Here is a 124,294-nt window from a genome sequence, read left to right as displayed (position 1 = left end):
CTAAATACAGTATTCCCAACCCGCCCCAAAGATGCTGCTTGCAGGACTTTTCAGAACGTCCTGCAAGCGCACCACCAGAGTGTGAAATGTCATAACTTGAATGAATGGGAGGAGGTTTTCGGGTGCTTAGCAGAGGCTATTTCTAGCGCTAAAGCACCCCAGTGTGAAAGGGGTCTTAAGTTGTGGGGGATGGAGTCATGCATGAAAGGAAACCACACATTGTAGAGAAGCTATGTTGGTGGTGTGTGCTGGTTGGTATGTTTGCTGGCCCCTTCCTTTCCTAAATGGACACAATAAGGGATTGGTACTGATCGCTCCTGTGTTCATTCATACTTGCCTTCAGTTTGTAAATGAACAGGAACAAAACAAGAAGGGAACTCCTTCATGTCCCTGCCACTTTGGAGGCACATGTTTGTTTTTTAAGCCTACACTGCACAGGATACACACAGTGTAATGATTGTGTACTGTGCACAGGATACACACAGTGTAATGATGATGTCCTGTACACAGGCTAAACACACTGTGTAATGATGATGCTGAAGTTGGCTCCTTATTCCGCCAGCTTCTTATTCAGGTTGTATCTTTATTCACAAAGGTGATTATTTACTAAACAATCATCTGTAAACTTTATAATAAAATCGTGAACTTGAACAATAATTCTGTCTCCCTAACTGCCATGTATTTGAAGGGGTAATTCTGCATATATACATTTTTTTTCTATATGAAAACCATTGTCATTTAAAAAGTCACAGCGCTGAATAGAAAGTACCTGGTATTGAAGTGGTTAACTAATGGAAGGATGCCCAATTATATGAAAACAAGTCACATCACAGGGAAAGGCGAATAGACCAGTCTTGGATACTTGCATACATAGAGTAGATGGGGCTGTGTTGAATGTGGGACCAGGGCCATGACGCGGGGTGTATATATTGCCATCGGAGCTTCCACAGTTGGGGAGGTCAGTCCCTGTCATGGGCGGTGTCTACTGTCCAGGCCGGAGCCCCTCCCTGCATGTGTCGAGCCAGCGTGACGTCGGTAGGAGCCAGCGTGCGGCTGGTTGGAGTGTATTCAACATACTGCTTGTACATAGCTATTACTACCACTGTGTGGAACCTTCCACACTGTACAGGGACCCTCTGTTTCTCTCTACATGCCAGCAAGGTAACGCCATCATTAGCCAATATGCCACTAGGTTTCCTTAGTGCGACCTTAATATAGACTTTATTCATTATAGATCGTATGGCAGTTCCCATCACTCCCTATTGCTGCGGCGCATTAGTAAGATTGGCAATTTTTTTTTCCTTGGGAAGCTACGTGCACTGCCCGCAGTTGCATGCAGCTCCAGATTACCCCAGCTTCTGGGATGGACACCCTCTTGTTGGCCCTGGTCCCCCATCCGACACACCCTCATCATCTACTCTCTGTATGTAAGTATCCAGGACTGGCCTATTCGCCTTTCCCTGTTATGCTTAGTGTTACATTAGACTAATTACATTTCAATCTTTTTAGACAATTGGGAGCATCCGCCCCCGATGAATGTGCAAACATGAAACGCGTTGGGAAATCTAGGATGCTAGCATATACCCTGATCAGTAACCAACCCAGTCTACTGTCCATAAGCAATTGTTTTTTTTTGTTTGATATATATATATAAAAAAATCTATACATGTTACTTCATTGCATTGTGCCGCTCCGAGAACTATGTATGTATGTATGTATGTATGTATGTATGTATGTGTATATATATATATATATATATATATATATATATATATATATATATATATATATAATTTATTTCATGGGAATTGCTCATTCATTTTTGTTACTGTCATGTACGTCTAAGTTGATATAATTTTGTGTCCTTTATGTACCATGTTACATATGTATTTAAAAAAAATTGATACAACATAACTCATACCCTTTAACAACGTGTATCACCACTGCGCTGAATGCAAGCTCACCCTATACAGTAAGCTGCTACTTATACAAAGAATATATTAAAATGAATGCAATAATCCTTCTCTTAAATAAAAAAAAAAAGCATGTAGCGCTAAATGTGCAAGTAACTCACACCATGTGTCTAATTTATATCTCTCATAAAAATATATATATATATAAAAAAAATTCATAAATTCACGTATACATATGGAGAGTGGTAGATGTGCAAATAAGATACAATAAACATGCACTATACCCAACCTTAATCAGGTACGACAAAAAGTATATAATGCAAAAAATTAACAAGTGAAAAAAATGAATAAAAACGATATAGTGGGAAAAAAAGTCCAATAAAAATAGTCCACGTGAAAATGATAATTGGTGTCCAAATCAAGCGATTAATCCTTCACCACACCTTCAGTGACTGTGAATCGCCCAATGTGAATGCACTCACCAGCTATTAAGCCAAACACTCTCGTGCCTGGCTAATAGAGCTTTCAATCCTCTAAACAGAGTTATAATTGCAGGATCACCAGACTTGCATAGCCCATACACATTGGCCCCTCCTTGATGATATACATGTGTATATAACCTTGCAAAAATAAAGGAAGCCTCCAATAGTGGAATACAGTTTAAACACACTCTTTAATAAGATAAAACCAATTCCAGTGCACTCACATGAACTTCATAAAAACAAGCCAAATCACAAATAACTCCATATCACGCTTGAACTTTAAACTTATATGCTGAGGCATTGATGGTCACAGCGGACCTCGGATTGTACAAGCGATCAAGTTTCTTCTCACCCCTCCTTATTCACCGCACTTGCTCTATTTCAGCAAATCTGTGGCGATTGGAGCGTGCTGTAAACCTCCCTTCACTTCCTCCGTCCAGCGGTCACCATACACTGCCCAGCTCTTTAGATTGATACAATATGTTCGCTAGATAGCCACGCCCTGACATGTTTTGTCATCAGTATGACTTACTCATGGGATTCATGGGTTTGTCTGTCCAAATTGCCCAAGACATAGAGAAGGTAGCATATATCAATTAGTTTATAGCTAGCAGGCGTTCAAAAAAAAAATTGTGATTTAAATTGTGCTGACGATTTTGAAGTGATGGTGAAACAAGACATAGGGCCAGAACCCAGGAGGAGGAGAGGAAATGAGATGTTGTACACTGTGCATAGCATACCCCTGAACCCTGCACTCTGTACATAGAGCACCCCCTTACCCTGGACACCCTCAGTATGTAGCGTGCTCCTGAACCTGGCACTCTATATATCAGACCCCTAGATTGGATTGATAGTCCTACAGATACAACCTTTAAGGGCAACCATACTGCTAATGCGGCCCCTGATGAATTTGAGTTCGACTCCCCTGATCTATGAGCATAGATCAAGTTAAATAGGATTTTTATAAAAAAAATGATTTTCTTTTGAAGTACATCATGGGACACAGAGCCATAGTAATTTACTATGTAGTTATAGGCCACCATCAGGTGCTGGACACTGGCACACCCTAAAAAGGAAGTTGCCTCCCTATATAATCCCTGCCATACTGGGCGTATCTCAATTTTGTAGCAAAGCAATACACATGTATACCAGAAAGAGGGGCGGGCCCTCTGTGTCCTGTGATGTACTTCAAAAGAAAAGGATTTAACAGGTAAGCTGTTATAAAAATCCTATTTTCTTTAATCGTACATCATGGGACACAGAGCCATAGTAATTTACTATGTAGGATATCCCATAGCAATGCCAACTGAGGGGAGGGAGAACCAACAAAATTAGGGCAACATGAGACTAGAAGAGTTACATTGCTGCCTGCAGCACACTACGCCCAAAGGTGATATCCTCGTGCCTTATTACATCCACCTGATAGAATCTGGTGAATGTACGGATTGAAGACCAAGTTGCTTAAGCTTAGTGATGCACTGCCCACTAGGGGTGCTGAAATTAATCTTTGCATTGCGATTCAGGTGTCCCAAATGCCGCATCGATGCATACGACCGGAAACTCGATTACCGTGTGACGTCATCCCGAATTGCCCTACACCTCCCGGGAGAGCGCTCTGAGCGTATTGTTAAAATTACTTTGTTTTAATAAATTCCGTGTTACAATAAATGAGCCCCGCTGTATGTGCTTTTTTTAAAAAAATCTGGAATTTCATACCGAATTTCACATGGTCAATTATAGCTCAGGGGGTTTAGTACACGCCCCACACTTTATAAGGCCGCCTGCGCGGTGGCCTTGTGTAGTGTGTTGCGGCCTTCATAGAGAGAAAGATAGGCAGGGACAGTGTCTACCTTTCTTGCGATTGAACCTAGCGCAGTTACAGTCGGTGTATTGTGCCCCCTGCAGAGTGTACACCTGAAGCTACCCCAATTGCTGGTGGTGTTCTGTTCCTATACCACAGGCATCTGCAGCAGTTACAGTCGGTGTATTGTGCCCCTTGCACAGTGTACACCTGAAGCTACCCCCAATTGCTGGTGGTGTTCTGTTCCTATACCACAGGCAGCTCCAGCAGTTACAGTCAGTGTATTATGCCACCTGCACAGTGTACACCTGAAGCTACCCCAATTGCTGGTGGTGTTCTAGTCCTATACCATAGGCCAGGGCTCGACAAAACCCGGGCGCCAGGTCGCATTTGCGACTAGAATTAGTAAACTGGTGCCTGGGGCAGCACAGCAGGGGGTATCCTGTCTCCGTGGACCCCCCCGGCGTGATTGCGACGGGCCGCGCCGCCGGCGGCTGGTAATTGAGCCCCCGGCTTTGAGGCCATCTGTGAGCCTATGGTTCCTTCTGGAATCTGGCGCCCTCTTGTGGTGGCCGTTAGAATTACAACCAGCAATGCTATGCTGGTTGTAATGCTGGAGCTTGCCCTGCCCTTCTTCCCTTTACTTAGAATCCCTAAACTATATATATATATATATATATATATATATATATATATATATATATATATATATATATTTTTTATTCTAACACCCTAGAGAGTAAAATGGTGGTCGTTGCAATACTGTCTGTCACACCGTATTTGCACAGCGGACTTACAAGCGCACTTTTTTGGGGGAAAGATTATTTATTTAATAAAAAAAAAAATAAGACAACAGTAAAGTTAGCCCAATTTTTTTTTATATTGTGAAAGATAATGTTACACAGAGTAAATTGATACCCAACATGTCATGCTTCAAAATTGCACCCGCTCAAGGAATGGCGACAAACTTTTACCCTTTAAAATCTCCATAGGCGACATTTAAAAAATTCTACAGGTTGCATGTTTTGAGTTACAGAGGAGGTCTGGGGCTAGAATTATTGCTCTTACTCTACTGATCGCAGCGATACCTCACATGTGTGGTTTGAACACCGCTTTCATATATGCGTTCGCTTCTGCACGCAAGCTTGGCAGGACAGGGCGCGTTTAAATTTTTTTTTTTTTCTTATTTTAACTTTTATTTTTTTCACTGTTCTTTTAAAAAAAAAATGTGTGTCACTTTTATTCCTATTACAAGGAATGTAAAAATCCCTTGTAATAGAAAAAATCATGACAGGTCCTCTTATATATGAGATCTGGGCTCAGAGACCTCACATCTCATATTTACACTAAAATGCAATTTAAAAAAAATTCGTCATTTGAAAAAAATAAAACAAATAAAATGTCCCTCTAAGAGCTATGGGCAATGACATGGACACAGGTGGGGGGCTGGGGGGCTATCTTCCCCTCACTCGTCTCCATGTCAGGCCAGGGACAGGTCCAGATCGCCGTCACGGACCCGGCTCCTAACTTTTTTAGCTGGCTCCTAGATTCCAGGCAAATTTGTCAACCCCTGCCATAGGCAGCTGCAGCAGTTACAGTCGGTGTATTGTGCCACCTGCACAGTGTACACCTGAAGCTACCCCAATTGTTGGTGTTCTGGTGCTATACCACAGGCAGCTCCAGCAGTTACAGTCAGTGTATTGTGCCACCTACACAGTATACACCTGAAGCTACCCCCAATTGCTGGTGTTCTAGTCCTATACCACAGGCAGCTCCAGCAGTTACAGTCAGTGTATTGTGCCCCCTGCACAGTATACACCTGAAGCTACCCCCAATTGCTTGTGTTGTTCTGGTCCTATACCACAGGCAGCTGCAGCAGTTAGTCAGTGTATTGTGCCACCTGCACAGTGTACACCTGAAGCTACCCCATTTGCTGGTGGTGTTATAGTCCTATACCACAATCAGCTGCAGCAGTTACAGTCGGTGTATTGTGCCACCTTCACAGTGTACACCCGAAGCTACCCCAATTGCTCGTGTTCTTCAGATCCTATACCACAGGCAGGCATCTGCAGTAATTACAGCCGGTGTACTGTGTCATCTGCTCAGTGTGCACCTAAAGCTACCCCAATTGCTGGTGTTCGCATCTCCCTGCAGGCCATTACTATGTCTGGAAGGCTAACAAGGAGAGGCAGACAGTCACGAGCCAATAAAAGAGGGCAAGCAGGCTCTGTGTCGAGAGGCAACAGTGCTGGTCATGGACGCGGTCCATCGTCATCAGCACGTGGCCATAGGACACACTTGTCCTTATTTTCGGCAGCTGGACGCGTTGAGCCGCAATATGCCCAAGACTTGGTAGAGTGGATGACCAAGCCCTCCTAATCATCCTCATCCTCTCTCACCCAGGCTCAGGGTACTGGCAAAACAGCTCCCAACCCGTCCTCTTTCCTCATCTCAATGGCATCAGTCACTCTTTCCCTTGACCCACCATGTCCTCCTGAGGAGTCCCCCGAACTGTTTGAGCACAGTGTTGGGTACATGCTCCATGAGGATGCCCAGCGTTTTGAAGGCTCTGATGATGATACCCAGCTAGAGGAAGGCAGTAGCGTGACCCCAGAGAGAGGGGATGCCCAAGAAGGACAGTAATCTGGCAGTCATGTTCCACCAGCTGCAGCATACTGCCAAGTTTGCTCCAGTGATGAAGAGGGAGGGGATGATGAGGTCACTGACTCCACGTGGGTGCCTGATAGGAGAGAGGAGGAGGAGGCATATCTCCAATGAGGCAGGATGCACTCCAAGGGCCAGCTTAACGGCAGCACATCGACTGAATCACACCGCAGAGCTCCGCTTGTGAAGGGAGCTGCCTCTGCACGTTATTCCAAAAGTTCTTTGGTGTGGGCCTTTTTTGAGAAGAGTGCATCAGATCGCACCGCTGCTATTTGCAACATATGTCTCAAGCAGGGCCGTTTGAAGGAATTTGGGGGCCCCAAGCAAAATGGACATGGAGGTCCCCCCAACCCCCCCGCACACTGGGATGGACAGGGGGACCGTGGGATGGACAGGGGGACAGTGGGATAGACTTTGGGGGGGGGGGGGCTGCTTCAGGTGTAGTGAGATGCAAACAAGTAGTGGGAGAGAAGAGACAGTGAACAGCTGGCTGGGTGTGAGGAGTCATCAACATGTGTGCAGTGATGTAGGAAACATCTTCAGCTCTGAAGGGTTCATGCTGGGACATGTAGTACTTCACCTTAGGGGGGGGGTCATGTGATCATCCCCCAAAAGTGAAGGATTTCAAGTCCCATCATGAACCCTCCCTGCCCTGCTAGCTAAGGATGTGTCTGTGTGTCCTCTCCTGCTCCTGCCCACCCTTATGATGATGTTGGTGAGCAATGCATTTACTTTCCTTTCTACTGTTTCTATCTGTCTCTCTTTCTCAAGTGTTTCTTCTCTGCAGCAGCATGCCACTGCCTGGCTGGACTCGAGGACCAGAACATACAGGGAGGGAGGAGGTGGGTGGAGCTAGCTAGATCTCCTCTGCTGTGATAGGCACAACTCTGCCTCTCTCCTGCTCTGCTCGTCGTGACGTCACTGGTTGCTACACGCCAAGCGAGCAGCATGTAGTAACCATTTTGGGCACAGTGCCAGCGGCAGCTAGGGACTGAGTCTGAGAAGACTGACAGCCAGATGCATTAGATCGACCCAGGGCGGGTGCACCATGCGGGGCAAACCGGGACAGTGACAGGCAGCAGGCAGGCACCCCAGGCAGCAGGCTGGGGCCCTAGGCCAGCTTGGGGCCCCAAGCAATTGCTTGTTTTGCCTGTCCTGTTGCGACGGGCCTGGTCTCAAGCATATCTTGCGTGGCCAAAACATCAGCCGCTTGGGCACCACATGCTTGACCAGACATATGTTGACCTGCCATGCAGTTCATTGGCAAGCGTACCTTAAAGACCCACACCAAAGAACAAAGCGGACCTCTCCTTGCTCCTCATCAGCTGGGATCTCCAAACCCACTATACCTTCAGTCCTCTCTGAAACCTGCACTGAGAGGAATGAAGGTGTAGAAAAGGTGTGTCACAGCCAAGTACTTGTGGGCACTCTGCTAGCAGTAGACCGATGTCTGATTGTACCAGTCAAATTTCCCAGCCGGGTGCGCATATCTCACTGCGCTGTCCTCCATAGCCGGGCAATCTTTTGGAACCTGTGATGTGTCCAAGAAGATTGCAGGGTGGAAGGGACGCCTAGGTGGCCCAAGTGGAAGTGGGAGCTCGTCTGTAATTGTGATGCATTGTGGGATCGAATTGTTGAACAGATAATCGTAATCGAATCGCGAGACCAGTAAAGATGCACACCCCTACTGCCCAAGGAGCAATAACAGCCCTAGGAGTGCATTTTGATTTGAGAGGGTGAAATACACCTCTTGAAACCATAAGTTTGAACGATTACTTGTTGAATCCATTTTAAAAATAGTAGATTTTGATGCTGCCTGTCATTTTTTAGGACCTTCAGGCAACACAAACAAAACATCTGTTTTTTTTTAATCTGAGCAGTCGCGTTTAAGTAGACCTTGACTGCTCTCACCACCTTATCTCCTTGGGCACATAAGGAAACTCAAACCCGTATTCAGATGCTACCTGTTTGTTGAGCAGTCTCTGAGACCTCGCAAGTTTAGGCAATTCCCGTCTCTGGAGGTATGCAAGAATTAGGGGTCTTGCGCACCAGGGTATCAGAACTTGTTTGAGGCGTGGGAAAGTTTACGAGTTTGGGCAAAGTTAAGTCTATAGTAGTCGGGGTTTCCGCGCCAATGCGTCACACTTCCCGAATTCAGGGCCAGCCATCCGGAGACGCTGCAGGTTGCGACGACATCATCCACGTTAGCCCAAAGCATCTCCTGTGACATAGTCTCAAAAAGATCATCATCTCCAGTGTCAGAGAGAGTCCAACTCTGAATCTCTGAGGTCAGGTTGCAGTGAACTCCTGGAGTGTCCTCGACTGCGGCTGCAGAAGGACCAGGATCGCCCCACCTTCTCCAAGACAGGCATGGTTGTGGTAGTCACTGTGGACGATTCGGTGTCCATGACCTCTGGAGTAGTTCCTCCAACAATGGCAGCAGTTGGTCACATCTCTGTCCGGAGTACTGACAGTGCCAGGCATCATGGCTGTGGTAGGCCTTACTAAGGGAGCATAAGCAGCAGATTCCTCAGTGACCACGCCCGTGGCCCAGTCCACGCACTATGCCCTTGGCAGCACAACAGGTTGCTCCACTCGGAACAAATACTCTCCACATCCCGTACAGCGGGAAAATGGCCGGGGGCTGGTGGCCAGTCCTGCACACATTCCGCACAGCATCCCGAGGGCCTCGATGTCTGCCGAGGTTTACAACAGGAAACGCCCTTGAGGTGCCAGGCGAATCCCTGTGTCAGTTATCACAGTCCCTGGAAATCTCCCACTCGCAGAGATACCCATAGCTGGCATTCTGGGTCTCATGGCAGGCAATGCTCCCGGAACTCTAAACATTTTCTTTAGCTTTGCTTCCGATACTACGCACAAGCTTCCTCCTCTCTCTACCGTGACACTCTCACGCGGTGCCTTGTGCAGGGCAAGAGAAAGGCAAGACTCCTCCCACTGGCTCCTCCAGTCACGCAACTCGCAGGCTTTTCTTGACTCATCCCAGAGCTTGTGCACCAACAGTGGATGTCAATCATTCTGTTCACAAAATGGCGTAGTCCAAATATTCAACCCTCTACCCTGTAGTAGCCACGTACACAGTTCTTTCGTTGCGAGGGATAACGGTAAATCCCGGACTCGAGCCTCCACATGTAGCACTGACTCCCGAATGAGCTGCTGATTTAATTGGGCTTACCATTACCTTCTTCACCTCGTGTATGTCTAGGGATTTCTCTAGGTAGATGGCCCAAGAACTGTAGAGACTGACGCCAGATCCGCTTAAGGGATTTTTATTTGCAAAAGAATAAACAAAAACATAGTCTCTCAAAATAGGGTTAGAGGGTTTTAGGTATGAAAGTCCAGGTACTCTTGAACTAAATCGAACAGGAAAAAGAGTCTCTCACATTAGGAAATCCAGAGAATAGCCATTCACAACTGGATCCTCACCCTTATCGGATAGTCCTTCTCTCACCAGGCCTAGCAGCCGATAGAGTGCTTAAATCAAACAAAGTCTCTGCCACAGACCTGCTGTAGAACACTTGAATGAAGTCTCTGCCACAGACTTGTTGTACAACACTTGAATGGAACTGAAAGATGTAGACAACTCGAAAATACTGTGATACCACACGAGACCAGATTCGCTTGGGGTCTTTCAACTTAGCCTCCAGGCTCCTGCTGAAAATCCAACCTTTGCGTGGCCTTCTCCCAAAGAGTCCTCCCCTGGATGCCTTCACAGTTCCTGGGCCTCTCCACAAACCAAGACGGCACCTGACCACCTTAGAATCCTTCCTTCAGTTACTTTGCCTTGGGCTAGCTAGCCCCGAGACTTTGAGTCGGGTGGTTCCGCCCCCCAGGCCATGAGAGCCCCGTGGGATGGTCAGGAGGACCAGGACCAAACAGCCAGAACGCACTACTGGACCGGAACCCCAAAGCACGTGATTTCAGCACCTTAAGTACCCTCTCCCAGAATGCACAGCAAGAGTGACACTCCCACTGGGCTGGTTCCGAAAGAGAACTGGTACCCAATGCATCCAACTGGATTACATTTTAGCACCTGCCAGGGATGACAGTGCCACCTATGGTCAAGCAGAACACAAAGCAATCCAGCCAGACTGATACTGAGGTCAAAATTTAGAGTAACCACTTGCCGCCCGCCCTATAGCAAATAGACGGCGGCAAAGTGGTTGCATAATCCTGACCGGACGTCATATGACGTGATCAGGATTATGAGCCGCTGCGCGCCCCTGGGGGCGCGCATCGTGGCGATCGTTGTTGCGGGGTGTCAGTCTGACACCCGGCAACTACGATCTCGGTAAAGAGTCTCCGACGGAGACTCTTTACCACGTGATCAGCCGTGTCCAATCACGGCTGATCACAGTGTAAATAGGAAAAGCCGGTGATCGGCTTTTCCTCACTCGCGTCTGTCAGACGCGAGTAGAGGAGAGCCGATCGGCTGCTCCTCTGACAGGGGGGTTCTGTGCTGATCGATTATCAGCACAGCCCCCCCGAGGATGCCCACACTGGACCACCATGGACGCCACCAGACCACCGGGGATGCCAAGGACAAGGTATGCCACCCTAGACCACCAGGGATTCCAGTCAGTGCCACAATGGATGCCAATCAGTGCCCATAATGGATGCCAATCAGTACCCACAATGGGCATCACTGATTGGCATGCATTATTGATTGGCACTGATTGGCATCCATTAGTACAATATATTATAATACAATGCCGCCTATCAGTTCCCATCTGTGCCGCCTATCAGTGCCTACCCATGCCCACCTGTGCCGCCTACCCATGCCCACCTGTGCCGCCTAACCCATGCCCACCTGTGCCGCCTAACCCATGCCCACCTGTGCCGCCTAACCCATGCCCATCCATGCCAATCCGTGCCAATTTGTGCCACCTATCAGTGCCCATCCGTGTCGCCCATCAGTGCCGCCTATCAGTGCCACATATCGGTGTCCATCAATGCCACCTCATCAGTGCCACTTCATTGGTGCCACCTCATCGGTGCCCATCAGTGCCGCCTTATCATTGCCCATCAGTGTAACCCCATCAGTGCCCATCAGTGAAGGAGAAAACGTACTTATTTGCAAAGTTTTGAAACTGAAACAAAAAAAAAACATTTTTTTTTCAAAATTTTCGGTATTTTTTTATTTGTTTAGCAAAAAATAAAAACCATAGAGGTGATCAAATACCACCAAAAGAAAGCTCTATTTGTGGGAAAAAAATGATAAAAATGTCATTTGGGTACAGTGTAGCATGACCGTGCAATTGTCATTCAAAGTGCGACAGCGCTGAAAGCTCAAAATTGGTCTGGGCAGGAAGGTGTTTAAGTGCCCGGTATTGAAGTGGGTAATTAATCCCAAAACCAAACTGCGGTTTCAGGAATTTTAAATAAAAAGAAAAAACACATAGCGCATACTCTTTAAGAGCCTGCGCTACATGTACACAGGATACACACCGTGTAATGATGGCGTTCTGTACACAGGATACACACAGTGTAATGATGGCATTCTGTACATAGGATACACACAGTGTAATGATGGCGTTCTGCAGACAGTATACACACACTGTGAAATGATGTTGTATTGTACACAGGATACACACAGTGTAATGATGGCGTTCTGTACACAGGATACACACAGTGTAATGATGGCGTTCTGTACACAGGATACACACAGTGTAATGATGGCATTCTGTACATAGGATACACACAGTGTAATGATGGCGTTCTGCAGACAGTATACACACACTGTGAAATGATGTTGTATTGTACACAGGATACACACAGTGTAATGATGGCATTCTGTGCACAGGATACACACTGTGTAATGATGGTGTTCTGTACACAGGAGACACACTGTGTAATGATGGAGTTCTGTACACAGGAGACACACTGTGTAATGATGGTGTATTGTACACATGATACACACAGTGTAATGATGGCGTTATGTACACAGGAGACACACCGTGTAATGATGGTGTATTGTACACAGGATACACACTGTGTGATGATGGTGTATTGTACACAGGATACACACAGTGTAATGATGGCGTTCTGTACACAGGAGACACACTGTAATGATAGTGTACCATACAGTGTATTAGGGAGGAGTGTCTGTGTGGAAAAGGAAGTGACACACTCTATGGGGGGAGGAGGAGGAGTGGTCGGAGTTGTGTTGGTGGCGGGAGAGTGACACATGTCCTCCCAGCTGTGTACAGAACGGTTCTTGTAGCCGGGGAGCGGAGTACAGGGGACTTTGGTACGGTAAGTAGTTCGGGCCGAGGGTGAGCACCGTGTGTAGGAGGGAGAGTGTACTCCGTGTGTTGAGCACTGCAGTGAGGTATGCTGTGAAGGAGTGCGGACAGAGCCGACCGTATAAGTGACACGGTAGAGGGGAGGGGCGGCCATTGTGATTATCCGGTGACTGGGTGGTAAATATGCGGCTCCCTTATCACCCGGCATTGTGGAATGTTAGGGTTCCTTCGGAGGTCCCTAGAAGTCCCCTGAGAAATGTGCCGAGGCTACATATCGGGCGAGTTACCAAATTCACCAGTGAGGTTTTCAGCTATCAGTGAGTTTAATACTGGGGAGCCCCAGCTCGGGGGCGCCCTAGTCGGCGGAGCACCCAACTCGGGGGGCGCCCTAGTCGGCGGAGCACCCAGCTCGGGGGGCGCCCTAGTCGGCGGAGCACCCAGCTCGGGGGGCGCCCTAGTCGGCGGAGCACCCAGCTCGGGGGGCGCCCTAGTCGGCGGAGCACCCAGCTCGGGGGGCGCCCTAGTCGGCGGGGCACCCAGCTCGGGGGGCGCCCTAGTCGGCGGAGCACCCAGCGCGGGGGGCTCCCTAGTCGGCGGAGCACCCAGCTCGGGGGGCGCCCTAGTCGGCGGAGCACCCAGCTCGGGGGGCGCCCTAGTCGGCGGAGCACCCAGCTCGGGGGGCGCCCTAGTCGGCGGAGCACCCAGCTCGGGGGGCGCCCTAGTCGGCGGAGCACCCAGCGCGGGGGGCTCCCTAGTCGGCGGAGCACCCAGCTCGGGGGGCGCCCTAGTCGGCGGAGCACCCAGCTCGGGGGGCGCCCTAGTCGGCGGAGCACCCAGCTCGGGGGGCGCCCTAGTCGGCGGAGCACCCAGCTCGGGGGGCGCCCTAGTCGGCGGAGCACCCAGCTCGGGGGGCGCCCTAGTCGGCGGAGCACCCAGCGCGGGGGGGGGGGGCGCCCTAGTCGGCGGAGCACCCAGCGCGGGGGGGGGGGCGCCCTAGTCGGCGGAGCACCCAGCGCGGGGGGGGGGGGCGCCCTAGTCGGCGGAGCACCCAGCGCGGGGGGGGGGCGCCCTAGTCGGCGGAGCACCCAGCGCGGGGGGGGGGCGCCCTAGTCGGCGGAGCACCCAGCGCGGGGGGGGTGCCCTAGTCGGCGGAGCACCCAGCGCGGGGGGGGCGCCCTAGTCGGCGGAGCACCCAGCGCGGGGGGGGCGCCCTAGTCGGCGGAGCACCCAGCTCGGGGGGGGGGGCCTTGTCGGTGGAGCACCCAGCTCGGGGGGGGGGGCCTTGTCGGCGGAGCACCCAGCTCGGGGGGGGGGGGGCCTTGTCGGCGGAGCACCCAGCTCGGGGGGGGGCCTTGTCGGCGGAGCACCCAGCTCGGGGGGGGCCTTGTCGGCGGAGCACCCAGCTCGGGGGGGGGGCCTTGTCGGCGGAGCACCCAGCTCGGGGGGGGGGGCCTTGTCGGCGGAGCACCCAGCTCGGGGGGGGGGGGCCTTGTCGGCGGAGCACCCAGCTCGGGGGGGGGGGGCCTTGTCGGCGGAGCACCCAGCTCGGGGGGGGGGGGCCTTGTCGGCGGAGCACCCAGCTCGGGGGGGGGGGGCCTTGTCGGCGGAGCACCCAGCTCGGGGGGGGGGGCCTTGTCGGCGGAGCACCCAGCTCGGGGGGGGGGGGGGGGCCTTGTCGGCGGAGCACCCAGCTCGGGGGGGGGGGGGGGGGCCTTGTCGGCGGAGCACCCAGCTCGGGGGGGGGGGGGCCTTGTCGGCGGAGCACCCAGCTCGGGGGGGGGGGGCCTTGTCGGCGGAGCACCCAGCTCGGGGGGGGGGGGGGCCTTGTCGGCGGAGCACCCAGCTCGGGGGGGGGGGGCCTTGTCGGCGGAGCACCCAGCTCGGGGGGGGGGGGGGCCTTGTCGGCGGAGCACCCAGCTCGGGGGGGGGGGGGGCCTTGTCGGCGGAGCACCCAGCTCGGGGGGGGGGGGGCCTTGTCGGCGGAGCACCCAGCTCGGGGGGGCCTTGTCGGCGGAGCACCCAGCTCGGGGGGGGGGGGGGCCTTGTCGGCGGAGCACCCAGCTCGGGGGGGGGGGGGGGCCTTGTCGGCGGAGCACCCAGCTCGGGGGGGGGGGGGCCTTGTCGGCGGAGCACCCAGCTCGGGGGGGGGGGCCTTGTCGGCGGAGCACCCAGCTCGGGGGGGGGGGGGCCTTGTCGGCGGAGCACCCAGCTCGGGGAGGGCGCCCCTTGTCGGCGGAGCACCCAGCTCGGGGGGGGGAGGGCGCCCCTTGTCGGCGGAGCACCCAGCTCGGGGGGCGCCCCTAGTCGGCGGAGCCCTGACCATGTTGGGGGGGAACTTTTCTATTGATCACCAATGGTGAGACCTCATTCACACAGATGTACCTACCCATATGAAGTTCAGTCTTTGCCCACATAATGCACAGATGTTCCATGCATCCACATGCAGGAAGTCCCATGTATGTCTCTTGGGATGCAAGGCAGCATGGACACAGCCACTGGACCCAATATAAGAGTCGCGTAGGTTCATGCCCCTCAACGCAGACCGCGTGCCTGCACGCAGATGCATGGATCACCTGTTCATTTCATGTAGGCTAAGACAGCCCTTTGCACAGGTGTATAGATAGGTACTCCTATGTGAATGAGGCCCGATATTTGGCCTGAATATTTGGTTATTGATTTATTTTTATTTTTTTATTGAAATGTTATTGTTGGAATAACCCTGGGTGTTAACCACTTGACAACTGGGGACTTAAACACCCCTCGTGACCAGACCAATTTTCAGCTTCCAGTGCTCTCACACTTTGACAATTACTCAGTCATGTAACACTGCACCCAAATGAATTTTTTGTCCTTTTTTTCCCCACAAATAGAGCTTTCTTCTGGTGGTATTTGATCGCCTCTGGGGTTTTTATTTTTTGCGCTATAAATGAAAAAAAAATGAAATTTTTGAAAAAAAACAAAATTTTCTTTGTTTCTGTGATACAATTTTGCAAAGTTTATTTTTTTCATGTATTTTGGCCACAATTTATACTACTACATATCTTTGGTAAAAATAACCCAAATTAGTGGATATTATTTGGTCTGTGTGAAAGTTAGAGAGTCTACAAGCAAATTGATCACATCTGATGTACTGGCGGCCTATCTCATTTCTTGCGACCCTAACAAGCCAAATCCCCCCCAAATGACCCCTTTTTTGAAGAGTAGACATTCCAAGGTATTTAGTAAGAGGCATGGTGAGCTTTTTGGTGTTGTCATTTTTTTTTTTTCCACAATTCTTTGCAAAATTAAGATTTTATTTTTTATTTTTCACAAAATTGTCATTATAATAGGTTATTTCTCTCACATGGCGTGTATACCGCAGATGATGCCCCAAAATAAATTCTGCTACTCCTCCTGAGTATTATGATACCACATGTGTGGGACTTTTCCACAGCCTGGCCACTTAGAGAGGCTCAACATGCAGGGAGAGCCATCACGTGTTCTAGTAGCATAAATTACATCTAACTTGTTGACTACCTATTACACTTTTGAAGGCCCTGGAGCACCAGGACAGTGACACTGATGTGGCACTGATGACAGATGGCACTAATACGTGGCACTGACACGTTACACTGATGACAGATGGCATTGATACGTGGCATTGATGACACGTGACACTGATGACATATGGCACTGATACGTGTAGGGCCGAAAACAATTAATCGATTATTAAATGAATCGATTATGAAAATAATAATCGATTAATCGGCCACTAACATAATTGGGTTAAAAAAAAACTAAAATTAACCCTTTATAGTACAAAAAGAGCAAATCGCTACTGTAAATATTACTTTCACTGTCCCATATTAAAGAATGAACCCCTTACAGTAGCGATTATTTGTTATTTTTGTACTAATTTTAGTTTTTTTAACCCCATTATGTTACTAAACATCTCAGGCCTGGGTCACACCTCTGTGTTTTTTGCAGAAACGCACTACAGTTCATATACATGGTTTCCTATGGGACACGTCCACATCCATGATTTTTTTTAGCTGCTGCGTATTTGGAAAAGACAAGGACTTTTTTTTTTAACACAAAACTGTGCTATTTTGGATTTTTGGTTCAATATACTTTAATGGAGAAGCTGCAGAAAAGCATGTAATGTGTTTTTGCTGCAATTTGTGTTTTTTTTTTAATCTGCCCAACAACAAATTAGCCAAAAAAAATGAAAAAAAAAAATGTAAAAATACAAATCGCAGCAAAATTACCATTTTTTTTTTTTCAGGTTATTAACCAAAACAATAATCGGCCAACTAATCGATGAAAATAATAGTTAGTTGTAGCCCTAGATACGTGGCATTGATGGCACGTGATACTGATAACAGATGGCACGTGATACTGATAACAGATGGCACGTGACACTGACAGGTGGCACTGATGACAGATTGCACTAATATGTGGCAGTGATATGGCACCATGTGGCACTGATGACATGTGGCACTTATACGTGGCACTGGGGACAGATGGCATTGGGGCAAATGGCACTGACAGGTGGCATTGGGGCAAATGGCACTGACAGGTGGCACTGGGGCAAATGGATCTGGGGACAGATGGCACTGACAGGTGGCACACTGGGGACAGATGGCACTGACAGGTGGCACACTGGGGACAGATGGCACTGACAGGTGGCACACTGGGGACAGGTGGCACACTCGGGTCAGATTACTTGCAGCCGCTAATCTCTCCCTCCTCACACGCTGTCTGTGTGAGGAGGGAGAGCCGGCGATGAGAGATGATCTCATATGTTTACATATGAGATCATCTCTCATTGGGCACGCTGATCGCGCTGTAAACGGCCACTGGGATTGGCCATTTACAGCGATCTGGGACTGGCTGTGTCCAGGGGACACGGCCAGCACAGAACTTCCCGAGCACGCATTGCGGAAGTAAACAGGACGACGTCCAGGGGCGGCCTCCCGCCTAGTGGTTAAACGAAATAGTTAAGGCTTCTTTCTTCATTCCTATAAACACAACTTACTGTTGACACTAATGTCTCGTGTGCGATCTATTGATTCAGGTTATGGAACATTCTATGAAACCTAAAACCTATTTAAAGTGGTTGTAAAGGTCCAGGTTTTTTGTTTTAAAATAAAATTATGAAATGTCATACTTACCTCTGCTGTGCAGTTGGTTATGCAGAGTGGTACCGATCCTCCTCTTCTGGGGTCCCTCCGCGCCACTCCTGGCTACTCCTCTTCTCGAGTGTCCCGTCAGAGAATCGCTCTCCCATGGACACCCGAGCAGGCAAGCTCCCGTGTCCTGCTGCTTCATCTGTTAACACAGACAGCAGGACTCGGCTCCGGGGCCCATGTCATTGGATTTGATTGACAGCAGTGGGAGCCAATGCCTGCGCTGCTATCAATCCTGAGACTGGATGGAGCTGGTGTGCTCGTTCCCGATGTGGAAATTGCAGGGCTCAGGTAAGTATAAGGGGGGCCTTTGGGGTGCTGCTGCAGTAAAGAAGGTTTTTCACCTTAATGCATAGAATGCATTAAGATGAAAAACGCTGAGGGTTTACAACTCCTTTTAAAGGGTTCTTCAATGTTAAAGGATAAGTTTACCTTTTGGGAACATGTTACTATAGTTTGAGGGTTGAACATGTAACATGCGCCCGCTCTTGCAGCTGCTCCCTGACCCACCGCCTCTAGTGACAGCGAGCTGGGGATCTTCTCCCCAAACTTCTCTGAATGAGAAAACTACAAGTACCAACATCCTTTCAAGATAGATGTAGGTTTGCAGCTGTCAATGAACTACCAGTGAGCTGTTGTGTGTAACTGCCTGTCTAAACAAGGTATTAAAAGACAACTTACACAGACACTTAAAATACAGGATGCGCCCCTCTGCACACTGCTATGCCCTTTTAAGCAAACTGCAATACAAAAAAAAAAAAAAAAAAAAAAGGGATATTTAGTACACATATATTGCAATACATGTTTAAGCTGGCCAACTGCTGCAAAATGATCCCTTTTTTTTAGCCAGTCCTAATCTGCTTTTCCACTGCAAATGCTACATTGGACACACTGCCAACCTGGGGCACACAGACACAAAATGGGGGACAGCTACATGGTTTGCGTCTGGCCACTGACCAGCAATACAGTGAAAACAAGATATACCTGTGCTCAGACCCCAATAGCTTGTACATGCATATAAACTACCAGGTGCTAAAGGAGTGGCAAAGCAGAGTAGGACTGGCTAAAGAGGGATTACTTTGACGTAGTTGGCCAGCTTAAACATGTGTAGCAATGTGGATCACAATTGCAATGAACAGTTATTCCATATCCCTATCTGTGTATCATTTATCTCCCTAGTGCCCAGCGTTAGTAAATTCCCATCATATTTGTGAGCCCAACCAAAGGGATTGTGGGATTTGTGGTTCTTTCAGATGGCTGCATGACTATACACCCGGACCACATATCCCAGGGATCTTTGCTACCATCACGGAAATTGCTGGGAAGAGGTATAAAAAAGACCAGAGACCCGCCCCACAATCTCTTCCTAATCCAGAATTCCTGCCTGATCAAGACGGGGGTACAGCGCTGCATACGGTTCGCCGAACATGTGAACAGCATCAACTCAACAGTGCAGCTAGCCACGCTACAGGCTTCATATCGGGTGATCATCACAAGTGGGTCCGCAGCCACGACATCTATCCAGGAATCGCTATCTGGAAGGCACTGAATTGGCCTGGTCATTGATGAAAGGGCAATTGCCCACCTTTGCTCATCTATTTTGGGAACGTTTCACTGCACCTCTATCTGAATATTGTACATGGGCGTTGTAGCCACAGTCATCACAAGATATACTACCACTCTGTTACTACACCTTATTAGTTAACCACTTTAAGACCGGGCCTATTTTTTTCAAACTTGTTGTTTACAAGTTAAAATGCTTTTTCTAGCAAAAAAAAAAAGAAATTACTTTGAATCCCCAAACATTATGTATTTTTTCTAACACCCTAGAGAATAAAATGGCGGTTGTTGCAATACTGTCGCACCGTATTTGCACTTTTTTTTTTTTTTTTATTCCCTTTTTTTGTGTTTGGATAAAAAATTCTCTTTTTTTGTTTGGAAAAAAAAACACTATTAAAAAAATAAGACAACAGTAAAGTTAGCCAATTTTTTTTTTTATATTGTGAAAGATGATGTTTCCTCAAGTAATAGAATATATTGATACCCAACATGTCACAGAAGAGATCTATGGCTAGAATTATTGCTCTCGCTCTAACGATCGCAGTGATTCCACACGTGTGGTTTGAACTAGAGGTCGACCGATATATCGGCCGATATTAGCCATTTTTTAATTAATCGGCATCGGCCGATTGAGCTTATAAAAAGGCCGATTTAGAACAGTGCGACACTTGGAAATGACTTCTGTAATAGAAGTCAGTGTAAGTTGCCTGAGTCTTCATGACTTTTCTCCTCTCTGGGCAGTCTGCCAAGAAAAGAGCAAAAAGATGCAATGTTTACACTTGAATGAATGAACTCAACTCTGTGTGTAGAGTTCTCAGTTTAACCATTTAAAGACTAAATCTTTTCTGACACTTGTTGCTTACAAGTAAAAGTCCTGTATTTTCTGCCAGAAAATCACTTAGACCCCCCAAAAATGATATATATATTTTGAGCAGAGATCCTAGGGAATAAAATAGCGGTTGTTGCAACATTTTATGTCACACGGCATTTGCGCAGAGGTCTTTCAAATGCATTTTTTTTGGGGGAAAAAAATACACTAATTGATTTAAAAAAAAAAAAACGAAAACGGTAAAGTTAGCCCATTTTTTTTTTCGTCCAAAAGTTTTGACTACCTGTTTTTATTTTATAGGCTGCTTTCACACTGGAGCGGGCAGGCGTTGATGGTAAAATGCTGCTAGTTTTAGCAGTGCTTTACCATCATTTTAGCGGTGCTATTCGGCTGCTAGTGGCGCGCATATAACCCAGCTAGCGGCCGAAGAAGAGGTTAAATGCGCCCGTGAAGCACCGCTGCCAAATCGCATTGCATGCGCTTCGGCAGTGGTGCCCATTAATATCAATGGGCAGGAGTGGTGGAGGAGCGGTATACACCACTCCAAACGTGCTGCTTGCAGGGCTTTTTTTTTTTTTTTAACATCCTGCCAGCGCATCGCCTCAGTGTGAAAGCACTCTGTCTTTCACACAGACTGCAGGGCAGCCGTTTTGCAGGCACTTTACAGGCGCTATTTTTAGCCCAAAAGTGCCTAAAAAAATGCCCCATTGGGAAAGATGTCTGTTAGGTTTTATGAGATGAAGGGGGATAAAAAATAAATTAAAAAAAAATCAGCCTAACGTATCAGCCCAAAAAAAATCTGCATCATATATTGCCCATCGGCCGCCATGATTTCTATATATCGGTATCGGCCAGAGAAAAACCCATATCGGTCCACCTCTAGTTTGAACACTGTTTTCATATGCCGTTGCTGCTCACAATCACTTCTGCATGCGAGCTCTGTGGGACGGGGAGCATTTAAATTTTTTTTTTTTTTTTTTCTTTTTTCTTTTTACACTGTTCTTTTTTTTTTTTTTTTTTTTTTTTAAAGAAAATAAATAATTGTCACTTTTATATCTATTTTTTGTAAACATCCCTTGTAATAGAAAAAAATGCATGACAAGACCTTCTTAATATGAGATCTGGGGGTCAAAAAGACCTCAGATCTCATATTTACACTAAAGTGCAATAAAAAAAAGTGTTTGAAAAAAGAATAAAAAAATGTCCCTTTAAGAGCTATGGGTGGAAGTGATGTTTTGGCAATTGTACGGAGCTGAGTGAGGGCCATCTTCCCCTCACTCAGCTCCATGTCAAGCAGGGGCGAGGACGCGATCGCCTCCGCTGGCAGCTCTGGTCAGCTGCAGAGGGCACTGGAGCGTGGCGGGGGGCCCCTCTCCCACCACTGATAAAAGTGATCTCGCGCCGAATCTGACGCTGAGACCACTTTTATCTGAAATTGGACTGCCTGTGGAAGAAGTGGATACCGGGGGTTATGGCAACAACAATGGTATTCCACTTCAAAGTGCGATCTGTAAGTTGTTAATGAGCTCCGACTGCTGGTAAAGACCATCAGATCTGCAATGGGGACAGTCTGTCATACCATCCATATTTAGCTTCATCTCTCATTAGAAACAAAGATTAAACAGGCCGGCCTGGATTTCTCTTTTAGAAGTATTGTCAGAATTGATGCCTAACGTTTACTTATCCCTTTCAGGTCATGCTCAAGTGTTACTCCATTGTGTGTATGTATGTGTGTGTGTGTGTATATATATATATATATATATATATATATATATATATATATATATATATATGTATGTATGTATGTATGCATAAATACATACATGCATATTATTCTGTGTTTTGCCAACTGTCTTAACTGGCATTTCTTGTGGAATCCTTCTACTGAGTTTATGCTTTTATTCAAAGCTCAGTTGAGCCAGTACCTCTTTTACAACAATATCTTAGCTAAACTAATCCAGTAAATGTTAATAGAATATAAACCCATTGAGTGTTGTCTCATTACTTATGCTGGCCATACACTATATGAAAAATCGACCGAAATGCGGTCATTTAGACAGTTCATCCATTTTTCAGCCAGTTAATGGGCACAAAATCGATAATCGCTGGAATGTTTTTGAGCCGAAAAAACGAAGGACAAGTTTGGAAATTTTCTGCGAATGAATGATAAATTTAAAAGATTTCCCGTCTGAACTGTTTGCACTAGCCATATGTAAAAAAAATTAAAATAAAATAAAAAACTGAAAAAAATTGATTAATTTATGTCCACTGAACGATTTATCGGTCATTACATGATGGCACTGTCGTTTGCTCTCACGGCTGCATGTCCGTTTTTAGAAAATTGGTTTGGACGATTTTTCGTATAGTGTATGGCCAGCATTAAAGGTGTTGCAATGATGTGAATCCAGAGTGTCAGGTGGGTTGTAGAGCTGCCACAATGAGTCGACGTAATCGATTACGTTGACTACAAAAATACGTTGACGTGGGTGCAGGGCGTCGATTAGAGGTCGACCGATATGGGTTTTTCTCTGGCCGATACCGATATTTTGAAATCGCCACGGCCGATATATGATGCCGATTTCTTTTTTTTTTGGGCCGATATGTTAGGCCAATTTTTTTTTTTTTTTTCCCCTTCATCTCATAAAATCTAACAGTTAGACACCTTTCCCGCTGGGGTGTTTTTCAGGTGCTTTAAAATAGCGCCTGTAAAGTGCCTGCAAAACGGCTCCCCTGCAGTCTGTGTGAAAGCCCCGAGTGCTTTCACACTGAGGAGATGCGCTGGCAGGACGTTAAAAAAAAAAAAAAAAAAAATCCTGCAAGCAGCATCTTTCGAGTGGTGTATACCGCTCCTCCACCGCTCCTGCCCATTGAAATGAATGGGCACTGCTGCCAAAGCACCTGCAATGGGATTATAAGTGCCCCGCTAAAATGACGGTAAAGCGCAGCTAAAACTGGCAGCGTTTTACCGTCAATGCCTGCTCGCTCCAGTGTGAAAGCTGCCTTAAGTGATACAGAAAATTTCTTACATTTATTAAACAAACATCCAAACATTTCACTTGTATGTATAATTTATAATGAAATATAAAAATTATATATATATATATATATATATATATATATATATATATATATATATATATTAATATTATTATTTTAAAATCTGTGTATTTTTGCAAAAAAAATTGGGTTTGAAAGACCGCTGCGCAAATACCGTGTGACATAAAATATTGCAACAACCGCTATTTTATTCCCTAGGATCTCTGCTAAAAAAATATATATAAGTTTTGGGGGTTCTAAGTGAATTTCTAGCAGAAAATACAGGATTTTTATTTGTAAGCATCAAGTGTCAAAAAAGATTTAGTCTTTAAATGGTTAAACTGAGAACTCTACACACTGAGTTGAGTTCATTCATCAAGTGTAAACATTGTATCTTTTTGATCTTTTCTTGGCAGACTGCCCAGAGAGGAGACAAGTGCTTCACTCAAGTCTCCAGGTAACTTGCACTGACTTCTATTACTGAAGTCATTTGCAAGTCCCGCTGAATATATTATCTGCTTTTTTTAACAGCACAATCGGCCGATGCCGATTAATGAAAAAACGCCAAATATCGGCCGATATATCGGTCGACCTCTAGCGTTGATGCGTCAGTATCTCTCATTATCTCCCGCTCTCCTCCATGCCGCCGTCCCCCTCTCTTCTCACCCTCCGTGCCACTGTCCCTAGGGGTGCAACGGATCGTTACCGATCCGCGATCCAAACGGGTCACCCCGCTCGGATCGGCACATGCCGCATTCCGCGGAGTGCTCCACGGTCTCAGCCTTAGGAAAGGCCACGGCTCCGAAGCAGCGGCCATCTTTCTGCACCCAGGCTGTTTACTCCACCCAGGCTTTTAACACTCCACAAGGCTCAAGAACGGGGAGATGATTACATCAGCATCTCCCAGTTCTGCCTAGTGACAGGACAATAAATCGTCTGCTCCCTTTGATCAGGAGCAGCGATCAGTGTCCACGTCACACAAGCCCACCCCCCAGTCATTTAGAATCACTCCCCTAGGGCACACTTAACCTCTCCCCGCCCCCTAGTGGTTAACCCCTTCACTACCAGTGACATTTTTACAGTAATCAATGCAATTTTAAAGCATTGATCACTGTATTAATGCCAATGGTCCTCAAAATGTGTCATACCGTATATACTCGAGTATAAGCCGAGATTTTCAGCCTCTTTTTTGAGGCTGAAAGTGCCCCCCTCGGCTTATACTCGAGTCACCGCTGTCTGACTGCCCGAACAGCGTGTCGAGCAGACAGACAGCGGCCATTCTACCTTTCAAAAGCCGCGCCTCCGGCTCCGCCTCCGCCTGTGATAGGCGGAACACTCAATTTCCCAGCAGTCAGTGTTCCGCCTATCACGGACATCGGCTCATCCTCGTACTACGGACGAGGATGAGACGATGTCTGTGATAGGCGGAACACAGACTGCTGGGAAATTGAGTGTTCCGCCTATCACAGGCGGAGGCGGGAGGCGCGGCTTTTGAACAGGGGAATGGCCGCCAGGGCGCCGACGAAGAGCGGCGATCCTGGCATGGGACGACACGGAGGCTCGGGACGGGACGACACGGAGGCTCGGGACGACACGGAGGCTCGGGACGGGACCGGACGGAGGCTTGGGACACAGGTAGGCTGGACACACAAGGCTGCACACACACACACACACACACACACACACACACACACACACACACACACACACACACACACACACACACACACACACACACACACACACACACACACACACACACAGGGATGGATGGATGGACACACACACACACAGGGATGGATGGATGGACACACACACACACACACACACACACACAGGGATGGATGGATGGATGGACGCACACACACACACACAGGGATGGATGGATGGACACACACACAGGGATGGACGGACACACAGGGATGGACGGACACACAGGGATGGACGGACACACACAGGGATGGACAGGCATATCTCACCCTCGGCTTATACACGAGTCAATAGGTTTCCCAGTTTTTTGGGGGTAAATTGGGGGCCTCGGCTTATACTCGGGTCGGCCTATACTCGAGTATATACGGTAATTGTCCGATTTGTCCGCCATAGTGTCGCAGTCGCGATAAAAATTGCTGATCGCCGCCATTACTAGTAAAAAAAATTAATAAAAATGCCATAAACTATCCCCTATTTTGTAGACGCTATAACTTTTGCACAAACCAATCAGACGCTTATTGCGACTTTTTTCTTTTTTTTTTTTTTACCAAAAATATGTAGAAGAATAGGTATCGGCCTAAACTGAGGAACAAATGTTTTTTTATATATTTTTGGGGGATATTTATTATAATAAAAAATAATGCGTATTTTTTTGTTTATAGAGCAAAAAATTTAAACCGAAGGGCTAATCAAATACCACCAAAAGAACGCTCTATTTGTGGGGAATAAAAGAACACCGATTTTGTTTGGGAGCCACATCGCACGACCGCACAATTGTCAGTTACACCCCTTTCACACCAGGGCGTTTTGCAGGCGCTATAGTGTTAGTAATAGCGCCTGCAATCCGCCTTAAAGAAGCTGCACCTTTATGTGTAGTGTGAAAGCCCCGATGGCTTTCACACTACAGCGGTGCGCTGGCAGGATGTCAGAAAAAATTCCTGCCAGCAGCTTCTTTGGAGTGGTGAAGGAGCGGTGTGCTTACCGCTCCTCCACCGCTGCTCCCCATTGAAATCAATGCGGCAGCGCTGTAATACCGCAGGCAAAACGCCGCTATTGCGTCATATTCCCGGCGGTTTTAACCCTTTCGCGGCCGCTAGCGTGGGTTAAAGCGCCCCACTAGCGGCCGAAATCTGCTGCAAATCCGGCGGTAAAACGCCACTAAAAATAGCGGCGTATTACCACCGACGCAATGGGCGGTGTGGTGTGAAAGGGGTCTTAAAGTGACGCCGTGCCGAATCGCAAAAAGTGCTCTGGTCAGGAAGGGGGTAAATCCTTCTGGGGCTAAAGTGGTTAAATTATTTAGTGAGTGTCAAATTATCTGGCTTTAGAGAGCCGAATGCATCTCTGGCTACAAGACCGTAAATTTTGGCAGCAGTAACATTGTTTCCTAGGTCCCTTTATTGTCTTGTATGTAAACTTTGTATTCTTTTACAGAATATGTGGAAGTGAACCATGACCTCATTAGAACAATTTCCATATCAAGAGAAAAACCTGAAGGAGCTGGAGAAACGCATAGTCTGCCGGGATCCACAGTTATCAACGCTGCTGGCGATATTTGGAGAGGTGATTGTCGTGTTTCTGTGCTTTCTTTTCAACTTATCTTAAAGTATGGAGTGACAAATAGTGTAGCGCTAAATAAGTGAGAAAATGTCGGTAATGAAGCAGACGCTATACCGCACATAAATAATAAAATGTGTAATTACGTGAAAAAATACAAATATTAATTCGCTCAAAACACAACATAAGTGTAAAAGTGTATCGATACTGGTAGGTATCAATAACTAAAATGTGAGTCCCAGTGAAATAGTCCACATATGTTGAATGGTACAAATATTGCTGTTAATCTTCCCAACGGGGAAATCAGACAATCCACAGATCAGATGAAACCAGAAATGACGGCTTGTCTGAAGTAACTTCAAAGAATGGTTAAACACTCTTGTCAGAGAGGGTGGACTCATCTGTCATACAACGGTTGAGTCAACAGCGCTTGAGGTCCAAAAATGGAACCAATGGTGAGTTGATAGTGGTCCAGGCAGATGGCTCAGCTGTCTCCAAATTGGGAGGACTTCCAGTATTAAAGGCTGTGGTATGCGTCTCTCAGGGCGACAGGATCCAATTGACTTTTACGTTTTAAATATATTTTTTGTGATCACATGTCATAATTTTGTTATAGTTTTTATGACCCTTTTTTTTTTAAATGAACCCAATGGTTACTATCTGATCTGCACCATTTGGAGCCTTTTTTTCTTTTTTTTTCCCTACTTGCTGACTATCCTCTACATTTGGGGTTGGCACCCCAATGCGATCAATTGGATCCTGTCGCCCTGAGAGACGCACACCACAGCCTTTAATACTGGAAGTCTTCCCAATTTGGAGACAGCTGAGCCATCTGCCTGGACCACTATCAACTCTCCATTGGTTCCATTTTTGGACCTCAAGCGCTGTTGACTCAACCGTCTTATGACAGATGAGTCCACCCTCTCTGGTAAGAGAGTTTAACCATTCTTTGAAGTTACTTCAGACAAGCCGTCATTTCTGGTTTCATCTGATCTGTGGATTGTCTGATTTCCCCGTTGGGAAGATTAACAGCAGAATTTGTTTACCATTCAACATATGTGGACTATTTCACTGGGACTCACATTTTTTTTTTTTTGCAAATTTATATTTTATTCAAAGGGCAAGAAAATATGGAGCAAAACATATAAGTAAAACAATGAACCAATAGGCATACAAGATAGATCGATATAATAACAAGTAGCCATACAACATACATCTGTGGTACTTCGCCCTACGGAACAAAGAGACGGGAACATCTAACATCTCAAACCCATCTAAGCAACTCCTTCCATAGCTCCCAGGAAAAGAGCCTATCCCGTACTGGGGTCTCCAGTTCCATACCGTAAAGGCCAAATGCCCTTATCACAATTATTCCACAAACACTAGTCAGCCCCATAAATCCCATCCAGATTTCAAACCTATATATAGAAAAAAAGTTTTGGGCGTGGAGGGCACCCTAACGTACCCCCCAGGCCCAAACCCTTAAACAAAAGAAAAAGGAGAGTGTTAAAAGGGGAACAAGAAATAGCTGGAAAATTAGACACAAGAGAATGTGAGACAAAAAATATATATAATAAAAAAAATAAAAAATAAAAAGGGGGGGGGGGAGGAAAGGGTAGAATAAGGGGTAGGGTCCATGAGGTCCATGGAGGCAGAACTGCCCCCCTGTATCAAACAGCAAAAACCGGGCACCAAATTCTCCGTGATGATCTGTACGTTCTGTCAATGATTCATACCCAAGGAATGTCCTCCACTATTCGAGGCATCCCCATCCAGAAGTGCCCTGCCCTCCCGTGAAGATATAAATATATTCCATTTTGACCTTGTCTTAATAAATTGCTCGTTCTGTCCCCTGTACGTCAAAATGAAGTCTTCCATTCTCTTAATGTCCTCTACCCTTCTCAGCCACATACCAATTGTCGGTGAATGGGTATTCTTCCATCGCAGTGGAATACACGCTTTGGCGGCATCTAGAAGATGCCGAACCACGGAGGTCTGATATTTCTTGCGGGACATATTCGTGGCATGAAGGAGATAAAAGGCAGGACCATCCGGAACAGGAATGTCAGTAAACTTGGTGATCGTTTCCCCAACTGTCTTCCAGAACCGCTCCAAAAGTGGGCATGACCAGAAGACATGGAGGATCGTACCCTCTTCCCTCCGACATCTCCAACATCTGTCTGACGATGTCGGAAAAAAACGATGTAACTTCGCCGGGGTATTATACCATCTGGTTACAATTTTAAAGTTAGTCTCCTGTGTTCTTGAGCAAATGGAGGATTTGTGTGTAAAATATAAAATATTTTGTCTTTGGCGTATCGAAAATCTGCACCGCATATCCCTCTCCCAGGCCCCCAGGCAATTCGGACCACTGTCGTCAGGTGCAACGGTCAGTATGTGATATGTGGCTGATAAGGCATGGGGCATGGCCCCTCCCTCCGAGCAATAGGCTTCATAAGAGGTCAAACTTTGATTATAGCTGTCAGGGGGAGCCAGGGACCTCAGAAAATGATTCAATTGGATTGCTTTCCAAAAATCTAGTTTATACAGACCCTCCGGGTCCATTAGGTCAGTGGTAGTCACCCATTTGCCCCCCTTAAGAAAGTGGGACGCCTGGTAAATCCCGGAAGTCCTAAGGGAACGGAACACTGGTTCCATGACCCCGGGAGAACACTCCGGGGTCCCTAAAATTGGGCAGAGTGGAGAAGTCCGCGAAACCAGCCCAGCACTCACAAAGAGAGACGCACAGATGCGTGAGGTTATTCCTATAAGAGGATGGTTTTTCACCCTATTTGGTAATCTACTGTGGCACCAAGGAGCCCTGTTCAGTGCCACTCCCATTTGGGCTTGTTCCAACTGGGTCCACAGTTTGATATCGTAATGTCTGTTCCAATCAATCAATCTAGTCAGATGGATGGCCTGGTAGTAGCTACGGAGATCCGGTATCGCTAAACCTCCCTGCTGTTTCGGACGGGTCAATTGTCGATAGTTAAGTCTCGGTCGTTTGTGAGCCCAAATAAAATTAGATATTAACATCCTGGTCTGTAAAAAGTAGTGAGAGGGAATCTTGATCGGCAACGCTTGCAAAAGGTAAAGGAACTTAGGCAGGATGCACATCTTAACGATGTTGCATCTGCCCAGCCAAGAGTGCAGACCTTTATTCCATTTAGCAAGCAGGGCCCGAATTGTCAACAGTAATGGGGGGAAGTTTAAAACATAAACTTGGGATATAGTTGGCGGAATATACGTTCCCAAATATTTCAGGGCCGTCAGGGTCCATTTGAAATTAAAGTCCTGATAGAGTCTTGCTATAAGGCCCTGGGGAAGACCTATGCCCATTGCCTCAGATTTATGGAAATTAATCTTCATATTAGAGATATCACCATACTCCCTGAATTCCTGCATCAAATTGGGGAGAGAAATCGTTGGATTAGTCAGGGAAAATAACATATCATCTGCATATACAGCAGTTTTGTATTGTTTATCTCCCACTGGAATCCCCATAATGTTGGAATTGGCTCGCACCTTACATAGAAAGGGCTCCAGCGACAGGGCGAAAAGGAGAGGGGACAACGGGCATCCCTGGCGAGTGCCATTATGTATCTCAAAAGGTTCGGACAGAACTCCATTAACCCGAACCCGATCTATCGGGTTAGAGTAAATAGAGCCAATCCAATCCAATAGCCTCTCGCCAAAACCCACATAACGCAAAACAAACGTCATGAATCTCCAATTCACCCTGTCGAAAGCCTTCTCCGCGTCCGTCCCCAGAAAAACACAGGGGGTCTTGGTGTCATTAACTATATGTAAAAGATTAAGCACCCTGACCGTGTTCTCGTGCTTCCCTGGTGGGCACAAAGCCCACCTGGTCCAAGTGGATCAGTGACGGGAGAAGGCCTTGTATTCTGGATGCCAATAATTTCGTAAATATCTTAAGGTCTGTGTTAAGTAGTGAGATTGGTCTATAACTACTACACTGTGAAGGGTCCTTTTCCCTCCTTGGGGATTACCGTGATATGAGCAAGCAGGGATTCCCTTGGGAATATCTGTGTTGTCCCCAGCGAGTTGAGGAATTTAAGCATAAAATTCCCCAATGACGGTAGTAACATTTTATAATATAGGGCCGTAAACCCATCTGGTCCCGGGGCCTTCCCTATCTTTGCCCCCCTTACCGCCGCCTGCAGCTCCTTCTGGGTAACAGGTTCATCTAGTGCCCTACTTTCCTCCTGACAGCTTGGGCATATCGGAGGCAGACAGATAGTCCTCGATATGGGTGTGAGGAAGCACAGGTGTTTGTAAATTATATAGAGACCCATAAAATTCTTTAAATTCCCCCGCTATTTCCCGTGGGAGGTCCTAATATGGGGCACGTAATTCGCAAGCGCTTGTTCTTTTAACGTTTGAGCTAGAATTCTACCGCACTTATTGCCAGACTCGTATGTAATTCGTTGGCATTTTTGTAAGGCTGCTTTGGCTTGAGATTGCATTAAGTCGGTAATTTTATTCCGCAGGAGCCTAATTTCCGTTTCGCCTGCTGTAGTCTGAATGTGCTTATGCCTAGCCTCAGCTATGTGCAGGTCACTAAGTAAAGCTTTCACCTGTGCCATGCGTATCTTCTTGATACGCGCCCCATGCTTGATCAATACCCCACGAATAACCGCCTTCTGTGCCTCCCACACTATTCCTGGACTACTGTCAGGGATATCATTAAAAACAAAATATTGATCTAATTCCCTGACTACATCCTGGAGCACCTCCTTGTCCTGCAACAAACTTTCATTCAGCTTCCAACTCCGTGTCTTAGCAGTACCACCGTCCATTAGGGAATAGGATATTAAAATGGGGGCATGGTCTGACCACGTAATTGGTTCAATAGAGGCGTCTCTAAGGGCATGCAAGTAGTCGTGAGGAATAAAGAAGTAATCAATTCTTGAATACTGTCTATGAGACGAAGAGTAGAATGTATAGTCTCTCTCTGACGGGTGGAGTAACCTCCACGCATCAATCAGCTGTGCTCTATGTATGGAGCGTACAATACGATGCCTGACACTTGGGGTAGGTATCAACGGTATATTAAAATCTCCTCCTACTATCAATTGGCCTGAGACAAACATCTGTAGAGTAGTCAGCGTCTTAGAAATGAAATGGTCTTGACTAGAATTGGGTGCATATATGTTCGCAAACGTAACAGCCACTCCCCCAATTAAGCCCTTAAGAAACAGGGATCTACCTTCCTGGTCCATTTTTACTTCTAAACATTTCCAGGGGACATGTCGAGCAATTAAAATAGAAACACCTCTGGACTTAGAAGTCACATTAGTGGAGTGATACACAGTCGGATACAGATTACTACGCAAGAAGGGTAGGCTCCCACTCACGCGTAGATCCTGCAGAAGCATACGCCTCTTTTCCGGGACATTTAAACCCTTCGCATTCAGGGAGAGAATTTTGACTGTCTCCATGGATCCCAGGTAAAAGTCCCAAATCAGGGACTTTGATAGGGAGGGAATTATAGAAAGATTAAGAAAGGACAAAAAAGTAAAGAAAAAAAAAATAAAAAATTTTATAAAATAAGAAAAAAGATACATAGCTGGTTCTCAGAGGGAGAACAGCCCAGTACTAAATTTACAGCACAATAGTGCTATTACGCCCACCAGCAAAGAGCTGGTAATCGGGCGCAGTCCTATGTGGGGTTGGGGAAAACCAGTGACCGAAAAATAGGCAGCCAGTCCTCCCCCCTCCCCAGACTTTGACTAATAGTGATAGATTATTTATGTCGACAGCTACAATAACCCAAATATACAGCCCAAAATTAAAAATTAATACAGATACTTTACCAATGACAGACAACAAATTACTTTGCAACATTGTTTATAAACACTGGGCCAAATGCCGCTAAGAGAACCAGAGTGATCCCCTTACCCCAAAAATACTCCCATACTTCAAAGGAAATTTTGAAACAAATAGACATTTCCCCAACCCCTTCCTTTCTCCTTTTTACAGAATAAAAACCGACCACCTCCCCAGCTTCCCCCTCCATTCTCGCCGAAAACATGACCAGGACTTCCCTCTTCACACATACAGCAGTAGTCTAACCCCCTTCTGAGTCTAATAAACCACAAAGTCTTCTTTCCTCCAAGTTTAGGGGGCATCCCATCAATGAAGAGGGGGGAGCACCGGGCAATCTAATCAAGCCCCCCTATAAAGTCCATCTCCCCAAAATTACTATTACCTTAAGAGATCCCCATATAACCAAGTGAACCATTGGTAAGTATATAAGACAGTTAACAGGCAAGGACGAGGTCTGCAAAAATGATCACATCATCATAGCATAGGGGGGGGGGGGAGGAGACGGGGAGGGGAGGGGACGGAAATAGGATTATGGATACAGGGATACAGAGATACAGAGATACAGAGATACAGGGAATCAGGAATATCTCAACACAAAACAGTCCGGCTCAGCATTCAATATAGTCCTGACAGATGGCAGTTGTAACTCACGTAACCCCGCCACCTACTGTCTCCACGGTCACCTCCTTGCCTTGTTCTAATCTTGGCACTAGGGTAGATGAGAACGTGAAGGAGCCGAGACTTGGCATGAAGGAGCCTTTAGCGAAATGATTGATGTGGGATAGCCTCCAGCCAATCAGGGACAGGTACCGGATCGGCCCCTACAAAAGCAAAAAAAGCTGGCAAGTCCGCAGTGGAGCGAAGAGTAAAGGAGCCATTGTCTCTCCGAAATGTAACCGCCAGGGGATAACCCCAGCGATAAGTGCACCCCTGTCTTTTCGCCACTTCCAGCGCAGGTCGCAGCAGTGCCCTCCTCTGCAACGTAGCTCTGGAGAGGTCTGGTAGTATTTTAACCATCGCCCCATTGATACTCACTTCTCCATGCTCCCATGCCTTTCTAAGGATCAATTCCTTCTGGGAGTACCTAAGGAGTCTGCAGAGCACATCTCTTGGTCTTCCTAGGTCTGTTGATTTGGGTCCCCGGGTACGGTGAACTCTATCCAGTTCAACCGTCAGGGCAGGGGTAATAGCAAGGATCTTATGAAATATCTCCCCCACCATCCCAGCCAGGTCCTCTGCTCCCGAAGTCTCTGGCAGCCCCCGCAGTCGCAGATTATTACGGCGGCCGTGGTCTTCCAAATCTTCCAAATGGAGTTGAAGATCTATGGTCGCAGCCTGCTGCCCGAACCGTACCTGCTCCAGCTCTACCACCCGTTGCGTAAGAGATTGTATTACTGCTTCTCCAGACTCAACTCTGTCAGACAAAGCCTGGATGTCCCCCCTTATCTCCTGCATGTCGCGTGCATGTGCCTCTTCCACCCGCAAGATGAGGGATTCCATGTCTGCTTTGGAGGGGAGAGCCCCAAAGTCCGCCCTGGTAGGCAAAGCCTGTAGGATCCTCCGCAGGTCGTCAGGCAGAGCGGGCGATGGCGATGACAGTGGGTGAGACGGAACAGCCATTGCAGGGTGCAGGAGGTTCAATGATGCCAGATGCGAGTCCCCGTCTATGGGCAGGGTAGGAGAGACCGGCTCAGCGGGAGGAGGTGTCTCGTCGGTGCGGGACGCACGTGGTGACTCAGCAGTACTACTGGACATTTTACTCTGCTGGTCTTGCGAGTCCCGTAGATACTGCTGCATAGATCGCTGCGGTGCTTTCGTGCGGGATCCGCCGGTAGGAGGTCTGGATCCGTGTCGTTTGGCGGGGCACATCCCTCTTGAAAAGTGCTATAGTAGCTGTCTGCTAGCTGGGTGAGGTGCGGAGGACCGGAGCACTTACTGCACGCGTCCTCACTCGGCCATTGCCAAGCCAGCTCACATTTTAGTTCTTGAAACCAACCAGTATCGATACACTTTTACACTTATGTTGTGTTTTGAGCGAATTAATATTTGTATTTTTTCACGTAATTGCACATTTTATTTATGTGCTGTATAGCGTCAGCTTCATTACCGACATTTTCTCACTTATTTAGCACTACACTATTTGTCACTCCATTTCCACTGAACTTTGTTTGAGTGTTAGCTGCTGATCTTTATTTTTAGTTTGCTTTAATCATAGCGCAGTGTTTCCCCTTTAAAATTATCTTAAAGTATAACTAAAGGCAAAACTTTTTTTTAGTTTTGGACAGAGTTGGAGAGGAATAAGATCACCTGTCGGTTTTTATTGCTGTCTGTGTCCCCATTAAGGACATTCATTGTCTTTATTTGTCCCGTTTACCATTATCATTGAAAGAGAAAGAAAAATCACAAATTTGGGGTTTTCCCCAGAAAAGTAATAGAGGGGAAATCTTTCAATGGGGACACTAGTTCTGGTGACCTGGGGGTTCCCCAAGGAATTCCCTTAATTTGTAGGGATTTCCTATCACTTCCTGCTTGGCTATGGGACAGAAAGTGAAAGGAAATCTCAATGGGACACAGATGGTGAAAAGGCCAATCGTTCATGCCAGAGGACCGCAAACACCCGCTGACAAAAGGGGAGCCGAGATCACTTATTTCCTGCGGCAGCACGCTCTTTCTTCTCCCGCTGCCATGACGAAAATGGCACCAGCAGAAAAGGTGCAGGGGTTGCAGCAGTAGGAGACTCGCAATCACTTGAGGATAGGCTGCTCTCCCCTATACAGTCAAAGGCTATCCCGCAATCAGACATGCAGCCAGACCCAGAACGGTCAGAGGGGACAGGCAATCACACAGAGGGGCCCCTTGGAGATATAGTATAGTGTGCCCACCAAGCAGGACGTCCAGGCCATGGTAGCCTCAATTGTGAATGCCCTCATGCAGGAGTTCCATGATCTCCGCTAGCAGGTTGACGCTGTGGAGGAAGGGGTGGTGGTTTTAGAATCCTCCACCACCACCACAGATGCCAGCATCACTACCCTGGAGACAGAGCACCAGGCCTTTCCGACACCATCTTGTCGAAGTCCAGTTGTGGCTGGGCAATGGAGAAAACAGGAGCAGGAGAAACAGCCTGCGCCTCCGGAATTCATGAGGCCACAATGGGTCCAGACTTCCGTGCCACAGTAGTAGCCATTTTAAACCAGGTATTAGGCAAGCCCCCTACCTCTGAGCTAAAGCTGGACAGGGTCCACCTTTGTACCTGGCCCCAGGGCGCTTACCTCATCCTCGCAGGGCCCTGCTACCCTGGATAAGCCACGAGATGTTCTATGCAGGGTACACTTTTTCACCATTAAAGAGGAGATCCTACGCCTGGCCTGGGCGAAAGGCCCGATTGACTTTGATGGAGCCCTCATACAGATCTACCCTGATCTCTCCAGGATAACATTGGTCTTGCAAGGGTTTCTGCGGCCTCTCCGCGCACCCGGATCACCTTCCAGACCTCTTTGGCTTTCTAGACAAGCCTGCTGGTATGATTACCCGCTCACCCCACCTTTGCCCAGACTGCAATTGATCAGACGACCCCCGCTCTCGTGGCCCTAGTCGCGAGGTCTCCAAATCCCATCCAACTACCTCAGAGGCTTGATTTCTTTTACTTCCGTAGCTGGTATGACACTACAGCAGCTGTCCTGGTGAGGCCCACTGCACTAGGTTCCTGTTGCCCCAGGCATACTTTGACTCTAGCCCGCACCGATCTGTACCTCCATCAGCCATTCATAGTTCAACTACACAATAGCAAAGGTGGACCCTTCAACATGGGGGAGGGGGGTTTTCTCTGTGATACTGGTAACTTTTATCCACTGCTCTCGACCTACGGGCACAGTTAGAATTGTTTTGTATTGACATATATGTTGCACTCCCATGCCCACCGTCCTCTTGATGGGGAGACACGAGGGCAAATGACAGGGGTCAACGGACAGGCTCCATACCCCATTACCTCTCCCTCTGCCCCTACTCCCCCACGGCCAAAACTGACCGTTTACATGCTGGTACCATGTGGCATTTCCTGATGGGGACTCTGCATTCCGAACTTGCCACACATTTTCTAACCCCCCGCATATCCTGGTTATTTCTCTTTATTTGATGAAAGGGTGATGGGGCCTGTCCAGTAGATGTGTCTCCTTAATCAGGGTGCTGCTATGGAGGGTTCCGGGGGCCTGTGTTTGTATCCTTGTCTGTGGTACATATCCATGCATGCTTTTTGACCCTCTGTTCTGGTGCTCTGTGGGTATAGTAAAGAAGCACTGCGCATACTGTTATTAAATACCTGGGCCCACTCGGAGCCTTCTCGATCTATAGGTCTCCCCCAGTGCACCATCACAGCAGGGTCCCAGATGCTGGTCAAATGTTACCTGGTTCCTATTTTTGGATCTTAATTCTTTGTTACGTTTTTAGTTTGGCTGGCTTTCTCACTGCTTGTATGTTTCTCTTTGCTTCCATACCGTGCCTCTCCAACTATTTTGATTTTGCTGTTGACCAATTGCTGTTCACTTTGAGCAGCCTCTAACGCTCCAACTACCCCAAATTAGGGTGGACCCCGGTGAAGGCTTTACTTGTGCTTAACCAGGGTCCTCAGCTTAACTACATTGTAGACAGACTATTCCCTCCCCCACCTCCCTCTATTCCCTCCTTTCCTTGCCGTCTTCTCTGTGTCTCTCTGTCCTCTCCACTCCCTGCCTCTCGCCTAGGGGGATCCCTTGGCTGGGGTTTTTCCCCCACACCTTTATTGTGCTCACTCGCAGACCAAAGGGCAATATGGATCCCCTTAAGGTCACCCCCCTCAATGTGCGTGGTCTTAACACTCTGGAAAAACACTCTCAGCTGTTCGCTGATTTGCGCAGATGTAAAACTCAAATTTTTGCAGGAAACACATTTCCGTGGTGATCCCTAGACTGGCTAATGGGGCCTTCCCGACGGCATATCAGAATTTCTACCATCTCCAAATCTAAGGGGGTTAGCATCCTGATGGCTAAATCAGTCCCATGGACATTTGAGGCACAACAGACAGATGCCCAGGGCCACTTCCTTCTTCTGAAGGGAAGGGTGTTAGACATGCGGTTCACCTTTGTCAACATCTATTTCCCAAACGTGGACCATCCGCAATTCTTGCGGAAGCTCCTTCCTGAGTTGCGGGGCACCTTAATTTTGCTATGGTTCCAACTCTAGATGTCTTGCGTGGCTACTCCCATCTCCCTTATTCTTGCCTAAAGGTGGATCTGCATACTCTACATCTGGTTGTCCCCTGGCGGTTGTTACACCCTCAAGACCGGGACTATTCCTTCACACCTACTTGCGACTAGACTATCTCTTGCTGATGCATAAAGATAAGCCCAGAGTAGTGTCCTCCTGTATTAAAAAGGGAACAGTAGGTCCTGCGCAAATCTATCAGAAATCCTATATTAAGTGCAAATGAAAAATAAATATATAAAAATAAACCCAGAACTTAAAATATATAGAAAGCAGGCAAAATACAAAAGTCCATATGGTGGATGTCACCGTCTAATTCACTGGCACCAATTGGGAAAACGCAGATAAAAACAGTACTTAAAAAATCCAGGGGCTGAAGACTCCCAGAACTCTCACCTCCAAGTGTAGAAAGATAGGCACATCAAACAAAGCAGACCACCTCCATTCTCATTCCCAGCCACCAGGCGGTCCTCAGCTACAGCCAACTAGGAAACCATGATCTCCACACTGGGCCACAAGGGGGCCATATAATACACTGTAGACTGTACTGTTGCTACGAGGAAGGTTTCCACAGGAGTGTGCAGCTAAAAAAAATAATAAACATGGAGAGAGGGAAGGCTCTGATAGTGTAGTTATTTTTGTCAAAATGGTAAAGTTTAATTAAAAAAAGTATAAAAATCAGACTCTCACATTTAAACAGAAAAACAGCACATAAAGCAAAATGGTGTTTTGGCGTTTTCCGCCAGTCCTACTTCCCAGGGAGTGGCCGTACGTCGTACTGGAAGTGAAGTAGGACTGGCGGAAACCGCCAAAACACCATTTTGCTTTATGTGCTGTTTTTCTGTTTAAATGTGAGAGTCCGATTTTTATACTTTTTTTTAATTAAACTTTACCATTTTGAGAAAATTACTACACTATCAGAGCCTTCCCTCTCTCTCCATGTTTATTATTTTTTTGAGCTGCACACTCCTGTGGAAACCTTCCTCGTAGCAACAGTACAGTCTACAGTGTATTATATGGCCCCCTTGTGGCCCAGTGCAGAGATCATTGTTTCCTAGTTGGCTGTAGCTGAGGACCCCCTGGTGGCTGGGAACGAGAATGGAGGTGGTCTGCTTTGTTTTGATGTGCCTATCTTTCTACACTTGGAGGTGAGAGTTCTGGGAGCCTTCAGCCCCTGGATTTTTTAAGTACTGTTTTTATCTGCGTTTTCCCAGTTGGTGCCAGTGAATTAGACGGTGACATCCACCATATGGACTTTTGTATTTTGCCTGCTTTCTATATATTAAGTTCTGGGTTTATTTTTATATATTTATTTTTCATTTGCACTTAGCACTTTATATAGGATTTCTGATAGATTTGCGCAGGACCTACTGTTCCCTTTTTTTTCATTTGATAGTTTGTGTAATGCTATCAGGTTCAGCTGCAGTTTCTAGCACCTTATTATAACATTTGCACGAGCACTTTTGTATATGATTTATTGTATGCATTTTTTCTATATTGATTTTTTATGAAGAGGTATGTTCACCCTACAGATTAGCTTTACCTGTGAAATAGTAGCGCAAAGGCTTTTTTCACTATTTGTCCTCCTGTATTGTCATCATATCTTTTTCAGACCATGCACTGATCCATCTGATGCTTCAACTGGGTCCAGTGGCCTGGACCCCTCCATCTTGGAGACTGAATGAGGCCCTGCACCAGTCAGAGGAGACCCGTTCTGAGCTACTGACCACATTGCGGGATTACTTCTCCATTAACAAAGCATCAGTCTCCAATCCCTTGGTGTAAACACAATACATCCCAAACAGGAGGGGACAAGAAAAAGTTGGTTCACAATGCTGCAAAGCAAGGGAATCCTGCTTCCACCGTTATTCCTTCAAAGACTGGAGTCCATTCATGGGGAGATAAACTCCCTTGCTATCTCCCATCCGTCTTGAACAGGCGATCGTGACCCATCGCTCTCACAGCGGGTTCACAAAAGCGATGGGGGATGTTTCAGTAGCATGGCGCCTGGGCAGAAGTGACATCAACGCGTTTCACTATGCTGATGCATAGCTGCGTCTCGACATAGTAGCGGCGTACGGATGTTTTGTCTCATTTGTTTTGTTGTCTCTCCCACATGTCTGTGTGTTTTTGGCTAGTCCATTGTGGCTTGCCATCACGTGATTTGGGTTAGTCTAGTACCTGCCACTCCTATTTACCTTCATGTTTTATATTCTATCAATAAATAATTGTTTTGATACTATCACACTAGTGTTTACTGTCACTCGATAAGCCCCAACTTTTTCTTGTCCTCTCCTGTTTGGGATGTATTGTGTTTACAGTTACTTTAGGGGCTGAATGACAGACTTTTATATTCATTTAAAACATGTTAATTCAAGCCTGTCTCTAATAAATGATAATAAATGTTTAACTCCAATCCCTTGGTGGTCTGGGAGGCACATAAGACAGTCGTTCGGGGTCCGCTGATAAGAATCGGAGCCCCCCCCCCCCCCCCCCAAATGGGAGAGAACCAGTCGCACGGAAGAACTCGTTTAGATGCGCAGCTGACATAAGGCCAGCCATGCCCGTTCAACATATCGGGATCTCCTTAGTGTTTGCAAGGAACTCCGCTCGCTCTTACTCCACAAAACTAAGCAAAAACTGGTATGGGCAGACCGTACAATGTATGATTTTTCTTTTTGATTACAAACGTTTTATTGGTTATAAAAGAATAAACAGAACAATAGAAGTAGATACATGGCTGCATCAAGGTATAGCAAAAAAATACACTTCAGCTATATACAGCTGGGACAGCATCGTACAAGGCAAAATGCAAAACACTCTACAGATAGTGCGAATGGCCTAAGCTATTCGTGTACTAAGTGATGCTAGTCGAGACCATGCAGGTTATCAGTGAAAGGCTAAAAGGAACAATAACAGAACAGAAAAGAGAACATTGTTATTATTATTACCGCTGACTTCACATGCAAACAACGATAGGGGCTACAGCTCCGCACCTGAATAGTAGCTAGCTGCAACCCGGTTCAATGGGCATGGGAGGACAAAGCTATCCAGTGGGGCAATCTTGGGAGTCAATAACTGGTAGGCCCAACCTAACATGACAAGGATATCGAGTTCATCCAGACTTCAAATCACCTCCTGCTGAGGGTGGTGTAGAGATGGCCCTCCCGCGGGACTTGGATATAACGGCCAATTGGCCCATTTAGCCGTATGAATATGCATAGTATCCATAATTGTATGGTGTATCCGCTCCATGAGACGGATAGCATCCATCCTACGAAGGACCTGCGACCAGGGAGTTATCTGCGAGCGCCAGTGAAGTGCAATAGTCCAGTGGACGGCACAGAACAGCGTATTGATCAACCTCTGCGTGGGTTGGGGAATACCGGTTATCGGGGCAAACAATAAGCAGTGTTCAGGTGTTAATATTAGAACCTACAATAGAGGACACTGTAGTGAAGACCTGATCCCAAATACTCTGGAGTTGAGGGCAGCTCCAAAAGGTATGGAGTAAGGTGCCCGTCGTAGGGCATCCCCTAAAGCAAAGGTCGGGGACCGCGGGGTAGAACTTGTGAACCTTATCCGGGGTGAGATACCACAGTGTATGTAGCTTCACCACAGTATCCTTTACAGCCATTGACCTGGAGCATCTATGCATATTCAGAAGCATATCCCGCCACTTTTCAGATGAGAACTCAGTGGCTAGATCGGTTTCCCACAAACACATAGCCCTAGATTTCTCAGGTAGTTGGGATTCGATAGGGGTATTATCTCCACCATATATAAACACCTTATCTCTGGAGTGTCGATAGCATATGGATTCAAATTGAGTATTATAGGGGGTAAGGGTGGGTCTATAGTGTGATTGAAAGAAATGGCGAATTTGAAGGAATTTATCAAATTTGGTACCTCATGCTGTGTCTGGAGTTGCGAGAAGGAGGCGAAGACACCTCCGTGAACGCATAGAGCCCGTAAGGTGATCAAAGATTTCCGAATCCACCATCGAAAGGCGACAGGAGATTCAAAAGCAAGGGGGAATCTCCTATCGCCTAAAAACGATGCCAAACTGGGTCTATCAGGACGTAGTTTAAATTTGAGGTGGTAAAGTGACCAAAGATAAGAGGAGCTACTTACAATAGCATTAAGGGGAGCTAGGTCACCCGGCCTCAGCCCCTCCTGCCACAGGATGCCTGGGAGAAAGTATGGTCGTAGTGACTGAGTCTCAAACTGTAACCATGGTGTTCCAGTCATGGGGGCATGCCACTGAGCTGTTTGGGCTAGCCTGGCTGCTAAATAATATAGCCACACGTCTGGAAGGCCCAGGCCACCCTGCAGCAGAGGTCAGTGTAGTAGGGGTCTCCCAAGTCTGGGCCTCTTACCCTGCCAAATAAAGGCGTTAATATCACGTTGTAACGCGGTAAGGGATTGGCGAGATACATACAAACGGAGAGCCCTAAAGAAATACAATAGTTTTGGCAAAATCGACATTTTGATAGCTACTACCCTACCTATTAATGGGATCCGGTAAGTCGACCATAGCCTCAACCATCTCCGGACCATAATAAAGGCTGGGGGAAAATTGGCACTATAGATTTCTTTTAGGGACGGAGCTAGGTGAACCCCAAGGTATTGTAACGTGTGGTTAGAGAGGGAAGGTCCAAAAGAGTTATGAAGGTTAGATATTTCCGCGGGGGCAAAATTGATAGGAAGGGCAGAACACTTAGACAGATTGACCCCTAGTCCCGAAAGCTTCTGGAAGGAGAGCAACAGCTCGAGAAGATTGGGGAGTGCTATCAGAGGGTTGGGTAAGAACAGAAGGACATCGTCCGCATATAGGCTTATTTTGTACTCCCCTTCCTCCTTCAAGTACCCCCCTATGTTTGGGTCTGCTATGATTGCCCTAGCCAAGGGCTCCAAAGCTAGGGCAAATATCAGAGGGGAAAGGGGACAACCCTGTCGGGTGCCCCTGCCTAAAGAGAAAAATTCTAAGGAGCTACCTGGGAGTTTGATCCTAGTCTGGGGTCTATGATACAGTGCCTTAAACCCATTCACGAACTCTCCCCGAACCCAAATTTGGCCAAAATCTGATCCAAGTACGGCCATAGGACACTGTCAAATGCCTTTTGGATATCCAACCCCAAAATCAAAACTTTGCGAGAAAAAAGGTTTGCGTCTTGAATGATATTCGTGGCCAATCTAATGTTATCAGTGATCTGCCTATTGGGGATAAAGCCAGTTTGTTCTGGGCCTACCAGGGTGCTAATAATGGGGGCCAATCTATTCGCCAAAATCTTTCCTAAAATTTTAATGTCATTATTTAAAACCAAAGTAGGCCTATAGTTTTGGGGCAAGGAGTGGTCCTTATGCGGTTTGGGGATCAGTGTCATATTAGCGTGCAGCATCTCGTCTGGGAGTGTCTGCCCTCGTAATGTCTGGTTAAAAAGTTTAGTCAACTTTGGGGCCAGGATCTGGGAAAACTTTTTATAATATAGAGAGGTGTAACCATCTGGACCAGGGGCTGTAGAAGATTTAAGAAACTTAATGGTGGTCATAACCTCTTGGTCGGTGCATGGGGCATTTAAAGTGTTCAGTTGTGATTCTGAAAGAGATGGGAGATGGATAGAATCCAACCAATGACCCATGGCATTGGGTACTGACTGCGAAGGGGGGGACAGCAGGTCTTGGTAGAAAGAAGAAAAAGATGTTAATACTTCACTAGGGTGGGTGACCATATGACCGGAGCTATTTTTTAATTTGTAGACATGGGCAGGCTGTAGGGACTGGTGCAGTTTACGAGAGAACATGCCTGGGGCAGCATTACTGTGTAGTAGAAACCTAGCTTTAGACCAGCGAAGCGATTTCTCTGTGCGTTCCTAGAAGATGGTGTCCAATTCGGCTCTTTTTTTTATTAATCAGAAGGAGGGTGTCTGGAGAATGTGTTTGTGCATGGGTTTGGTAAAGGGCACGGAGATCGCGGGTGAGGGACTGGATCCTAGCATTGTTCTGTTTTTTCCTAGTGACCGCTATCTCGATTAAGTGGCCACGAAGAACCGCCTTATGAGCAGTCCAAAGGACTTGGGGAGGGGGGGGGAGAATGTCAGGAGTGTCATTAATATCAAAGTAATCTTCTAAGTGGCCCGCAATCAGAGTATGGGTAACAGGGTCTGTCAACAGGGAGTCATTCATCCTCCAAGACGCTAGAGTAGGGGAAAGACCAACGTGTGAGGTATGGAAGGCCACTACTTGATGATCCGACCAGGGACAGGGGTGGATAGTAGTGAGGGACGAATTGGCTAACAAAACCGGAGATGCAAAAATGTAGTCTAATCTAGCGTAACTATCATGAGGGTGGGAGTAATGTGTATATTCCTTAGCGCCAATGTTCAGGGCCCTCCAGGTGTCAATGAGTTGTAGTCTGTCCAATGATTTAGTGAGAAATTTAGGGAACGCCTTGGCACTATGTGAGGTTTTGCTCCTATCCTCTGAGGGGTTAGCTACCAAATTGAAATCCCCCCCCCCCCCCCCTCCCCACGATCAGGTGGGGAGAGATGTATCTATCTAGAGTACGTAGAAATAAATTATAGAAGGCGCCCTGCGCCGCATTCGGGGCGTACAAGTTGGCAATCGTCACAGCCTTACCCAGTAACATACCCTGAATAATAAGAAATCTACTATCATGGTCCTTATACACATGAGAAGGTTCAAACTGAACAGTATTACGAACAAAAATTGCCACTCCTCTGGCCCTGGACTCAAAAGTGGTACTGTAGTGCAATTTGTAGGATTTATCAAAAAGTTTAGGGCAGGCCCCCGAAGAGAAATGCGTCTCTTGCAGTAGGATAATGTCTGCACCAATTGTTTATAATAGCGGAAGGTCTTCCTCCGTTTTTGGGGGGAATTAAAGCCGCTCACATTATGTGAGATAATATGGAGACCCATGTAATCTATTAATTAGTAGCTTCTTCATAAGTGGCCTATAAGGAGAGCTAGATACCCCGTACCAGAGTCCAGTGCCAGAGGAACCCCCAGCATCCAATACAAAGCATAAATGTGTAAGTGTAAAGCCATGAGGAGATCTTCCCCTATCAGGAAATCTAAAAATTCCAAACAGATACTCCCACAGATAATAATCAGCAGCGAAGTCAGCATAACAAAGAAACAAAAAGAAAACTTAAAGCTCTATGGAGTCCGGGCGGAAAATCTGGCCAGACCAAAAATAATTTGTAAATAAAGGGCCCTTCGACCCAACTGCCACCTGCTCCACATATTCCCCACCACGGAGGTGGATAGTTAAAAAGAGGGTAAGGCGGATATGGTCCACCGATACAGTGACCAGAGTCCAGGAACTGGGATCGTGTAGGGAATGGTGTGCAAGTATGGAAGGGGGGGGGAGCGCGGATCAAAATATCAGAAGAGAGAAGAATAGAAAACTACGAAAACAAAATTGCTCCTCTCATCCTCCGGGGACCGGAAGAATCCAAGTGGTAAATTTAGCCTTGTCCAAGCGGGGTAGTTGGGAATGGGAACTCAGGTAAGTCTAAAGTGACCAGAAAATAATCCAGGGATAGCAGTCTTAGGGAATTTCTGGACGGGTGTTGGCACAGTCAGACATCAGGTAATGGATGTAGCCTGCGAGAACGCCTATCCCTCTGAGGCGATGGCGTGGCCCAAATGGGGGATGGACGTGGTGTTGCAGGGTGTCGGGGTGTTTGTTGTCGCTCCAACAGTCTCAGCTTCACCAAGATTTCTTTGCCCTCCGTGACTGTAGTGGCAATATGAGTGGATCCATTGTGCGGTACGATCAACTTAAACGGGAAACCCCAGCGATAACGTATCTGTGCTGTCTGCAAGGTAGAGGTAATGTCTTTCATCCTCCTTCGTTTCTCCAGTGTAGCTGGTGCTATGTCAGGATAAATCTGTATGGATGCCCCATCCAGTTGAATGCGTGGCGTGTTACGCGAGGCTCGGAGGATTTCCTCTTTTATGAGAAAGTCTTTAAGGCATAACACAATATTGCTGGGGGGTTTCTCCGGGGGAGGTTTAGGTCTCAGCGCCCGATGCAGGCGATCACATGTGAAGGCTTCTTTGGGTTGGGTCGGTAGCAGGAGTTGAAACAGACGAACGATCGTAGTGGGGAGGTCGGTCACCGATTCTGGGATCCCCCGCACCCTAACGTTGTTCCTCCTGTTGCGGTTGTCCAGGTCTTCCAAATGGTTTTGAAGCTGGACAACCGTATCCCCCAGTAACTCATGTTCTTTCCGGAGATCCGAATAGGCCAGGTGGAGTTTGTCATGTTTCACTTCAAGGAGATCTGTCCTACTTCCCAGGACCGCCATCTCTTGGGACAACACGCTCGTGGACTTGTGCAGTTCCGCTTGGAACTTCCTATTTAGTCTGTCATACATGTTGGTCAGGCTGTCTTCTAAGTCTGCCTTGGTTAAATGTGCGTCCCCAGTACCTTTAGGCGAGCCTGCCGACCGCGAGGCATCGGCGTCTGTGTAGGCCATCTTGGGACATCTCCTGTCTTTCCGTGGCCCGCAAAAGATAGGCAGTCAGGGAGCGTTGAGCGGTTTTCTACTTGCCTTTCTTGGACGTCGGCATGCACGAGTGGTCCCGCAGGAGAGGGATGTTATTCGTGGGCCGGTAGTCGATCCGAAACGTCCTGGGGAGTGTTATAGATTCTCTGTCGCCCCGGGAGCTCCTAGGCTTAGCTTCTAGCTCATTCTGCGCCGCGCATGCGCCCCACAATGTATGATTTTTCAAACAAACCTGGCACACTGTTGGCTCAGGCATTGCGTGGTCTGCAAAAACGTACATTTCCCATATTATGGGATCTTCTGGACAAAGGCTTAAATACATCTTCCGACATGGCAGCGGAGTTCTGTTCCTTCTACGAAGGCCTTTAGAATTTGCACAGTTCCTTCACTACTAACCCCCCCCCCTTCCCGGTGGTGGACCCCACAGTCATATCTTGCCTCGTCTGGCATGCCATCACTCCCTATTGCAATCCAAGAGGAGCTTAAAGAGCCTATCGCAGCTGAGGAGCTGGGGTTGGCTCCGGCCAACTCGAAGCTGAAGAAGGCCCCTGGTCCCGATGGCCTTGCCTCGACATATTATAAAGTCGTCTTTGAGATGTTTGTACAACCCCTGGTCTCTGCGCTCAATTCTATCACGGAGGGGGAATCCTTTCCGGTAGATACTTTGAGAGCTTCTATCTCCCTTATCCCAAAGGAGGAGACAGACCCATTAAGATGCGCGAATTATCGTCCAATAGCACTCCTAAACACTGATCTGGAACTATTTACAAAAATGTTGGCAAACAGGTTGCCCGTGCATCTCATCCATAGGGATCAAGCAGACATTGTACCCTTCTGGGAGCCTCACGACAATACCATTCAGGTGATGTACCTGATTCATGAAGCCCGGTCAGCGAATCGCCCCCTTCTCTTGCTGTCTACCAACGCGGAGAAGGCCTTTTGATTGTGTTGACTGGACCTTCATACGTGTGAGCACATTGGCCTCTGATCCTCCATGCTGATCTGGGTACTATCCCTTTATTCTCATCCCACCGCCGCGGTCAAGGTTAATGAGACTAGGCCAGACTTTTTGAAAATTCTCAATGGCACGCGGCAGGGCTGTCCCTTGTCTCCTCTGATTTTCGTAATCTCTCTGGAGCCCTTTCTGTGCAAAATTAGGGCAGACTCTAGCATCACTGGCTACCAAAAATCCTCGCAAACCCACAAGGTGCCGGCTTTTGCGGACGACTTAATTTTTTTCCCTAATGGAACCGCCTACCTCTCTCCCAACTTTGCTTCAGTCTCTGGTGCCCTCTCTCTCTATTCCAAATCAACCTGTCCAAATCCTCCATTGTTAACATTGCAGTGGGCAAGGACACTCTCTCAAATGCCTGCGCTTTGCGTTGTGCTACTGATTCTATTCACTACTTGGGAGTGGACAATACTTCTGACCCCTCTAACCTGTATAAGACCAACTTCGCCCCGCTACTTATCGGTCTTTGAACAGACCTCCTTCATTGATACTCACTCACGTTAACGTGGTTTTGCCGCTGCAATGCCCTGAAGGTGACCATGTTGCCTAGAGTACTGTACCAGCTGCAAGCTCTCCCTATCCAGCTTCCACTGGTGACTTCAAGGGAGTAGACTCTATGTTCCGTGACTTTGTCTGGTCCCACCGCAGGCCACGCATTAGGCTTCAACTTCTCCATCTTGTGAAGCATAGAGGAGGGGTGGGGTCTCCCAGATGTGAGAGCCTATCACATTGCGGCCCATCTCACCAGGTTGGTCGACTGGCATTGCTATGCAGAGACACACAATGGGTGGCCACGGAAATGGAAGACTCTAACGACACAGCCAAGAGCTGGCCATGAATCACCTCGCCTCTGTCAAAAAACCTCATTGACCACCCTACACTGGGCAGCATGCTATTGGTGGCCAGACATTCCTCAGTGGCACCACTACCCTCCCCTATGGTGCCGGTTTTGGGCAATCCGGAATTCCCACCTGGCCTTCAGAATCCTCAACTTAGGCGACTGGCAGTGTGCGGCCGGCTCCATCTATGTGACTTTGTGGGACCCGATGGGCAACTCTCATCGACTGCCGAGGTATCTGCTACAAACTCCCCCTCTCTGGACTTCAGATTTCAAGAGACTTGTTACAAGATCTTGACACAATGGTATAGGGTACCCACTACTCTGCATCGTTTCTTTCCGCAAGTCCCTCGTCTGTGTTGGTGATGTGGCAATGTGGAGGAAACAATGCTACGTGTCTTCTGGGACTTCCCAAACTCCCTTTTTGGCGTAAGGTGACCTGCACAATCAAACACCTGACCAATGTTTCTCTAGAGTGGAATCCCACAGCTTGCTTGCTTAATCTATCTGATCGACTGATCAAGAAATACAAAGCATCTCTCACCATCCAGTTATTAAATGTGGCCAAGGCATGCATCCCCCTCTGTTGGAGATCGGAGAATCCGCCGTCAAAATCCATGTGGTTTACTAAAGTGAACGAGCTGAGAGATATAGGGGATATCGCCACCACCCTGCACAACCCGGGAGGACATCTTTTGAGAGACCTGGAGACCATGGCAGCATTTTGTGTACACTGATGCATGCCTCCAAGAGGTCTCACAACCTACCTGACCACCTGGACTAGCTTTGCTCCATGGGCAGGAGGCAAAGCCTCTCGCACTAGAGACTTATTTGAGATCCCCTACATCGCTGCCTGTTTCTGGATATTGGACGGGCACCCACCTATTCCCCTGTGATTTGGCAACAGTGGGAGTTCATCAACCGATCCTGGCCAGTGATTCATAGCCGGGACGTGCTGATCATCTGTGTTAAATCACAGCATAGAGCCCTGTGTTGATCAACTAACACAGGGCTCTATACAGAGGGAATTTATAGATTTTGTTTATTTTCCCAGAAACAAATTGATATGTAGTAAACAGCAGCACAATTAACCCCTTGATTCCCCCTAGCTGTTAACCCCTTCCCAATCAGTGTCATTAGTACGGTGACAGTGTATATTCTTATCAGTGATCACTGTACTGATGTCACTGGATGTCGGTATCAGTTCCCAGAAAGTGTCTGATTGCACAGTCCCACTATAAGTCTTAGATCTCCACCATTACAAATTTTAAAAATAAAACTCCAGTATATATGCCATAGTTTGTAGATGCTATAACTTTCACGCAAAGCAATTAATATAAACTTTATCATATATTTTTATTTATTTTTTTAAACCAAAGACCAGTAGCAGAATACATTTTGGCCAAAGTTTATAAAGATGTTTGATTTGTTTTAAAATTGTCAGTTTTTGCCGAATAGCCAGCAGGGGCCTGGTCATAAAGGGGGTAAAATCTCCTGGAGCTGAAGTGGGTAAAGTCTATTTATTCCAATATCAAGTGTTTAAAAGTGAACAAAACTTTGAACAAGTACTATGGAATGACATTTTTCAAGTCATCTAATGTACTTAGAATATTCATATGGATGTTTATATGAAAAGCTACTAGTACGGTCAGCTTATAACTAACCATACACTGCTTGATTTCTCATCTATGTTTAATAGTGTGGTTGGAGGAATTATTCATACAGGCTGTTATATTCAGAAAGCTGTGGCACCTACAGCTGTCTGAATACTTAAACAGTTACTACATTCAGCCGATGCTTTTCTATCTGGTTCATACAATTGAAATTTTTTGAGGCGGAAGCTGCGTGAAGGACCACCCAAATCTCGGATTTCACAAATTCAGTAGGAATCGGGCAAAATTAGATGGCACATTGCTACTTGACAGTGCCTGGTCTAGTCCTGTAATACAAGCTTTACGCAATATGTGCTTCTGAGCTTATTGTATTAGGATAAAGAGTGTGTTTGTGTGTGTGTGATATATATAGATATAGAGCTGCAATGATGGGCACAGGTGAGCCTGCATTGAAACCTACATTTCATTTATGATGGCGTGATTAGGGGCGGGGCAGGGTAAGGGTCGGGTGGCAACTGGTGCCGAGTAACCCTTGACTACTGGCTAGTAGCTCAGGACTTTTCATATAAGTGGAGAAACTTAGCTGCTCATTCAGCTGTCAAAAGAAAACATCCGGGCAGTCTGCCAAGTTTTTAACTTGAAACATTGTAACTAACTCTTCCTTCTTAGATCAAAGGGATAAACTTCTGTGTGGGGAAAAAAAAAAACAGGCAGTCTGCCAAGTTTCTAATCACTACAATGCAGGGCACTTTCGCCCCCTTCCTTCCCAGACCATTTTTCACCTTTCAGCGACAATTGCAAGGTCATGCTACGCTGTACCCAAATTTTTATCATTTTGTTCGCACAAATAGAGCTTTATTTTGGGGGTATTTATTCATGACTCCGTTTTATTTCTTTTGCGATATAAGCGAAAAAAGAGCGGAAATTTGGAAAACAAAAACAATATTTTCTTCTTTCTATTTTAAAAGAAATCATGTTTTTGGTAAAAAAATTAAAATAAAATTCAGTTAATGTATAATAATTGGTGTGTGTGTGATCACGTACAGATGTGTGCATGTGATCACAGACATATGTGTGCAGATAATCGGTGGGACATATGTGGGGGGCAGGTGTTATTATTTGGGGACATGTGTGTTTTGGGGACATTGTGTGGGGATGTGTGTTTTTACATTTGTGTTTACACTAGACTGGTGATCAGTAGTAAAAAACAGCTCATACTCACTGATCACCAGCCGGCTGCAGCGATCCGCTCTCCTCTCCTCAGCGACGACTTCCGTGAGAGGAGAGCTGATTGCCTAGCAACCAGCTGTTTGTTTACATCACATGACGGCTGTGATTGGACACGGCCGTCATGTGATCAGGAGGCCCAATCACAGAGCCCTCCTGCCTATCGGAGATGTGCCGTGTCCGGGTGACACGAGCACTTCGGGATGGCGCCGCTGCACAGGCGCACGGTACTCCCTCCTTCTGAAGGACGTTCCTGAACGTCCACTCAGGAGAGGGCACCCACCCGGCCGTATATGTACATTGGCCGGTGGGAAGTAGTTAAACAATGTAAATGCAGAACGTTTAACCGCTTAAAGTCTAAATCTTTTTCTGATACTTGTTTCTTAAGTTAAAATCAATATTTTTTTTGCTAGAAAATTACTTGGAACCCCCAAACATTATATATATATATATATATATATATATTTTAGCAGAGACCCTAGGGAATAAAATGTCAATTGGTTTAATATTTTATGTCACACTGTATTTGCCCAGTGGTCTTTCAAATGCAATTTTTTGGGGAAAAAAAATGAATAAAAAAAACAGTAAAGTTAGCCCAATTTTTGATGTTACACTGCGAGAATCGTGATCTATCTTCTAAGCAAAAAAAATTGTGATTCTAATTTTAACCTGAATCGTGCAACACACACACACACCATGCAACAAAAGTGAGTACACCCCTAAGTTAAAATGTCCAAATTGGGCCCAAAGTGTCAATATTTGTGTGGCTATCCTTATTTTCCAGCACTGTCTTAACCCTCTTGGGCATGGAGTTCACCAGAGCTTCACAGGTTGCCATTGGATTCTTCTTCCACTCCTCCATGACGACATCACGGAGCTGGTGGATGTTCGAGACCTTGTGCTCCTCCGCCTTACATTTGAGTATGCCCCACAGATGCTCGATAGGGTTTAGGTCTGGAGACATGCTTGGCCAGTCCATCACCTTTACCCTCGGCTTCTTTATCAAGGCAGTGGTCATCTTGGAGGTGTGTTTGGGGTCGTTATCATGTTGGAATACTGAACTGCGGCCCATTCTCTGAAGGGAGGGGATCATGCTCTTCTTCAGTATGTCACAGTACATGTTGACATTCATGGTTCCCTCAATGATCTATAGCTCCCCAGTGCAGCACTCATGCAGTCCCAGACCATGACACTCCCACCACCATGCTTGACTGTAGGCAAGACATACTTGTCTTTGTACTCCTCTCCCGGTTGCTGCCACACATGCTTGACACCATCTGAACCAAATAAGTTTATCTTGGTCTCAGACCACAGGACATGGTTCCAGTAATCCATGTCCTTAAGCTTCTTGTCTTCAGCAAACTGCAGGCTTTCTTTTGCATCATCTTGAGAAGAGGCTTCCTTCTGGGACAACAGCCATGCAGACCAATTTGATGCAGTGTGCGGTGTATGGTCTGAGCACTGACAGGCTGACCCACCCCCACCCCTTCAACCTATGCAGAAATGCTGGCAGCACTCATATCTCTATTTCCCAAAGAAAACCTCTGGATATGACGATGAGCACGTGCGCTCAACTTCTTTGGTCGACCATGGTGAGGCCTGTTCTGAGTGGTACCTGTCCGCTCTATGGTCTTGGCCACCATGCTGCAGCTCAGTTTCATGGTCTTGGCAATCTTATAGCCTAGGCCATCTTCATGTAGAGCAACAATTCTTTCCTTCTGTTCCTCAGAGTTCTTTGCCATGAGGTGCCGTGTTGAACTTCCAGTGACCAGTATAAGAGTGAGGGAGAACACCAAATTTAACACATCTGCTCCCCATTCCCACCGTAGACCTTGTAACACTAGCGAGTCACATGACACAGAGGAGGGAAAATGGCTAATTGGGCCCAATTTGGATATTTTCACTTAGGGGTGTACTCAATTTTGTTGCCAGTGGTTTAGACATTAATGGCTATGTGTTCTCTTGAGGGGACAGCAAATGTATACCTTTTTCTCAGCAATAGACTTCTCAAGATCATTGGTCTGGGGGTCTCATTTTCTACCTAATCTGTAAGTCACTGCCTATTAAATGTATCCACTAATATTACAAATTTTAGTGTATAGCTTTTGCTTGCGAGCTTGACGTTTTTCAATGATTCGGAAGGCTGAATGGTAGGAATATGAAGCAAAGATATTCGTTTGTAAATAAGTAAATCTGTTGCCTTTCCTAAGCAAGGAGCAGGTTCACTTTATTTAGATGCACTGCCTTATTATACTGAGTATGTTTGTTTGTCTGTCTTCATCTACAGCCCTTCCCTTAACTCAGCTCTGAAATATATTATAGTCAATAAATTGTACATTCATTTCAGCGTCCTCATCTAAGCTTTCCATCCATCTTCGTCTACGGTCACACCGGCAGTGGGAAAACCTACATTGTGAAGACAGTGCTGAGCACTCTAGAGGTAAGACTAAAACGTCCACGCCATTGTGATCTCTAGTACGTGTGTGTGTGTGTGTGTGTGTGTGTGTGGACAATTTAAAGGAAATCTGTACTGTAAGAAGTACGGGGGCTGTCATCGCTAGCTTCCTTCTGAAAAAGTTAAATTGTTATTAAACCCAAAGCCAAAAATATATGCAACCTTACTGATCCATTTGTTAAAGTGGCTGTATAGGTGTGGTGTTTTTTTTTATTTATTTTTTTAGCCTTTTTTCCTTCTGTTTTTTTACCTGGAAGTCCGGCCAATAACACACCTACTATATTGGAGTGCTTCCACTCCGGATGAATGAGCACAAGGGGCATGTTTGGACAGCAGAATTGTTAATCTTGGTGGAGGGGAGTGCTAAATGTACTAGCAGATGTAGATACACTAACACATTGAAGCAAAACTCAAGTTAATACTTTATAAGCAGTGACATCATTAGTTTAGTTTTTATTTTTATTTTTTTCCTTCTTGAGGAAAGGTTTTACATGAATAAATAAAAGCTGATCATTGAAAGCACACCTGTCAGTGGTAAATGATTTGTCCCATCTTTCGCAGATGTATCAGTTTACAAGCATGAGACAAACCATTTAACAGTAGCAGGGGTACAATGATCACATTTTTATTATTTAATGCAAATCCTTTATCCTAAAAGAAAAAACTATGTCTGCTGTGACTCCTTTATAAAATGCGAACTGGAGTTTTGCTTCAGTTAGTGTATCTAATTCTGCTAGTCCATCTTACAATATATATTTTATACCATAAGAGATATCAATACTACATTGTTATTGGGGTGCCAGTGTTGCAGAATTTCTTGAGCTTAAGGCAGTTCCAATCATGTAAATGCCACCTGAACGAAAAATTTATCGCACTGTTGAAAGCGCAGCCAGCACGCCCATATCTTATGAAATTTGTTTTATGTTGCCATTTGTTCTCCCTATGTATTTTTTTTTATTATTGTGTTTAAAAAAAAAAAAAAAAAACTGCATGCAGGCAGAGGGAGGGGATGCGGGGCACGTAGTACACAGGGAGCTGTTGGATAATTATCCTCCTGGGCAGTAATGCGAAGCATAGAAGTGGTGTTTGTCCCTAGTGCAATGTTTGCAGCAGATATTAGCGAGGCTTGTCCCAGTCTTTGCAGAGAAACCAGTAATTCTGTGTAGAGTGGAACTTTACTCATACATACTTTACTAACTTTCAGGTAAAGGCCTGTGCACCCTCAGTCCATATTTATTTATTTTATGCATTTGTTATATGGTACCTACAAACAAACGAGTTCTCTGCTTCATTCCCCTAAATATCACATACAATATGGGTCTGTGTATAAATGTTTTCACACAAGAGTCGCCCAACTAATAGCCAAGATTCACATATTTCCTGGAATAAATTGCAAAAAGTGTCATCCTGGGTAAAGCTGTATGAATCTTTGTTGAAAAATCTATAAATATACTCTATAGTATCTTAGTAGATCCTTTTTATAATAGCTCCCAGCACTGTGACTTTCTCACTCTTCCTTCTCTGTTTGCAATGCCTTGTTTCCAGTCATGTCTTATGCCGCGTACACACGACCGGACTTTCCGGCAGACTAGGTCCGACGAGATCAGTCCGTTGGACAATCCGATTGTGTGTGGGCTAGTCCAATCGTTTTTTGGGGGAAAAAAAATTAGATGGACCTAGAAATAGAACATGTTTCCAATCTATCCGACGTACTCAATTCCGATGGACTAAAAATTGGGAAAACCGTTCGTCGGTGTGCTAGTCCGACGGACCAAATACGATGCAAGGGCAGCTATTGGCTACTGGTTATTGAACATCCTTGTTTAGTCCCATTTACGTCATCGCGTTCAAAACGAACGGACTTTGTGAAGACCGTCAGACCTAATCTGCTGGAAAGTCCGGTCGTGTGTATGCAGCATTATACTCTCTTTCATATCATCTGCGCAGATTATTCTACAAGAAGGATCCACACTGTTTAGCGCTCGAAATGTAACGCATCCAGTCTCTTCCCCCCCCCCCCCCCTTTTATAAATAATCCTTCTTTTTTTTTTTTTTTCCTTTACATTTCTTCGGTTTATTTCTGGTTTCCAGGCCCAGGCAAATGATGTAGCCCTAGAAACCAAGTAACTGAAGAATTGTAAAAAAAAAAAAAAAAAATTAAGTTTAAAACAAGTAAATATTATATACTTCCCTACCTATCCTTGCAGCATGAGGATTAAAAATCGTCAATGTTGATTGGGAGAGTGAAATTCCGATTTAAAAATCCAGGATTCATTGAGGGTATGGGAGGCAGCCAGTATTCTTAGCACTTTACAAAATTATTGCAGAATGTACCGTTAAACAATTCAATACAAGAGGAATCAGAGGGCCCTGATCGTAGGAGCTTACAATCTAAGATGGAGGGTTAAGTGATATAAAAGGTAATAACTGTGGAGGATGATTTGATGGAGAAAAAGTTTTGTTAGATGGAGGCAGGATAGGCTTCTCTGAAAATATGAGTTTTCAGGGAGTTCTTAAAGGTTGATGAAATGAATGAAAAGAAATACGTAATTTTGACCATAGCTTATATTTATCATTGTACTGTAAGAATAGCCTGCCAAATTATCTTGAAACATGCTAAAAGGATCCATAAAGCCATCTGCTAGAAACCTGTGAGTTTAGTAAATGTATACTCCATAGTAATTATGTGCAATCTCTGTTTTACAGCTGCCATATGCCATTGTAAATTGTGTCGAGTGCTTCACGTTACGGTTACTGTTTGAACAAATACTTAATCAGCTGTACAATCACCGCCCAGCTCCTGACAATGAGTATTCCTCCTATGAGAGATGTGACACGTTTAATGAGTTCATCCGCTTGTATAAGAAGGCAATTTCAAGTCAAGGATTTGGGAATGAAACCGTTTACATTGTGAGTATATTGACATGTGAAGTGTATCAGTGTTATCTGTTCACATAAACCTTTATGTCTCTGATATTCCTGATTTAGTGCCTCTTGGAGGCACTGTGTATTAAGATGGCCATACACAGATTGAAATTCAGCCGGTTCAGCCAGGACAGGCTGAATATTGATCCATGCATAGGCAGGCAGGTTGTACACAAGTCGATCTTATTTGATTGACTTATGTACAACCAGCCCGTTAAGTTTTTGTGCATTGATCAGTGCTGCCGGGTATGGCTGGCAAAATTGATCACTGTAATCTGACTGTGGAACTCTCTCCTTTGTCAGAATACAATAGCTCAGTGGGAAGCACTCCCCAATCCACATCGGGTGTGTGGATGAAGGAATCGGCTCATTTTAAATAATGTATGGCCAGCCTTAAACCAGCCATACATGGATCAAAAATTGCCCAGTTCAACAGGCACCAGCCAAATTTTAATCCATGTTTGGGCAGGCTTTTGGTACATAAGTCTATCTATTGATCGACTTGTGTATGACCAGCCTGTTGGGTTTTTCCCAAAGAATTAGTGCACCCGATTTATAGCTTATCGTTGTTTTACCAAAGAAAGTGAAACCCTGCGAGCAACTATGGTGAATAACTCAAAACAAACAAGTCTCCCCAATGTTAGAACACAATAACTCAGCAGGAGTGAATCCCCCATCCAACTTGAATGCAGCTTAATGCATGCTGTCCGGTGTGAAGAAGCGCTTGGAGCACAAGAGTCAGAAATGACCAAAATTTTTTAAATTCTTTGATTGGTTTGATATTCAATATGAGTGGCTTAAGCTGGCCATACAATTTTCCCAAGTTTGTCTTTCAGGACAGCCACCTTAGAGAGACACTGGCTCCTCCCTTCTTAGGAAACACCGCCTTCATTTCCATGATTTAAGCCTCATCCTCCCTCCGTTCCTCAGTTATGGTGTTTCCTCCGGTGGGGAGACACCGCTAAGGAACCTTAGCTAAATCAGTTGGCGAGACTGAAGCTATCCGACCGGAGCTCCGGCCCCACTCGGCAGTCCGATCGTCTATCGGTCTACTTTCGGCAGTCCGGTCAGCTAGGGAGCTAAATTTTCGTACTGACCATACACTCTAAACTTCGCTTGGGGAAAGCAGGAAGTTTTAGAGGATCATCCGTTCGTTCACCCAGGAGGGTGCTTCAACGGGATAGGCAGTCCGGTCGGCTGGGGAGCCGAACTCTTGTACTGACCTTTTTTACACGCACTCTAAACTTCGCTTGGGGAAAGCAGAAAGTTTGGGGAGGTCCATCCCTTCGTTTCGCCCAGTGGGGCGCTGCAACAAGACGTCCAAGGTCCCCCTGTGTTCACAGTCGGCTTGGAGCTATAGGCCGGACCGGATGATGGGCGACGTCAGTTCCGGTGGGGGCGGACCTCTTCGTTGGATCCGCGTCTTCCGGTTCCGGACGCGGCACGTGAAAGGGGACCAAGCGTTCGGCTGGTGCAGCCTCTCTTTCTAAAGTTGTACAGGCAGCTGTAGGAGGCACGTTCGTACCACTCTTCCTCAACAGGAGAATGTCTGAAGCAGAGGCTCCAAGAGCTCCTGGAGATAACAGCACCAGCCACTCAAAGGTAAGGGGAACCCTGGGGAGGTGTTCCCTTACTTTATAACCAGTAGCTCCACTGGTGTTTTCCTCCTTGGTGGTCGGGGGGAAGGGTAGTGCGTCTGGGATCCTGGTGATGGTTGATCCTGGGGGGGAGCACTCCCGGTGGTCCTCTATGTAGCGCTGGTGTTTCTTTTTCCTTTTAAATCTTATGCTGCTCTCTCTCTTATTTCTGTTTTTCAGAAAGCCACGAGCAAGTCCCCCCATGGTTCTAGGAAGAAGTGTCCTTCATGTAGAGCCTCTATGGGGGATTCCTGGTCCAAGGCACTTTGTAAAGAGTGTATTGAGGGGTTGCTTAGGGAGCAGGCAGCAGAACAGGGTGCAGATCTGGCGGCTTCTGTGAAGGAACTCTCTAGTACTTTCCAGTCCTTCAAAACATTTTTCTCCAGTTTCCAGTGGCCTCAGCCCCAGAGCACTCCTACACCAGCGCAGCAGAGTGTACCATCTAGCCCAATGGATATTCCTCCCGCAGGTGGAGAGAATCCAGGGGGCTCCAGAGAGGAAGCTGAGGAAGAAGTTGACAGTGTCGTCTCAGACTTCCAAGGGGAATCTGACGATGAGGGGTTGGATGGGGAATCCAATAGAACTTCACGGTATAAGCTTTCCCTGGAGGAAGTGGATGAGCTCTTAGGAGCTATTCATACCACTTTAGGCATACAAAAGGAAACAAAGACATTGTCACTCCATGATCAGATGTACAAAGGCATGGGGGAACAGAAAAAGCGAGTGTTCCCGGTGCATGACGTTTTGATCGATGCCATCAGGAAGGAATGGCAGGATCCCGAAAGGAAACCTCTCTTTTCTGGGGCATTAAAACAAAGGTTTCCTTTTTCGGAAGAGGAGGCTCTGGTCTGGAATAAATCTCCCAGATTAGATGCTGCTTTTTCCCAGGTGTCCAGACACACTGATCTGGCCTTTGAGGACATGGGGGTACTTTCAAACCCTATGGATCGAAGGATGGATTCACTCCTAAAGAAGGCCTGGGATTCATCACAGGGAAATCTTAAGCCAGCCATGGCAGCCACAGTGGTGGCTCGTAATATGGAGTATTGGCTTACCCAGATTAATGCGCACATTGAAGCAGGGACCGCAAAGGAGACTGTTCTATCCTCCTTTTCCATGCTGCTTAAAGGGATAGCATACATTGTGGACGCTTCGGCTGAGTCCGTGAGAATGTCTGCAAGGTCCTCGGCTCTGACCAACTTAGCCAGGAGGGCCTTATGGCTGAAGACCTGGCAGGGAGACAATGCGTCCAAAGCAAAGCTCTGTGGGATCCCCTTTACAGGAGACTTGCTGTTTGGGCCAGGTCTTGAAGCAGTGCTAGATCGCACAGCGGACAAGAAAAAGGCCTTTCCCGTTAAGAGGAAATTAGGGGAGCAGTCAAAAAGAAAGACTCGTCCCCAGAAAAGATTTGAAGCCCCTAGAACTGTTCGGCAGAAGAAAAGTTGGGGGCTCAAGGGCAAGGGGCCCGGGGGAGCAATTTTTCGCCCTCCTGAACAGCCCAAAAAGTCCCAGTGACGGGGTCACAGTGGGAGGAAGGTTGGGGGCCTTTCTCCCACAGTGGGAGATGATCACCTCCAATCAGTTTGTGTTGGGGATCATCAGAAGAGGTTACCGTTTGGAGTTTTCAGAACTCCCCCCTCTGAGTCTCCTTGTCACCGAGCTGCCAAAATGCGCAGAAAAATCATCTGCCCTTCTTTCCTCTCTTCAGAAGTTAGAGGAACAAGAAGTGGTAGTACGGGTCCCAGTAGGAGAGACAGGCAGGGGCTTCTATTCTCACGTTTTTGTGGTTCGCAAGCCTTCGGGAAAGTTCAGGCTCATCCTGAACCTGAAGCCTCTGAATGTCTCAGTCACCTACAGAAGGTTTCGGATGGATTCAGTTTACTCGGTGAAAGCACTTCTTCCACCAAACTGTTTCATGGCATCGATAGATTTAAAAGATGCATACCTGCATATTCCTATCGCAGAGACCCACCAGCGGTTTCTCAGGCTGGCAGTGAGAACCTCAGTAGGGGTGCTACACCTGCAGTTCAAAGCACTTCCCTTCGGGCTATCCTCTTCCCCCCCGGATCTTCACCAAAGTGATGGCAGAAGTTCTAGCATTTCTGTGTCTCAGGGGAATCTCGGTGATCGCGTATCTCGACGATCTTCTCCTGTTTGCCCCTTCTCCAACGCAGCTGACTCGAGATTTACAGATCGCAAGAGACCTGTTAGTAAGCCTGGGTTGGCTTCTGAACCTGGAGAAATCCAACTTAAATCCTTCCCAGAGGGTCACCTTCCTGGGGTATGTGTTGGACTCAACAGAATAAAAAGTCTTCCTCCCTTTAGAGAAGATTCAAACCTAATGTACTCGCTGACTTAACAGACTTGGAAGGCATGCTGCTCCAGGCCACCCCTCCTACACATGTAGTCTCTCAATTATAGTCCCTCTTACATGGGGCTTACAATCCTGACCTTCCCCCATACACACAGGCATGGGAGGAAGACCTGGGCCACTCCATCTCGCCTGTAGACTGGCAAAAGTGCTTTATACTGACCCACAAAATGTCCATAGCCTCCAATTCTCAAGAAAAGGGGTTCAAGCTGTTGACCCGCTGGTACAGATGCCCTTCGACTTTGCACCGAATTAACTCGACACTTCCGGATACTTGCTGGCGTTGCTTGTCATCTAAAGGAACCTTACTTCACATTTGGTGGGCATGCCCCCCTGCGAGGAAGTTCTGGCAAAAGATCCTTGATTTGTACTGCAAACTTATGGCGACCTCCATCGCACCCTCTCCTGAGATGGCTCTGCTATCTCTGCTCCCGGGACCGCTTAAGTCAGTCAAGAAAGACGTTCTGCGTCACTTTTTGGCGGCTGCTAGAACGGTGTTGCCCAGACATTGGAAGTCAACGAGCATGCCTTCCCTGGGGGATTGGGCAATTGAAGTGGACCGAATTAAAACTTTGGAAAGAATGTTGTCGCAGGAAACGGGTAGGGAGGAACAATTCTCTAAGACCTGGACCTCATGGTCGATGTTTCGATATTCCTCAGAGTTTATCTCATGGGCCACAGAGGACTCTACCAATACACCTGTGGGACCAGGGTGGAATGTATATCTTTTGATCCCTACGCTCTTTACTGTCCTGACCCCTCTTTCCTCACTCTCTTCCCCCTTTCTTCCCTCCCATATACAAGTTGCAGTAATACCCGATTACTTAAGTTATGACCTCTAGTCTCATTAGACCAGCATGGTGGCACATACAGAGCTTCCCCCCCAGAGTGAACATTGTCAGAATGAACACAATAGCCCTAGTCTACCTGTAATGAGTGGGCAACACCCGCTGAGAGGATAGTGGTGCACACACACCCACTTTAACTTAGACTAATCATGGTAGGACTACAGGCTCTCTTACCATACTACCTAAACCGAAGCTCAAAACAAACACTTTAACCTCGTGACAGTTCAACACCACAGTAGTACAGTGGATTTCTCTATGGTTTCTTTTTTATGTTTATGTAACAATGTAAAACGAATATGTTGGAATATTCTGTAATTTTTTTCCCCTCCTATCTTGCTTCTATATCTCAATAAAAATAAGATTGAATCAAAAGGTAGACAAGGCACTGTTGTTTCTTCAGGGCAGCCACCAGATCTCAGTAAGGAAGGTCATGTCGGCATTGGGCTTGCTGACGTCCGCACTCCCAGCGGTTCAGTGGGGTTTACATTACATTTCCGTCCCCTGCAATTATTTATTCTGAAGGTTTGGGACCACAGCCAGGGGTCTCTGGATTCTTTGGTTTCGGTTCCAAATCAGGTAAAGAGGTCCCTCTGGTGGTGGAGAAAGGGAGCAAATTTGTCCCAAGGCCTAGAGTGGATTCTACCAATATCCAGGGTGGTCACAACCGATGCGAGCAGCTCAGGTTGGGGTGCACACCTAGACTCCCGTTTGATACAGGGTATCTGGGAGAGGAGGAAGTCGAAGAGATCCTCAAATTGGAGGGAGCTGAGGGCAGTGGATCTGGCTCTCAGGACCTTTCAGAGAGAACTCCGGGGGCATCATGTAAAAGTAAGGTCGGACAATTCCTCGGTGGTAGCCTACATCAACAGACAAGGGGGCACCAGGAGCAAAACCTTATGGGCCCTAGCAAAAGCCATCCTCAGGTGGGCCGAAGCAAATGTCCTGTCCCTTTCAGCAATCCACTTGAAAGGAGAGCAAAATCAGGTAGCAGATTTCCTCAGCAGGAAAACACTGAGAGAAGGCAACTGGGTTCTCAAGCAGGAAGTTTTCGAAATGATCACCCAGAGGTGGGGGATTCCTTCGATAGACCTCTTTGCCTCTAGGGAAAACGCGAAGGTAGCCATCTTCTTTTCCATAAACAGGGGAGACGGGGCGTTGGGGGTGGACGCACTAGCACAGAGTTGGGGTTTCTCCAGGTGCTATGCTTTCCCCCCTCCCGTGCTGATTCCGGCAGTGTTAAGGAAGTTTCAGGTGGAGAATACTACCCTTATTCTAATCGCACCTCACTGGCCCAGGAGGCCGTGGTTCTCCATTCTGAAGGGTCTGTCTGTAGAACCCCCCTGGATTCTCCCAATCCAGGAAGATCTCCTGTCTCAGGGTCCAATCTGCTGTCCTCAGGTGGAGCGGTGGAACCTTGCAGCTTGGCTTCTGAGGAGGAATTGCTGAAGGGCAAGGGCTTCTCGGATCGTTTAGTAGCCACTCTCCTAAACTGCAGGAAAAAGGAAACCCAGACCATTTACTTAAAGGTATGGAGGCGGTTCAATAGCTGGTGCTCAGAGAGTTCCTTCAACGTGCGCAGTCCTGTAGCCGTTCTAGAGTTCCTACAGGCTGGGGCGGATAAAGGTTTAGCCCTCGGAACACTGAAGGGTCAGGTATCCACTTTAAGCGTGTTTCTAGAAAAGCATCTAGCATCAGACCCTTGGATAATGAGGTTCTTCAAAGCCCTAAGTAGGCAGAGACCTGTTTCAAATTCCCCCTTCCCAGTTTGGGATCTTTCTTTAGTTTTACAGTTTCTCACAGGAGAACCTTTTGAGCCATTGGAATCTTGCTCATTAAAACTGATCACTCTCAAAGCGGTGTTTTTGGTGGTGATCACTACAGCAAGAAGAGTGAGTGAACTCGAAGCCCTTTCTGTCAGGGCACCCTTTTTTCAGGTTTTTCCGGACCGTTTGGTTTTTAAGATGGATCCGGCCTTTTTACCTAAGGTAGCCTCTAGTTTCCATAGAGTCCAGGAGATTGTGCTACCTACTTTATGTTTAAATCCAGTTAGAGAACAGGAACACATCTTTCATAGATTGGATGTTAGAAGATGTGTCCTTCATTATTTAGATTGCACAAGTCAGTTCAGGAAGTCTGATTCACTTTTTGTGTTATTTTCAGGGGCTAGGAAGGGTTCCAAAGCCTCTAGACGTACGATAGCCAGATGGTTAAGGTTAGCCATTGGGCAGGCTTATGTAGCATGGGGGTTAGAACCCCCAGTTGGGATTAGAGCGCACTCAACCAGGGCAGTGGCAACTTCTCAGGCAGAGTGGGCTGGTGCATCTCCTGAACAGATCTGTAGAGCTGCAACGTGGTCCAGTTTTTCTACGTTCGTGAAACACTATAGACTGGATCTTCTGTCAGCCAAAGACCAGGCCTTTGGTCGTAAAGTGCTGCAAGCAGTAGTCCCACCCTAAGGTAATGTGCTCGCTTATCCTCTCTAAGGTGGCTGTCCTGAAAGACGAACTTGGGAAAAACTGAGTTACGTACCGGTAACATCCTTTTCCGGGAGTCTTTCAGGACAGCACCGGTTCCCACCCAGGTTTTTGGAGAACGTCGAGAACTCATCACATGAGACCGTCAGGTAAGATTTAAAGTTTGTTTGTTTGACGTGTTCTTGTGTCTCCCCAGTTGGCCGGAGGTACTCTGGAAGAACTGAGGAACGGAGGGAGGATGAGGCTTAAATCATGGAAATTAAGGCGGTGTTTCCTAAGAAGGGAGGAGCCAGTGTCTCTCTAAGGTGGCTGTCCTGAAAGACTCCCGGAAAAGGATGTTACCGGTACGTAACTCCGTTTTTTTTATTCAATTTCCTTTAGATTTACCTTCAACTGTGTAGTACAAGGGCCTGCCTGATTGCACACAAACTAGGGATGCACCGAAATTTCGGCCGCCGAAACATATCGGCCGAAAATGCCCTTTTCGGCAATTTGCCGAAAGAGAAAAACGGCCGATAATGGAGCCGAAAATGGGGCGTGGCCTGGGTGAGGGGGGGCTCCGCCCCTGGTGCCGCCCATCATGGGGGGTGTATAGCGCAGGAGAGCCGCCTCTGCCGCCTGTTTGATCACAGCGCCGGGAACATCACAGCTTTCATTTCAATAGCTGTGTGTTCCCGGCCGCGCGCCGTCACACACAGCCCCTCCCCCTTGTCCGGGCACTTTGATAGACAGATCATCCGTCCAATCCTGCGGATGATCTGTCTATCTAAGTGCCCGGACAAGGGGAAGGGGCTGTGTGTGACTGCGCGTGGCCGGGAACAAACAGCTATTGAAATGTAAGCTGTGATGTTCGCTGCGCTGTGATCAAACAGGCGGCGGAGGTGGCTCTCCTCCCTGCACAGGCTGGCTGCAAAATGGGGCACACTGGCTGCAAAATGGGGCACACTGGCTGCAAAATGGGGCACACTGGCCTGCAATGGGGGACACTGGCCAGCAATGGGGGACGACTCCTGTACCACGTCCTCTGTCTCTGACCATCTCCTGTACCACGTCCCCAGTCTCTGACCATCTCCTGTACCGTGTCCCCAGTCTCTGACCATCTCCTGTACCGTGTCCCCAGTCTCTGACCATCTCCTGTACCGCGTCCCCAGTCTCTGACCATCTCCTGTACCGTGTCCCCAGTCTCTGACCATCTCCTGTACCGTGTCCCCAGTCTCTGACCATCTCCTGTACCGTGTCCCCAGTCTCTGACCATCTCCTGTACCGTGTCCCCAGTCTCTGACCATCTCCTGTACCGTGTCCCCAGTCTCTGACCATCTCCTGTACCGTGTCCCCAGTCTCTGACCATCTCCTGTACCACGTCCCCAGTCTCTGACCATCTCCTGTACCGTGTCCCCAGTCTCTGACCATCTCCTGTACCGTGTCCCCAGTCTCTGACCATCTCCTGTACCGCGTCCCCAGTCTCTGACCATCTCCTGTACCGCGTCCCCAGTCTCTGACCATCTCCTGTACCGTGTCCCCAGTCTCTGACCATCTCCTGTACCGTGTCCCCAGTCTCTGACCATCTCCTGTACCGTGTCCCCAGTCTCTGACCATCTCCTGTACCGTGTCCCCAGTCTCTGACCATCTCCTGTACCGTGTCCCCAGTCTCTGACCATCTCCTGTACCGTGTCCCCAGTCTCTGACCATCTCCTGTACCGTGTCCCCAGTCTCTGACCATCTCCTGTACCGTGTCCCCAGTCTCTGACCATCTCCTGTACCGTGTCCCCAGTCTCTGACCATCTCCTGTACCGTGTCCCCAGTCTCTGACCATCTCCTGTACCGTGTCCCCAGTCTCATCATCTCCTGTACCGTGTCCCCTGTCTCATCATCTCCTGTACCGTGTCCCCTGTCTCATCATCTCCTGTACCGTGTCCCCTGTCTCATCATCTCCTGTACCGTGTCCCCTGTCTCATCATCTCCTGTACCGTGTCCCCTGTCTCATCATCTCCTGTACCGTGTCCCCTGTCTCATCATCTCCTGTACCGTGTCCCCTGTCTCTGACCATCTCCTGTACCGTGTCCCCTGTCTCTGACCATCTCCTGTACCGTGTCCCCTGTCTCTGACCATCTCCTGTACCGTGTCCCCTGTCTCTGACCATCTCCTGTACCGTGTCCCCTGTCTCTGACCATCTCTTGTACCGTGTCCCCAGTCTCTGACCACCTCCTGTATAAAAATATATTTTTTTTAAATATGTTTCGGTATCGGTGCTGTTTCTGTATCGGTTTTGGTTTTTGGACTAGTGTATTTTTCATTTTCGGTATCGGTTTCGGCACCAAAAAACCCATTCGGTGCACCACTAACATAAACTGAAAGTGTTTAGATTTGACCTCATATTATATGGTTTTGGTAAATCTAAAGGAAATCTATAGAAGAAATTTTATAATGTATGGCCAGCCTTACATGTCAGTGCATCCTTTTTTGATGTAAGTTACCACTTGGTTCTGCAGGTGTTTGTTCGTCATATACCACCAGCATGCAACCTCTAAACTTCTAACCTACTGCTTTAAAGTGGAATTTCAATTTGATGTTTTTCCTTCTGGTTGGAAACGCAGTCTCTCACATAGTTGTGCTTTTGTTTGCATTGCTTGCTTTTTAACCAATTGAGTGCATGGGAGGGCATGCAGTGACATCACCACGCAGTTTGTTTAGGAGGATGGGCTCCGTCCGTATATGCCGGCCGGCATTGCTTTTTATGCGCATTCAGTTTTTACAAAACTGTAAGTGCAACCTTTAATAAACATATTTGATTCTTTTTAAAGATACTACACTATGGCAGTCCTTCTCTTTCTTTTGAGCAATATATGAAAGTATACGGATATCCGGACGGATGTAGTGTATAATTGTACTTCGTTCCTAGTTGAGGTGTGGACATCTGCAAGCTTAAAGGCCCTAGGCTGGGTTTAGCCAACTGCCTTTTAATGCTTGCCATCTGGTAAGCACAATTCACACCTACGGTGATTGGGCACTTTTTGGAGTTCATGCATGTGCACTGCAGTGTTTAACAACCAGTGGCTTCAATAAGCCTTTTTTTCCCTGTGATCATTTGAGCAATGTTTTTCCGGGACTTTATGAGATTATAGACTTTAATATATTTTATAGTGCAGCTTTTTTGACCTTTTTGGTGTTGTCGCACTTTATGCTGCTGCTGTTTTGTGGGTTTTTTCTCTCCCTTGTTGCTCTAGCGCTGTTGCGCCTCCGTTTTCCCAACTGAGTGCATTACTGCTGCCATTCAGACATAGTACACCTTTTTGAAGGTCATTTACTTCCGGTGAGTAAAAGACCCTTCAATTGGTAGCACAGTGTAGACTGATGAATAACCAGAAGTCGTGGTTTTCTAAGCTGGAGCTGCTTTGCTCCTCCATATTAAAGTGGTTGTAAAGGATATTTTTATTTATAATAAACATGGTATACTTACCTGCTCTGTGCAATGGTGTTGTACAGAGCAGCCCAGAACCTCCTCTTCTGGGATCCCCTGCTGGTGCTCTTGGCCTCTCCTCTCCTCTCCTCTTCTCTGTTTGCCACCGTAGGAAGCATCTTCCCATGGTGGTACACCTGCAGGCTTGCTCTTAAGGTGGACTGTGTGCATCCATAGACACGCCCAGCCCTGCCCCCGCTCTTTGCTCAAAGGATTTGTTTTGATTGGCAGAACCCAACAGCCCCTGCTGCTGTCTCTGAGCCTGTGAGGAGAGAGAGAGAGAGATCAGTGCCGCTGCAGACAGGTACAGGACTGGACCGAGATAGGACTTGGGTAAGTATAAAGGGAGGTGAGGGGGCTACAACTAGTGGGATTTTTTTTCTTAATACAGGTAAAAAATGTCCAGCCTTTAGAACCACTTCAAGTGCTCTGGCAGAATTGGGACTGCCTTTTTTTTTTTTTCCAAATTAACTCTGCAAACAAAGGATTGGCTGTGTTTTTTGAGGGGGGGGGGGGTTCCAGGCAAAGTGGTGCATCATAAACTATTCATTACAAAATATATTTAGCTTTTTCAGGGGATGATTTACTAAAGGCAAATCCACTCTGCACTGCATGTGCTCTCGGAAGCGCAGTCGCTGTAGATCTGAGGGGAACCTCTGCTGATTTTATCATCCAATCATGTGCATGCTAAAATTTTGTTTTTTATCTTCCTTGCATGTCCCCCTCGGATCTACAGTAACTGCACTTCCAAGTGCAAAGTATATTTGCCTTTAGTAAATGACCCCCAGTGCTTTATTTGTGTAAGTGTCTTGTGTTACCATAATGCTCTTGCTTTCTTTAGGTCTTGGATAAAGCTGAGCTCCTTCGGGAAATGGAGGCAAACATTCTACCTGCTTTCCTCAGACTTCAGGAACTGGTAGGTATACACGTTTCTCAGCCAGGTGGTGTAAATTGGTAACAAAAACAAAGTGTTATTAAAGGAAACATCCTGCTCTGTCAGGGCCTGTGAAGGAAAATACATTTGTCTGTTGTAAGTCCGTATTATCAGGATTCATTTTTTAACTATTGCCTGGTACCCCATCAACCAATATTGGAGCAATATGTGTGGTAACTCCTATTGTAAACCCTCAATGGCCCAGTCCCCATTTTAGCTCAAGGTATAACACAATATAATAAAAACATTGGGCTGAGCCTAGTGGGTAAAAATGATTATTTTTAGAAAATTTCAATGACACCTCCCTATGTGGCTACTACAGCTGAAAGCCGTATAAGAGATTATAGTCTGAACTGTTAGCCACAACATTTTTTTAAATGGAGATATATCAATCTCTCTATCTCCAAAACAGGTATAGAGGCACTCACAGGTCTTGCAGAGGAGATCAAAAAAGCAGCGTTTTTATTGTCGACGTTTTAATGAAGCTTATTCCATCTTTGGAAGTCAACAGATCTATAAACCCAAGGTCCTATACACCAACAACACACAGTGCAAGGGTAAAAGACACATGCAGGTTAGAGGTCAAGAAAAGGTCACAAAAGGAGCAAATAAAAATGGTAATCCATCAAAAAAAGCAAGATCTACAACATCTTACCTTAAAGGGGTTGTAAAGGTAAATGTTTTTTTCACCTTAATGCATTCTATGCATTAAGGCGAAAAAACATCTCACAGTGCCGGCGCCCCCAGCCCCCCCCCCCCCCCCCGTTTTACTTACCTGACCCCTCAAAAGTCCCGCGCTCGCCCCCGCCATCCTCTCCGCCGCTCAGCCTGGCCGCTGATTGGCTGAAGTGGATGGACTGAAGGCAACGCTGCTGTCAATCACATCCAATGACGCGGCGCGCCGGGGGCGGGGCCGTGTGATACAGCGAGCGGCTATAGCCACCGGCTGTATCACGGGAGCGCGCCTGCAGGTGCGTCTCACCATGCGAGGGAGCTTGCATGAACTTGAGAAGTACCTGCGGGAAGAAGCAGAGACAGCCGCCGAGGGACCCAAGAAGAGCAGGTTCAGGGCCACTCTGTGCAAAACAAGCTGCACAGTGGAGGTAAGTATAACATGTTTGTTATTTTAAAAAATAAATACATTTTACTTTACAATCCCTTTAAGACTCCTCTCACACTGAGGTGTTTTTCAGGTGCTAAAGGGCTAAAAATAGCACCTGAAAAATGCCTCCCCTGCAGCCCCAGTGTGAAAGGCTTGGGTGCTTTCAGTGCGCTTGCAGGACGTTTGAGAAGTCCTGCAAGCAGCATCTTTGGGACGGCGGAGGAGCAGTGTATGCCCCTGCCCATGAAATGAATGGGCAGCGATGCCAAAGCGCTTCGGGAGCAGCAATTTTTGGGCGCATTTAATCCTTCGGCCACTAGCGGGGGTTAAAAGTGCCCCGCTAGTGGACCAAAAGCGACGCTAAGACGGTAAAGCACCGCTAAAACTAACTGCGCTTTACCACTAACGCCCGGCACGGTTCAGTGTAAAAGGGCTCTAAATAAAGCTATGCAGAACTAGCTCCTGCATTAAAAAAAATGTCAAATGCAGAAAGTGGGGGAAAAAAACCAAAGCGTATTATAAACCGTCCCAAGATGTCCGCCAATTGCACATGGCAAACAGCAGGCAGGAACGGACCAATGATATTTCGTAACCTGATATACAAATGAAAAGAGGTGCTAGTACAGCACAGCAACAAATGAGCCAAATACACACAAAAAAACACGACACAAGACCAAACACCTTACATGTGCCAAAAGTAAACAAGTATAAGCGTGAATAGCACCCCTCACAAGACAAAGACCGTAGATACAAAGAAAACGCACTGTACACAAAGATGGGAATACATACTAATGTACAAAATGTAAATCAACCAGAAGAAACCTGAGGACTATATGAATAGTTGCCAAGGAGGAATGATGGTGAGAACCACAAGACAAAGGCAGGCCATACCTTATTCAATTTTCTTTCCTTTAATAAAGAAAATTGCTGAGTCCCCTATCAACACAGTGTTGATGGGGAAATCCCTCCCACTGCGCTATTGTATTCTGACAGTGGAAGGTTTCCCCAGCTGACAGAATACAATGATCACTGCTGTCTATAGCTTCTGGCAGTGATCAAGCGAAAAAAAGACAGCCTGGTTTTACTGAAATCGATTGACTTGAGTACAACAAGCCTGCCCATATATGACTAGCTTAACATCACTGAAAAAAGAACATGCCTTCCCAAACAAAGGGACTGGATATGGAAACCTTCTGAGGCTTCCGTTAAAGAAAAAGGGTCTGGAGACTAAGAAAACCACACAGGAGAATCTTGTGTAGCATATAAATGGCAAAAAGTGCAAGCCATACAGTTAGCACATATAGTCAAAGTGTTTGCCAAAGATTAGTCAGAACACATCAGTATAAAGAAGGCCTTTAACTGTATATATGTCTAGTCGGGAGTGTATATATACTGCTAACTGTTCTGCCCATCATCAAGAATCGCCAATAGGTTGTCTCCCAGAAGTTCCAAAATAACATAGAAAGCAATTGAGGCTTAGCTGTTCATTAAGCCCCTTAGGAGCCAAAGTTTGTAATTCATGGATCCACTGGCTGGTGCCCCCCTCCCCTTCAAGGTAAGGGTTGAACATGGTCAGTCAGAATGTACTTTAAAGTTGGTAAAGGATGATTCTTTTAAAAAAATTGGCATTACATCGGTTGGTTGGAAGTCCGGGAAGCAATTGCCTGGCAGATCTGTGGATGTTGGACCGACCCCTAAAAGAGGTGATATTCTTGCCTATATAGTACAGACTGCAGGGACAATATATTACATATACTGATGTACTAAAAATCTGTGTTTTATATACATGCATTAGGCTGCTTGCAGGTGTAGAAATAAATGACTTGTAAGCATATGACGACATGTGATACAATCTGAACACCGGTAACAGCTGGGGTTTGCAAGGACTGAGCCAGGTGTATGTTTTAGTAATGGGTAATCCTTCCGACCGCACATGATGAGGGGAGGTGTGTTAGCTAATGTTAAGCTTTGATTGCTTGAAACGATCTACCAACAGGAATAGACGCCATCCTTCACTTTGACTCTTTCCTGAGTAACAAGTTGTAAAAAAGGTTAGATTTTGTGGGATTTTATCCTGGGGACAAAATTGGGACTCCCCAGAAGTTTTTTTCTACGCACTACTCATTGTCTCTGTTCCTGGAGAAGTTTTCTTGAAAAGCAACGTTTGAGAATATTATTTCGTCAAGTTGGAGTTTCTCCTTCCTTTTTTTATTTTTTATTTTTTATTTTTTTTACTCTAAGCATATGGAATGCCATGGACTAGTGTTGGGGAGTGTGCAGTATGTGCATGAAGCACAGTGTTTGTCAGTTGATTTGCGGTATAGCCGAGTCCCCAAGATTGTGTTGTCATCGATGACTATTTTATAACTGTTAAGATCCAGGAAATGTCAGTATCAGACGCTTTAAACCTGATTGGGGTAGGCATATCACTGAACTCCTCAATCCTCACCACTTTCAGACCAAAGGAGCAAAAGGTTGCCTATATAGCGACAATAAAACAACTCATGGTGACAATCTGTGCAATAGGATGTTGTGTTCACTTCCATGCTGTAGTGTCTTGAGAAAGGACTGCGCTTCATCGAAACTTCAACAGTAAAATGCTACTATTTTGATCTATTTCCTCTGTAAGACCCGTGAGTGCCTTCTATACCAATTTTGGAATTGTATGGCTTTCTTTGTGGTTGAGCGCCTGGGCCATTTGCCTCAAACCTAGAAGTGAGGTTCCTACCCTTGGAACTATGTATGTGTGAGTTATAGATGGAGAGAGCTTCTTTAATGGTATCCTAGTCTTAGTCAATAGGATTCCATATTGAGTTGGCCCAACCTTTGCAGCTATAACTGCTTCAATTCATTTGGGAAGATGTCCATAAGGTTTAGGAGTGTGGACAGAAGTGCATTTGGGAGGTCAGGCACTGATGTTGGACGAGAAGGCCTAGCTCGCAGTCTCCGCTTTAATTCATCCCAAAAGTGTTCTATCTGGTTCACGTCAGGACTCTGAGCAGACCAGTCAAGTTCCTTCACCCCAAACCCGCTCATTCATGTCTATATGGACCTTGCTTTGTGCACTGGTGCGCAGGCATGTTGGAACAGGAAAGACCCCAAACTGTTCCTACAAATTTGGGAGCATGAAATTTGTCCAAAATGTCTTTTTATGCTGACACCTTAAGAGTTCCCTTCACTGGAACTAAGGGACCAAGCTCAACCCCTAAAAAAACAACCCCACACCATAATCCCCCCCCCCCCCCCCTCCAACAAATGATTTGGACCAGTGTACAAAGCAAGGTCCATAAAAACATGAATCATCGAGTTTGCGAATTATTGATTTGAGAAACCTAATGTGGCTGGGATAAATGGAGGTTGTTGTAAGCTTTTTAAATGAGAAGTATGGCCAAAGCTATTTTGGCTATCTTTCTCCTGTAGGTCACATGGGAGCAGTTGGTTCTGCACTCTTGTGACCTGTTTTAAGACGTCAGCAGGCTAAAGCCCACCCCCTCCACAGCCCAGCACTCCAGTGAGCACTGGAGGGGAAAAGCAGAGATCTGGTAACTGACAGCCACCAGCTCTTTGCTCACTGAAGACTTAGATCTGAGTGATCAGTTGGCTTTGAAAGCTCAGTTCTCAGTCTTAGAAGCAGCATCTGAATCTGAATTGGATCGATGCTGCATCCACGTAGATGAGTATAATTTTTATTTTATTTTTAAATGAAACCTGTACTTCTAAGTCTCACAGTCTTGTTAATGCACCGAGAGCTCTTTAATGTTTTTGGTACATTACTCTATACAAACGTTTCCCTTTTTGCTTTTTGAGAAAAGAGATTTGTGGCCGGTCTTGAGCATTACAAACCATCTGATTTTAGTACAGCGATTTCCCCGACTGTGGTGTTGTGTTCAGCCATTGGCTGAGAGCGCTGATCGGCAGATCTTTTTCGGTCATGCCCCATAGACAGAAGCCGGCTCGGCTGCAGTACACCTGACAGAATGCCGCCCAACATTCCCCCCATGTGTACTAGGGTTTAGGATGATTTCTCGCAGTCTGTTGGCTCTTGGTGAGAAATCTGCTTTGCTATGAGGGGGCCTACAGCTGACCACAAACATGATCTGTAAAATCTCCTTTATCGACTATATAGTGTGAGCATCTATTTGACCACTTAAAGCGAGGTTTCACCCTAAAGTGGAACTTCCACTCATCAGAAACCCCCCCCCCCCCCCGGTATCACATTTTGGCACCTTTCAGGGGGGTGCAGACAGGTATTTGCGCCCACTTCCGGCATAGATTCCCATGGGAGTCTATGCCATTTCTTGTCCCGCCGCGCTGTCTGCTGGGACACACACGGGTCCCAGAGACAGCGCGGGCTACTCGTAGTGCGCTGCGCGACTCGCGCATGCGCAGTAGGGAACTGAAGCCGCAATGCTTCACTTCCTGATTCCTTCACCTAGCCTATAAGGGTGGCGGCAGCAGCCGAGACCAGAGCGACAGCTCCGTCTCGGCTGCCGACATCGCTGGACCCTGCGACAGGTGAGTGTCTATTTATTAAAAGTCAGCAGCTGTAGTATTTATAGCTGCTGGTTTTTAATATTTTTTTTTTTTTGCAGGTGGAATCCCTCTTTAACCACTTTCAGACCGGACCATTTTGCTGGTAAATGACCAGAGGTCTTTTTACAATTTGGCACTGCGCTGCTTTAACTGGTAATTGCGCGGTCATGCAATGTTGTACCCAAACAAAATTTGCGTCCTTTTCTTCCCACAAATAGAGCTTTCTTTTGATGGTATTTGATTGCCTCTGCGATTTTTATTTTTTGCGATATAAATGGAAAAAGACCGCAAATTTTGAAAAAAAATGATATTTTCTACTTTTTGTTATTAGAAAAATCCAATAAATTCAATTTTAGTCATACATTTAGGCCAAAATGTATTCAGCCACATGTCTTTGGTAAAAAAAAAGTCAATAACTGTATATTTATTGGTTTGCGCAAAAGTTGTCACATCTACAAACTAAGGTACGTTTTCTGGAATTTACGCAGCTTTTAGTTTACGACTGCCTATCTCAGTTCTTGAGGTGCTAAAATGGCAGGGCAGTACAAAACCCCCCCAAATGACCCCATTTTGGAAAGTAGACCCCCTAAGGAAATTGATAAGTGGCATGTTGAGCCCATCGAATATTTTATTTTTTTGCCTCAAGCGATTGAATAATGACAAAAAAATAATTTTTTTTTTTTTTACACAAAGTTGTCACTAAATGATATATTGCTCACACATGCTATGGGCATATGTGAAATGACACCCCAAAATAAATTCTGCTGCTTCTTCTGAGTACGGGGATACCACATATGTGGGACTTTTTGGGAGCCTAGCCGCGTACGGGGCCCCGAAAGCCAAGAACCGCCTTCAGGTTTTCTAAGGGCGTAAATATTTGACTTCACTCCTCACTACCTATTACAGTTTTGAAGGCCATAAAATGCCAAGATGGCACAAAACCCCCACAAATGACCCCATTTTAGAAAGTAGACACCCCAAGCTATTTGCTGAGAGGCATGTTGAGTCCATGGAATATTTTATATTTTGCCACAAATTGCGGGAAAATTACAAACTTTTTTTTTTTTTTTTTTTTTTTTCACAAAGTTGTCACTAAATGATATATTGCTCACGCATGCCATGGGCATATGTGAAATGACACCCCAAAATAAATTCTGCTGCTTCTCCTGAGTACGGGGATACCACATATGTGGGACTTTTTGGGAGCCTAGCCGCGTACGGGGCCCCAAAAACCAAGCACCGCCTTCAGGCTTTCTAAGGGCGTTACAGTTTTGAAGGCCATAAAATGCCAAGATGGCACAAACCCCCCCCAAATGACCCCATTTTGGAAAGTAGACACCCCTAAATTTAGGGGTACACTAGTGAGACTAGGTAATAAATGGCGGGTGCCCTGAAACTATAAAAAAATAACTAACCAACCAGCGTCACCTGTAACAGTTATATGGTGATCACTGGTGAAAGGGTTAACTAGGGGGCAATCAGGGGGCTTTATGCGGTAGTATATGGGGGTCCCTGGCGCTATAAAAAGTTGCGGCGAACCTAAATACCTACCTGCCTAACTAGCGTCACCTGTGACACTAATACAGCGATCAGAAAAATGATCGCTTATTAGGCTGGGTTCACACTGGAGCGATGCGGGAACGCCACGAATCCGCGGCGGGTTCCCGCATCGCATGCCTCCCGGCGGCAGTTCACACTGCCCTATGCGAACTGCTGGGAGTGTCAGTGAAATGTTAATGACACCCCCAAATCAGTTCGCATATTGCAGTGCGATCTGCAAACTCGGATCGCATGGTGTGAACACCCATGCGATCCGATTCTGCTGCGGACCAAAAAAAGGGTCCCGTGCGAGTTTGCGGCGGGTGCGACACGAATTCAGCCATACTATCTGTATGGCTGAACTCGAATCGCACAGAGATCGGATGTGATTTGCACTGCAGTGCGGTGCGAATCACATCCGTTCTCAAACCGCTGCAATGTGAACCCAGCCTTAGTGACACTGGCGACGGGGGGTGATCACGGGGTTAAACCTTTATTGGGGGGGTTAGGGGGGTACCTTAGAACTAAAGGGGGCTAACCCTAACTGCCCTAACAGTTATTACAGTCACAAATGACACCAATGCAAAAAAAAAAAAAAAAAAAAAAAGCAATTGGTGTCACTGTGACTGGGGGGGCAGGGGTAATTGGGGGGGTGATCGGGGGGTAAAGGGGGGGTGTGAGTGTGCCTGGCATGTTCTACTGTATGTGTGGTGTGTTGGTGCAACTCACCGAACCTCTCTCCTCGGTGCCGGAATGAAAAATACCGACACGGAGGAGAGAATACATCACTTCCTCTCCTGTGTTTACATTACAGGAGAGGAAGTGATGTCACGGAGGATTTCCATTCGTCGAGAGCGATCGCGAGGGGGTGGCCATGAATGAATGGCCGCCCCCTCATCCCGGATCGCTCTCGAAGAAATGTCGACCGCCGCAGGCACCGGGGGGGGGGGGGCCCGTTCGGGCCCCCCACCCGCGGGCAGGCAGGGACTTATATATACGCCCATATGCCTGCCCGTGCCATTCTGCCGACGTATATCGTCGTGCGGCGGTCGGCAAGTGGTTAAGGACAGAGCTAGGGCTGCAACTAACGATTATTTTAATAATCGATTAGTTGGCCGATTATTGTTTCGATTAATCGGCTAATAACCTTAAAAAAAAAAAAAAAAATAAAAAAAAATCGTGGTGTATAATTTAGTTAAAAAAAAAAAGTCAATTTATTTTTAAATATCTCTATACAGTGGTAAATATAAATAACCAACTATATGGTTAGGGAGCAAAATATCTAATCCACTCTGAGAATAACAGACAGAAGAGATATACTGTATATACTATTAGAGGAGATCTACTGTATATACTATTAGAGGAGATATATACTATTAAAGGGTGAATTTGGTAAATATCATCAGACTCGCATCAAATTTTTTTATTTAAAAAACAATGTCTTCCTTCAAAAAAATGTAATTTTAAGAAAGTTCGTTCAATTTTCTAATTGTTAGTGGGGTCAAACCAACATTAATTTTCAACCACAGTGAAAATTTGGAAATCGCTTCCTGGTCAAAGGAATTTTCAGACAGTGTATGTGGTTTTCATTCAGAAATTATATTCATTTTAAAAACAGAATGTTAAATACCGTATATACTCGAGTATAGGCCGACCCGAATATAAGCCGAGGCCCCCAATTTACCCCCCAAAAAACTGGCAAACTTATTGACTCGTGTATAAGCCGAGGGTGAGACATGCCTGTCCATCCCTGTGTGTGTGTCCGTCCATCCCTGTGTGTCCGTCCATCCCTGTGTGTCCGTCCATCCCTGTGTGTGTGTGTGTCCATCCATCCATCCCTGTGTGTGTGTGTGTCCATCCATCCATCCCTGTGTGTGTGTGTGTCCATCCATCCATCCATCCCTGTGTGTGTGTGTGTCCATCCATCCATCCATCCATCTGTGTGTGTGTGTGTCCATCCATCCATCCATCCATCTGTGTGTGTGTGTGTCCATCCATCCATCCATCCATCCCTGTGTGTGTGTGTCTCCATCCATCCATCCCTGTGTGTGTGTGTCTCCATCCATCCATCCCTGTGTGTGTGTGTCTCCATCCATCCATCCCTGTGTGTGTGTGTCTCCATCCATCCATCCCTGTGTGTGTGTGTATCCATCCATCCCTGTGTGTGTGTGTCCCCATCCATCCATCCCTATGTGTGTGTGTGTGTGTGTGTGTGTGTGTGTGTGTGTGTGTGTCCCGAGCCTGTGTCCCGAGCCTCCGTCCCGTGCCTTGCCTCCTTGCCTCCGTCCCGTGCCGTGCCTTGCCTCCTTGCCTCCGTCCCGTGCCGTGCCTTGCCTCCTTGCCTCCGTCCCGTGTCGTGCCTTGCCTCCGTCCCGTCCCGTGCCGTGCCTTGCCTTGCCTCCGTCCCGTGCCTTGCCAGGATCGCCGCTCTTCGTCGGCGCCTCGGCGGCCATTCTAAAATTCAAAAGCCGCGCCTCCGCCTTCGCCTGTGATAGGCGGAACACTGAATTTCCCAGCAGCCTGTGTTCCGCCTATCACGGACATCGTCTCATCCTCGTCCGTAGTACGAGGATGAGCGGATGTCCGTGATAGGCGGAACACTGACTGCTGGGAAATTGAGTGTTCCGCCTATCACAGGCGGAGGCGCGGCTTTCGAATTGTAGTATGTCCGCCGTCTGTCTGCTCGATACGCTGATCGAGCAGTCAGACGGCGATGACTCGAGTATAAGCCGAGGGGGGCACTTTCAGCCTCAAAAAAGAGGCTGAAAATCTCGGCTTATACTCGAGTATATACGGTACAAGTGAAAATTTCAAACAAGCAACATTCATTCAATCAGCGAATATACAAAGTGGCCAGCATAAGGCTTGGTATACACCTATGCAATTTGCTTTTGATCTGTTTCTGCAGTGCTTTTTGCTGTGAGTTTTGAATTTTGCGCATGTGGTTTTGCTGCGATTTAAGTTTTTTGCATTTTTTTGGGCCAATTTGCTGTTGGGCAGATTAACCACTTCAGCCTCGGACCAATAAACACCTTAAGGACCAGAGGTCTTTTTCCACTTTCGCACTGCGCTGCTTTAACTGGTAATTGCGCGGTCATGCAATATTGCACCCAAACGAAATTTGCGTCCTTTTCTTCCCACAAATAGAGCTTTCTTTTGATGGTATTTGATTGCCTCTGCGTTTTTTTTTTTTTGCGATATAAATGGAAAAAGAGCGAAAATTTTGAAAAAAAAGATATTTTCTTCTTTTTGTTATAAGAAAAATCGAATAAACTAAATTTTAGTCATACATTGAGGGCAAAATTTATTCAGCCACATGTCTTTAGTAAAAAAAAATGTCAATAAGCGTATATTTTTTGGTTTGCGCAAAAGTTATAGCGTCTACAAACTAGAGTACATTTTCTGGAATTTACACAGCTTTTAATTTATGACTGCCTATCTCATTTCTTGAGGTGCTAAAATGGCAGGGCAGTACAAATCCCCCCCAAATGACCCCATTTTGGAAAGTAGACACCCCAAGGAAATTGCTGATGGGTATGTTGAGCCCATTGAATATTTATTTTTTTTGTCCTAAGGGATTGAATAATGACAAAAAAAAAAAAAAAAATTTTTTTTACAAAAAGTTGTCACTAAATGATATATTGCTCACACATGCCATGGTTATATGTGGAATTGCACCCCAAAATATATTCCGCTACTTCTCCCGAGTATGGGGATACCACATGTGTGGGACTTTTTGGGAGTCTAGTCGCGCACGGCACCCCGAAAACCAATCACCACCTTCAGGATTTCTAAGGGTGCAAATTTTTGATTTAACTCCTCACTACCTATCACAGTTTCGAAGGCCATAAAATGCCAAAATAGCACAAAACCCCCCAAAATGACCCCATTTTGGAAAGTAGACACCCCAAGCTAATTACTGAGATGCATGTTGAGTCCATGGAATATTTTATATTTTGCCACAAGTTGCGGGAATATTACAAACTTTTTTTTTTTGCACAAAGTTGTCACTAAATGATATATTGCTCACACATGCTATGGGCATATGTGAAATGACACCCCAAAATACATTCTGCTGCTTCTCCTGAGTACGGGGATACCACATGTGTGGGACTTTTTGGGAGTCTAGTCGCGTACGGGACCCCAAAAACCAATCACCACCTTCAGGATTTCTAAGGGTGCAAATTTTTGATTTAACTCCTCACTACCTATCACAGTTTCGAAGGCCATAAAATGCCAAAATAGCACAAAACCCCCCCAAATGACCCCATTTTGGAAAGTAGACACCCCAAGCTATTTACTGAGAGGCATGTTGAGTCCATGGAATATTTTATATTTTGCCAAAAGTTGCGGGAAGATTACAAACTTTTTTTTTTTTTGCACAAAGTTGTCACTAAATGATATATTGCTCACACATGCTATGGGCAGAAGTCAAATTACACCCCAAAATAAATTCTGCTGCTTCTCCCGAGTACGGGGATACCACATGTGGGGGACTTTTTGGGAGCCTAGCCACGTACGGGACCCCGAAAACCAAGCACTGCCTTCCGGATTTAAATATAAAATGCTACCAAAAAACCTGTTAGCGATGGCAGGGATCAGGCCTGACTCTGCGATCGCTGCAGTTATGTGTTTAGTGTTTTGTAAGTGACAGTGATCGATCGATACTGCACTTGGGTGGGCTGGGCAGAGGGGCAAAACGCAGGTGCTAGCAGGTATCTGGGCTGATCCCGCTAACAATGCGTTTTTTTGGAACCCTAAACTGCTGGGGACGCTAGTATAGATCTGATCAGATCAGATATTGATCTGTTCAGATTCTATACCACTAGGGGAGGTTTATGCTTTGCGCGTGGGTGTTAACGGTACTGGCACTAACCTAGCGCTGCCTGGGGCGACGCAGACCCTGACCCTAAAACCTAATTGATATCACCCGCCGGGTGATCAGGGGGTTAAACCTTTATTGGGTAATAAATGGTGGGTGCCCTGATGCTATAAAAAACAAACTAACCAGAGTCACCCGTAACACTTATACGGTGATCAGTGGTGAAAGGGTTAACTAGGGGCAATCAGGGGGTTCAAATTTTTATTAGGTAGTATATGGGGGTCCCTGGCGCTATATAAAAACCTGACGGGGAACCTAAATAACTAACTGGCTAACCAGCGTCACCAGTGACACTTATACTGTGATCGCTGGTGAAAGGGGGTGAAAGGGTTAACTAGCAGCAATCAGGGGGTTAAAACCATTATTGGGTAGTATATCGGGGTACCTAGCGCTATAAAAACCTGGCGGTGAACCTAAAAAAATAACTAGCTACCTAGCGACACTGATGCAGCGATCAGAAAAATGATCGCTTAGTGACACTGGCAAAAGGGGGTGAAAGGGTTAACTAGCGGCAATCGGGGTTAAAACCATTATTGGGTAGTATATCGGGGTACCTAGTGCTATAAAAACCTGGCGGTGAACCTAAAAAAATAACTAGCTACCTAGCGACACATGCAGCGATCAGAAAAATGATCGCTTAGTGACACTGGCAAAAGGGGGTGAAAGGGTTAACTAGCGGCAATCAGGGGGTTAAAAACATTACTGGGTAGTATATCGGGGTACCTAGCGATATAAAAACCTGGCGGTGAACCTAAAAAAATAACTAGCTACCTAGCGACACTAGCGACACATGCAGCGATCAGAAAAATGATCGCTTAGTGACACTGGCAAAAGGGGGTGAAAGGGTTAACTCTAGGGGCAATCAGGGGGTTAAATCTTTATTGGGGGGTGATAGGGGGCTACCCTGGACCTAACACTAACTGTCCTGACAGTTTTTACTTTCACAACTGACACTGAATGCATTGATCAGTAAAGAAATGATCAATGCAATCAGTGACACTGTGACTGGGGGGGGGGAGGGGGGGCGGGGGGCGATCGGGGGGGGGATCGGGGGGGGGGGGTTTGTGTGTCTGTGTGTACCTACATGTCAGTGTAGTGTTGGTGCACACTTACTATTAGTCTTCTCCTCGTAGTCCGGTCAAAAAGACCGCCCCGAGGAGAATGACATCACTTCCTCCTTCCTGTGTAAACAATACACAGTGGGAGGAAGCTTCTCATTGGCCAGGAGCGATCCAGAGGGGGTGGCCGAAAACGAACGGCCATCCCCTCATCACGGAGCGCTCCTGGACCGAATCGGACCGTCGTATCCAGCGGGAGGGGGTCCGATTGGACCCCCCACCCGCTGGAAGGCAATCGCGTACATCTACGTGATTGTGCCTGCCTGTGCCATTGTGCTGACGTACAATGGCAATACGGCGGTCCTGAAGTGGTTAAAAAACACAAATTGCTGCAAAAATGCATTACATGCTTTTCTGCAGCTTTTCCATTTAACTATATTGAACCAAAAAAACTGTTTTGCGTAAAAAAATAAATAAATAAAGTCCCTGGCCCTGTCCAAATACACAGCAGCTGAAAAAGCATGGATGTGAGCATGTCCCATAGGACACCATGTAACTGAACTGTAGTGCATTTCTGCAAAAAGCACTAAAAGGTATGAACCAGGTCTGAGACATTTAGTAACATAGTGGGGTTGAAAAAACTAAAATGAGCCCTTTTATAGTACAAAAAAAGCAGATAATCACTATTGTAAGGGGGTTCATTTTTTTACTGTAGAACTGTGAAAGTAATATTTACAGTAGCGATTTGCTCTTCTTTTTTTATTTATTAATTTTTTTTTCTATAAGGCCCCTTTCACACTGACGTTCTGTTGAGGCCCGCCTGTCAGTTTTTCAGGCGGACCTGAACGGGTGCTCCATAGAGCTCTATGGAGCGTCGGATGTCAGCGGTGACATGTCCGCTGACATCCGACCTGCTCCGATCCGAAAAAGTGTAACGGAGGAAAAAGCTATGATGACTGCAGTCCGTCGTCATCCAATCTCCCATAGGGGAGAGCGGCGCTGTGACAGGTCTGTCCCTGCGCAGTGTGCAGAGACGGACCTGTCATCTCCCTGCTCAGCGGGGATCGACGGAGTGATCCCTGCTGAGCAAACGGATATCCACGGGGCGGATCAGAACTGATCCGCCCCATGTGAAAGGACCCATAAGGGTTAATTTTCTTTTTTTTTTTTACCCCATTATGCTACTGGCCAATTAATCGATTTATGAAAATAGTAATCGATTAATTTCATAATCGATTAGTTATCGATTCGACAGGTGTGCCAGCAATCGAGTCTGTCCCAAAGACTCAATATAAAAAAGCAGAAGAGGGATTGCTGCACAAACAAAAGTAAATTTATTGATAAAGTTTACATCACATCAGGTATAATTCAGGTAACGTTTCGGGCTAAGCATGATATCGCCCTTCCTCATGACCACATACCTGCAATAAAAATTGTAACCAACTTCACATATAAAGGCTTATAGCTCACATCTATCATTAATCAGTTAATTACATTCAGCTGGAATCAATCTCCACAAACCACCCCTTGTATCTCTCATACATCATTTTTATATCTATGGGTATATCTGAACAATAGCTAAAAAACGGGACAAAAGGACGCCTTCCCTTGAAGATAGTATGCTGAATCATGTAGTTCATCCAAAAAAATACAAAGAAAACATAATCAATGAATCATCAAAATTAATTTGTATATTCACATACCATGAAAAAAACTAAACTACAAACAAAGAAATTTCATAACATGTGGCCGTATCAGCCAATATCTGGCAGATCAGTCAACACATATAGAGACTTATACCATCATAATATTTAGGATATAAAGAGTCTAAGCGATTTATCCAGTAAACTTCTCTTTTTCTCAATTCCAATTCTCTATTCCCCCCACGTCTATTAGTTGGAATACCATCGATTACCATATATCTCAATTGAGAAACCGAATGGTTCATTTCTAAAAAATGTCTAGAGAGAGGTAATTTATAATTTTTATCCCTAACAGAATATTTATGTCTAGCTATTCTGTCTTTGACTTTTTGTGTGGTTTCACCTACATAGATCAAACCACACGGACATTTGATGATGTATATGACATATGTAGATTGACATGTGAAATGATCTTTTATAGGGATATTGTAACCTTGAGTCGGATGATTAAAGGACTTCCCCTTAATCATGCTAGAACATTGAATACATGACAAACAAGGAAATTAACCATAATTAGGAGGTCCTAAAAAAGTAACCCGTGAAGTGGGTGCCCTATACTGGTCAGATCTTACCAATCGATTGTATATGGTCCTACCCTTACGGTATGAAGGTAAAGGGGAGTAACGAAACTCGGGGACAGAAGGATAATTTTTGCTTAATATGGACCAGTGTTTTTTAATAATATTATTAACTTTATTAGAGAAGGGATGAAACTGAGAGATGAAGGGGAGCCTAGGACAGGAATTTTTTTTCTGACCAGGAACCAAACAGTTAATATATTCATTAAATAACCATAGCGATTCACTGTCGCCTACCATGGGTGAGAGCTTTATATTATTGGTTATGATATTTGTTTAGTAGTGTTCATAAAATTTGGGTAGAGTTTATCTCAAAGTGCAGCTCTTCTATTTCCATGTATATGTTCTGAGTGTGTGTATAATATATATTATACAGTGCCTTGCGAAAGTATTTGGCCCCCTTGAACTTTTCAACCTTTTGCCACATTTCAGGCTTCAAACATAAAGATATAAAATTGTTATTTTTTGTGAAGAATCACCAACAAGTGGGACACAATTGTGAAGTGGAACGAAATCTATTGGATTTTTGAAACTTTTTTTTAACTAATAAAAAAATGAAAAGTGGGGCGTGCAAAATTATTCGGCTCCCTTGCGTTAATACTTTGTAGAGCCACCTTTTGCTGCGATTACAGCTGTAAGTCGCTTGGGGTATGTCTCTATCAGTTTTGCACATCGAGAGACTGAAATTCTTGCCCATTCTTCCTTGCAAAACAGCTCAAGCTCAGTGAGGTTGGATGGAGAGCGTTTGTGAACAGCAGTTTTCAGCTCTTTCCTCAGATTCTCGATTGGATTCAGGTCTGGACTTTGACTTGGCCATTCTAACACCTGGATACGTTTATTTGTGAACCATTCCTTTGTAGATTTTGCTGTATGTTTGGCATCATTGTCTTGTTGGAAGATAAATCTCCGTCCCAGTTTCAGGTCTTTTGCAGACTCCAACAGGTTTTCATCCAGAATGGTCCTGTATTTGGCTGCATCCATCTTCCCCTCAATTTTAACCATCTTCCCTGTCCCTGCTGAAGAAAAGCAGGCCCAAACCATGATGCTGCCACCACCATGTTTGACAGTGGGGATGGTGTGTTGAGGGTGATGAGCTGTGTTGCTTTTATGCCAAACATATCGTTTTGCATTGTGGGCAAAAAGTTTGATTTTGGTTTCATCTGACCAGAGCACCTTCTTCCACATGTTTGGTGTGTCTCCCAGGTGGCTTGTGGCAAACTTTAGATGAGACTTTTTATGGATATCTTTGAGAAATGACTTTCTTCTTGCCACACTTCCATAAAGGCCAGATTTGTGCAGTGTACGACTGATTGTTGTCCTATGGACAGACTCTCCCACCTCAGCTGTAGTTCTCTGCAGTTCATCCAGAGTGATCATGGGCCTCTTGGCTGCATCTCTGATCAGTCTTCTCCTTGTCTGAGCTGAAAGTTTAGAGGGACGGCCAGGTCTTGGTAGATTTGCAGTGGTCTGATACGCCTTCCATTTCAAAATGCAATTGTACAATTGTAATTGTAATTGTAAATTGCAATTGTACTTGCACAGTGCTCCTTGGGATGTTTAAAGCTTGGGAAATCTTTTTGTATCCAAATCCGGCTTTAAACTTCTCCACAACAGTATTACAGACCTGCCTGGTGTGTTCCTTGGTCTTCATGATGCTCTCTGCGCTTTCAACAGAACCCTGAGACTATCACAGAGCAGGTGCATTTATACAGAGACTTGATTACACACAGGTGGATTCTATTTATCACCATCAGTAATTTAGGACAACATTGGATCATTCAGAGATCCTCGTTGAACTTCTGGAGTGCGTTTGCTGCACTGAAAGTAAAGGGGCCGAATAATTTTGCACGCACCACTTTTCAGTTTTTTATTTTCTAAAAAAGTTTAAAATATCCAATAGATTTAGTTCCACTTCACAATTGTGTCCCACTTGATGGTGATTCTTCACAAAAAATTAAAATTTTATATCTTTATGTTTGAAGCCTGAAATGTGGCAAAAGGTTGAAAAGTTCAAGGGGGCCGAATACTTTTGCAAGGCACTGCATATCTTACAAATGGTGATCTTTGTCTCTCTACATTTTGTAGACACAGAGTAACGTGACAGTGATATTCCTGACTGAAATCGTTTGGGAAACCTTCCGACCAAACACTGGATGCTTTGAGCCTGTAACCATATACTTTACTGACTACAGCAAAGGTATTTTCTCCCTTATTTGTCATTGTAAACATCCTTTTGTATTTTGTGACACAACACAAATCTGCCCTTTATTTCTGATCTCCTCACAGCTAGCATGAAATAAAGAAGTGCAGGGCTGATAATGGTGAAGATGACCATATCCTAAGCTGGGCCAAGTTAATTTTGTTGCTTATAGGACCATGAAGTCGCATTACTCATATACATACATGTCAATTTAATGACCAGGTGTACCCAGTCCTTGTTGACTCGCATAAGATGTACTGCATAATAAGCTGGAATCTCACCCAGCAGCACATGTAGAAAAATGTGAGAACCTAAAACTACAGTAAAGTTGCATCTTGCAGAAGAGACATGCAATAAAACAAGCTTATCTGCTTGTTCACAATCTTTAAAATTCTCTGCACGTCTCGGTGCTGGAATGACTAAACGCCTGTGCGCATGTGCAGGAGTTACATCATCCCCGTCTAGCCAAAGAAGGCAGCCAAAAATTCTATGCCTGAAAGAAGCCAGGGAGAAGATGTTGGCACCATGTAGCTGCAGACTTTAATTTTACTTTAAGGCCACTTTCACACTGAGGCGCTTTACAGGCGTTTTAGCTCTAAAAATAGCACCTGCAAAATACCTCTGTCACTCCAGTGTGAAAGCCTGATTGCTTTCACACTGGAGCGATGCGCTTGTAGGACGTTAAAAAATGTCCTGCAAGCAGCATCTTTGGGTCGGTTTAGGTTTAAAACGCCCCTGCCCATTGAAATTAATGGGAACCGCTGCCGAAGCACCACTACATGGGTGCTATTAAACCCTTTTTCGGGCCAAAAAGTGCCCCTAAAACGATGGTTAAGCATTGTGACGGATCTCGTATACCTTTGCTACCCTCCTCTGCCAGACCTGTGTCTCCTGTCCTCCAAACGCACCCGCAGACTCGCCGTAACCAGCCCTTAACCCCTCAATCCCGAGACAAGCCACACAGGTGTTAAGGTTGAACATGGAGAGCATAGACTGTTTTATTAAATACAAAAACATACACCTTTAAACACACTTAGGGACACTCCCCTTAGCCTTGTCATAGAGGTGGTAGGGGACAAGAAAGAATCAATGGGGAACTCAACACTTGTATATGGAAACAGAAACTACAGTTTAATCACATAAAGGGATTATGATGAGCAGGCAGCACTTCCTTACACATCCCCTGCTGGGAGATGTCTCCAGACCTTTGTCTATGTGCCTTGACCCAACACAAGTAAACAAAGCAACCGGGGGGGGGGGGGGAGGGAGGGAATGTAGCATTACGTTAAATTATCTCGGTGCCATTTTGTCCCCCAGTCTCTTCTGGGCCATAGTCTGTGGGCAGGAGGCCAGCCCACAGTCCCTTCCAAAACATTCAGTGACAGTGGGTCCTGTCACAAGCGTCGCTAAAACTAGCGGTGCTTTACCACTGCCCCTTCACCATCACAGTGTGAAAGTAGCCTAAAGCTGAACTCCGGGATAAGCAGAGATTGCCTGAATACAAGTAATATGAGTATTCTTTGTTAAGTCTTGGTGTTTTTTTTTTTTTTTTTTTTATGTATTTCTTACAGATTTGTGCAGTAATCCAGTTTGAAAATGTTCCTGTATTAAAACTAGTCACTGCTGTTCTTTCTCCTAAATGTCTGTTTAGCAGCAGCAGTGTACATGAGGCCTAACTCTTCACTGAATGTAGACCTTGACACTTAGATTATAAACCTGATGTTTGTTGATAATTCAATACAGCTTTTGTGAAAAAAAAAAAAAAAAGAAAAGCAGATCACATTTATGGCGTTTACAGATTTTACCTGTTGCTGGGATATGCTCTGTAAAATGTTATCATTCTATACTTCCCATTTATAGTGGAACTACAAAAAATTCTATCCAGTGACTATCCCGAGGAGTACTCGCCTGAGTTCTATGCATCATACATCAATATTCTGCTGGGTGTCTTCTACACTGTGTGCAGGGACATTAAGGAACTCCGACATTTGGTAAGATGTTTTAATTGAAGTTGCATTATTCCTAGCATGGCTAGACACAAACAACATTATAATGCAAAGATTTGTGAATTGAAAGAAAAACTCTAAGTTCTCATTGTTTTACTGTGCAATATTATTTTATAGCTTTTATAAAGCAGTGCAGAGCTTGTCAGTCACTGTAACATACCAGACACATGTTTTTTTTTTTTTTTTCTCTGACTGATCACCTTTTAGCCTAGCACAGACAGAAGGTAGATGATAACTTCCAATTAAAAAACACGACTTTTTCTCCTGGTGGGAGTATTTGTTTAATATTTTATATGTCAAGTGTACTTCATAGATGTATATATAAAAAAGCAGCGAATATGACATTTACCAAGGATTTGGTGGAGGTGTATCTTCCTGGTACAATTGTTTTAAATTGCAGTGAGAGATTCACCTACAGTGAATTTGTGGTTAACCGTGCATTCCTTGCTTTGAGTATGCCCCCTCCGTGTGTTTACTATGAAGGATCAGATGGTTTAAGAATGTCATGTCATGTAATGTTCAGCCAACTGGTGTAACGATTACTGAAATTACTAGGGCTCTATTTACACCTGAGCTGCTGCAGCACATTTGAAAAAAAAACATTTTTTCAGTGGAGTGTATTTGGAGTGGCACCATTCATTTGAATGGGCCTCCATCCACTCCAAAAACGCTCCAAAGAAGCTCATGTACCAAATTTTGGAACAGAGACCGAAGCCGTTGCGATTTTTGCTGCAATTGTAGCACGTCTTGTCGCTCGATAACCGTGACATGATCGCACTGTATTTGGAGTGCCATTCATAAATAATGGCATTGTAAATGCATTCCTCGTTTTGCGCCCACGATGGAGTCTTAAGCCTCATACACATGATCGGATTTTCCGACGGGAATTGTGTGTTGAAAGGCTGTTGGCAGGAAATCCTACCATTTGTACGCTGAATCAGACAATTGTCGGATTATCCGCGGACAAATGTTGGATGGCAGGCTTTAAAATTTTCCGCGGACACCGGTCTGTTGTCAGATTTTCCTATCGTCTGTACAAAGTCCGTCAGCCAAAAGTCCAAAGTACAAACACGCATGCTCGGAATCGATGCTCACCAAACACAACATTAGCAGAAGGTATCCAAAGGTTGGCGCTAAAGAGCTGAAAACCACTACGTTCGTCTATGTTGGCTGACAATTGTGTGCCGTTTGTATGCAAGACAAGTTCCTGGCCAACGCCCTTCGGACAAAATCTGACGTTTTGTCTGCGCAAAATCCGATCGTGTGAATGAGGCTTTAGATTCTCTCTAAATTGTATTTTCAAATCATTTGAGTGCACATTTTTCGAGATAAAAATCAGATAGCTTTGAAACACTGGCCACAGTCAGCTTTATTATTTGGAGTCGTAAGTCAAATTTGTGGGTAATTTTTCTATTCTGGCTAGAAAATAACACAGGGAAAGTAATTAGTTGTTATACGTGATATATTTCCATTTTTCTTCTCTATAATTAACACAACAGCACAGTTATTCTGTTGGGTTTTTATAGTCTATTATTAATATTTTGTATGCATTGTTTTTTTTGTTTTTTTTTTGTTTCTTGCAGGCTGCTCTGAACTTTTCGAAATATTGCGAACCAGTGATCAAAGGAGAAGGCAAGTTTTAAGTGATTTTATTATTGCTATAGAAAAAGCCGCTTAAAAAAGCAGTTAACCAGCCTGATACATACCCCGAAAGCTTGTCCTGAAATATTTGTATGTTGGTGCAAATAAAAAAAAGTATCACGGACAGTACTCAATTTTCTCTTTTGGAGTTATGTTGTCATGCCTATGTGTCACCACTGGGGGCTGTATTGAGCACTCACTTACTGATGCTAGCACTGTGTCAGAAGCCTTCATTTCTCCTCTCCTCCGGCCACAAGCAGATCCTCCGGTAAGAAAAGGGGGTCTGGTTCTCCTCCTGCACCCCCAACGTTGTTTTTTTTTTTCCCCTTCGGGGGACTTATATGCCAAAAGCATTTCTGCATGGTTAAACATGGTTAAAAAAGCTTATGTATTCTGAATGGGAACATCCGGATAAACAAGATTATCCTCCTAAGTAATTTTCCACACTTTATCCTATGGAAGAAGATTTCTTTAAAAAATGGGGGGGGGGGGGTTCCAGCAATTGATGCTGCACTTGCCTCAGTGAACAAGAATATCACATGTCTGGTGGATAATGCGCTCATGTTAAAGGATCCAACAGATAAAAAGTTGGAACTTCTTTCTAAAAGCCATATGTCTTTAGCAAGTTCAGTAGCGCAGCCGGTTCTTGCTGCAATTGGTCTATCCCAGTCCATTAAGGAACAGTTTTTGGAGATACTTAAAATTCTGCCTGACCAGCAGGTCCAGCAATGGGCTGGTGTATCAGATGCACTATGTTTCACAGTAGATGCTATGAAAGATTCTATCATTTAAGTCTCACGGCTTATGCTTAGACAAAGATCTGGCAGGAACAATGTCAAGACAGATGGGTGGCTTCTGCAGTTTCTCTAGGTTACAAACTAGAGTTCCGAGAGTTTCCATCTCCTTGATTTCTAAGGTCAAATGTTCCCAAGGATCCAGAGAAAAAGAAGTCTCCTAGCTCTGGATCATCTATTATCCCAGTTGATGATATCAGAGGTTCCCTTAGGGGAATGGGACACAGGTTTCTATTCAAACCTTTTCACGGTTCCAAAACCGAACGGAGAGGTAAGACCCATTCTAGATCTCAAAGATCTGAATTGGCACTTAAACATCCGATCCTTTCACATGGATTCAATCCGATCGGTTGTTTCCATCCTGCAAGAAGGGGAGTTTTTGACTTCAATTCGATATCAAAGATTCATATCTCCACGTGCCAATATTTCACGCTCACCAGAAATTTCTGCGCTTCGAAATAGAAAATCACCATTTTCAGTTTGTGGCCCTGCCATTCGGTCTAGCCACAGCACCACGAGTATTCTCAAAGATTTTGGCACCCCCTTTAGTCAGATTAAGGGCTCAAGGCATAACGGTCCTAGCCTATTTAGACAATCTACTTTTAATAGATTATTCAGTCTCGAGTCTAAAGCGGAGTCTGGTCACAGCTCTAAACTACCTGGAATCTCTAGGTTGGATACTCAACCTAGAAAAATCCTCCCTAAAACCATCAAGGAGATTACAGTACCTGGGGCTGGTCATAGATACCATACAGAAGAAGGTATTCTTACCCCAGACAAGAATCGGTTCCATTATAGGACTAAGTCAACTTATCAAAGCAAAGAAAGGTCCTTCCATTCGGTTGTGCATGAGATTGTTGGGGAAAAATGGTGGCCTCCTTCGAGTCTGTCCCTTGCACGCAGTTTCACTTAAGACTGCTTCAAAACACCATCCTGTCGGCCTGGAACAAAGATTCAGGCCTTGGATTTTCCAATACGCTTTTACGTCAGAGCCTAAATTGGTGGTTGATATCCAGCAACCTCCAAAAGCGAAAATCTTTTCTATCAGTTTCCTGGAAAGTAGTGACAACAGATGCCAGCCTTCTAGGTGAGCAGTCCTGGAAGAAGATTCTGTCCAGGGGAGATGGTCGAAGTTAGAGGACTTTGCCTATCAACATTTTGGAGATTTGGGCAGTACGTCTGGCCCTAGAGTCTTGGACGGACAGACTACGGTATTGTCAGGATTCAGTCCGACAATGCCACAGCTGTGGCTTACATCAATCACCGGTGGGGGGGGGGGGGGGAGTCGTGCAGCCCAAAAAGAGGTGAATCATGTTCTAGCTTGTGCAGAATACAACATTCCTTGCCTGTCGGCAATATTTATTCCAGGAATAGAGAATTGACAGGCGGACTACTTAAAGCGGGAGTCCGCCGGGAGTTCCGCCGTTTTTTTTTTTTTTTTTTAAAAGCCACTTTAGGGTGGACCTCCACTTTAAGTCGCCAACACTTATTTCCAGGAGAATGTCAGAAATGGGGTATTCCGGACGTGGACCTGTTTGTGTCCAGATTCAACAACAAAGTCGACAACTTTGTGTCGAGAACGAGGGATCCACTAGCATGCGGAACAGACGCACTAGTCTTCCCATGGGATCAGTTTTCACTGATCTATGCATTTCTTCCAGTTCTGCTACTTCCGCGTCTTCTTCGCAGGATCAAGCAGGAGCAAAAGGAGGTAATTCTGGTGGCCCAGAAGATCTTGGTTTGCTGAGATCATAAAGATGGCAGTAGGAGTCCCTTGGGCTCTGCCATTATGACCAGACCTTCTCGCACAAGGTCCGGTATTCCATCCAACCTTACAGGTGCTAAATTTTAACGGTTTGGCTATTGAGACCCACATTCTAAAGGGTTGTCTCCTTCGATAGTGTCTACCTTGATTAATGCCAGGAAGCTGGCCTCTGGAATATTTTACTATAGAGTCTGGAAGGCATGTTTTTTGGTGTGGATCCAGGGGTTGGCACACCAGGAAATATGTCATAGGTAGGATTCTTGATTTCTTGCAAATGGGATCAGAAATTAGGCTGACAATGAGTACTATCAAGGGCCAGATCTCGGTCAGTATTTTTTCAACGGCCTCTTGCTTCCCACTCTGGTGCATAGCTTTCTTCAGGGGCTAACACGGATTAATCCCCTCTAAAGGCACCTCTAAATCCTTGGGCTTTAAATTTTGGTTCTTTTGACTAGAAAGTTAATCTTTCTGGTTGCCATTTCTTCTGCTAGAAGAGTATTGGAACTAGCGGCTCTTTCTTGTAAAGAGCCATATTTGATCATGCATAAGAATAAGGTGGTTTTACGTCCTCATCCTGATTTCCTACCAAAGGTGGTGACTGGTTTTCATTTAAATCAAGATATTGTTCTTCCTTCTTTCTTCCCAGAGCCATTATCTAGGGAAGTAGTGGTGCAACAGATTAAAAAACTCACGGATCGGATCGTTTCTCGGATCAGAGTCACGGATCGGATCCTTTTTCATAATTGAATTTGCAAAAACCTGTGAAAATTCCACCACCATATAGACCCCACTGTAGTATACATCTCCCCCACTGTAATATCCACGTCATCTCCCCCACTATAATATCCACGTCACCTCCCCCACTGTAATATCCACGTCACCTCCCCCACTGTAATATCCACGTCATCTCCCCCACTGTAATATCCACGTCCTCTCCCCCACTGTAATATCCACGTCCTCTCCCCCACTGTAATATTGGCTGAGCATGGCTGGGTATCACTGAGTATTGGTAGATTATGGACGGATGGCTGTGACTGCAATTGTCACAGAGCAGCGCAGTGGGCACTACAAATGCAGCCCACAGCGCTTTTCCCATCCGATATCTCCCCTCCACTGTACAGATCTGTACACAGAGGGGATAGAGGAACCGGAATCACCATGAGGCCGGTTTGTTTACAAGTGATCACTCGATTATTTGACGGAGTGATCACATTGTAAACGGCCGATGGGTGCACCAAAATGGCCGCCGCTCCGGAACTAGGAAGGTTGAGACCGCGGATTGTGGCGTGTGCCGATCCGAACGGGGTGACCTGTCATCAGTGACAATCCGTTGCACCCCTATAGGGAAGAGAAGGCACTTTGACCCTTTATGTAGTTAGAGCGATCAGAGCCTATTTAAAGGCGACTGTTCAGGTTCGCAAAACACATGTTTTATTTGTACTGCCAGAAGGCCCAAGAAGGGAACAGGCAGCATCAAAATCGACTATTTCCAAATGGATATGTCAAGTCATTATTCAGGCTTATGGCTTAAACAGGAAAATTCCTCCTTTTCATGTTAAAGCACACTCAACCAGGGCGATTAGTGCCTCTTGGGCGGTGCATCATCAGGCCTCTATGGCCCAGATCTGTAAGGGTGCAACTTGGTCTTCAGTTAATACGTTTACCAGATTTTATCAAATCGATGTTAAAGGTTATGAGGATTTTGCCTTTGGGCGCAGTGTTCTGCAGGCTACAGTATGAGTCCGCTGGCCTCCTTTTTTTGTTGTTTCTCCCTCCCTTCAGTTGCCATTGCTATGGGACATCCCACATAGTAAGTACTATGGCTCTATGTCCCCTTATGAAAGAAAAGAAAACAGGATTTTTAAAACGGCTTACCTGTAAAATCTTTTTCTTTGATGTACATCAGGGGACACAGAGGTCTCTCCCTTCTTGGTATACACTTGTTTTGCTTGGCTACAAAACTAAGGACTCCCAGTAGTGGCTGGGAGCTCAACACAGCACATCTTTACTCATGACCAACACCTTAGACCAGGGATCCTCAAACTACGGCCCTCCAGCTGTTGCGGAACTATACATCCCATGAGGCATTGTAAAACTCTGACATTCACAGACATGAGTAGGCATGATGGGAATTGTAGTTCCTGAACAACTGGAGGGCCGTAGTTTGAAGACCCCTGCCTTAGACACTGGTGAAAAAACTGAGGACTCCCAGTAGTGGGAGGGGTTATATAGGGAGTACACTTCTTGTCTTAGGGCGTGCCAGTGTCCATCACCTATCGGTGGCCCTATAACACACATAGTAAGTACTATGGCTCTGTGTCCCCTGATGCACATCAAAGAAAAGTTTACAGGTAAGTGGTTTTAAAAATCCTGTGTTTTTTTTTTTATATAATGTGGTTAGAGTTGACCTTCAAAGTAGGATATGTGAGTCAGTTGGCCTGGTTGGACCAATACGTTCATCTTAAGGGTTCTCCGCAGGTTTTCTGCTGGTTGCTTGTATGGAGAAAAGGTCTTGGCTCAAGTATAGTATAAAAGCGCTCTTAAGGCTGGGTTAACACTACACGCAGACCTGTCTCACTTTACATGCAGACCTGCCTCGTGAGTTTATGCCGGCCGGATGATGCCTTGCGGGTTGCCTCCGCTGACCTGTCCACCTCAGCTCCCGGGGATAGTGCTTCCGAATGGCTGGCAGCACCTGACTTTCAGCCACCATTACTTTAACCACTATGCTTAAGCATGTACTCTGGGTGGGGTTTTTTCTTATCACCCACCTCTATTCCATGTCTGAAATTAACAAACTATTTCTATACTATTTTTATTCTAGACAAGACACCTGCTTGCTCCTGACGAGTGGTACCTCAGCCACGAAACACGCAGAGCTACCAAATGTTGTGTATTTTACAAACTGTACCTAACTTTCCATAACTGTCATTAATGCTTTCTCTACCGGATATTCGAGCTACCTGTCATGCAGCCACGATCTCATTTATGGTTTTATATCAACATTTGGTATACTGTGGACATTTTTTTTGTGTTCATATTACTATGTATAGTTGTTTTACTTTGTTTACTGTACTTATCTATTCTTATATGGAATTGCTAATATTGTATGTATACTGTCTATTTATTAACCACTTCAGCCCCGGACCAATTTTCAGCCTAAGGACCAGAGGTCTTTTTACAATTTCGCACTGCACTGCTTTAACTGGTAATTGTGCAATCATGCAATGTTGTACCCAAACTAAATTTGCGCCCTTTTCTTCCCACAAATAGAGCTTTCTTTTGATGGTATTTGATTGCCTCTGCGATATTTATTTTTTACGATATAAAAGGAAAGTAGACACCCCAAGCTATTTACTGAGAGGCATGTTGAGTCCATGAAACATTTTATATTTTGCCACAAGTTGCAGGAATATTACAATTTTTTATTTATTTTTTTTGCACAAAGTTGTCACTAAATGATATATTGCTCACACATGCTATGGGCAGAAGTGAAATTACACCCCAAAATAAATTCTGCTGCTTCTCCCGAGTACAGGGATACCACACGTGGGGGACTTTTTGGGAGCCTAGCCACGTACTGGCCCCCGAAAACCAAGGATTTAAATATAAAACTCTACCAAAAAAAAAATCGGGGGGGGGGGGGGGGGAGGGAGGTGGGGGTGATTTGTGTGCCTATGTGTACCTACATGTCAGTGTAGTGTTTGGTGCACTTACTATGTGTTCTCCTCGCAGTCCGGTCAAAAAGACCGCCCAGAGGAGAATGACATCACTTCCTCCCTGCCTGTGTTTACACTACACGGGCGGGGGAAGCTTCTCATTCGCCAGGAGCGATCGAGAGGGGATGGCCAGAAACCAACGGCCGTCCCCTCACCCTGGATCGCTCCTGAAGCAAAACGGACCGCCGCAGCCAGCGGGAGGGGGTCCGATCGGACCCCCAACCCGCTGGAAGGCAAGCACGTACATGTACGTGCTTGTGCCTGTCTGTGCCATTCTGCCGACGTACATTGCCATGCGGCGGTCCTTAAGTGGTTAATCTTTATGACCTAATCAATAAATTTTCTCAATTGTTCACCAAATTTTACTTTATTGCACTCACGCACTTCATGTAAAGTCCCACCCTTTTTGCTCTCCTCATACTGGGTTGGGTCCAGGATTACCTGGGCTCAGAGGGAGGGAGTTGAATGATGCTGGCCATCAGACTGAGAATATCTAGTGGGAGCAAAAAAGTAGAGGACTAATTCTCTGGACTGAAGGTAAAGATTGCAGCAAAAGTTTTGATTTTTTTTTATTTATTTTTCATTTTTTGTCTGGCGTTCTGCTTTAAAATGGCTCCAACCCCTAAATAAATAGCTTTTTTTTTCCCTCATATGTCTTTTTTTTTTTTTTTTTTATGTTAATGCTACTGATCTCCTATAGTCTTTTTCAAACACTTCCTGTTGCCTTGTATTCTTTTCTGTTTCAGTTATTAAAGGGGAAGTCCAACCTGAGCTTTTTAGGCTGGGCTTCTCCTAAGGGTTACAGGAGTACAATTCGTTTTGCACTCCTGTGACCCGTTTTCAGAGGAGAGTGGTCTGAAGACCGCCCTCCGCTGATGTCACTGCCATCAGTCGAGGCAGCGTGTAATCCTGACTTCCGAAGTCTGGATTCGCCAGCTGCCTTGACTGATGGCAGTCTCAGTGAGCTGCTGAGATGGCCGCTCCCCGCCCCTCCACGGCTTAGCGCTCCAATGAGCGCGGAGAAACAGTCAGCAGCTCTCCTCGCGGGAATCTGAGAGCAACTAAGGCATGGGCAGGGTGAAAATGCAAGACTGCAGTTTGGGAAAATTCTCCCCCATAACAGGAAGTGCCTGAAAAAGAAAAACTTCAGGGCAGGATCATCAGGCATGATTTTATTGAAAGCTGCAGATGTAATACAATTGAAACCATTTCAATTACATTAACATGTTATAGCTTATGAGGTTTTTGTCATGGATTCGATTTACTCTTAAACTCCGGAATAGGCAAATATTGTCTAAATTTGGGCATGTCTATTTTTAAATCTTGGTGTGCTTTGTGTATTTCTTCCATATCTGTGCAGTAATACAGTGAAAATTTGCATTTGTGCATGAGCTTCCTGCAATAACTACTCACTCTGCATAGCAGGATACTGCTGCTCTCTCTCTGTGCAGTGTGATTAGTTTGTATCTGCCCTCTCCTGTAGTTTTCTTTAGGCAACCTGTAGTGGATGAGCCTGCTGGGTCTCTCTTCAGCTCTGCGCACAGTCTATGCGCAGCCCAGTGATGTCACTTGTACATTTACACAGTAATATCTGGGTTTGCAGAGGCATTTGTTGTGCACAAAGTGGACTTGCTGTATATATTTTGTGGTGTTGATGAGTATATTTAAATGTTTTTGTGCCCGGAGTTCAGCTTTAGTATTTATATTCTGGGTAATGCAGATAAAGCGGAACTTCAGTCTTTTTTTTTTTCGTCTTTCCAGCTATTAAATCCTCCACCCTTGTTTTTTCTGCCAGTAAATACCTTATACAGCCCACTTCCTGTTTCTTGTCTGGTAAAAAGCCTAGGCATGCACAGCTCTCACTAACTCTTTTGAAAGTTTGCCAGAAAGGGAGGGGGGATGAGTAGTAAAAAGGGCCAATGAGGGCTGCAGAGCTTGGAGCCGTGCATCTGTGTAAATCCAGGCAGTGAACAGGCAGCAGGTTCAGCTGCCCACAGTTAAAATTGTTGCAGCCATACTCGGTGGAGGGAGATTTCTGCAGCATATTTGGCAAGTACAGGATCGCAGTATATATAAAATAATATGCAAAGTGTTTGGAGGAAAGCTTCAGAATGGCAAAGATGGTTTTTATTACAAATTAAGTGAGCAGACTGCAGTTTCTCTTTAAAGCGGTTAAACTTCCCTGCTGCAAGACTGCAACAGAGAGAAGCAGAATCCAGACCCAGGAAATCCACATGAACCAACCTTTAACTTAATACTATTTTTATTTTTATTTTGTTAAACTGAGGTTTATTAACCTAATACTATTTAAGTGGAAAGACCATTATATTTAATATGTTTATATACTTTCAGCAAAGGAAGGCGATGCGCACAAGTTGTGGAGAAACATTGAGCCACATTTGAAGAGGGCCATGCAGACTATTTATCTTCGTGAGATTTCAAGGTATAAAGCCACATTTTTGTACGTCTCATGATCAGCAACCACATATGACCATATTCCATAAAATGTTCTTTATTCTAAAGACAAAATTATTATTATATATTTTTTGATGGGGAAGATTTAGAATACCTGTATTTGTATTTCTGCCTTTGCCTCTGCTGGTGACAGTTGTCACTGGGACTGTAGACCTGAGAGTAGAGCTGCACAATTTAATCATCAAGAATCGTTCTCGCAATCTTGACTAAAGTGTTTCACAATTCTTTCTATGCAAAGAATTCTCTCTGCTCTTCTGAAACCACAGCCCTCAAATCAGTTGAACTTAAAATGGAAGTAAACCCTTCCAAACAACTTTGACCTACAGGTAAGCCTAGATTAAGGCTTACCTGTAGGTCCAAGTAATATCTCCTAAACCTATATGGTTTAGGAGATATTTGCCCGAAAATGGGCACCGATGTCTACGGCGCATGCGCCGTAGACAGCGGCGCGCAGGCGCACTAAATGCGGCAAGTCCAAGAATGGATTTGCCAAATTTGTCTACTCCCGTGCGCATGCGCGGGAGTGACGTCATCGCGGCTCCGGCGAATGGCAGCGTCGGAGCTCCGAGACGCGACTCCCGTGCGCATGCGCGGGAGTGACGTCATCGCGGCTTCTCCGCTGTCATTCGTCGGAGCTGCAAGAGACGCCACAACCAAGATGGATGCGGCGGACTACAGGTGACAGCGGCGACTTCGCTGGCTCCTGTGTCAGGTAAGTGACACATAATGAGCTACTATGCGATGCATAGTAGTCCATTATGCTTTACCTTTGCAGGGAAAAAAAGAGGAAGTAAACCCATCAGGGTTTACTTCCTCTTTAAGTATAAACATTGTAACAATTTGCTAATGGTTTTAAGTTGAAATCTTTTTTTTTTTTTTGCTAGAAAATGACTTAGAACCCCCAAATATATTATATACACTGCAGTAAGTGCTAAGTGTGTCCTATTACCGATAGGCGGCGCACAAGTTGTGGTTCAGTCCAGAGAACATTATTAATATGTGTAATAATAGGGGGTGCTGTGAATAGTGACAATCTTAGTGCATAGACAAAATAAAGTGCATTGTGCTAATTAATTAATATAAACAATTTATGAATACTTTTCCAGTGTTAAATTGAACTTAACAGTGAATCAAATATTTCCTCAAAGCAAAGTCCATATATCTTTTGTGATGCGACTTCATTCCTTACACCATCACCAATGGCAAACTTAATGTAAATCACCCGGTGGATGTGAGTGAAATGCCTTTTCACCAGGCCACCATGACCTCCTTAACTAAAAAGTTCAGACCAGGCTGTTTATGTGGGTCAATTGTCGTGCTGATGTACCAATAGGGTTGTGGCTGGGAACCTTGTTCGTTCTTCACCGCAATATCCCATTAGTAAATGGCTGGAAATGGGACAATAGTGTAACATAGTTAATTTAAAAAAAAGGATAAAAACATAAGCCAAATGGCTGCTTACATTAGTCGGTGCCTTTTCCCGGCACTGAGGATAGCAGCATGAAACACCAGACAGATGGATTGTGCAGAGAGAGAACCACCGCTTCAGGCCGTTCCGCCAAGGTAAATACTTTTCTTCCAGACAGAGACCCCCAGGTGCTGGCTAATATATGCACAGATGAAGAACAACGGGAAAAACTGGACAGCCGCAATCCGGAAAGAATCTATTTTCTTGTGCCTTTTATTGCAAATTGAAGATCACATAATGCAGTCCACACCAAAAGTGATACAGAACAAGGTGCTGACGCGTTTCACACTATAAGTGCTTACTCATAGCTAATGCTCATTTTGAAATGAAAGTCAAATATATACTCTAGGATATACAACATGTGACTAGATAATTGATGAAGAAAACCCTCAACAGCTGAAGAACCACTGATGTGAGGTCTCTTCACATGTTGCTGAGCAATCAATCCCAAATCGAAAACCTATGATCGCATGGTTAGTAAGCAAAGCCAAAAACAAAAAAAGTGAATGGAAAATGATAAATGAATCCATGTGCAAATGGAAAATGTATATATGTGTTTTGTGTGCATCTATAAATAAATACGAAACAAAAATATCAATATCCATATATGTTCGATCGTAACAGATAAGTGAATAAAATAGAGGATTAAAAGACTAAAACAGTTTAAAAAAAGTAGAGAAATAATGTATGAAAGGATATACATATAGTGTAAATTTAATGTTTATATGAAAACGAGTAAAAAATTAAAAATGATAATATAATCACTTCTACACCATATAATAAAGTAAAAAGAACAGGTGCAGTTATTCAGGTGAGTAAAAAGAAGTGACAACGGATATGCGAAAAATTATAAATATGAAAAGTGTGTGTGTGTGTGTGTATATGTATATATATATATATATATATATATATATATATATATATATATATATATATATATATATATATATATATATATATATATATATATATAAAAATGTATGTAAAAGTAAATCAATAGATGTTCGTGATATCTCGCTCTCATAGTGGAAAAGACAAGAAAAGGGGATATCAACGTACCTACATTAAGCCCATATATAATATGATGCTAAAAAAATAATAAAGAAAAGTATATTGAGATCCAAAGGAACCATCTAATTGAGGGCGACTCCATAATGATGTAAAATATGTCAGTCCCTCTTGCAGGATTAAGTGCTTGAATGTAAGCCATATGTGGTTGATGGTCGTGTAATGTGTGTCTATGTCCGATAAAGATGGAATACATTTAATGATTAAAGAATGGGACAACATGTATCAAGACCTCAATATCTATAGGCAAAGATAATCATGTGTTTCTATCAATGTATATATATATAAACATATGGACCACTACCCATATTGATACCCCAGATCTTCACTATGCTCTAGGCACAATAAGAATAAAAATAAAAAACGAACATTGTGTGACCAAATACGTATATATAAAATCAGATGACACAAAATTACACAGAAAAGAAGAAAAGAAGAAATCAAATTAAATAACTTGTACAAAGATCTAAGCTGTGCTTACTCTACGGTTGTTACATCTGTTCCTCACTAAACCGTACAATGTGGCTCTTTGAAGTGTGAGGTAAAATAAAATTATATGAAAAATGTATAAAAAAAAATGTATAATTAGGACTATATATATATATATATATAATATACACACATACATACATATATAATGTATGTATTTTATAATTTTTCACATATTCGTTGTCACTTTTTTACTCACCTGAATAACTGTACCTGTTCTTTTTACTTATATGTTGTAGAAAGGATTATATTATAATTTTTATTTTTTACTCATGTTTTCATATAAACATTAAATTCACACTATATGTATATCCTTTTCATACATCATTTCTCTACTTTTTTCAACTTTTTTTTTTGTCTTTTATTGCTCTATTTTATTCACTTATCTGTTGCAATCGAACATATATGGATATTGATTTTTTGTTTAATATTTTTATATATATATATTATATGCACACGAAACACATATGTACATTTTCCATTTGCACATGGATTCATTTATAATTTTCCATTCACTTTTCTGGTTTTGTTTTTTACTTTGCTTACTAACCATGCGATCATATGTTTTTCATTTGGGATTGATTGCTCTGCAACATGTGTGGAGAGTATATATTTGACTTTCATTTCAAATGATCGTTGGCTATGAGTAAGCAGTTATTATAGTGTGAAACGTGTCAGAACCTTGTTCTGTATCACTTTTGCTGTGGACTGTGTTATGTGATCTTCAATTTGCAATAAAAGGCACAAGAAAATAGATTATTTCCAGAGTGCGACTGTCCAGAGTTTTCTCCTGTTCTTCTTCAGATGGATTGTGCAGCCGTCCAGCTTCCACTTGCTAGACCGGCGTGCGTTCCACCACTGTGGTGTAGTGAAACCGGAAGTGGCCAGAAATGATGTGACTGTGATGTTCCTCAACGCGCGTTTCTTCTTACAACGTCATCAGAAAGCGTTAAGATGGGAAACAACAATGTTAGTGCTTGCATGGAACAACGTGAACAGTTGTGATGAGGCTTCTTGTGAACTAAGGCATAAAATCAACAGATCTACAGAAGACCTCAAGTACAGTACAGTGATGAGACGCTCAGCCGAAGTAAGGGATTTGAATGGTGTAAACGTTTCGAAGATGGCCATACCTCCATCAGTGATGGCCCACAGCAGTCATTCCTGTGAACATTCAGCACGTGGGACACCCGATCCTGGATAACAGAGACAAATCTTTCTGAATTTTTCTGATGACGTATTGAAGCAGGCTGTCCTAGGATAGTTCAGGAGTACCGACAAATCGTTCTATGCCAAAGCTTTCCAGGCATTAGTGAAATGCAAGGATAAATGTAGCAGGGGAGTATGTTGAAAAATGAATGCAGTTTCCACTCTTTGTTCTTTTATTATATAAACTCAAAAGTCCTGGTTTGACTTGAATGCCCCTCGTAAATGACACTGACTTCTATCTTTTTTTTCTGTTTTTATTTTGGGCGTAATGGTAATGCTTATATTAGTTACAAACCACCAGGGTGACGCCTTATCCCAAAATGTTCAGGGCCTAAAAGGTTAATTTGCAATACCTTTGTTGAAATGTTGCTTTCTTCCCTGTGCATATATATATATATATATATATATATATATATATATATACAAACAGAAAAAATTAAAAATTATATTCTCAACAGTAACTTTTGGCAAGACGTTTTTAAAACTCCACTGTGGCACTAAACTTCTGGGGGGGAACATGGTCTTTATTACAGGACTTGTATGCCAGTGTGTGGGTATATCGGGCCTTGGTAAGAGGGCAGTTCTTAAACTAATATCAGATAATTAAGAAGGGAAGAATACCAACAAGTTGGCAATATGTCCTGATTTGTTTTACATGGTGGATAGATATTATTTTATTTCCATTTGAAGTTTTTCTAGCTTGGCTGCTGTGGTTTTTTTGTTGCATTAGAAGCACTAAATACCTCCTAGAAAAGCAGAGGGAGGGATTTGTCCAAGGTTATAAAGCGCTGGCTCTTATCAGGATCTGAGCCAGAGACATGCACAGATCACTCAGTCTAATTAATTAGATTAGGCTCTCCTAATGCTGAGTCTCTGCTTCTCCGCTGGATGATAGAAGGTTATTTTCTGAATATATGACTCTCTATCCTCCACTTCAGCATCTCGGCTCTGAATGACGTTAGTGTACGGTTTCTTGGAATGTAAGGATACATCTTTATCTAGGAACATAAACCTCTGATTCGCAGTCTAACTAATGTATATCTCTTTCAGTCACTGAAGGCACGTCAACAATTTCTTTTTTTCTCTCTACAGTTCAGAGTGGGAAAGAATACAGCAGGAGGACAGAGAAGCATCACAACTCAAAGGTCTTTCTTTACCCATCGCTCAATATTTATCTTATATATGCTGCCCTGTTGCAGCTCTGTGATTTCCTGTGTCGCCTCCCTACCTCTGTTCAGCTTCTTGAACAATGAAAGCACCATATCACACTGCTGATATCCTCTTTAGTTCTTTCATCTTCTAAGCTACCCTTTAATATCTGCCATTTGGATCGTTGTGATAGAAAACATGTTAGCTTGATAGCACCCCGTAGTGCAATACAGCCAGACTGGCTCAGACTGCTTTATGTCCCGCCTTATATTTGGGCAGGGGGGTTATTTACTTCAGAAGAAGGGAGAATCCAAGGCAGGGGTGGGGGAGCAGAGCTAAAGTAGGTAGATTGGAGTCTCTTAGAGAACAAAAAAGTGCAGATAACTCAGCTCAATTACTGCTTTAATAGTGTTGGGTGGATTTATACACTGCCTTGTAATCGCTTTAGTTTGTCTCCACCTTCAAATAGATCTGTTTGATTAATGAAAAGTAATGCTTGTGATCCGTTCTCTTAGGACTGTCTGCCCATGCTCATGTGGAACTGCCTTATTATTCCAAATTTTTACTCATTGCTGGATATTTAGCCTCATATAACCCTGCCAGGACTGACAAAAGGTTTTTCGTCAAGGTATGTTGGATATAAACAGGTAATAACCAGTGCTGATAGGAGTGTAGAAGAGTGTAACCTAGTGGATCCCATTTTTGTAGCACTTAAGCTGGCCATGCACTGTTCGAATCTCAGCTGGTTCAGCAGGACTGGCTGAGATTTGAACCATGTTTCGGCAGGATAAATGTACCCAAGTTGATCAATCAGCCTGATAGATTTTACATGCGATTATTTTTATTGCTTGCCCCGCTGGGAGAACTCGGTGACTCCACAGAAGGGATTCCCCTATCAACACTGATTGTATTGATGGGTTTATCAAGCGATTTTTATTTTTTTATATATTTTTTTTTTATTCTGCAACCACAGCATCGCTCTGTCTATGGCTGGCTTTATTCCGTATGCACACATAATCTGGAGAACAAAGCAGTGAGATTCTAATGACCTGTTATCCTGTATCATCTGTTCCCGTGCACTCCTAGTCATTTATAGGGATTCTACAAATGGAGGCAGAGATTTTTTGTTCACAGCTAATTGTTCTCTGGAAACCAGATTGTCCTTTGAGAATTATCTCTGTGATACATGCTTTTCAGTGATATTCCTCCAAATATCTAGCCATACAAATGCACACTTGAAACAGCCAATCGAGACCTTGTAGAGGATAACTGCTAAGACATCTCTACAGTAAAAACATTTTATCAAATAAGGAAATCTGTAGAAGCATGAGAAAAACTATTTCCATTAACCTTTCAATCAAAGTTTAATTAAATACTTTAATAGCGGACAACCTTAGGCAGCCCATACATGATTTGATTTAGGTGGAAGGAAAGAAAACGGTTTGATTCCTCCAACACTCTCAGCGTTGATGGGGGAATGCCTCGCACAGTGCTGTTGTGTTCTGTCGGTGGGAAGCTTTCCTGGCCAGCAGAACACAATGACTATTGCTAGTGGCCATAGCTGCCAGCAGTAATTGCATGTAAAAAAAACTGATAGACAGGTTTGACTTGGGTACAATCAGCCTGTCCATAGATGAATTGAATCTCAGCTGGTTCAGCAGGGACTGGCTGAGATTCAATCCATCTATGGACAGGCTGATTGTACCCAAGTCAAACCTGTCTATCAGGCTTTAGATGCCTCTTCAGCACTACCCAAAGCTCCCACAAAGCACCTAAATGAATGGTTTCCCTGTGTAGTCATAGCCTCTCCCTCACAGGGGCAAGCATGAAAGGCACCTCCAAAAATTGCTTTAAAGTGGTTGTAAACCCTTACAAACCACTTTGACCTACAGGTAAGCCTAGATTAAGGCTTACCTGTAGGTCCAAGAAATATCTCCCAAACCTATGCGGTTTAGGAGATATTTGCCCGAAGACGGGCACCGCTATCTACGGCGCATGCACCGTAGACAGCGGCGCACTGAGCGGGGCATCGTCGATGACGGCAATGCCGCGAGTCTCGGCTCCCGTGCGCATGCGCGGGAGTGACGTCATCGCTCCTCCGACGAATCACAGCGCCAGAGCAGCGAGACCCACCAAGAAGATGGACGCTCTGAACTACAGGGGACAGCGGTGACTTCGCTGGCTCCTGTGTCAGGTGCGATGCATAGTAGTCCATTATGCTTTGCCTTTACAGGGAATGAAAGAGGAAGTAAACTCATCAGGGTTAACTTCCTCTTTAAGGTCATTGCTGCAATAGTAATGCCAAACATACTCTCTGAAGACACGTCAGGGCTGATGTACTAAAGGCAAAAAGACTGTGCTTTGCAAGTGAAGTTATACTTTGTTTCCTCAGAGCTTAATGAATGTGGTGAAGCTTCACTTTGTAAAGAATACCCAATCAGGTGCAAGGGGAAAAAGAATTGTTCTTGCATATGATTGCATAATGGAAAACAGCAGAGCTTCACCACATTCACCAAGTTCTGGGGAAAATTAATGCAGCTGCACTTCTACTAGTATCAGCTGTCTGTGGAAGGTTATGGCTATAACATTTAAACAGCACTTTCTGCAGAGGATAAAACTGCTCTGTGACATAATCAGAGCCTGTTAATTCTATTTTGGCCACTAGAGGCACTGTTTGACTTGATTTTATAAGCAATGGTAGTTTTGCTTCCTACTAAACATCTGTGCCGCAACAGTAATATAGATACACCTCTACCTACTCAAATAGTACTAGAAGGCACCATAAAAATGGTTAATCATACCTTTTCGCCTCCTTTTTCTGCAGTTTGAATGCCTGCCTTAGCCAGCTATATTTAATTCTGCAAAGCAGCGCAATGCTCTATAGTAGGGATATGCAATTAGTGGACCTCCAGCTGTTACAGAACTACAAGTCCCATGAGGCATAGCAAGACTGACAGGCACAAGCATGACACCCAGAGGCAGAGGCATGATGGGACTTGTAGTTTTGCAACAGCTGGAGGTCAGCTAATTGCATATCCCTACTCTATAGTAGCTACCAGTTAAAATGTGAGTACACTTGATGTTTGACTTTTGAAATCGTAGAATAATCTACCTCAGTCTTCTTTTTTCAGTTAGTCCTAATAGACATGTATTAAAGTGAGAAATTCAAATATTGTGCAACATCAGTTAAGCAGAATCTGTATGCAAATGAAAAGGTATAGCTGCTTTCATGTACACATCTAGTTTAGCAAGCTTTAAATAAGTGCCCGTTCACACAGGGGCGACGTGACTTGCAGCGCGTCTCACAGACGCGACCTGCACACGATTTCAGCGGCGACTTGCAAAATGACTTCTGTATAGAAGTCAATGCAAGTCGCCTGAAGTCGCCCCGAAAATACTACAGGAACCTTTTTCTAAGTCGGAGCGACTTGAGTCGCTCCTATTAGAACGGTTCCGTAGTACAGAACGGAGCGCGACTTGTCAGGCGGCTTAGCCGCATGACAAGTCGCGGTAGTGTGAACCGGCACTAACACTTAAAGCGATGCGAAAGTCTTTTTTTTTTTTTTTTGCTTAAAAATAACAAATGTGCTATACTTACCTGGTCTGTGTAATGGTTTTGCACAGAGCAGCCCGGATCCTTCTCTTGTTGGGTCCCTCGTCAGTGCTCCTGGCCCCTCCCTCCTGTCGAGTCCCCCCCCCCCCCCACCAAGCCGCTTTCTATGGGGGCACCCGAGCCAAGCTGCAGCTCCCTGTGTATTCAGACAAGGAGCCGTGGCTAGGGCCCACCCCCTTCTCATTGACTTACTGACTTTGACAGCAGCAGGAGCCAATGAGGAGAGGAGTCCAATGCAGCCAAGTCTCTTGTGCAACATCGTTGGATCAATATGGGCTCAAGTAAGTGTGAGGGAGTGTGCTGCACACAGAAGGTTTTTTTATCTTAATGCATAGAATGCATTAAGATAAAAAAAAAAAGCCACCTGCCTTTACAATTGCTTTAAACAGCAGATTTATTGCATTCATGCCATTTTCTTTTGTGAGGAAAGAAATGTAGCTGCCCTCTGTGTTTTTTTTTTTTGTAATGTGTACGAACATCTTCGTGACTTCCCTAGCTAGTGACTACATGGCCTAGAACAAGCATATGGGAGTTTACACTTGTCACACTTTACTGTTTCATGTCAGTGACTCATTGGGTAGTGAAACCAAGAGAAGGCTGATAACCTTGAAACATGTTTTTTTCTTTTTGTGTGTTGCTCCTCACTCTAATACCAAATAGCATAAATTAACTGTTTTTTTTTCTTTCTTTGAAGCATCATGGAAAAATTAAGAAAACAGACTTTCTAAAAAAACATGAAAAGGTAATGACTTATTACTAGTAATCATTTAGTTCCTTATGGCACATTTAATCATGATGACAAATTGTAATCCATTCAGACTTAATAAAATGTATGCTAAAGCTAGCCAATCCCATCTTGTTCTTACTTCCTACCTGTTGGTCTCGCGTAATATATTGGAGAAAATTTGGTAGCATGAAAACCTGTGCGGTTGCAAACCCTAGACCTCTGTAATCATGTGCATACGTTCTGACCACTACGCTTTTTCACTTGTGCAGGTTGAATCTGTCATTTCTGTGTGTGTGTTTTCTGCTACAGCCATGTCAAGTGGGCAATTCTTGTATCAGAATAACAAGAGAAGGATTTTCAGGGATCGCCTAAAAGTAGACCGAGTAGAAGATAGCTGGACAGATTGGTATAGGGAGTTCCATAGGTTGGGAGAGGCTCGGGAGAAGTCTTGGAGGAGAGCATGGGAGGAGGTGACAAGGAAGCTAGAGAGCAGGAGGTCTTGGGAGGATCGAAGTGTATGATTTGGTTGATATTTTGTGACCAGTTTAGTGATGTAGCTGGGGGTTGTGGATGGCTTTGTAAGTTGTTAGTATATTGAATTTTTCTGTTTATCTTCTTGTCCCATCCAAAATCAGGATGTTTAGGCCATCTTTTAGCTGGTTGTCTTTCCAGAAGGTACACTAAGGCTACATCCACACCTGAGTGTAGCGTTTTCAAGCGTTTTTTACCGCAATTTGCCGCAATTTTGTGCAGGGCAAATGGTCACCAATGTTAAAAGAAGAAAAATGCTCAAATCTGCTCGATTCGTGCGACAAAAAAGAGTCCGGAACTTGTTTGAGCTTCAGGCGTTCGGCTTCAGGCGACATGGAGTGGGGATGTGAACCATCCCTATTGAGAATAATAGATTTTTTCCCCTCTAGCGTTTTGTAGCTTCAAGCAACAGCTGGCCAATGGCTGTTTACCAGCATCGGTGAGGAGCAGTGTTCCCGGGGAACACACCACCACCGACATGCACGCGCAGCGCGATCGCGTGCATACGCTGTGCACAGTGGGGGTGTGACCATCTGTGATCGGTCGTGACTTCATCACAGCCGATCACGTGGTAAACAGCCATAACCAATGGCTGTTCACCCCCTTCGGTGGTGAGTGGTGTCTCCGTGACACGCCGCCACCGAAGAAACGGGGATGCGCGCGCACGATCGCGCGCATTCCCTGTTTAAACGGGAGGCCGGCACGTCCTGCTACAGTAGGTGCGCCGCCTGGCCGTCATTTGACTGCCGGCGGTCAGAAAGTAGTTAAAATTCATCTTGATCAGCAGGCCCAGCAATGGGCTGATATATCAGACGCACTGTTTCACAGTAGATGCTATGAAAGATTCTATCATTTAAGCCTCATGGCTTATGCTTGGACTAGTGCATTCTCGCAGAGTTCTGTGGCTGAAAAATTGGTCAGCCGAAGCACCGTGTAAAAAGCTCTTAGCCAGTTTTCCCTTTCATGGTGAGCGGCTATTTAGAGACGATCTAGATAAATACATCCAAAGTATCTCTAATGGGAAAAGCTCTCTTTTACCATTAAGGAAGAAGTTCTGAGAGTTTCCGTCTCCTCGTTTTTGCTAAGGGAAAAATGTTTCCAAGGATCCAGAGAAAAATAAGTCACTCTTTCTGGCTCTGGATCATCTATTTTCCCAGTCGGTGATATCAGAGGTTCCTTTAGTGGAACAGGGCACAGGGTCTGTCAGAGTAAATGATGTAATGAACACAGAAGACCTCACTGCAACTAGACGCTTTCAAGCGAACACATTTTTACTGGCTTCAGTTTACATTTTTGGCTGAATACATACTAGCTGTACCAAGTGGGACTACAAGCCCTATCCCCCAGGGAAAACAAATTTCTATTTCTTGCCAGGGTCAAACTGTGTTGTTCCATGACATGCCAATGGAGAAACCAACCCAGGGCCAGCCACTAGCCCTTCCCATCCCCCTTATCCTTCTATCCCCTCACCCCATGGTGCCTTGCCTGTTCCCCATTTCTCTCCCCCCAAACTGACCCTTTCCATGTATTCCCTCCCATATATCTACTTCCTTTGATACCTTTGTTCATATAAAGCAAAACCTCTGCATTACGTGCTGGTCAAGTGTAACTTTTTTGTTAATTTAAACATTTCATACCTACGTCAATAAATATTGCTACAATCTGTTAATTTTCTTCAAGAATATTTCTGTTAACATTGATCTTCTACATATCTTTACCTGTTGTGTCACCATTTTTGGGCACTAGGCTATTTCATTCTTTTTTATTTTTATTTTTTATGAGCCCTGTAAACACTTCTCCTGTACCAAGTGAATTGGGATTCTTGTTTTGCGCATATTGTAAACATGTTCAACTATACAGCAGTGTGCAAGGGTTTCCTGATCATATTGAAGCAGAGCTAAACTGCATCTGAGCACCACAATGTGAAAATGCTATTTAATTCATTTTTAATATCCTTTGCAAGCTCATTCATCCATGTCTCCATGCTTTATTCTGCTGAGAAATTACTTTGAAAAATACCCCCCTAGCATTTCTGGCTCGAGTAAGGGCAGATGATTCATATGGCCTTTTACAACCAGGAATCCATGTGCCCTTAGTTCAGGCATGCAGGCAGGAGCATGCTTAGCTGAGCAAACCCCTTGTCTCTCTAAGCCCACGTACACACGGTCGGAGATTTTGCCAACCAAATCCGTCGGATTTTGTCCGACGGATTGTGTCCGAAACTGTTGCATACACATGGTTGGGCCAAGTTGTCTGATTTAGCGGTTGCCAAGAACGCGGTGACGTAATTTCGTTACGATGGGACTACATTCAGGCTAGTAGCCAATAGCTTTGATGTAGGAATTTGATCTGAGCATGCGTGGCACTTGGTCCGATCAAAATTCGCTACACATGATCGGATTAGGTCAGTTGGTCGGGAAATATTTCCAACATGTTGTAAAATTGGGTCCGACGGAGATTCGGACGGAATCAGTCCAATGCATACCACAGACAGTCGGATTATCTGACGACACCGTCCGATAAGACGCATTCCGACGGATTCTCTGACTGTGTGTACGCGGCATAAGACTTCTGGGATGTATGACATCATTTTGCCTGGCCTGGAACCTGGGAAGTGACTGAAGAAATGTAACAAAAAGTTTAAAACAAGTTATTCTATACCCTTCTATGTATTTACTAATGCTAGCAGAATAAGGATTAAAAATAGGCAATGTACATTAAGAGAGTTTAAGCTTGATTGCCATCTATCGGGGCCCCTATGCACCTCTTCATGATTAACTTTTTAGCCATTCATTATGCAAAGTGAGAGACATATTTTTCAAAACGTTGTTTTTTGCTGGTTCAGATGCAACAAAACTGCACTTCCCATTCATTCCAGTGAGCATGCTTAACATGCATAAAGACTCAAAATACAGAACGTCCTATGACTTAAAAAACATGGATGCTCTAGCTCAGAGGTAGGCAACCCCCGGCACTGGGTGCCACAAGCAGCATGCCAGGCTTCTTTTGCCAGCACTCAACTCCCTCCCCATCAGCAGCACACGGAAGTGTCAGGGAGACACTAATGCATTCCAATTTCAGAATTCCTCACACCGCACCTGCACTGAGGGGGAGGCACTGTGCCCCCGCACATTATTTAGTACTCTAACTTTGCTGTAGCTGCGATCGTCCGCTTTTGTGATGGGGAAGAGATTGGGTGTAGTTCTGCTAGGGGTGGGGGGTCCCAGTTTCCAGGAGGAAGAGGACTCTCTTTGCCACTGCTAAAGCCAATCACAGTCCTGCTAGCCCTGTCCACCATCTGGAGGAAGATGACTTGCTTGGTTGCCACTACCAATCTCCGAAAGAAGGGATTTCACTGTGATTGAGAAAACCACCATCAGGTGACAGTTTGTGAAATTACTGTTGAGCTTCTGGGAACTTTGTTGAAATTATTTCTGAACCTTTGCGTCACCTACTACAGAACCCCTGCACTCTGTGTCCCTTTTAAGCCACAACCAGTATTCAGCACAATGAAAATTGCACCCATCCACTTTTTCTCAGCTGCGGGTGCCCAACTTATGTTCCTGCACACATGCCCACTTCTTTCAGAAAATGCCCCTGACCTGAGCTCATCATTGCGCAGCCATTCCAGATGCTTGTATGTGACATGACATACATCACATATAAGCACCTGGGCTGGATGCGAGAGGTGGATCAGCAGGATGAATGTGCCAGGACAGGTAGATGTGGCTCATCTCTGCTTCCTTTGACCACTGCATATCATAGATGAGAAGAGGGTACAGCGATGGAGCAGATGAGCAGGAGGGTACAGCAGTGGGGCAGATGTGCATGGAGGTACAGTGGTGGAAGAGATAAGAAAGGGGGTTAAGCCTTGGGACAGAAGAGCAGGGGGGTACAGTTATGGGACGGAAGAGCACAGGGTGGTACAGTGGTAGGGCAGATGTGCAGGGGGGTTCAGTGGTGGGGCAGAAGAGCAGGGGGTAGAGCAGTGGGGCACATGTGAAAGGAGGTGTATTGGTGGGGCAGATGAGCAGGGGGTTACAGTGGAGAAACAGATTTGCAGGGGGGACAGTGATCTGAGCTGTGAAGGTGCATGTATTGGGGCTGATTCTAGGTGTGGACTTGCAGGAATTGAGGCTGATCTGAGGCGTGAGAGTGCAGGATGTTAATTTCTCATTACTAAAGTAGTTTACAGCATTTACTTTATAAAAAATCCTTTTCGTGATTGAGTGTGAAATTGACATTTTTTTGTTATAAAATCGGCACGCTCAGTTTCTTTGAAAACTTTTTTTGGCACACTGCACATTGCAAATAAAGGGGATTGCTTCTTGCAATGTGTTTTATTTATTTTTTGTGTGCAGCAAAATAAATTCCTTTTTACTATAGGTAAACAGAAAAGTGAGAAAAGGCCTTGAAGCTTTTTATTCTTTTTTGATAACACTATTCAAATAGTTAAACTGTAGAGAAAAAAAAATGAATGAAATGTACCCATTGTAGGCCTTGTGTCTGTTCTGTCAGTAGTACTTGGTATAATGATGGGCTGCGTTATCACAAATATCGTCTCAGACCTCAATGTAGGTATGTGTGCTCGTTTCATTTCCTAGCCACACCTGGATGAGATGCATGCCTCATGTACTCTGCCCCCGAGCATTGTGTGCTTGGGTACATTGGAGGCCTTTGTAGGGCATTAGGAGAATTGCTAAGCTCTTGTTATGGGACAGTGATCAAAGGTGCTTACACAATTCTGTCTTGAAGTTGTATGTTGATCATCCCTTTGAGAAGGGAGACAGCAGGTACTGGACCTACATTACATTCCTCAGCAAAAAAAAAGGTAGAGGGACGTGAGGGGTGAATGCCCATGGTCAGTATATCTTAGTCACATTAAGTGTGCCAGAGAAGAACTGTAGAACCATGCAAAAAGCAATGTATATTTGCATGACAATTTTATAAGCATGGACAAATTATACTGTGGTAATTATGGTTCCTGCTGAGATCTGCCAACTTTCCTAATGTGCAAATCAACTTCCCTGATATACCCAATGACCAAAACAACCCCTTGCTGGCTTATCAGTCACGGCTTCTCTCTGAAGGGATGAAGGAAGGGAGCTTTGTGAATTAAAGTTTCCTTTTATGTCCAGGATGTTTTTTTTTTACCTCCAATTACTGCTGTAGTTGATATATTTTCAATATGCACAGCACTGTCTGCAGGTAAAGGAAGCAACATTCATTCTTTTGGGAGACTGTTTTTTTTTTTTTGTATAACGCCGAGGTTAATGTAGTTATTTCTTTAAAACAGCTGTGAGATTTTATTTGGGCAATTGTATATAAGCACTTCTTTCTAGAGTTGGTGTTAAGTGGTCAGCTATATTGGTGTGTGTGTGTGTGTGTGTGTGTGTGTGTGGGGGGGGGGGGGGGGTGAAAGGGAATTTTGTTTAATAATCATTTGGCATTTTTGTATTTTTATTGATGCTTGCATTTGTTTTTGCTTTTTTCTTAGCAGCTTTATTACATTGTAAGCTTATTTAAAAAAAAAAAAGTCCACAAGTGTCATTGACAAGATCCATGGAGGAGCAGTGTTGCCCTCCAGGAAATGTCTATAGAACACCTCCCCCTCCTCATTTCCGTATCATAGGGAGGAGTTACTTTGTAGTCAACTGAAAGCAGTGAGCAGAATTTATCAAAAGTCAAGCAGCCAGGATCTGGATCAGCTGCCATTGGAATCCAGTCAGCTTCTATCTAGCTTTCACTTTCAAAGCTTAAAGTAGAGTTCCAGCCGTTTTCTGTGTTTATTAAGTCAGCAGCTACAAAAAAGTGTCATAACCATTTCATTTGTGGGTTGGAAAGCCACAATCTGTAAAATAGGAAGGGACGAAAGTGCCATACCGGCATAGTGTAGCACAATAAGGCTGATGAAGACATGATTAAGCTTGGTTAAGCTTCTGAAACACGTCCTGATTGGCTCACACAGTGGTTGGACTGACAGCTCCTCTCACTACTCCAGCTGGCCACATCGTCTTTTGGCAGACATCTGATTTTCTGGATAAACCATCAAGGCCCCACAGGGCAGCCTGACGCCAGTCTCCCTGCACAGACTCCAGGCTAATCTTGCTCCCCACTACAGCCGGCTTTCTTCTCCACCAAGGACTACCACACAGCTCCCAGCTCATTACAATCAACTGCTGACTGTCATCCTCTCTCTCCCCCTCACCTGCTTGTGTGTTCTTTGTTCTATATGGTATTCAATTTAATCTATGCCGGTTTGGTGCTTTCTTCCTTTCCCTTGCTACAAAAAGTGTAGCTGCTGACTTTTAATAAACACAACTAACCTGTCCCACGATCCATCAATGCAGCCGCCTGAAGCCTTGGTTCTCTCCCCCTGCCTCTCTCCGGCACCGTCATCACTAGTGTGGGCACCCGGCTGTGACAGCTGAATGGCCGGGCAATCTTGCCTGTGGGGAGGGAGGGGGAGAGGAAAACATTTCTCGAGTCGCCTAGGTGGCCCGAGTGGAAGTGGGAGCTGGGTACCTGTGAAAACTAGCTACCCGCTCCCCCACCCCAAAAAAAAAATGACATGCCAAATGTGACATATCGGGGTCAGGAGTCCTTAACCACTTAAGGATCGCCTCCTGCGCATATACGTCGGCAGAATGGCACGGCTGGGCACAAGCACGTACCGATACGTTGCTCTTTAAGTGCCCAGCCGTGGGTCGGGGGTGCTCCGCCGGTGGCATGCTCCTGACCCGGTCCAGAGCTACCTGGCCGCAGGACCAGCGGACCCGATCGCCGCTGGTGTCCCGCGATCGGGTCACAGAGCTGAAGAACGAGGAGAGGTCTGTGTAAACAAACCTCTCCCCGTGCTTCCTACTGTGGCTGTCACCGATCGTCTGTTCCCTGATATAGGGAAAGACGATCAGTGACGTCACATGCCAGGCCACGCCCCCTACAATAAAAAACACACATAACGTCATACATAACCCCTCCTCACCCCCTAGTGGTTAACTCCTTCAATGCCAGTGTCATTTATACAGGAATCGGTGCATTTAAATAGCACTGATTGCTGTATAAATGACAGTGGTCCCAAAAATGTCTGTGTCCGCCATAATGTAGAAGTCACAATAAAAATCGCTGATCGTCACCATTACTAGTGAAATTTTTATTTTTTTTATAAAAATGCTATAAAACTATCCCCTATTTTGTAAATGCTATAACTTTTGCGCAAACCAATCAATAGTCGCTAATTGCGTTTTTTTTTTTTACCAAAAATATGTAGAATACGTATCCGCCTAAACTGAGGAAAAAAAGTTTTTTTATATATTTTTTGGGGATATTTATTATGGCAAAAAGTAAAAAAAATTGCATTTTTTTCAAAATCGTCGCTCTATTTTTGTTTATAGCGCAAAAAAATAAAAACCGCAGAGGTGATCAAATACCACCAAAAGAAAGCTCCATTTGTGGGAAAATAGTTTGGGAGCCACGTCGCACGACCTCTCAATTGATAGTTAAAGCGACGCAGTGCTGAATTGCAAAAAGGGGCTTAGTCCAATTGGTCCGGGGCTTAAGTGGTTAAAGCAGGAGTTCCACTTTACCTGAACAAGCTGAAGATAGCAGCTCATTGATTGCTTGCCATGCACAGCTGCTCAGATTCTGTCCAGTATTAGTACATTCTCCTTGGTATATCTGATAATATTGCAGCACAGGAAATTTAATTGCCTAATTTCTAGCGGGGTCAATAGGTATTTTTGCACTAATTGAACATATATAACAATGCAGTTATCAATGGCATATTAAACCGACCAAAGGGGAGCAGGTGGGGGAAGTTCTTGTTTAGGGTTTTCATAGACTTTAATTATAAGTATCTTTTGCTAGGGTGTATTTCCTCAGATTTGTTTTTGAAATTCAGAGAACCGCGATTAATGATTCATACTCTAAATGGTCTAAGGCTGTTGTGTTAGTGATGTACCCCAAGGTTCAGTGTTGGGAACCTTACTGTTTAATATATTCATAAATGATATAGGGTCTGGGATTAAAAGTACTATTTCAGTGTTTGCAGATGACACCAAACTATGCAGTGAAATAACATCCTTACAGGATGTCTCCAACTTACAAGCCGATCTCAATGCACTGTTTAATTGGGCAACTATGTGGCAAATGAGGTTAAAAGCGGAGTTCCAGCTTGTGTAAAATAAAAAAAAATAAAAAAAAATTAAGGAATATATTTTTAATATAAGGACACTTATTAGATGTTGGCACCCAAGCCCATCCGTCCATCGGATTCAGTCGCCAGCATTGCAAGAAAGTAAGGGAAACCGTCCGTAAAGCCTTCAGGCTTCACAGCCGGTTTCTTACTGTGCATGGTGCATGCACAAGTCGTGCTGCACTTTCTGAATGGACCTGTCTTCTGGGACCCACACAGGGTCCCAGAAGGCAGCGGGAGAATGGAGGAGGGCCCGAAGCAATTGCAGAAGTGACGTACCTTGCCGTGGTGAGGTAGGACGGAAGTCCAGACCTAGTTGGATTTTAGCCTTGAAGTCCACTTTAATGTTGATAAATGTAAAGTAATGCACTTGGGGGCTAAACATATACATGCATGTTGCATACTAGGGGGAATCAATGGTGGAGAAGCATCTGGGTGTTCTGGTAGATCATAAGCTTAATAATAGAAGCTGAGGTTTGCAAAGCAAACAAAATACTTTCTTGTATTAAGAGAGACATGGACTGCAGGTAGAGAGATTTCATTTTGTCCCTGTACAAATCTTTGTAAGACCTCATTTGGAATATGAAGTTCAGCTTTGGGCACCAGTTCGCAAAAGGAATTATTTTCCCCTGCTGAAGCCAATTGGACCATGCTTTGTTTTTGTTATTTTCTCCTTGCTGTGGATAAACTGTGTATAGGATTGTGTAAATGGTGGTTTTCTATATGTGCTTTGGTCTTCTTCCCTGTGTTTGTTTTTGGGTATAACTGGATAGTGTTGTCTATTTTTTCAACTAGATTAACCATGTATGTATGCCAAATTTCCAGCCATATTCCATGATTATATATATATATATATATATATATATATATATATATATATATATATATATATATATATAATATACATACACACACCATATTTGCACCATGTTGTCAAAAGTATGATCACGCACATGATTTTTAATGGCATCCCAGTCTTAGTCCATAGGGTTCAATATTGAGCTTTGCACAAAGCAAGGTCCATAAAGACAAATATATGTGTGTGTATATTTCTAAAAAATATATAAAGGTGAACCACAAAGAGAAACACTAAGTTCTCAAACAATGTTGCCAACATCCCAAAATTCATTGTAAAAAAAGTCCCTAAACAGGGACAACAGTACCCCCCTGGTAGTACAGTGGGACTTTTACCAGACAATCTATATCATAAAAATATTTATTGAAAAAAGGCATGTATAAAAAAAACATGATAATCTATACAAAGCATCTGTGCAAAGATGCATAATACATTCTTTACAGATTCAAAAGTGAATATATGATTATACAATTTTCCTCCATTAACCTGACGTTTCTGGAAAAACTTCCTTTCTTCAGAGGCGTAGTTTAGGAGAGAATGTGTGTATGTATATATATATGTATGTGTGTGTGTGTGTATATATATATATATATATATATATATATATATATATATATACTATAAAATGTATTTATTATCTGATTTGTTTGACTAACCGCTTGGACGTTTGGTAGATGCTTCTTGATGATTATGCAGAGCTTAAATATTTAGTCTGCATTTCCTGCACTTATATTCCATAATCATGTATTTGTTTTCTCTTTAGACCAGCAACCATCTTCTTGGTCCCAAGCCCTTTCCTCTGGATAGGCTTTTGGCCATTCTGTACAGTGTAGTGGACAGTAGGGTTGCTCCAACTGCAAACATCTTCTCCCAGGTATGCTGTCAATCAATGTGTGGTTACTAAACATCTGTGTTTAACAGTTGTTTGAACATGTGTGTAAACTACATCTGAGCTGCCTGTGGTGTCACAGCTGTTCAAATGGAAATGCTAAACAGCAAAGCAGCAGAAAATGAATAGAGCTGTTACATTATCTGTGAATATGTTAATCTGTATGCTTGTGCTGTTACATGTACTACATTATATGTAAAATAGTGTTCTTAGATTATTACTGTTATTTTTATTAATTTTGTTACTAGATCTCCTCTCTTGTGACACTTCAGCTGTTAACCCTGGTGGGTCATGATGATCAGCTGGATGGACCAAAATACAAATGTACTGTATCGCTGGATTTTATTAGAGCTGTAGCAAGGTAGGTATGTCCCTAACAGTACATGTAACATGATGAATAAATATTACCTAGTGTGGGTCCAAGGAAAAAATCTATGGTAATGTGTGATAACTCTGTGTGGAGGCAGCTTTTCAAAAGAAGCCTTTAAATTAAATATATTTTGTTGCATGTTTTCTGTTTTTTTATGTTCTGGACTAAAAAAATGTAATGTTTATTTTGGTCAGATAACTATGAAATACATTGCATATTCATGACGTGCATTCTTCTGTTATAGCCAGAAGGTGGCGCGCTAGTCTCTTTTGAAGATTTTAGAATTGTAGTGTTGCTGAAGCACTGAAAGATTCATGTTTCTAGAACTGTTTAAGCCTGAAAAAAAGGGGAAAAATGCCTTATTAGACGGCTCAATCTGGGGTTTTAATTAGATAAAGGTAGTTGTAAAGCAATCAGCCATTGGTTTTGCTGTGTTAGCAAAACCATAGGGCTTTAGGAATCCTTTTGTCATGCATTACATTTTGTTTAAAAACAAACGTAAAGACTGAATACATACAGTAAAAAAAAATACTATATACAACAGATTTCTAAATGTAGACTCTTACGTAAAATTAACCTTACACTATAGTTTAGAGGGTGCTAAAAAGTGGTTGAACTGTGTGATTTTTTTTTTTTTTTTTTTTTTTTTTTTTTTTATAAAGCACCCCCCCCCAACTGCAGCTGAAGTTGAGCTTTAGGCCTTTTGCACACGATACTCCTGTATCGCGTGCAAGTTTTTGTATATATTTGCATGCATTTTGTGCATATGCATTTCAGCAATTTTCACACGATTTCCCGCAAATCCGCACGCACTCAAACGTATTCTTGCATTTTTTGTTTTGCACAATATGTGCATGGGCATTTTGTGCACGTGGAGCGTAAATTACTGATCAAAAATGCTTACTTTTTTTTTTTTTTTTCTCTGAAGAATGCATAGCTCTTGTTTACGCGCCTGTGTGCACAGGCACATTACAATTAATGGCCTGTATTTTAGCTCAGTAAAAAAAAAAAAGCTGTACTAAGCTTTTTCAAGGTGCAGTGTGCAAGAGGCCTTAAGTTGTTGGTAAAGTTCATATATATCTAGTAGTGCATCGTACACTACCCTCTCTCCAGATTGACAATACTGCTGTACAAAGGTGTCTCCGTTCATGCTTCTCTATCCAGGGCAAAGACACCCTATGACAAGAAATTTGTTACTGGCTGGATCGCAAGGTAAAAATTAAAGGCAAAAAAAAAAAGGACTGCAGCCACCACATTTAGCAATAGGTAAACTGCAACATATTCAATTTTTGTTTTTGGGCTTAATACTGCTTTCATATAGATAGCAGTTAGTGTAATACAGTTAAAGAAAAACATAATCCACAATACTTCTGCTTCAACGGTCTGACTTCCCGGGTTCTTCCAGGTGCTGGTCTTTGGCCATCTTGATTGGCCGATGAGGGATGACATTACCCTGCACATGGGCAGAAGTGCAGACGTCCCAGTGCACAGGCACCTCTCAGCTGAGTGTACAATCTACAGAAGATTGTGAGCAGACGAGCAGGGTTTTTTTTTGTTTGTTTTTTTATTTTTATTGCAGGACATGTATGTTATTAATTTTAGATGTTGGTTCTGATTTAAAAAAACACTTTAGGTAGGTGGAAGTTATTGCACCCACACTGCCTCTTGTGTTCAAACTTGTGAAAACCGATTGCACTTAGGTTTAGGAATATATATGCTAAGAACCATCTGCATAAACACACGGAAAACATACCTTGGAAAAAGGACATAAGTATTTTGAACATTTTACCTTTGTTATATCCTTGGTAAATGTGGGGAAAATGACAGGATAAATATGAAATGTTGTAAATTGCATGTTTATCACTTGTATTCAGACAGCAGCTACGGCACCCACCGCTGCACTCCTGCACTTCTGCTGAGGCATGTATTACTGTGTTGTGAATAGTCTGTGTAATTTGATAACTTGCTATTTATGTCCATCTGTCATAAACATATAGTTGATGGACTCCCTCTCTTGTTATGGACATTTTGGAAAGCTGTCAAAGAAGCACTCTGTATTTATGTTTGTAAGGGTTTTATAGAAGCTTTGAAATGTGATCTGAATGGTAAATCTATAAACCTGTAAGCCAAGTGATCAAAACCTGTTATAGTTTCCTTTTTTAAAGAATAAGTTCATGTTTTGTAAAAAGAAAGAAATGCACATCTTTTTGCAGGTAAAAAAAATGTGCATTTATTTTTGTTTACTAGGAGCCTGTAAAGCATTGCACATATGATCAATGTATAACGGGTGCAATGCAGGGCTCTTGCAGGCTGTCGGTGTAAGCTGTCTGCTCGTACTTCATACAGGCCAGCAGTTACACACTTACAGGAAGCATCACTGATCTACCTCAACAGCGACCCTGGTCCTTCGTTGAGAACTACAAGCCAACAGCCCCAGTGATGTTGGTACTTGTAGTTCTCTCATTCACTGAACTCTGTGAACGAATGATATAGCGGGGTGGGCAGAGCCACACAAGTCTACATGTTTTTTAAATTGTGATAGTGAGTGGGGGGAGAAGATTCCCTGTTCACTGACACAATTGGGGTCGGGGGGCTGCATCTGTAGCATGTTACGAACGGTGAACTTCTCCTTCCACACTATTAAGTTCAACCTTCAGAATAAATGGTTTACAGCTTTATTAAAAATGTGTTTTGTCATGTTGCAATTGTTGCCACTTTGGACTATACAAATTCAATTTAGTACTTTTTTCTTTTTTTCTTTAAGTAGTAATTTTGCTATGATGCTATCTTGACTTTTTTCTTTTCACACTTCTTTTTTTTTTTTGTTTTTTTTTTGTTTTTTAGGACTGTGAACTTTGATATTGTTAGATACCTGTATGATTTTCTATGACAAAGGCTTTCATTTGGAGGAATATGGAAGGGAACCATGCATTTCAATGGGATGAATGTGTTTTCTCAATGGACTGTATTATCGAATGGTGTTCTATATGTTTGTAATTAAACTATTCTAAAACTCTATCTTTGTGTACCTGAATTTAAATTATTCTACAGTCATGGAAACCTAGTAGAATATACTAACATTTATTGTAAATGACAGAAGAATTTTTAAATATTGCAGAGATTAGAATCATGTATTTAAGGTATTCATGTATTTAAGATTTGTTGATGACTCTATGTATCATCCTGTGTAGTGTACACTTCATACATCCATTTATGTATGTAATTACTGTTCTTCTGTTTTCCATAATATGGTAAGTTGATTTAGGAAAAATGACATACAATTATAGGGCTAGCATCACACTTGCAATTAGTGTCATTGCTGATGACTTTATGTGCAATGTAATATATTCCACTTTACTTCCATGAAGCTGGTAAAACTAGCAGAAAAACAGGTATGATTATGCAATTTCTATTTTAAACACCTTCTTGCGATGTATATTTAGGTTGTGTAAATGAATACATGCTCTAAACCAGAGAGGCTGTCATTTTCGTCCTAAATATGTATGTCAAGCTTAGCATATTGTTTATAGATTTTGGAAAACTTTTGAACTTTTTACATTAATTTTTTTCCCCCTAACCTGAGTGCAGCTGGCCAGCCCTAAACCTTTGTACAGAGGCTCATGTTTAAAGCAGTATTATACCCAAAACTAAAAATGTAATATATTTATTTTTTCCAAACATTAGAAGTGGTGGCTGCATTACTTTACTTTTTTTTTTTTTTTTTTTTTTTTTTTGGCTTTTTCCCCTCTGTTTTTACCAATGATCTGGGCAGTAACACACCTGCAATTAGAATTAGAGTGCCCCCTCACTCTGGATGAAAGAGCAGCAGAGACACCTTTTGGACAGAAGCAGCATTGTCAGACTAGGGGGAGGGGATTTCTGGGTGTATTGGCAGTTTTAGACAAATTTAAGCCAAATTCCAGCCCACACAAGTGATGACGTGTTTTTTTTTTTGGGGGGGGGGGGGGGGGGAATGAAGGTTTTGAATGAATAAATAAAAGCTGATGATTGTAAGAACCCCTATCGGTGGTAAATCGCTTTCTCAACCCTCTAAATTGTTACAGCACAACTTGCTCTTTTGTAAAACAATAGACTTACTGTCTGGATCCCCAGATGAAAAAGGAAGCAAAGCCTAAAAAAAACTAATTCAGCCATCATAACTAGAAATTGGTAAGCTGCAGTATAATATGCTTGCTTTTGGGTTTAATACTGCTTTAACTTATGAAGAGAGGTACTCTGCAGAGGCTTCTAAAGGCTGATTTATCAAGTGGAAAACAAAAGGTGGTCAGACAAGTCCTCTTTGTGTTTTGGGAATAGCTACACTACTATGCAAATGTTTTAGGCAGATGTGAAGAATGCTGTAAAGTAAGATGCAAAGTAAGCAAACAGAAGAATAATTAAAATCAGCATCAATTCTTACACTTGCACACTTTGTACACTTGCACACAACGATTTTGAGTGAGGTGTATGGTTGATTAAACAATTATACCAAACAGGATCATCAATTTCATATACAGGTTGAAATACAGCCATTAACTGAAACAGAAATAGCTGTGTAGGAGGCTTAAAACTGGCTAAGGAGTAACACTGCTAAGGTGAGGTTGTGGAAGACCGTTTCATATCACAGGTCATATACCAAGGTAAGACTGAGACAACAACAAAACACAAGTTAGTTATACTGCATCAGCAAGGTCTCTGGTAAAAAATTTTTTTAAAGCAGACTGAGGTTTTAAGGTTAGCTGTTTAACCACTTTATTACCAGCGCACGACGATGAATGTCCCTTTTTTTAAGAGGGATATCTCGGTAACGGCAGCAGCTGCTGCCACAACCGAGGTATCTATCTCTTCAGGTGCCGGTCGTGTTTATGATAATAGTGGTCTCTGCAGCTCTTACAGGAACTGTCGGTAGCGGCGAAGGAGATCGGGTCCTGTCTCCTGCTTGGTGTGGAGACAAGTGAGGGCGAGATGGCCCCCAACCGTCTCCATACCATAGCAGGGCAGAAGCGACGTTAAGACGTCACTTCCGCCCATACCTCTTAAAGGCACATTTTTTTTCAAATTACTTTTTTTTTTTATTATTATTATTGCATTTAAGTCCAAATATGAGATCTGAGGACTTTGTGAGAGGACCTGTCATGGTTTTTTATATTACAAGGGATGTTTACATTCTTTTTTTTTTTTAAACGGTGTGAAAATAAAGTAAAATAAGAAAAAATAATTTTTAAAACGCTCCATCCCGATGAGCTTGCACGCAGAAGCAAATGCATACGTGAGTAGTGCCCACATATGAAAATGGTGGTCAAACCACACGTGGGGTATCGCTGCGATCGGTAGAGCAAT

General features: G+C 44.7%; 1 protein-coding gene across 2 annotated transcripts; it reads left to right on the top strand.

The window, feature by feature from the left end:
- The first annotated feature begins 13,006 nt into the window (after positions 1-13,006).
- ORC5 (origin recognition complex subunit 5) lies at positions 13,007-121,972 on the top strand. Of its 2 annotated transcripts, XM_077492853.1 has the most exons (15): positions 13,007-13,133; positions 26,861-26,989; positions 53,643-53,735; positions 56,457-56,660; positions 68,304-68,378; positions 85,877-85,988; positions 87,852-87,982; positions 89,581-89,629; positions 98,269-98,359; positions 103,718-103,770; positions 104,290-104,402; positions 108,082-108,129; positions 118,459-118,569; positions 118,833-118,945; positions 121,799-121,972. In XM_077492853.1, exons 2-15 carry the CDS (start codon positions 26,879-26,881, stop codon positions 121,842-121,844), a joined length of 1,350 nt encoding a protein of 449 aa, XP_077348979.1. In that variant the 5' UTR covers positions 13,007-13,133; positions 26,861-26,878; the 3' UTR covers positions 121,845-121,972. The 2 variants fall into 2 exon arrangements, with proteins under 2 accessions (XP_077348979.1, XP_077348980.1); XM_077492854.1 differs by lacking the exon at positions 53,643-53,735.
- Positions 121,973-124,294: the final 2,322 nt, after the last annotated feature.

The sequence above is a fragment of the Lithobates pipiens genome, unplaced genomic scaffold (genome assembly GCF_037356315.1).
Source record: "Lithobates pipiens isolate NorthernLeopardFrog02 unplaced genomic scaffold, aLitPip1_a1.2 Scaffold_19, whole genome shotgun sequence".
In the NCBI taxonomy this organism is placed as follows: domain Eukaryota; kingdom Metazoa; phylum Chordata; class Amphibia; order Anura; family Ranidae; genus Lithobates; species Lithobates pipiens.
Note: the sequence above shows the minus strand (reverse complement) of the source record. Positions and strands in the feature narration are given on the sequence as shown.

Bases quoted from the DNA above. Each gene is read 5' to 3' on its own strand.
- ORC5 (XM_077492853.1), top strand. From the start codon at position 26,879: ATGACCTCATTAGAACAATTTCCATATCAAGAGAAAAACCTGAAGGAG. The intron at 53,736-56,456 runs GTAAGACTAAAA...TCTGTTTTACAG, and splicing joins CAGTGCTGAGCACTCTAGAG to CTGCCATATGCCATTGTAAA. The intron at 108,130-118,458 runs GTAATGACTTAT...TTTTCTCTTTAG, and splicing joins TTCTAAAAAAACATGAAAAG to ACCAGCAACCATCTTCTTGG.